At 37.0% G+C, this 144,179-nt stretch overlaps 1 pseudogene; it reads left to right on the top strand.

Annotated features, from left to right (window-relative positions):
- Window positions 1–60,519: 60,519 nt before the first annotated feature.
- LOC138987877 (elongin-B-like) lies at window positions 60,520–128,816 on the top strand (annotated as a pseudogene).
- The last annotated feature ends 15,363 nt before the right edge of the window (window positions 128,817–144,179 follow it).

Raw genomic sequence — 144,179 nt, 5'->3', positions numbered from 1 at the left:
CTGGTATGGCCATTACAATCTTGAGACATTCTTTTTTATTTACTGTAATAACCAATTAAAAAATATATAACTCCCTTGCTAAGACTGGTTCCAAATAGGAAAAGGAGTACATCAAGGCTGTGTATTGTCACCCTGATTATTTAACTTACATGCAGAGTACATCATGAGAAACACTGGGCTGGAGGAAGCACAAGCTGGAATCAAGATTGCAGGGAGAAATATCAATAACCTCAGATATGCAGATGACACCACCCTTATGGCAGAAAGTGAAGAACAAAAGAGCCTCTTGATGAAAGTGAAAGAGGAGAGTGAAAAAGTTGGCTTAAAACTCAACATTCAGAAAACAAAGATCATGGCATCTGGTCACATCACTTCATGGCAAATAGATGGGGAAACAGTGGAAACAGTGGCTGACTTTGTTTTGGGGCTCCAAAATCACCGCAGATGGTGACTGCAGCCATGAAATTAAAAAACGCTTACTCCTTGGAAGGAAATTTATCATCAACCTAGACAGCATATTCAAAAGCAGAGACATTACTTTGCCAACAAAGATCCTTCTAGTCAAGGCTATGGTTTTTCCAGTGGTCATGTATGGATGTGAGAGTTGAACTATAAAGAAAGCTGAGCATCAAAGAATTGATGCTTTTGAACTGTGGTGTTGGAGAAGACTCTTTAGAGTCCCTTGGACTGCAAGGAGATCCAACCAGTCCATCCTAAAGGAGGTCAGTCCTGAGTGTTCATTGGAGGGACTGATGTTGAAGCTGAAACTTCAATACTTTGGCCACCTCATGCAAAAAGCTGACTCATTTGAAAAGACCCTGATGCTGGGAAAGATTGAAGATGGGAGGAGAAGGGGACGACAGAGGAGGAGATGGTTGGATGGCATCACCGACTCAATGGACATGAGTCTGAGTGAACTCCGGGAGTTGGTGATGGACAGGGAGGCCTGGCATGCTGCGGTTCATGGGGTCACAAAGAGTCAGACACAACTGAGTGAATGTGCTGAACTGAAATTGCTAAGACTAGCAAGAGGGGCACTCTCTGTCCCCCTTCTAATGTCTATGTCAGAAGCTTTCTCTGTTCCTTTTTATACTTTAATAAAGCTCTGCTATACAAAAGCTCTTTGATCAAGTCTGGTCCCTGGTCCTGAAGCTAAATCTTCTTTGGAGATCACGAATCTGACATCATTCACCATAAGCTATCATCTGGGATCTTCAAGACAAGGTAAGAACACTCAGAGTTCTAGCCTCTGTGCTAAGGAAGGGTTAAAATCCATCATTGAAAAGTTAAAGCAACAGGGGCTATTAATTCCCTATAATAGTCCAGGCAACACTCCTATTTGGGTTGTGAAAAAGTCAAATGATAAATGGAGACTAGATCAAGATTTACAAATAATAAATGAGGTTGTGGTTCCTTTATACCCCAGGGTACCTAATCCTTATACTTTGTTGTCTGAAATTCCTGCATGGGCCAAATATTTCTCAGTAATTGATTTAAAAGATGCCTTCTATTCTGTACCATTGGTGGAGGAAAGTCAATTTCTATTTGCCTTTGAAGACCCTACTCAGCCAGCTTCTCAGTTAACCTGGACAGATTTGCCCCAGGGCTTTGGTGACAGCCCCCACCTATTTAGCAAAGTTTGTCCTGGGATTTACAAAACTTTAATAGCTCCAAGGCAGTGGTGCTATAGTACGTAGATGATGTTCTGTTCTGTGCTGAGACAGAGGAAGCTTGCTCACAAGCCTCAGATGTCTTCCTAAGCTTTTTGGCTGGCTGAAGTTATAAGGCATTAAGGGAAAAGGCTCAGCTTTATCAACAGTCTGTTAAATATCTGGACCTAATCATATCAGAAGGGACTAGGGCCATAGGCCCCTAGAGAATTAAACCTATATTGAATCATTCCCTACCTATGACTTTAAGACAATTGAGAGGATTTTGGAGAATCACAGGCTACTGATGAATTTGGATTTCGGGTTATGGGGAACTTCAGTTCAGTTCAGTCGCTCAGTCACTGGCAACTCTGCAACCCCATGAACTGCAGCATGCCAGGCTTCCCTGTCCTTCACCAACACCTGGAGTCTACCCAAACCCATGTCCATCGAGTCATTGATGCCATCCAACCATCTCATCCTCTGTCGCCCCCTTCTCCTCCTGCCTTCAATCTTTCCCAGCATCAGGGTCTTTTCCAATGAGTCAGTCAGTTCAATGGGAAACTTGCCTAGTCTTTATATAAACTTATAACTGAAATTCAGCAGGCCCAAACCAACAAACTGGTTTGTTCCCTGAGTCTGAAAAGGCTTTTAAGGTTCTTCAAACTGTTCTCCTGCAAGCTCCTGTTTAAGCTTGCCCACAGGATCAGAGTTCGATTTGTTTGTCATAAATAGGGGTTTGACACAACTCTGAGGGCCTCACCAGCAACCTACAGGATTCCTGAGCATAAAATTAGATGTGGTGGCCACATTGGCTGAGAGTAATTGTCATAATTGCTTTATTTGCACCCAAAGCTCTCACATGTATTAGTGGTAGAAATCTTACTATACTGACCTCATCATGTGAATGGAATCTTAAACTCTGTTCTAATACACTTCAGGTATAATAAAGAGGCTTAACTTTGGTAAACCTCATATTTCCTACTCCAAATAAATCCTTATATCATAATTAGCAAAAAAAAAAAAAAATAAAGTTAATATTTGGATGGCAGACAGTCAGCTTCTTAAGTATCAGTCACTGTTGTTAGAAGGACCAATAACTAAGCTTAAAGTTTGTGGAAACTTAAATCCTGCCACTTTACTTCCTGAAAAGGAAGATGAAACATCAATCATAATTGTTCCCAATTCCTAACTTTTAACTATGCAGCTTGGGAAGATCTAATGGATACCCCATTAGACAATTCTGACACGGATATATTTACAGATGGCAATTCTTTTGTTCAAGGTGAGAAGTGGAAAGTAGGTTATGCTGTGGTTACATCTGAACAGGTTTTAGAGGTAAATTCAAATTATAATGATTGGGAACAATTGGGATCTTGTCTCAAGAAATATGAAATGTAATCATTCCTGTGGTTTCCAAACCTAGTTCAGGTCCTCCTTTTGCCTGGCCAGAAACTCATTGGGACTGGGTCCCTCAGTCATGATGGTTTGCTCCAAATGGGACCTACTGGATATCTGGATCCTACCTATGGGTGTGGCTTTCCCCTGGCTGGATAAGGAGATGCACCCTAGGTCTAGCTTTTACTCATGGCTTCATATTTTCAGAGCTTCCAGAGAAGCCTGCTAATATGCCACACCTTAGAACTTACTGGCAAGGTCTGTTTTTTCACTGGTATGGTTATCTGGCTGCAATACTAGTTCCCTTTAAGGGAACTGCAGATGTTACACTATGAGTTGATGTTCTGACTAACTTTACTCAACAGGCTTTACAAGATTCTCAGAAAAGCTATTTTGGCCCTTAATGCTGAACAAATACAAATTAGAAAGATGATTTTACAAAACAGATTGGCCTTAGATATTCTAACAGCCATACAAGGAGGAACTTGTGCCATTCATAACCAGTGTTGTACATATATACCAGATATGAGTACTAATGTTATTCGCATTACCATATACATGATCAAGATGATTCAGGTTATGCATTCTCCTGAAGCCTCAGTCACCTTACTTTGGGAAATGTTAACTAGCTCCCTATGGTAGAAAGCTATCTTAATCATAATAATTCTAATTATTCTGTTTTTACTGTTTGCTCCCTGCAACTGTAACTCTGTAACTGGATTTATTTCTAACCATCTGAAAGCTTTTAAGTTACAAGTGGCTATCCAGGCTCCTACGAGTGCCACAGCCTCCTCCAAGTATTACTTGGGGCCCCTGGATCACAGAGCCTCCAAATGAGGGTTAGGAGAATATGCTGCCTCAACAATTTAGGGACAACAGCCCTCAACACAGGAAGTAGTTATGGAATGAAAATGATACCGCTTTCATAATTATCCTAAAAGCAGGGTTGGGGGAGGAGGGGGGATGAGAGAATCAATTTCTAGGTAGGGTGATAAGGAGTCCAGGGTCCCAGAGGAAGAGAGAGGAGTCTGAAATTATCAAGGAGGAGGAAAGGACAAACATATTTTTTTTTTTTTTTTTTTTCACTACATTCCTTAGTCTTAGTCACATAAAATTTTTTTTTTTTTTTTTAATTTAAGCTCATAATTGATGGTTACACAACAAAACAATTCAGCTTAAACTCTGTACTAAGGATTGGGACTGAAAAGGTCATTTTTCATTCCAATCCCAAAGAAAGGCAATACCAAAGAATGCTCAAATTAGTGCACAATTGCACTCATCTCATATGCTAGTAAAGTAATGTTCAAAATTCTCTAAGCCAGGCTTCAACAATTTGTGAACCATGAACTTTCAGATATTCAAGCAGGTTTTAGAAAAGGCAGAGGAACCAGATATCAAATTGCCAATATCCATTGGATCATCGAAAAAGCAAGAGAGTTCCAGAAATTATCTATTTCTGTTTTATTGACTATGCCAAAACTTTTGACTGTGTGGATCACCACAAACTGGGGAAATTTCTTAAAGAGATGGGAATACCAGACCACCTGACCTGCCTCTTGAGAAACTTGTATACAGATCAGGAAGCAACAGTTAGAACTGGACATGGAATAACAGACTGGTTCCAAATAGGAAAAGGAGTACTTCAAGGCTGTATATTGTCACCCTGTTTATTTAACTTATATGGAAAGTACCTCATGAAAAGTGATGAGCTGGAGGAAGCACAAGCTGGAATCAAGATTGCCGGGAGAAATATCAATAACCTCAGATATGCATATAGCACTACCTTTATTACAGAAAGTGAAGAAGAACTAGAGTTAAGAGCTAGAGTCTGTTGATGAAAGTGAAAGAGGAGAGTGAAAATGTTGGCTTAAAGCTCAATATTTAGAAAACTAAGATCATGGCATCCAGGCCCATCACTTCATGACAAATAGATGGAGAAACAGTGGAAACAGTGGCAGACTTTATTTTGGGGGGCTCCAAACCCACAGCAGATGGTGATTGCAGCAATGAAATTAAAAGACGCTTACTCCTTGGAAGAAAAGTTATGACCAACCTAGACAGTATATTAAAAAGCAGAGACATTACTTTGCCAACAAAGGTCCATCTAGTCAAGGCTATGGTTGTTCCAGTAGTCATGTATGGATGTTAGATTTGGACTGTAGAGAAAGCTGAGTGCTGAAGAATTGATGCTTTTGAACTGTGGTGCTGGAGAAGATTCTTGAGTCTCTTGGACTGCAAGGAGATGCAACCAGTTCATCCTAAAGGAAATCAGTCTTGAATATACATTGGAAGGACTGATGTTGAAGCTGAAACTCCAATTGTTTGGCCACCTGATGTGAAGAACTGACTCATTTGAAAAGACCCTGATGCTGGGCAAGATTGAAGGAAGGAAGAGAAGGGGACAACAGAGGATAAGATGGCTGGATGGCATCACCAACTCAGTGGACTGAGTTTGAGTAAATTCCGGGAGTTGGTGATGTACAGGGAAGCCTGGCATGCTGCAGTTCCTGGGGTGGCAAAGAGTTGGACATGACTGAGCTACTGAACTGAACTGAAAGATTTTATAATAACAATGTATCCTGCTTAAGGACAGTCTCTCCTTCTTGAAAACCTTCTGACTAATCCTGGTATCTTAAAATGTAAATTATGGGAGTGGTTCTGGTAAAATTTTTCTATTGTTAAATTCTAATCCTGTTATCTTAATATGTAAAATGTGGGAGTGGGTCTGGTAAAATCATTACAACCTTGAGACATTCTTTTGATATATTGTAATAACCAATTTAAAAAAGTAAGAGAAGCGAAAAGCAAAGGAGAAGGAAACATATAAGCATTTGAATGCAGAGTTCAAAAGAAAAGCAAGTAGATATACGAAAACCTTCCTCAGAGATCAATGCAAAGAAATAGAAGAAAAACAACAGAATGGGGAAGTCTAGAGATTTCTTTAAGAAAACTAGAGATACCAAGGAACATTTCATGCAAAGATGGGCTCCATAAAGGACAGAAATGGTATGGACCTAATACAAGCAGAAGATATTAAGAAGGGGTGGCAAATATACACAGAAGAACTGTACAAAAAAAGATCTTCACGACCAAGATAATCACGATGGTGTAATCACTTACCCAGAGCCAGACATCCTGGAATGTGAAGTCAAGTGGGCCTTAGAAAGCATCACTATGAACAAAGCTATTGGAGGTGATGGAATTCCAGCTGAGCTATTTCAAATCCTAAAAGATGGTGCTGTGAAAGTGCTGCACTCAATATGCCAGCAAATTTGGAAAACTCATCAGTGGCCACAGGACTGGAAAAGGTCAGTTTTCATTCCAGTCCCTAAGAAAGGTAATGCCAAAGAATGCTCAAACTACCCACACAATTGCACTCATCTCACACACTAGTAAAGCAATGCTCAAAATTCTCCAAGACAGGCTTCAGCAATACATGAACTATGAACTTCCAGATGTTCAAGCTGGTTTTAGAAAAGGCAAAGGAACCAGAGATCAAATTGCCAACATCCGCTGGATCATGGAAAAAGCAAGAGAGTTCCATAAAAACATCTATTTCTGTTTTATTGACAATGCCAAAGCCTTTGACTGTGTGGAATACAATAAACTGGAAAATTCTGAAAGAGATGGGAATACCAGACCACCTGACCTGCCTCTTGAGAAATTTGTATGCAGGTCAGGAAGCAACAGTTAGAACTGGACATGCAACAACAGACTGATTCCAAATAGGAAAAGGAGTTCGTCAAGGCTGTATATTGTCACCCTGCTTATTTAACTTATATGCAGAGTATATCATGAGAAACGCTGGGCTGGAAGAAGCACAAATTGGAATCAAGATGGCCTGGAGAAATATCAATAACCTCAGATATGCAGATGACACCACCCTTATGGCAGAAAGTGAAGAGGAACTAAAAAGCCTTTTGATAAAAGTGAAAGAGGAGAGTGAAAAAGTTGGCTCAATGCTCAACATTCAGAAAACTAAGATCATGGCATCTGGTCCCATCCCTTCATGGGAAATAGATGGGAAACTGGAAATAGTGTCAGACTTTATTTTTTTTGGCTCCAAAATCACTGCAGATGGTGACTGCAGGCATGAAATTAAAAGACGCTTACTCCTTGGAAGGAAAGTTATGACCAACCTAGATAGCATGTTCAAAAGCAGAGACATTACTTTGCCAACAAAGGTCCATCTAGTCAAGGCTATGGCTTTTCCAGTGGTCATGTATGGATGTGAGAGTTGGACTTTGAAAAAGCTGAGCACTGAAGAATTGATGCTTTTGAACTGTGGTGTTGGAGAAGACTCTTGAGAGTCCCTTGGACTGCAAGGAGATCCAACCAGTCCATCCTAAAGGAGATCAGTCCTGGGTGTTCTTTGGAAGGACTGATACTTAAGCTGAAACTCCAGTACTTTGGCCAATTGATGCGAAGTGTTCACTCATTGGAAAAGACTCTGATGCTGGGAGGGATTGAAGGCAGGAGGAGAAGGGGACGACAGAGGATGAGATGGCTTGATGGCATCACCGACTCGATGGACATGAGTCTGAGTGAACTCCGGGTGTTGGTTATGGACAGGGAGGCCTTGGATGCCGCAATTCATGGTGTCCCAAAACGTCGGACACGACTGGGCGACTGAACTGAACTGAACTCATAGCTCCCTTGCTAAAACTAGCGAGTGTGGCACTCTCCACCCACTTCTGACATCTATGTCAGAAGCTTCCTCTGTCCCTTTTCACTGTAATAAAACTTCTCCCACACAAGAGCCCTGAGTGTTCGAGCCTGGTCTTTGGTCCCAAAGCTAAATCTTCAGAGATCAGGAATCCAACATTGTTCAGGGAAAGCTATCAATGTGATAAACAAGGCTATGGCCCCAGTTTACAAAGATCTAAGTCTAGGCTGGCATATCATTAACCAGCTCTGATGACACATTTATGTCAATGAATCTGTCTGGATACACATTCTCATTTCCTTACTGGTTTCACTTATTGCAGTGAATGAAGATCACTTATAAAAAGTGTCTTTTAAAATAGCATACAAAACTCTGGGTCTCACTCCTACAGAAGCCATTCAAACAGCCCAGTTCCATCTCCCAGTTAAATGCTGGCAAAGAAAAACTGTAAGTAAGACTAGCATGGGGGGGTGGGGGAAGGGTTTGGAGGAAACAAACAAACAAACAAAAAAAGCACCAAGCTAAGCCTCAGCCCATCAACACAATTATATAATGCAATAATTTGATGCTACTAAGCCTCTGACTCTGAGAATGGTTTTAATGTAATGATACCAGATAATAGACATTTAGGTCTGTATCTTATCCCCAGGATCTCTAAGGAAAATTTCTCCAAATGATTCTAATACTCAGCCAAACTTGCAAATGGCCAATTTAAATGATACTGGATAGATTTTCCAGTTTCAGCATTTCAGGAATCTAGGACCATAGTCGGTCCAGAAATAAATCAGAGTCTTAATGTGATTCAATCTGAATAAAATTCTCCATATCATCTCCTTCCAAGGTTCTAGCATTTAGGTAGTCTCAAGAGACACTTCCAAAAATTCAGACTCACTACCCGATATGACAGTACTAAATGATAGAAATACCACAAATTCTGCCTTTTGCAATCCTCATTAAATGTTCCAATTGGCAGCCTACTAGTTGAGTCCTAGGTATCATGGGAAATATTGCATATCAGACTGCAATTCAGGAAAATTTATCCTACGTTTATAGGATTTCTATTTTAACTCTAACGTGTGTTTGAATATTGTCTTTATCATTCAAAACTAAACAAAACAAAACATTAGTGCAGAAGTATTTTACCAGATCCCTAAGTGAACCTAAGCCAGTGTGACTGGTGTGTAAAAATGCATCATGGCCAAAGATTACAGGTAGTAAAAGATTTCCACAACTAGTTCAGAGGTAAAGGGCCAGGCCAAAGCACATAAGCTTATGATCTCCTAGTAAAAAAATATTGAGATGAAGACTTCTGGTCCCAAGGAGATAAGGGCTTGATCTTACTCTTTCTTGAGAGTCAGTGGTAGGTCCTCAGCAACAATCAAGTCTATGAGCAACATTATTGAAGGAAACAACACACCAGCCTTTTAATATTTTTATATACTATCTCATAAAACTCAAAGGAAAAAATGTACTTCCCTCTCTCAAGAAATTGTCACGTACTGAGCCAGACTCTGGGAGGAGTTCTCTTTGCCTTACAATGACTTCCATAATAAACTTTGCATTTGACTCATTTTTACTCTTTATTCCTCTGGCCAGACATTTGGCTTTTTGCATGTGAATTTCATCTACCCCCAACCTATATTTATACAGCAGTTCAAGATTAAATTCTGTATAAGAAACTCCATTCCTTTTCTTTCACTGTTTTAAAACTCCAAAACAAAGACAGTAATAAATTGTTTCATAAATTATTTCATTTATTGGTTGAGTTTGTGAAAACTGTGAGTAGACGATATGAACTCAACTTACGTGCTCTGAAATTGTGAATTATGGGTCTGTTTTCCACCATTTCACAAAATGTTCTACTCTAACTTCTGCTTGTAATTAGTTACTTTGGAAAGAACTAAGCAGATGTGTTACAGTTTCTTTGAATTATCAGCGTGTATTTAAGACAAACTCCATCTTCTGAAGAAATTGTATCCTCCAGGGAATTATTTGTCTTCTGCTAACAGACTTTTATTTGGGATGTGAAGATAGTTTTAGGTTTCAGGTGTGCTGGCTGGAGATTAATGTAGCTAAAAGTTACAGCATAAATTTTTTAACTCAAGCTCAACACATTTGGTTCTGACTCTTGATTTCTAAGAAAGGTGGTTTTCTCAGGCATTAGTAGCTAGAAACCATAAGTGTACACGGATTTGCAGCAAGTAGAATTGATGTGACAAACTAGAAGAGTAAAGGTAGCTGGAAGAAAGTTTTAGAACAATTATTAAACTTTCCCTATAGTACATTATGAGTGCTTAGTCACTCAGTCATGCCTGACTCTTAGTGACTCCATGGAGTGTAGCCCACCAGGCTCTTCTGTCCATGGGGATTCTCCAGGCAAGAATACTGGAGTGAGTTGCCATGCCCTTCTCCAGGGAATCTTCCCAACCCAGGGACAGAACCCATTTCTCCAGCATTGCAGGCAGATTCTTTACCAACTGAGCCACTCGGGAAGCCCATAGTACATTAGAGATAAACTCTATTACAGATGTTGGTTTTTATAGGAAAATAAATATGCAGGATGCATATATATTATATGCATATTATATAAATGTGCATATATATATCATGAAAACAAAAAATTCTCAACACAGATTTCAGAAAATAATACTTTTATTTTTTAGAAAATAAATATTAGTATTGGGAAAAATAAGTGGTTTCAATACTTAATATGAAAGGTTAAAGGCAAAACATCACCTATCATTATTCATTTGAATATATACATCCAATTATGATCTACCAATCAGAAGATAATTTTACTCTCTCTGTTATGTTGCCACTTTATCATTTTCCACTTCAGTATTTAAGTGCTTTAAAATCTTATTCATTCTTAATAATACCCTTACTTTTAATTAAAGTAGTCTCAGAAATAATGTTATGCCTTCTCTATTTTACAAATGACTTGGTTCCTAGTCATCAACCAAGAAAAGCATCTTTTTTTTTTTTTTTGCAAATATGCTTAGAATTGCATATTAATAAGGTTACATACTGGTTTTATATAGGATAGTATTTTATATCCAAACAGTTTTCTCCATATATTTAAATCTAAGATTATTGTGCATTTTAAAGTATAGTCTAAAGCAAGTATTATCAAAGTTCAAAGGAATAATTAATAGTATTCATTACTTTTTTTTTTAAAAAATGAAGATATTATGTGTTGACTTAAATTTCCTCAAGGCCTTTGCCCTTATAAACTATATTATAAAGATTTTCATGTTTGAAATTTTCTTTTCGTTTTGCCTGTATTTAGCCATCTTACTCATGACAAAAATAATGGCTCTTACAAAAAAATTATATTTTGCTGAATCTCAAAAAGGACACTTGGAATTATCAGTGCAAATTTTTATAATTTTAAAATGAACACAGTTTATATCTTAAAGAAAAAAGTAAAGATAAATAGTAATTTGCTTAATAAAATAAAGCATATTAAAATATATCAATTCAGTTTAGTTTTATAGTTCATGGTTTAAGCATGAGTTTAAGTTTAGTGTCTATTTTAAATAAAGCATTTGCTTCACTTACAACATCCTCAGAAAATAAACATGAGAAAATCTTTTATCTAACAAAGATATCTTACCCAGATATTCTCTTAAGGAGTAAGATCAGTCTTCATATACTATATACACTACTTCTCAGGGTGTATTTAAAAAACAAACATGGTTTGAGGCTACAAAGAGTTAAGACAACCTCTCATCTCACTCCTAACCTATACACAGTAGAAACAGGTATCCTAACTTTCTTATTTTATAAGAGCTTGATTCTAATTTGGGAGGCCATCAAAACTGTGAAAAACATGTGAAACATAACTTTGGCTCCAATCTTCCATCTGTACATTCATGTAACTCCCACTGAAACTAATTAAGTTTTTCTTCAGTTTATGTTACTAGGAGTTGGGCATGCAGAAGTTTCAATTAAATTGTCCATATTGAAATCAATGGGAGTTCAGTGATATTGATGGGGATTACATACATGAAAAAGATGTAAAAGAAGATGTTAAAATTTGTTAAGACTCTTTAGCAAGGCAACATGTTTCTGAAAATTGATTCACTTCTCTTCTAAATCAGAGTTTGAATTTTATGTATGCTAAATTGTTAAGCTTTTTTACATGATTAAAAATATATATTTAAAAGAGATATAAGCAGACATCTGAATTCTCCCAATTTATCATATAAAATATATTTTTTGCTCCTCTTGGTAATAAATTTGTTTTTTTTTTTATTTCTTATTAATGTGTTGTTGCATGGTTTTATTGGCTGAAATGTAATTTAAAATATTGGGAATGACACTCTCCCGTGTACAGTCTGTTGACCTTCATTCAACCCATCCAGTAACAATGGACTCTGGGCATGGAACATTTCCTTACCAAGCAATGAACAGCCTATACAATGGGGCTTGTCAGCTTATTCAAGAAATATCTTTTCTGGTTTCATGCTCAATAGTGTTCCTTTGCTCTGCTGAAGCATGTATGTCAGTGCACTTCAGTCATATCCCAGTTTTTAGTGTTCCAGACTTGACAGAGGAAGGGTCAAAGTCCTTCTGCTGGGACATGGGGAGTGTTGCACATAGGCCAGTTGCTCTGTGACTGCTGCCAGGGACACCTGCTAGTCATGAGGGATTTACACAGCCATTGAAGTTGATCTTACCCTGTCTCTTCTGTGTGTGACTAATACTAATATTCCCTGTCTTGAGTTTTCTTTGGTGACTTTTTTTTTTCTTGCTGATATTTTTGATACCAAAGATGCAAGAGAGTTTAACTCCTGGTGGCTAGTATGTGATGGTCTTTGCTGTTTTCCATCTAGCCGGAGTCCTACTCTGGCACTGATAACCAGTACCTCATGTTCTGCTCAGTATAAAACTTTGCTGCAAATGTATTTAAAAGAGAGGAAGAGGTGACCACTGAGCAACTACTCAACCAGTCCATTAATACACAACAGTTTAGTTGGCTATGGATGCTTTCCCTCTCAGGAAGATATAGAGCTATTAAGGGAAAAAACATAGAAAATCTTACTACAAGATGTGATAGGTAAGTGGGTAAGTAGTTACATAGTAGAATTAATGAAAACACGGCATGTAAGACCACCCAAGACAGATGGGTCACGGTGGAGAGGTCTGACAAAACATGGTCTGCTGGAGAAGGGAATGACAAACCACTTCAGTGCTCTTGCCATGAGAATCTCATGAACAGTATGAAAAAGCAAAACGATATGACACTGAGAGATGAGCCCTACAGGTCAGTAGGTGTCCAATATGCTACTGGGGAAGAACAGAGAAATAGTGCAACAAAGAATGAAGATGCTGAGCCTTAGCAGAAACGACGCCCAGTTGTGGATGTGTCTGGCAGTGAAAGTAAAGCCTGATGCAATAAAGAACAATATTTCATGGGAATCTGTAATGTTAGAGCCATGAATCACAGTAAATTTGATGTGGTCAAAAAGGAAATGGCAAGAATGAACATCCACCGTTTAGGAATCAGTGAACTAAAAATGGATGGGGATGGGTGAATTTAATTCAGATAACCATTAAATACTTCTTTGGGAAAGAATCCCTTAGAAGAAATAGAGTAGCCCTCATAGTTAACAAAAGGTCCAAACGTAGTACTTGGGGGCAGTCTCATAAGTGACAGAATATTCTCGGTTCATTTTCAAGGTAAACCATTCAACAATACAGTAATCCAAGTCTATGCTCCAACCACTAATGCCAAAGAAGCTAAAGTTGAACGGCTGTATGAAGAACACAAAGACTCTCTAGAACTAACACCAAAAAAAAGATGTCCTTTTCATCATAGGGGATTGAAATGCAAAAGTAGAAGTCAAGAGATATCTGGAGTAATAGACATATTGGCCTTGGAGAACAAAATGAAGCAGGGCAAAGGCTAACAGAGTTTTGCCAAGAAAACACACTAGTCATAGCAAACACCATCTTCCAACATCACAAGAGACGAACTGATACATGGACATCACCAGATGGTGAATACTGGAATCAGATTGATTATATTCTTTGTAGCTGAAGATGGAGATGCTCTATACAGTCAGCAAAAACAAGACTGGGTACTGACTGTGGCTCAGATCATGAACTCCTTATTGCAAAATTCAGACTTAAATTGAATAAAGTAGGAAAAACCACTAGGCCATTCATATATTATGTAAACCAAATCCCTTATGATTATACAGTGGAAGTGACAAATAGATACAAGGAATTAAATCTGATGGATAGAGTGCATGAAGAACTATGGATGGAGATTTGTAACATTATGCAGGAGACAGTGACCAAAACCAGCCCCAAGAGAAAGAAATGCATGAAGTCAAAATTGTTGTCTGAGGAGGCCTTACAAATAGCTGAGAAAGGAAGAGAAGTGAAAGGCAAAGGAGAAAGGGAAAGATATACTCAGCTGAATGCAGAATTCCAAAGAAATAGCAGAGAGATAAGTGTGCTAATCTCTTAGGTAGTCTCAGACTACTTAAGAGAACAATGCAAAAAATAGAAGAAAACAATAGAATGGAAAAGACTAGAAATCTCTTTAAGAAAATTGGATATCCTAAGGGAAGATTTCATGCGAAGATGGGCCAATAAAGGATAGAAATAGTAAGAACCTAACAGAAGGGGAAGAAATTAAGAAGAGATGGCAAGAGTACACAGAAGTACTGTACAAAACAGGTCTCATGATCTGGATAACCACAATGATGTTGTCACTTACCTAGAGCCAGACATCCTGGAGTGTGAAGTCAAGTGGGCCTTAGGAAGCATCACTAAGAAAAAGCTAGTGGAGGTGATGGAATTTCAGCTAAGCTATTTCCAATCCTAAAAGATGATGCTATTAAAGTGCTGCACTCAGTATGCCAGCAAATTTGAAAACACGGCAATGGACTAGAAAAGGTCAGTTTTCATTCCAATCCCAAAGAAAGGCAATGACAAAGAATGTTCAAATTACCATACAACTGCACTCATTTCACATGCTAGCAAGACTATGCTCAATATCCTTCAAGTTATGTTTCAACAATACAAAAACTGAAAACTTCGAAATGTACAAGCTGGATTTAGAAAAGGCAGAGGAATCAGAGATCATATTGCCAACATCTGTTGTATCATCAAAAAAGCAAGAGATTTCCAGAAAAAAAAACATCTACTTCTGCTTCATTGACCAAGCTAAAGCCTTTGACTGTGTGGATCTCAGCTAACTGGAAGGACTGATGCTGAAGCTGAAGCTCCAATACTTTGGCCACCTGATGAGAAGAGCCAACTCACTGGAAAAGTTGCTGATGTTGGGAAAGATTGAGGGCAGGATGAGAAGGGGGTGACAGAGGATGAGATGGTTGGATGGCACCATCGAGTCAATGAACATGAATTTGAGCAAACTCTGGGAGTTAGTGGACAGGGAACCTGGCATGCTGCAGTCCATGGTCTCAAAGAGTCCAGCACAAATTAGTGACTGAACAACAACAATTTTGAATTTTAATCTACAAAACTTCACAGCATACCATTTAATTCAAAGAGAACTTCTATGTGCTCTCCCTGTATAAGGCATCATGTATTACTTTAATGTAATTTACTAATAATGTTGAGAATAATTATTTGAAGCAGAATTCAATATCTCTATTATATTGATGAGAAACTGAGGCTTAGAGAATTAAAAAAACAGAGTTTGGATTTCAATCCATGCTTTGTGACTACAGTTTCCATTTTTTACATTTTTCCATACTGGCTCATGAATCATCTTCAAAATTATTGTACATAGGAAAATCAACTGATATATTATTTGATGAGCATGTCATTCCCCATCTTGTTGAACTTCAATAGACTCTAAATAGCTTAAAGCTCTCATTCTTTAAATCCCAATTCCCAGTTAAAATGTTATAAAAACCTTAGTAAAAGGATGTAACTCATAAATCTACACTGAATTCATGAACTTTTTATACTAAAGTTTTGCTAAGATATATGTAAGTAATTATGACCACATGTTTCCCATTTTATTTAACAAGATAAAGCAATGAGAAATGTTCTTTAACAAAATATTTTGCCTAAACCAAGACACTCAAAATAAGTTTAGGATGTTTTGTCAAATCAAAATCCCCAAGTTCACTCATCCACAGTTTTTTTTTCCCTCAGATTTATTATTAGTACTTTCTTTTCCTCTGCAAAATGTAGTAATAAGTATTGGATACAAGAAAACCTCAGACATCCAACACCAATGTTGTTCCCAGAATAATGATGACTAATTGAATGAAACTCTATTGTCTAGAGAACAAATCTCTTAAGCAGATTGAGGAACTCTTGTGTAATTACTATTTTATAATATAAATCTATATAAAATAAAGGGTAAATATACAATTTTAATAAATAATATCACACTCAAATTAGTTTAAGTAAAAGGAGGATGATATCCATTATTTCAATTCCAAATTAAATACTTTTCTACAAAATTAGTAAATGTTATTTTCAAGATTATCCTTTTTATTTCTCCCTTTTTTGCTATTTGCTGCTGCTAAGTCGCCTCAGTCGTGTCCCACTCTGTGGGACCCCATAGACGGCAGCCCACCAGGCTCCCCCGTCCCTGGGATTCTCCAGTCAAGAACACTGGAGTGGGTTGCCATTTCCTTCTCCAATGCATGAAAGTGAAAAGTGAAAGTGAAGTCGCTCAGTCGTGTCCGACTCTTACCGACCCCATGGACTGCAGCCTACCAGGCTCCTCTGTCCATGGGATTTTCCAGGCAAGAGTGCTGGAGTGAGGTGCCATGGCCTTCTCTGTTTTGCTATTTAGAAGATGCCAAATATGTCCTATGTTAATTGAGATTTGAAACTTATACTATTATCATACCTGATAATCTCAATCCTTTGTTCATCACACTAGGTAGAATTCCAAAGAAAAGGAAATAGGTGACAGACAGATAATGTGATCATATTTATATCTATTTGTAGTGATCTCCTGCCTTATATTTTGCTGCAAGTTTTTCTCAGCTTACAAATTCCCTCTTCAGATAGCCAAGTTGGATATCTCTCCCTTTTGCTTTTTTTTAAAGGTTTTTACATATTAATAATTCTTCATCAGAGCATTTAACTGTGCTTCCTTAAAATGCTACTTGAAATTGTGACTAACACCAAATTTTGCTTATATCTTTGTATTCCCTGTATCTAATAAAATGTTCTCCATATAATAGCAACTAAAAAAATAATTTTTGAATTCATCTGCCCAATTTATTGTGTTGCAGCCCTGAATAATCCACATTATGAAGCATGGATTCACTATATAGTCCTTGGTGAATTTCCAAAGAAATAATTAATCATTATAATAATTACAATTAACTAATAGCAATTGAAGTAACTTATGTGTATGTGAAAGTCGTTCAGTCGTGTCCAACTCTGACCGCATGCACTGTAACCTGCCAGGCTCCTCTGTCCATGGGGATTCTCCAGGCAAGAATACTGCTGTGGGTTGCCATTCCCTTCTCCAGGGAATCTTCCCTAGCCAGGGATAGACCTCAGGTCTCCTGCATTTACTTCTGAGCCATGGGAGAGAATGGAGCGCACACACACAGTTGTCATTTTAGTACCTGGTACGTGTTATCATCAGGAGAAGGCAGTGGCATCCCACTCCAGTACTCTTGCCTGGAAAATACCATGGACGGCAGAGCCTGGTAGGCTGCGGTCCATGGGGTCGCCAAGAGTCGGACAGGACTGACCGACTTCACTTTCATTTTTCACTTTCATGCACTGGAGAAGGAAATGGCAACCCACTCCAGTGTCCCTGCTTGGAGAATCCCAGGGACAGGGGAGCCTGGTGGGCCGCCATCTATGGGGTCGCACACAGTCGGACACGACTGACGCGACTTAGCAGCAGCAACATATGTTATTATCATATTGCAACATATAAACTACATTTTATGCATTTTTCATAGACTGTCCTATATAACTTTCATAATCATTTTCAGTTCAGTTCAGTCGCTCAGTCATGTCTGACTCTTTTCGACCCCATGAATCGCAGCACGCCAGCCCTCCCTGTCCATCACCAACTCCCAGAGTTCACCCAAACTCAGGTCCATTGAGTCGGTGATGCCATCCAGCCATCTCATCCTCTGTTGTCCCCTTCTCCTCCTGCCCCCAATCTCTCCCAGCATCAGGGTCTTCTCCAATGAGCCAGCTCTTCACTTGAGGTGGCCAAAGTATTGAAGTTTCAGCTTCAGCATCAGTCCTTCCAATGAACACCCAGGACTGATCTCCTTTAGGATGGACTGGTTGGATCTCCTTGCAGTCCAAGGGACTCTCAAGAGTCTTCTCCAACACCACAATTCAAAAGCATCAATTCTTTGATGCTCAGTTTTATTTATAGTCCAACTCTCACATCTATACTAGACTACTGGAAAAACCATAGCCTTAACTAGATGGACCTTTGTTGGCAAAGTAGTATCTCTGCTTTTCAACATGCTATCTAGGTTGGTCTTAACTTTCATTCCAAGGAGTAAGTGTCTTTTAATTTCATGGCTGCAGTGATTTTGGAGCCCCCCAAAATAAAGTCTGACATTGTTTCCACTGTTTCCCCATCTCTTTCTCATAAAGTGATGGGACCAGATGCCATGATCTTAGTTTTCTGAATGTTGAGCTTTAAGCCAACTTTTTCACTCTCCTCTTTCACTTTCATCAAGAGGCTTTTTAGTTCCTTATATGGCAGCAAAGGACTAGCATGGATACTGAGATTTAGAGATATTAAATAAATTTCTCAAAGACATATATAGCAAAAAAAAAAAGCGTAAGCATTTAAATTAATACTCTTCAGATCTTAGAGACAGAGTTTTCAACATGCTGCTAAGCTAGACATTTTAAAGACTATATGCTAACTATAAATTTCTTGATTGCTCTTTTAGAGAAATCATTTTTATTTTCTACTAAAAGTAGTAGAAGACACTGGTGTTATTGCTTCTAAAGAATTACAGTATCTGTCTTTTTGAAGATAGGTGTGGCTAAGGGACTTTCTTTAGCTAAAATGTTAGTGATGTGACATGTTATATGTGTACACAATTGTCCATGTGGCATGACATTTGACCGTGGCCCAAAGACTGGAGTCCTGGTTCCCAAGGAGGCAATGTGAAACACATTTCCACAAACAACAAGTGAGAATTTTTGCTTTTTAAGCTACTGAGATTTGTGGATTGTTTCTTACCACAACAAAATGTACTTGCCTGAGAAGGTCAAGGAATTGATACATAACAAAAACTCAATTTTAGAGATGTTTTGATTTTTGTTGATTTACATTCCAATGGCTTCCTAGGTGCCACAGCAGTAAAGAACATGCCTGCCAATGCAGGAGATTCAAGAGACATGGGTGCCATCCATGGGTCAGAAAGATCCCCTAGAATAGGACACGGCAACCCACTCCAGTCTTCTTGCCTGTGAAATTCTACGGATAGAGGAACCTGATGGGCTACAGTCCATGGGTCTCAAAGAGTTGGACACAACTGAGCAACTACACATTCACACATGTACCAATGAAATACTCAGATATCAGTTGAGAAAATTCAGAGGATAAGTATCTAATTCTTTAATTCTGTTTTGTTTGTTTTTTCCCAACAGTGTTGCTCATGTGTACTTGGTATGCAAAGAATGGCACGTATTTCACATGCACAAGTTGAACAGTTTGGACATAGAAAAAACACCTGGGAAACCATGACCAGAACCCAGGTAAAACATATCCAGCACCTCCCAAAGTTCCCTTGTGTCTTTCTGTTTTGTTCCAGGTTTTGCATCTGTGTGTGTGTGGTAAGAGACACTGATGTATAGAACAGTCTTATGGACTCTGTGGGAGAGGGAGAGGGTGGGAAGATTTGGGAGAATGGCATTGAAACATGTAAAATATCATGTAGGAAACGAGTTGCCAGTCCAGGTTCAATGCACGATACTGGATGCTTGGGGCTGGTGCACTGGGACGACCCAGAGGGATGGTATGGGGAGGGAGGAGGGGGGAGGGTTCAGAATGGGGAACACATGTATACCTGTGGTGGATTCATTTTGATATTTGGCAAAACTAATACAATTTTGTAAAGTTTTAAAATAAAAAAATTAATTAATTAATTAATTAATTTTTTTAAAAGAACATTTAACATGATATATATCCTCGTATCAAATTTTGGAGTGCATGATACCATGTTGTTAACTATAGGCACTGTGCTGCTGCATAGCAGATCCCTAGAAAAGGCAATGGCACCCCACTCCAGTACTCTTGCCTGGAAAATTCCATGGACAGAGGAGCCTGGTAGGCTGCAGTCCATGGGGTTGCTAAGAGTCGGACATGACTGATCGACTTCACTTTCACTTTTCACTTTCATGCATTGGAGAAGGAAATGGCAACCCACTCCAGTGTTCTTGACTGGAGAATCCCAGGGATGGGGGAGCCTGGTGGGCTGCCGTCTATGGGGTCCCACAGAGTCGGACACGACTGACGCGACTTAGCAGCAGCAGTAGCAGCAGCAGCATAACTGAAACTTTATACCCATTGAGCCACAGAAGAAACAATACATTATTAGTTTCATTGCCTGCAGTTATTTTTGGTCATTTTATCACTGGGAGTAAAGACATATAAAAAGTGTCAGATAATTATAAATTAAAAGCTATATAAAAATATAATGAATAAAGCTCTGTTAAAAACATCTATTTTCAGTTCTAGGATGAATAAGGACTGAAGATGTAAGGTAAAACAAGAAGGCTACAGTTGATCACACTACATTATCAAACCGAAATTTTCTAACAATGTAGATCTTAAATGTTCTCACCAAAAAAGGAGAAATGTGAGGTGATAAATGTTTTAATTAAACTAAATGGGGGTAATCCTTCAAAAAAACAGTTGGCTGATTCATACACTTGTTGTAAGGCAAAAAACAAAACATTGTAAAGCAATTATCCTCCAATTAAAAATAATTTAAGACATAGCTGAATAGAAAAATAATTAATAAAGACAGCTATTTTCAAACGTGATGGAAAAGAAAAATCTTGTATTATCTTACAGAAAAAATGATCCTGATTTACTTTCCTTTCTTAAAACATTGCTTCATCTTAAAGTGTGTGAGAGTGTGTGTATGTGAGTGTATCTGATTTACTATAGCTTTGGGGGCCATTTTTGTAAATGTTTTCTGAAATTATAGCAGTATAATAAAATAGAGGCAGTACAGATGAATTCATTTGTTCATAAGAGATAGGGGCTCCATATTACATTCATGTTCAATGTGACAAAATATTACTTTGAATATTCTTTGTTCACTAGTCCCATAATGATCCAAATTAAATAGATTTAGTAATTGTAGAAAATACAGCAAGGTAATTCAGTTTATAAGTTAATAACTGGGCTCTGAGAAGGTCATTATCTTGTCTGGCAATGAGTAATTTTTTCTTTTTTTTTAATGTTTCACTATTCACAAAGATATTGAATACACAAAATCAGTAACATATTACAAAGAAAATATATTTAAGCGAAGCAAAAATACATTACATGTACAAAAGGAAATGAAAATAAATATATAAGCATTCCTTACTATATAATTAACTTGGAAATATACATTTATATTAATGTAGTAGGCTGAGATTATATAAAAATTCATTCTTTTTAATATGATAGGAATTTAGAACTATAAGGTAGTTGCATAGTGTATATTATTAGGTTTTGGCCATTAGTTTTTGATTGATTATTTGTTTTTTGTTTTCTAAAGACATGAGAAAAACATCAACTTTGTTTAAAAAGATTGGAATATGGTCAAATTTTATAATTGTTATATAATAAAAAGGTTATTAGGCAAAGTATATAAGATTTTTGGATAAATTATTAAGAATATAGGTTTCAGTATCCTCATTTGTAAAATCAGATTTGATGTTATATGAGCTCCAAAGATTTCTTTCAGTGTAGAATTAGTTCATGAAGTAATTTATTACACATCACATTTTAGAATAATTTTTAGGTGTTCTGAGATGGGATCTTTAGTTAATACAAATGAGTATTAGCCATTTCAATCATTAATTGTATTGGGAAAGCATTTTTGAAGCTCTAAAATCTATTTACTCTATATTTTAGTCTTTTCATACACTTGCCAGAGTAAGAGAAATAAGAGCCTGTCAGCAAACACTAAAATTCCTTAGCATTTGACACTTCAAATATCTGCTGGCAACATCCCCAAGATGATGTCAGCTTCTTATACAGAGTAGAACATTTATGCTCCCCCAGAGCATCTCACTTTCAGAGTTGGTGCAATTTCAAATATCAAGTACATTAATGGTTTTTCTCCAAATGGTGACTGAAATCTTTAGAAGTTTTTCTCCAATCTCAGCAAAGAATGAGATATTATGATATGAAAAACAAAGTGAAGGAAATGTAAAATACATATTGAATATCTGAGAAAACATTTACAAAATGAACAGATGCCTTTTAAAAAAAATCCTAGAAATAGGTATGGTAAATCATATAAACTTAAAAAAAAAAAAAACTGAACTCAATTGTGATAATATTTTAAAATAAAGCAGTCTCTCTAAATAAAATTATGTCTTTTGAAGAGCTGATGAATAATGTGACTGTTCATGCTATTTCTTAAGATTACATTTCAGAGACTTTATTGTGCTTAATATTGCAACATTATTTATTTAGCATCCATAGATAAATAAGTTGTTGCTTATAAGTCAATTTTGTACATTACCAATTTTTTCGCTACCAACTTGCCTTTTTTATTTAAAAAGACACATTTTTGTTTTCTAAGTCTTACATCTTTCTTTGCAACTATAATTGCTATTTTTGTTGTTTAGTCGCTAAGTTGTGTCTGTCTCTTTTGCGACCCTATGGACTGCAGCCTGCCAGGTTAATCTGTCCATGGAATTTCCTAGGCAATAATACTGCAGTGGGTTGCCATTTCCCTCTTCGGGGGATCTTCTCAACCCAGGGACAGAACCTGCATCTCCCACATTGGCAGACAGATTCTTTACCATTGAGCCACCAGGGAAGCCCCTGCAACTATAGTACACTATTATAATAATACGTGACTTCTCTGGTGGCTCAGACAGTAAAGCGTCTGCCTACAACGCAGGAGACCTGGGTTCAATCCCTGGGTCGGGAAGATCCCCTGGAGAAGGAAATGGCAATCCACTCCAGTATTCTTGCCTGGAAAATCCCATGAATGGAGGAGCTTGGTTGGCTACTGTCCATGGAGTCGCAAAGAGTCAGACACGACTGAGTGACTTCACTATCTATCTATCTATCTATTATAATAATCAGTCATTAAATAGATTGAAAACTTTTAGAGATTCTTACTTATGTGTGGTAAGGTAAATATTTCAACATTTAATAACATTGATAACAATAATTGTTGGCTTATTTTGCTGATTATAATATCTGAGAATAAAACATATACTAATAAACCAGACTTTGGAAATTATGGGAATAAAAGAAGCTGAGAAAGAAAGTCACTCATAATTCCACTATCTACAACCATATTTCCTTTCTGAATACTTCTGTTTGGTTTTCACAGGGTTAGAATAATGTATCTATAAAATGATGTGTTCTGTATTTTTCTCTTAGCCATGTATCATAAGCATTTCCCCATTAAAATTCTAAAACCCCATTTTAATAAAATAGCATGTATTCCGTGTGCTAGGGGACCTCTATGGGGTAATTAGGTGACTTCTAGGTTTGGTGTTTTTTTTTTAATCTCTCCTCACCATAAGGTGTGATATATCCCTAAGACAATAAAGATATTTAGGTATCTCATAGAGAAAGTAGTCTAGAGGAAGGCAGTTTAGTGACTAAGTGACATCAAGCTTCCATGTCATTTTCTTAGAGATTCTCTTAATCTTTCCCTGAGGATTGCCGAGTGTCTGCACAATTTCCAGGCTTCATGCCCTTACACAACTCAATTCAAACACAGAAAGTTTCAGAGCTAATCAGAGTGACAGAATACTTCTTAATATACCTTTTTTCCCCTTGGTCATGGACGAAATACTCTTAAGAGAACTCTAGTAACATTTTCATTATTAATTGGCCAGAACTGAATCACATGAGAACAGTCAATTGCAGAAGAGAGATCAAAAATGGATAAAGGATGAGAATTGAACTGGATTTAATTGTGCTCCATCCCCATTGTCTGGCACAATGATGTACCAAAAAAAAAAAAAAAAAATCACTTTTCACATGGCAAAAAGCAGGGGTAGGCATCCACTACTGGTTGGGTGAATAACTAGATTAAGAAAGCCTCTGAATACCATGCCTGTTTCCTGAAAGATACTAGCAATTAATATATACACTAGTAGTATGCTGCTGCTGCTAAGTCGCTTGAGTCGTGTCCGACTCTGTGCGACCCCATAGAGGGCAGCCCACCAGGCTCCCCCGTCCCTGGGATTCTCCAGGCAAGAACACTGGAGTGGGTTGCTATTTCCTTCTCCAATGCATGAAAGTGAAAAGTGAAAGTGAAGTCGCTTAGTCATGTCCAACTACTAGTGACCCGGTGGACTGCAGCCTACCAGGCCCCTCCGCCCATGGGATTTTCCAGGCAAGAGTACTGGAGTGGGGTGCCATTGCCTTCTCCCACTAGTAGTATACAAGCTTATATAGATTCAGCTTAAAGGTATAGCTATTTTGACAGGAAATTTTAGTTTTTCATTGTGATACTGTAATACTCTAATGTCCAAATATCTTTTTTTCTACAACTTTAAAAGTATTTTTCATTCTAAACCTTTAAAATTATTTTTTGATGTCTTTATATATCTCATACAAATTTAAGGTTGCTATACTTTAGAGTAGTACTAATTACACAGTGACACATTCAGAAAAAAAGGTGACAGTTTTTTCTAAGTTACTAGCTGAAACTTGAGACCCTAAGGAAACGCCTAGTAGTAATAGTCCCTTTGTTATTATTTGCAGTTTCTAATATCTTGACTATTAGGAATCAATATAACTGATTTTTTAAAATTTTGTCATTAGTTTTTATAATTTTCTGAACTCTTGATATTTTTCAGAATTTTGTTTAAAATTTACCCTTGAACATATTCCATTGTTTAAAATTATCTGATTTAGTAGTGTTTATATAAGGAAGATGCTGCTTAAACATTTTGCTATCTATAATCATGAGGGAAAAACTAAGGAAAGCGCACATTGTCCAGTTTCTGGTACAGGACTAGGGAATTAAATGATAATAATAATAATAAGGCCAATAATGATTAGCCCATCAGACTGCATGAACTGATAGACATCTTTCTGGAGCTACTATCATTTAAAAAGAGATAATTAACTAAAAAATGCAGAGAACAGAATTCTTATGGAATATGAAGTTGAATTGTTTGACAGTAATGAAACAATTTCTGGCATGATAGGAGAAACTCCCTCTCTTCAATGACTGGAGAAAACGTCCTCTCTTCAATGACCATAAAGCACAGAAGGTAGAAGTCACAGGCCAACCGGGACTAAAATGTTGTTATGAAGTGAAAGAGTACATTTAAAAAAAATAATTCACAAAAATTTTGGTTATATAGATGTATATTAAATATCATATGAAACTTTTTCTGATCAAGTTGACCAGGGCCTAAGTCTCTACTTGAGTCTTTGCCTTTTTTTTCCCCTAATCTAATGATACTCAATGATAAAAAGACTTTCTATTCCTTTGATTAATTTCTAGTTAATTATTGTTAGATTGATCTTATAAATTTACATTTCTTAAGAACAATTTTATTTCTCACATAATAAGAGTACTTCTTTAAAAATACATATAATTTGTTTGTATAACCCAAAACCTCTTTTCATGAGATAGATACAAACCAATTGATTTCACCATAATCAGAACAGTCATAGGCATAAACCAAATAGTGAATAAGATTAGAGAACAGGCTTCCCAGGTGGCACTAGTGGTAAAGAATCTAGCTGCCAATGCAGGAAACTCGAGAGATGCAGATTTGATCCCTAGGTGGAGGAAGATACCTTGGAGTAGAAAATGGCAACCTATTCCAGGACTCTTGCCGGGGAAATTCTATGGACAGGGGAGCCTGGTGGGCTATAGTTCATGGGGCCACAAAGAGTCAGACATGACAGCACAAGTATGTATACAAACCATATGAAATTCTGATTTAGGTGAACCACTGATGATATTTTCAATTAATCACAGCAATGATATTGTATTATGTTGATGACAATGGTGGTGTGTGTTTTCACGCTTACTATAGGCTCTGTTCTTTGAGCTACATTTTCTATCATTTCCTCTTAATAAATGAGAAAATAGGTTGTGGAAGCTTAAGTAAGTTAGCTAAGACATCTAACTAGTAAGTAAAGGGGACTTTATTCAAACACATAACTGACTTTATAATCTACAGTTTAAAACCTGGAGTAAGAGAGAAAATATCATCAAGTCTAAAATGACCAAATATGAAAGCAATAGATGGAAAAAGAACAAGATAAAATATAGAAAATTTTAAATTATAGTAGTATCAACTAATGGAAAATATTTCCCCACTTTTAAATGAATTAAAAATGCCAGATTTAAAAACAAAACAGAGATGGAAATACCAGACCACCTGATCTGCCTCTTGAGAAATTTGTATGCAGGTAAGGAAGCAACAGTTAGAACTGGACATGGAATAACAGACTGGTTCCAAATAGGAAAAGGAGTACGTCAAGGCTGTATATTGTCACCCTGCTTATTTAGCTTATACGCAGAGTACATCATGAGAAACGCTGGGCTGGAAGAAACACAAGCTGGAATCAAGATTTCCAGGAGAAATATCAATAACCTCAGATACGCAGATGACACCACTCTAATGGCAGAAAGCAAAGGGAAACTAAAAAGCCTCTTGATGAGAATGAAAGAGGAGTGTGAAAAAGTTGGCTTAAAGCTCAACATTCAGAAAACGAAGATCATGGCATCTGGTCCCATCACTTCATGGGAAATAGATGGGGAAACAGTGGAAACAGTGTCAGACTTTGTTTTGGGGCTCCAAAATCACTGCAGATAGTGACTGCAGCCATGAAATTAAAAAATGCTTACTCCTTGGAAGGAAAGTTATGACCAACCTAGATAGAATATTCAAAAGCAGAGTCATTACTTTGCCAACAAAGGTCCGTCTAGTCAAGGCTATGGTTTTTCCTGTGGTCATGTATGGATGTGAGAGTTGGACTGTGAAGAAGGCTGAGTGCCGAAGAATTGATGCTTTTGAACTGTGGTGTTGGAGAAGACTCTTGAGAGTCCCTTGGCCCACAAGGAGATCCAACCAGTCCATTCTGAAGGAGATCAACCCTGGGATTTCTTTGGAAGGAATGATATTAAAGTTGAAACTCAATACTTTGGCCACCTCATGCGAAGAGTTGACTCATTGGAAAAGACCCTGATGCTGGGAGGGATTGGGGGCGGGAGGAGAAGGGGACGACAAAGGATGAGATGGCTGGATGGCATCACTGATTCGATGGACGTGAGTTTGAGTGAACTCCGGGAGTTGGTGATGGACAGGGAGGCCTGGCGTGCTGCAATTCATGGAGCCTCAAAGAGTCAGGACACGACTGAGTGACTGAACTGAACTGAAACCAATTATAGTAACCATTACCTTTATGAATATTCAAGACAATGTGTGACTTACAAACTTATATAATTGGAACAATAAATGCATTCAAAATAACTAATATTGTTATTCAAATAATATTGAAACATTCTAATACTTTTATATTGTGTCCAACCATATTAATAATATCAGTTTTAAAACCATTAAGTCTATGAATAAGTGTATCCCCAATTTTCACCAGAGAACCAGATTTAATCATATGTATACAGATAGAGACAGAGAGAAGAGTAATAAGATAATAAGAGATTCTTCTAAAGAATAAAGTCACTCTACCAGTCCATGGAGTTGCAAAGAGTCAGACATGAATCAGCAAGTGAACAACAACCAGTACCTCTCAGTAATTATTGGCTTCACTATCAGCACTGAATTGTGAGTAGTTAATATGATTTATGCTTTCAAAACAGCCTTTTTGTTGTTGTTGTTCAGCCGCCAAGTCATATCCAACTCTTTGTGACCTCATGGACTGTAGCACATCAGGCTCCTTTGTGTCCATTATCACCCAGTTTGCTCAAACTCATGTCCATTGAGTCAGTGATGCCATCCAACCATCTAATCCTCTACCTACCCCTTCTCCTTTTGCCTTCAGTCTTTCCCAGCATCAGTATCTTTTCCTTGAGTTGACTCTTTGCATCAGGTGGCCAAAGTATTGGAGCTTCAGCTTCAGCAACAGTTGTTCCAGTAATATTCAGGGTTGATTTCCTTTAGGATTGACAGGTTTGATCACTTTGCAGTCCAAGGGACTCTCAAGAGTCTTCTCCAGAAACAGCCATAAGAAATCCAAATTTTGATTATTTAATTTATTAGCTATGAGGCTCTATCAGTAACAATGAATCTTGGTGCCTCCATGCTCATTTCATTAAGATTTCAATATATGAAAAATTTGGCTTCTGCTTGAAAAGAAGTAAATGTAGCCCGTGATACAAAATGAAATCATGAGCTGAAAACCATGTGCTTAGCTCCTAGATTACTTTGGAATACAGAGAGAAACTTGAGCTCTGTAACAGACATACATCTATTCACACTGGAACACAAATATAATATGCTACTTTAATTTTTCTCATCTCATTAATATAAATATGCAAAACAAAATAATGTCCTGAAGGTTAATCCCCCCTTTCCAAACTTTTTTCCAGTTTTCACTAATTGTCTGTGCTGATAGAGTTGATTTCACACATGCAGAAGCTGGGATTTACATTTTTCAGTTAAAAGAGGTCAAAACCATAATAACAAATGAAATTATGTCACAAACTAAATTATTCAATATAGAAACATAATGTAGTTTACAGTGGTCACTTTAGGTAATTCTTCAAAAGGATCCAGAAAGTATCAATTTGATCTAAATCTCAATTCCAGTTCCTTATGCTTTGTGCCACGTCCTCCATTTCTGCAAATTTCCTCAGCGTCTGCTTATGACTTTGTCTACATTGTCAGTCTTTTTACTCCTGACTGCATTTGCTGTCTCTTTTCTGCTCTACATATGTTCTAGATAACTTCTTTAATTATTAAATCTAGTTTGTTCATTGACTTTCACAAGAACATCCTCCATCAAACATTTCTTGGTAAGTTTACGAAGAATTTTGCACTCAGATAGTCATAGCAGCAATCATGACCTGCTCTCTTTTCATTCTACCTCTATTTCCATCCCCTACCTGCTCAGACAGAGAGACACACACACGCATACACACACACACACACACGCACACAGAAGTGAATTCATCATGTCATGTTATCCCACTGAGAGAAATGATTTCATTTGAAAATCTCAGGGTGTACTATATATAATGTGTCCAGAAATTCTTTCTTATAATTCCAGTGTGATTCTTTAAGGACACATTACCTTATACATAATGCTGTTCATTTTGTTGTGGAAATACTGTATAGAACTCATGAAATTGCAGTATTTTTCTCTGGGCTTGAATCCAGTATATGCCTGTGTAGAGAACTGTCCACACAGAAGATGCTACCAGTGTTTATAAGCTGGATTGTGCTTCTCTTGGCAATTGTTGTCATTTCTTACATGATGCTTGTATAAAGAAATAGAAGTTGTCAGTCATTAAAATGGAAGGCATTCAGCTTTGTGCCTGTCTGAGAATAAAATTGGATTTCTCTGTCTGGGTCGTGCTTATTCCTTTTTATTCCACAAAGCAAATTGCTTTTCCAAGACATCAGTATTAACAGAAAAAGCCTCTACTAAGACAGGTAGTACTAAGAGTGTATTAGCAGTAATACTTTGTATTCTCTACTGAATATCATACCAGTGGAGAATAGATTTATGAAATACAAAACTCTCTTTCAAAGTTTTGTGCAATTTTATGTATGTTTTGTGCCCATCTCAGCTTACCGATATGCAGTGCTGTGGTTGGACTGGCCCTTGTGGTTATTAATGTGATTATAAGATGCCCTTCAGCAATACAATTAGTACATTTAAAAAAAAAAAAAAAGGTTTGTTACTTACCGAATCTAGAAATTACACAGCACATCTCATGCAGTAGGTAGATAGGTTTCAGAGAGAGAGAGAAAGAGGGAGGGAGGGAAAGAGAAAAGGCGTGGAGACCTCAGGTTCTGCTTTTGCTGGAATCAAGGGTGGGGGCCTAGAGTTTCATGGGCTCACTCTTTATTAATAAATTAAAAGCATAAGAGCAAGAGTTTAAAGCATAAGAAGAGAAAAAAAACAAGTAGTTCAAATGGTCAGTTATCAAACCCAACCAAGATGCCTAAAACAAAGGAGCCTTGGCTGGGGGAGACAGCCTAGTTCTTAACCTAGTCCTGTGGCTGCCTATATATTTATTTGAGAGAGCAGTTTTTGAAATGGTTGCCTTTTTGAAGTGAATGCCTCAGCAATCAAAGTTTAAGTCAAGAATTTGCATTACAGAAAGAAAAAACAAAACAAAACCTCAAATGTCAGAATTTACAGTACAATCTAGTCTGTGACGCTGAGGTAACAGAGTCAAGGAAATTAATGGCCTGGGAAGCTGATATACTCAAAGTCAAGGGTGAAAATGAAAGTGAAATTGATATCACTCAGTCCTTTCTGACTCTTTGGGACCCCACGGATTGTAGCCTACCAGGCTCCTCAGTCCATGGGATTTTCCAGGCAAGAATACTGGAGTGTGTTGCCATTTCCTTCTCCAGGAGATCTTCCCAACCCAGGGACTGAACCCGGGTCTCCTGCATTGTAGGCAGACAGTTTACCATCTGTGCCACCAGGGAAGTATATCCCAGAAATTTCACATCTTAATAGAATTATAATAGCAGTTCTAATATTACATAGCCATGGTTTGAAATCTTATCCATAACTATTGTTTCAAACTACGGAAAATAGGTGAGTGAACTTGAGGGGACCTGGGAATCTGTTCAAATATTTGGGTAAAGTGAAGGAATGTTTTAATGTTTGAGTCATCTGGTATAAGTAGATTTTGAACTTGTCCTAAATTGGTAGATTGCCCCATATTTTTTAAAGCCAGAAACTCAGAATAGTTCCGTCCAGTTTAAGGGTTTTGTCTCATTTCAGGAGACGGTGAAACTGGTGGAGTTCTCTAGTTAGACCTATTTGGCAGTTCTTTGCATTATTTGCATCTGGTATTTCATATGAAGCACTTTTAAGGGAAAAAAAGGAAAAAAAGTTTAATCATTAGGTCAGATTATAATCCCAGTTTCTGAGTTCTGAAGGCATCCAGTCAAGAAGATTTCTAGATGTTGGGCTTGAGGCATCTTCAGATGGAGTGAGGGAAAGCCATGACAATCATGGGTTTTTCTGGTTTTTAATTTAAATGTCTCTGGTAGTGGTCCACACAGCAACAGGCATGAAGATTGTCTATCTCTGAGTAGTTGTCATAATTCCTTTGAAGTTTAATGAAGTTTTTCTACTTTAGTCTATGCGGTTTTGTGAGAAGGGCAGTTTTAGTTCTCAGTGATTTCAAGCCTGAAGGGTAGGAAAAAAATCAATGTTTGGAGAGCTGTAGCCAATATCTGGCTACATAGAGGGAATGAGAAGAATTCAGCCTTCAAACCATTAACAAACATAAAACCCTCAAGGCAATTAATAGGTCTACAGTCTGATATCCATAAGAGAGTACTGTACTTTTCCACTGAAATTTTTTCTCTCCCTAATTCACCTCATTTCTTGCAGAGATAATCAAAGCAAGGTAAATTTGTTTGCAAAAATAAATATAATCTCAATAAACTTGGCCTTATTATATAAATGCTTCTAGTTTTTCCCCTTTCAGGGGAAAGTTAAGGGGGTTCAGGATCTGTGATATCTTGAAGGAAATGAGCATAGAGCCTGGATGGATCTTTAAGAGAGTTATGAATTTTAGGGTTTTTAGAGATATCAGTCATTTGACACATATGGCAACCTTGAGTAACAATTCAGAGATCATTCCAAACAAACTAAAAAACCTTCAGTAATCAGTTAATCCCCCCTCTCCTTCCTAGGGCTTCCCTGGTGGCTCAGATGGTAAAGAATCCACCTGCGATGTAGGTAGACCTGGGTTTCATCCCTGGGTTGGGAAGATCCTCTGGAGAAGGGAATGGCAACCCACTCCAGGATTCTTGCCTGAAGAATCCCCATGGACAGAGGAGCCTGATGGGCTACAGTCCATGGGGTCACAGAGAATCAGATATGACTGAACAATTAAGCACATCTCCTTCCTAGGAGGTGCATAAAATCTTTAAGGAAGATTTGACTTTTGGTTAGGTATAATTTTTTTTCATCTCAGTATCTACTTCTTATTTTTAGGCTATTACCATCATCTTATGTAATGTTACTGGAAAATTTTGCACAAGGTTTTTGGGAAAAGTATTTAGGCCTCCATGGGGTTCTGCATTTATCAAGGGGCTAGTATACCTTCTCAGGGTTCTTAGGACACATTGACCCCAGATGTTCAGGATATTTACCCCAGATGTTCAGGTGGTGGTTTACTCACTAAATCATGTCCAACTCTTGCAACCCCATGGACTGTAGCTGGCCAGCTCCAGGCATGAATACTGAAGTGAGTTGCCATTGCCTTATCCAGGGATATTCCTGACCCACGGATTGAAACTGTGTCCCCAACATTGCAGGCAGATTCTTTACTCACTGAGCAACCAGGGACATCTAGGGTGTTTATAATTGTCCATTAATCTTTAGTAACATCACACCACGTATTGGACTCCTAGTATCCCATCAGGTCAGGGGACGAAGAGCCACAGTAATGAGTGAAATAGTAACACGAGACCACAGATCTTTTCCCTCTTGTGGCATCATTGATTTCTGGTTTAAGGCTATTTCCCTCTTGTGGGTTAGGACACAGAGTCCAGGCATAACCCTCTGACTCAGTACTCACAGGCAGAGTTCTTGTACCCTCCTCACCTACAAGAATCCTTTCCTTATTCCTTTAGCCCAGAACTTCTTCTTGGGTGCTAACACTATCCTGGCAATTCAACCTACCTTCTTTAGCTCTCCTTGGTCTTTAGGCATGGAGGATCTTTATTCACATTAATAATCCATTAAGGCCTTTGTAATTAGTGGTGTCATCATCTCATTGATCACACTACTTTGAGAAGATCTTTGGATTATTATGGCAGCTGTGACATTTTGGATTGGATGTTGCAGGTGATACACTACAGAAGCAGTTCGTCCAAACACATAGCATGCTCACAGAACAGACCCCCATCAAGCAGTGCTCCTTTCTCAGATGGTGTTAGCCACATGAGTTAGGTCACTAATAAGCAAGTTGCAGATAAAAAGGCCATTCCCCTTGGTTAATTACAAGGGCAGTCATGCAATCCTAGCAACTGTGAAAATTATTTTGTGTTAGTCTCTGCCTACAAATAAGCAATGTTTTGACTGTTGCTGGTTCTTATCAGTGCAAGCTGCCTTCTGCTCTAACTTTCAGGAAACTTTGAAACAATAAAGGTATATAATTTACAGGACCTAGAAATTACACAGCACACCTAGGGTCACACAGTGAGTCTCAGGTAGGAAGAGAGAGCATATGCAGGCCTGAGGATCTCCTTTTTTAGAGTGGAGGTTGAAGGGCTAAGGTTTTGCAGGTTTATTCTTTATTGGTGAACTGGAAATGTAAGAGTGAGAATTTAGAGCACAGGAAAAGAAAAAGCAAGTGGCCCAGATGGTCAGTTATAAAAATCAATCGAGATTTCTAAAACAAAGGAGCTTCAGTCAGGTAGAAACAGCTCAGCTCTTTATCTAGGTCTGTGGCTGGCAATGTGTTTATTTGAGATAGCAGACTTTGAAGAGGATGCCTCTATGAAGTATATGCCCAGGCAGGCAATCAAAGCTGGAGGCAGACACGTGCATTACAAAAAAGGAAAAAAATATTATCAGGGTTTATACTATAATGTGTTAAGGTGTTTTACTTTTTTTTTTTTTTTCATTCCCATTCCCTTCTCATCTAGCTTGTGTCTAACATCATATTTTTCTCATTTATTGACAGTACAATATTTCATCTTGGAAGCAATACACAGCTTTAGCAAATAGCTACATTTGTGATGAAGAAACAGGATAAAATTTTTAACATCAAAAATAAATTACAATTTTATAGCCTTCATTGAGAAATTTGAGATACTGTTTTAAGCATGCTAAATTCTTGTGTATCATTTTTCTGTAAAATCAATTGTCTAGAGCATAAACCATCAATATTTTCCCATGGGTTTACCATATATTTTGCTATAACATTTATTCAAAACAAGGGAACTTTATAATGCAGTATAACCAATTTAAACAGATACAAAGTCAAATTTGATTTTAAAAGTTAGGGTACATGTCATGTAACTTGACATATTCATTATTCATGTTCACTAGCACTACAGTAAGTTCAAAGGTTTAATGGAAACATAGTGATCAAGTTGAAAGTGAAGTATTTGTATTTTTTTCAATGATTTTAATTTATTTTTAATACTATTTAAAGATAAAATGATTTTTCATTTAGATGAATGAGAATCAATGTTTACCATGGTATTAATTAATACTATCATTTTAAACAAGTCAAAAATATTAATACCATAAAGATATGTCTCAACAAAAATAATTCATGCTTCACCTATTCCTATGGTGAGTCTGATTAAAGATAATTGTATAAAAAGCAAAAATTTAATAGCTAATTTGAGTTTTAAGTTTTGCAAACTTTGAACTTTATTTGAAATATTATTTAGAGATTAAAAAATCACATGCCCATTTTTTAATGAAGGGAAATAAAATTCCATTCATAAATATAAATGCTTAAAAGAAGGTTTACAGTAATTTTCAAATTAGTATTGATTTACTGAAACTTAGTAATTTTCTCAAAAGTTTCTTTGTAATATCAGTTGAAAATTTTAATAATATACTGAATATATTGATATAAAATAAATACCTGAACCAGAGTTTTATGGACTCATCTTTTCACCCTAAAGCAAATTGAAAAAAAAAAAAAAAGGGAAATTTATGGATAATATCAAATGTTTTCAAAAAACATATTTGAAAGTTCACCATAACCATTAAAGACTTGTCAAAATGATTATGAATGATTTGTTTGAAAATATGAAAGAAAAACTCTATGACAACAAGGCATTTCCAATTTTTATTGCAATATTTATATAAATTTTTCCTCTTTGCTTATTTCATCATAGCCTCTTTATTTTTATGACACAAGGCTTGAATTAATTCATATGTTCAATTCTTTCTTGACTCTATAACATCCCATTCCAGCACTTGCCTCTTTGTAATTTTAGTGTAAAAAATTTCACTATAATATTCTAAGCATGGTTATCTCCATTATATCAAATGTTTGGACTAAACCTGGAAAATTCAACTGTCAAGTACTTCCTGACACTTTCACATTTCTGCTACATACCATGTAGAATGGTGCTTTGTATACATTACTGAATGATCGGTTCTTGTTGACGTTAGCATCCTGTATTATCTTAATTTTACTAGATATTTATATTTCTAATTATTTCTTGCTTTATATTTATTTTGGTTTTATTTTTAGTCCTGTCATTGACATATAATTGAAATATAAGTATATTCTTCTTTAAAATGCATAATTTAAAAAATTGATATATATATGTTTGACCATAGAATCATAACTGCGATCAAGACTGTGGACATCTATCATCTGCCTCTATCATCCTTCTAAGTTTCTTCATGTCCCTTCATAATCCCTCTGTCCTTCCTTCCCTTCCTTTCCCAGCACTCACCCCAGTCCCCACATAACCACCAATCTGTGTTCTATTACTATAGATTGGGTTCTAGAATTTTATAAATGGCATAATACACTCGTATTTCTTTTCATCTGGCTTTTTTCACCAGTATAATCATATTTATCAATGTTTTCATGTGCATCTCAACTCTTGTACATATCAACACTTTTTATTGCTGAGTAGAATTTCATCGTATGGACAAACCACAATTTCTTTGTTCATTCACCTGTTGGTTGACATGTGGATTATTTAGAGTTTGGGGCTATTGAAAATAAAATTGCTATAAACAGTCAGAGAGTAAGTCTTTTGATGGACACATACTTTTTTTTTGAGTAAATACCAAAGAATGGAATGACTGGTACACGTGATGATTTAATAAAAACTTTTTTTTAGGAATTTCCAAACTGATATCTAAAATTATTTTGCAGTTTACATTCCCAAGGTCAGTGTATGAGAATTCCAGTTATTCTATATCTTTGCAAAGTAAGTATGGTCAGTATTTTTAAACTGTAGCCTAGAAGATGTGTAATCAGTTCAGTTCAGTCGCTTAGTAGTGTCTGACTCTTTGCGACACCATGAATCGCAGCACGCCAGGCCTCCCTGTCCATCACCAACTCCCGGAGTTCACTCAGACTCACGTCCATCGAGTCAGTGATGCCATCCAGCCATCCCATCCTTTGTTGTCCCCTTCTCCTCCTGCCCCTAATCCCTCCCAGCATCAGAGTCTTTTCCAATGAGTCAACTCTGCATGAGGTGGCCAAAGTACTGGAGTTTCAGCTTTAGCATCATTCCTTCCAAAGAAATCCCAGGGCTGATTTCCTTTAGAATGGACTGGTTGGATCTCCTTGCAGATGTGTAATAATACCTCCTAAATTTAGCCTGAATTTTCATTAATGTTTGCTAATATTTAGTGTTAAAATCCACGAAGATTTTTCTATGCTTACTTGCAATCTGTATATTTTCTTTGATAAAATGTATGTAACAATCTTTCAGGCATTTTTATTTTTCTCATTGAGTTTTGAAAAATACATCTATATTGTGTATATAAGTTATTTATAAGATATTATTGGTTAATATTTTGTTCTTTTTCTTACCTGACTGTACTCTAGCACACTTAAAACACATTGAATATAAGTGGTGAGAGTGGACATCCTTGTATTTTTCCTGCACTTAGTGGGGAGCATTTAATTTTTCACTCTTAAATATAATATTAGCCATAGGTTTTTTGAGGAAGTATGTATGAGGTAGAAAGAGTTACCCTATTTTTCCTCTTTCCTTAGAGTTTTTATTCTGAATGTATGTTAGATGCTTCCATTTGCTTTTTCTGCATGTAATGGGTTTATTATATTGTGTTTTTTTATTTTATTTTATTTTTAAACTTTACATAATTGTATTAGTTTTGCTAAATATCAAAATGAATCCGCTACAGGCATACATATTACATTGTTTTTATCTTTAAGTTTGTCGATATGGTAGATCACATGACTAGTCTTTGAATGTTAAACTAATCTTACATTCCTAGACTAAACTCTATTGAATCGTAATGCAATATTCTATATTGTTGGATTTGTTGTTTAGACTTTTTATATATTCATCCAGGAAGAACATTCAATTGTCGTTTTTCTTTCTTATTATGTATTATTTCATTTTCTGTATTCTTAAACAGTTTTTCTTTTATGTTCTATCAATTATTCTCAGAATAGTTTATTAATTTCCATAGTCTATAATTTTAGATATGTTTATTTCTCTTCACAGAGAAAGATTCTATTGTATTGTGACATATATTTAAGACCTTTGCTGTTAGGTACATACAGTGTGGGATTGTTATGCCCTCTTGATGAGTTATACTCTTTATCATCATGAAATGATATTTTAAAAATTTCTGAAATAAACTTTTATAATAGAAATAGCCACTCCAGACTTCTTTTTATTAGTGTTATCATGCAATTTCATTTTCTATCCATTTACTTTTAACACACTTGTGACTTTCTAGTTGAAGTTATTTTCTGATAAGCAGCACATATTTGAGTCTTCATGTTTTTTCTTCAATCTGAAAAATAGGCCATTTACAATAAGTGTATTTCTTTTTATGGTTAAATAAATCATCTTGCTACTTGCTTTTTATTGGATCCATGTGATCTTTTTGTCTTTTTAAAATTATTTTAGAACTCTATTTTATCTCCTTTGAAGTCTTTTTGAAGTCTTTTTAAGCATAACCACTCATTTTGATGTGTTAATTTTTTTATGGTTATAGTATTCACTTTTAACTTATCACAGTCTATCATATATGTAGTATGGTTGTTGTTGTTTTTGTTTAGTTGCTAAGCTAAGTCTGACTCTTTAGAGACCCCATAGACTGTAGCTCCCATGGCAACTCTGCCCATAGGATTTCCCATGCAAGAATACTGGAGTGGGTTGCCGTTTCCTTCTTCAGGGGATCTATAGTATAAAACGTATAAATCTAGTTTTATTTTTTCACATAAGTAAATAATTATTCCACCATTATCTTTCCCACCAACATTTCTCTCTTATTTTATTCTCATTGTGTGAAAGACATGAAAGATTCCCATCCTTTTATCTTTAATATGTCTTTGAATTTATCTGTGATATATTTCTTATAAATGGTGTACAGTTGAGTCTTGCGGTTTATCCATTCTGAGAATCTCTACCTTTTTATTGGGCAATTTACATTTGCATTTAACATAATTATTTATATGGCAGAGTTTGTCTATCAACTTTGTACTTATTTTATATTTTTATATGTTATTTTTTCTCATTTCCTTCTTTTCTTTTTACTATAATATGTAGCATTTTTTGACAGGCATCTTGTTTCCACTCTAGCTTTGCCTAAACAGGATGAGTCTGTTTAGTTTCCTAGGAAATCAGGACTCTAAACCTATTATTTGTAATACTTAGATTCATTTATAGTCATTGGTTTCTTTTTTCTTTTTTTTTTCCCTTTTCAGCATGTTCATTTTATCCTGTCTCAGAGTTAGCAACTTACTCAAAAGGAAAATTTGCCCATTATATCAGACCCTCCCTGCATTGTTTTCCCTGAAACTCTGTTCTGTTTTTTCCCTCAAAGCATGCTTGAGTGTCACAAACTCTAGACTGTATCTTTTTATGTCCCATGCAGAAAATTGGAAAACAAACTACAGGGCAAAAAGGTGGCCAACATAGTCATCAGCATAATGCCTTCCATTGTCTCAAGGTTCTTGCTTCCTCAAATCTTACCTCTCCTGGATACTTTCAAATGCCATGAAGTGTTAATTTTTTAATATTTTTCTCAAGTTTTTTATACAGAGTCAGTGAGAGGCTTATTCTGGTAGTAGCAACTGTGTCATTTCAGAGTAAGGAAGTCCCCACTTCTATTTTGTGTTTATTATATATGTAGTGAAAAAGATTTCTTTGTGCATCCAACAATTCACTTGTTTCTTTTATCATGCATTCATTAAGTGAATATAAATTAGGCACTGTGTTTATTACTCTAAGAACTGTTTGAACTAGAACAGTAGTTCAAAAAACTTCTTGTGCTCAACTGTGTCCAACTCTTTGCAGGCCCATGGACTGTAGTCTACCAGGCTCCTCTGTCCAAGGGATTTTCCAGATAAAAATACTGATGTGGAGTGCCATTTCCTACTCCAGGGGATCTTCCTGACCCATGTATCAAATATGTGTCTCACATTGGCAGGCAGAATTTTTACCATTAGCACCACCTTCTTATTGAATGCAAATTTCTGTGTTCATATTATCTTTTATTTATTAAAAGCTTAAGCACATGAGAAGGCAATGGCACCCCACTCCAGTACTCTTGCCTGGAAAATCCCATGGACAGAGGAGCCTGGTAGGCTGCAGTCCATGGGATCGCAAAGAGTCAGACACGACTGAGCGACTTCCCTTTCAATTTTCACTTTCATGCATTGGAGAAGGAAATGGCAACCCACTCCAGCGTTCTTGCCTGGAGAATCCCAGGGATGGGGGAGCCTGGTGGGCTGCCGTCTATGGGGTCGCACAGAGTTGGACACGACTGAAGCGACTTAGCAGCAGCCGCAGCAGCAAGCACATGAGAGACACACACATGTTCACACACATACTTATCACTTTATTGAACTTTTTAATACTATTACTATATTCTGAATTATAAGTAAATTGGAGTTTGATGTTCATGTATTTAGTAATGTTTTGTGGATTTTGGAACCAACTGTATGTACCTTCATATAAGATGCACCTTTAGTAGATTTTAGGCATAATGACACTAATAATAAGAACTATGCTTCTAGAGATTATCATAATACCTGGTACAAAATAGGCATGCTGGAAATAATTGCTTACTTTATAAATGAGTGAATCTCTAGAATGAAACATTTTGCTTATATAGAAACTAAACTAAAATCTTAACATTATTTTATACAACATTCTTACCTCTTAAACAATTGCCTACTTCATGCTCTTCATTTTGCCTGAAAACCTCTTATCTTCCTTTCCTGTATGTATGTATCCAACAATGTTGGATACATCATAATTATTGGAGCTAAATTCAAGCCACTCAATTATATCCAACAATGTTAATAGAAAGAGTTCCTCCTATGCATTCCACTTGCATCCTGTGATACTTTTATGCTAAAATTTATGACCCAGGTTTATTTATCCTCCTGTGCCTTTTTCATTGCTTAAATATAGAATTAAGCAAACCAACCACATATTAAATGATTCAGGATTAATTTTATTCTAAAGTGGAGTTACTGGGCTCTAAGAATATATATGTGAATAAAAAATCATGCTTTGCCTGTGGTGAAGTCTAGAAAAGGAGGCTTTATCTATAATTTTGATCACATATTGATTAATAAGAGGAAAATATTTGATTTTATTTGGTCCCCTAAGGTTTGTATGACTATGACACCTGTAAAAATCTATGACTTTGACATTTTTAACCTAAACTTCATACTACCAAAAATGTGAACACATTACCATTTCTGCTCTTTTTATTAAATAATATAGCTCATAATTTTACCATTACACCATTACAGATTTATACTGGGAGTTTATCATTATACAATTATTTTTCTCTTGAAACTGTTGATTTTTATCAGATGAACCTCTAATATCTAAGGCCCTAGTTTTAAAAATATCTTTTTGTATAATTTACAACTGTATTTTAATATTTTTATCTTTTAATAAAGATAATTTTGATATAAATATAGAGTTTTCATTTATCTATATTGAAGGAATGGCATTAGGACCAAATTAATCCAATACAACATCACCTCTGCCTGTTGACAGATAACCGAATTTTTGGCAGAACCTCAAAGAGAAGATAATGAGTCTCCAGAGAGAATGAACTTTTTCTCTTTTTAGCTGATATAAAGTGAAGTATTAAAGACACAATCTGAAGACTTGCAAAGTTCATCAAAACCTTCAAGAATGTATTTGCTTTATTTGGTTCTAGCAAGATTTCACTAGAGTAAAAGAGGATGGGGAACAGCTGGTCCCAGCTGCTTTGTGCTGTTTCATTGAAGTGGAATGTTTGTTACACCAAGCTTCATTAAAATTAAATTCTATGTCCACTCTATTTATATGAAAATTAGCATGTTTTATAGGCCATAGCTTATGATTCTGCAAGGTACAGAGTAAGAATAAATACAATGGAATATTTTAGGATATATGTAATTTAATAGAGCAAAGAAAATAATCTGGAAAAAAATTTTGAAAGAACTATTTAAAGGATAGTCAGGACTTGGCAGATGAATAATTTCCAAGGTTTCATGATCAAAATTCTTGGTGCTGAGAGTCCAATAATTAGTCAGTCTGGTTAAGTAGTAGCCTAAAGGTCAAACTGGGAAGAAGCAACTGACTTCAAAAAAATTTTTTTATTAAAAAAACAAAGCCACACAAAACAAAAATAAGAGCATAAAAAGAAGAAAGTTTATTTAGCAATAGTGAGGAAAACACAATATAAGTATTGCAAGTATTAATTTAAATTCTGATACTTAGAAAAAGAGGGGTGAATGGTGAAAGATATGATTTACATATATCATAATTTATTACCTGAAATTGGCAGATTCTATACAGTTTCTGTGAGCCAGAAAGGTGAACAAATGTCTATTAGGCATGTATTCAACAATGTTCCATTACCAAAACCACAATCTGTCCAGGATTTCCCAGTGGTTTAGCAGTAAAGAATCTGCTTGCAATACAGGAGACACTGAAAATGCAGGTTCAATCCCTGGGTTGGGAAGATCCCCTGGAGAAGGGAATGATAACCCATTCCAGTACTCTTGCCTGGAGTATCCCTTGGACAGAAAAGCCTGGTGGCCCACAGTCCAGGGCTGCAAAGAGTCGGGCACAACTGAAGCAACTTATCACACACAAAGTCACAATCAGGTAAAGCGGGTTGTCTCTGGCTTCTCTCTGCTCTCCTTTTGGTAATTCTATCCTACCACCTGCTTCCATCCTATGACCAATCATATTCCCAATAGGAATGCCATTTAGATTTTGCTGTACTGTGAAGTTCAAAAATCCTCTGAAATTACCAACATTCTCCATCCTTGACAGAGGAAGAAAACACGTGCATTAGCTCTGTGTAAGTAACCAAGTCATTTTTGTTATTAATCCATGTAATATGTGAAGGATTATCATTTTAAACATAAGATGATTTCTAACCAAGCAAATATCCAAGCAAATTTGGTGTCAAGTGATGGAACCAATTAGAGCAAAAACAAAAACCAAGCAGTGTAAGAAAGTTCACAGTTGTGAAAGTGTCTACCATTAAGCAAATGAGCTATTTCTCGATTTTCACAGATATTATTATTTCTTCTCTGGACATACTAGAGGTATTTTACTGGAAATGTGTGGAATACAGAAAAATAGAAGGGAAAATAATTACTTTGACCTTCTTGTTAACTTCATTAAAGCAATGTGGCTTTATAAAGGTCAAGTGTTATAGATAGCCAGGGATAAGGCATTAACATTTTACCATCAAGATCAAAGGAATACCCTGCAGAAACTAGCCACCTCCATTTCTCTTATCTTGATGCTAGATTTTTCGGCTCAAGATGAGCAAATATTGTTATCCCTGATTGGGAGTTACAGGAGCAGCAAATAAGCAAACTATGATATAAAGCCTAGCCTGATTCCTAAATTAAGAGAGACTTACCTCTCAGAGAGGGTCTTACTAATTGCACAGTCACTGAATTCTAGATTTTCAAAGCTATTTTATATAAATACCTGTTTTCATGTAAAGATATTTTTTTAAATTATCAGCTACATGTATGAATACATGCCTTTATATCTTTGTAAGATGTTTCATTATAGGGGACTGGAATGCAAAAGTAGAAAGTCAAGAAACACCTGGAGTAACAGGCAAATTTGGCCTTGGAGTAGAGAATGAAGCAGGACAAAGGCTAATAGAGTTTTGCCAAGAGAACACAGTAGTCATAGCAAACACCCTCTTCCAACAACACAAGAGAAGACTCTACACATGGACATCACCAGATGGTCAACACCAAAATCAGATTGATTATATTCTTTGCAGCCAAAGATGGAGAAGCTCTATACAGTCAGCAAAACAAGACCAGGAGCTGACTGGCTCAGATCATGAACACCTTATTGCCAAATTGAGACTTAAATTGAGAAAGTGGGGAAAACACTAGGCCATTCAGGTATGACCTAAATCAAATCCCTTATGATTATACAGTGGAAGTGAGAAATAAATTTAAGGGACTAGATCTGATAGATAAGAGTGCCTGATGAACTATGGACAGAGGTTCATGACATTGTGCAGGAGACAGGGATCAAGACCATCCCCAGGAAAAAGAAATGCAAAAAAGCAAAATGGCTGTCTGAGGAGGTCTTACAAATAGTGTGAAAAGAAGAGAAGCAAAAAGCAAAGGAGAAAGGAAAGATAGAAGCATCTGAATGCAGAGTTTCAAAGAATAGCAAAGAGAAATAAGAAAGCCTTCCTCAGCGATCAATGCAAAGAAATAAAGGAAAACACAGAATGACAAAGGCTAGAGATCTCTTCAAGAATATTAGAGATACCAAGGGAACATTTCATGCAAAGATGGGCTTGATAAAGGACAGAAATGGTATGGACCTAACAGAAGCAGAAGATAAGAAGAGGTGGCAAGAATACACAGAACTGTACAAAAAGAGAGCTTCACAACCCATATAATCACGATGGTGTGATCACTCACCTAGAGCCAAAAAACATGGAATGTGAAGTCAAGTCGCCTTAGAAAACATCTCTATGAACAAAGCTAGTGGAGGTGATAGAATTCCAGTGGAGTTATTTAAAACCCTGGAAGATGATGCTGTGAAAGTGCTGCACGGGAGAATGGCATTGAAACATGTAAAATATCATGTATGAAACGAGATGCCAGTCCAGGTTTGACGCACGATACTGGATGCTTGGGGCTAGTGCACTGGGACGACCCAGAGGGATGGTATGGGGAGGGAGGAGGGAGGAGGGTTCAGGATGGGGAGCACATGTATACCTGTGATGGATTCATTTTGATATTTGGCAAAACTAATACAATTATGTAAAGTTTAAAACTAAAATAAAATTAAAAAAAAAAAAAAAGCCTCAAAATGCCAGCAAATTCAGAAAACTCAGCAGTGGCCACAGGACTAGAAAAGGTCAGTTTTCATTCCAATCCCAAAGAAAAGCAATGCCAAAGAATACACAAATTACTGCACAATGCACTCATCTCACACGCTAGTAAAGTAATGCTCAAAATTGTCCAAGCCAGGCTTCAGCAATATGTGAACCATGAACTTCCAGATGTTCAGGCTGGTTTTAGAAAAGGCAGAGGAACCCGAAATCAAATAGCCAACATCCACTGGATCATCAAAAAAGCAAGAGAGTTCCAGAAAAACATCTATTTCTGCTTTATTGACTATGCCAAAGCCTTTGACTGTGTGGATCACAATAAACTGTGGGAAATTCTGAAAGACATGGGAATACCAGACCACCTGACCTGCCTCTTGAGAAACCTATATGCAGTCAGGAAGCAACAGTTAGAACTGAACATGGAACAACAGACTGGTTCCAAATAGGAAAAGGAGTACGTCAAGGCTGTATATTGTCACCCTGTTTATTTAACTTATATGCAGAGTACATCATGAGAAACGCTGGGCTGGAGGAAGCACAAGCTGGAATCAAGATTGCTGGGAGAAATATCAATAACCTCAGATATACAGATGACACCACCCTTATGGCAGAAAGTGAAGAGGAAATAAAAAGCCTCTTGATGAAAGTGAAAGTGGAGAGTGAAAAAGTGGGCTTAAAGCTCAACATTCAGAAAACGAAGATCATGGCATCTGGTCCCATCACTTCATGGGAAATAGATGGGGAAACAGTGGAGACAGTGTCAGACTTTATTTTGGGGGCTCCAAAATCACTACAGATGGTGACTGCAGCCATGAAATTAAAAGACGCTTACTCCTTGGAAGGAAAGTTATGACCAACTTAGATAGTATATTGAAAAGCAGAGATACTACTTTGCCAACAAAGGTCCATCTAGTTAAGGCTATGGTTTTTCCAGTGGTCATGTATGGATGTGAGAGTTGGACTGTGAAGAAAGCTGAGCGCCGAAGAATTGATGTTTTTGAAGAAGAGTCCCTTGGACTGCAAGGAGATCCAACCAGTCCATTCTAAAGGAGATCAGTCCTGGGTGTTCATTGGAAGGACTGATGTTGAAGCTGAAACTCCAGTACTTTGGCCACCTCATGTGAAGAGTTGACTCATTGGTAAAGACTCTGATGCTGGGAGGGATTGGGGGCAGGAGGAGAAGGGGGTGACAGAGTATGAGATGGCTGGATGGCATAACCGACTCGATGGACATGAGTTTGAGTAGACTCCAGAGTTGTTGATGGACAGGGGTCCTTGTGTGCTATGATTCATGGAGTTGCAAAGAGTTGGACACGACTTAGCAACTGATTTGAACTGAACTGAAGATGTTTAAGAGAAGTCATGAGTAAATGTACATACATCCTCTCCTTTGGGGTATGCTCTCCCTCGTGCCTCGAGGGTATATTATCCTTTGTTTGCTGAATAAAACCCTGAGCTGTAACAGGGCTGTCACACTGGTCCACAATTTAAAGTTTTGTTGTGGTGAGATTAACTGCTGAAATTTCACACTCTCCTGACATATCTGGTGCTGTGATCGGGATGTAACCTGGCTGAAGCAACCTCGGCTCTGCATCCATGAGGCAGAGACAAAGCCCATCAGAAGCCCATCTCGGTGAAAGTTCTCACTGTGAAAGCCCAGTGCAATGCAAACTCAGCACAGTGAAAGTGGCAAGAAGTGCCAAATGCTGGAAAGCAGGCTTACCCTTTAATGACAGGTAATTATCCTCATTACCCTACCATAGTTAGGCTTCAGGCCAAAAAAATAGGGAGGGAACAGAACCCCCCACCCATCAACAGAAAATTGGATTAAAGATTTATTGAGCATAGCCTGGGCCCATCAAAACAATACCCAGATTCCCCCTCAGTCAGTCTCTCCCATTAGGAACCTTCCACAAGCCTATGGAAGGTTATGCATCAGAGGGCAGACAGAATAAAAACCACAATCACAGAAAACTAACCAAACTGAGCACATGGACCACAGCCTTGTCTAACTCAATGAAACTACGAGCCTTATCATGTAGGGCTACCCAAGACTGACAGGTCATGGTGGACAGTTCTGATAAAACATGGTCCATTGGAGAAGGGAATGGCAAGCCACTTCAGTATTCTTTCCTTGAGAACCCCATAAACAGTATGAAAAAATAGAAAGATATGACACTCCCCATAACACATGACACAAAATGATGAACTCCCAGGTCGGATGGTGCCAATATGCTACTAGAGAAGAGTGGAGAAATAACTCCAGAAAGAATGAAAAGATGGAGCCAAACCAAAAACAACACCCAATTCTGATGTGATTGGTGATGGATGTAAAATCTGATGCTGTAAAAACAATATTGCATAGGAACCTGAAATGTCAGGTCCATGAATCAAGGTAAATTGGAAGTGGTCAAACCAGAGATGGCAAGAGTGAGCATGGACATTTTAGAAATCAGGGAAATAAAATGGAAAGGAATGGGTGAATTTAATTCATGACTGTTATATTTACTACTGTTGGCAAGAATCCCTTAGAAGAAATGGAGTAGCTCTCATAGTCAATAAAAGAGTCTGAAATACAGTACTTGTGTGCAATCTCAAAAATTACAGAAAGATCTCTGTTCATTTCCAAGGCAAACCATTCAGTATCACACTGATCCAAGTCTATGTGCCAACCATTAATGCAAAGAAGCTGAAGTTGAACAGTTCTATGATGACATACAAGACCTTCTAGAAGTAACACCAAAAAAAAAAAAAAAAAAGAGATGTCCTTTTCATCATAAGGGACTGGAATGCAAAAATAGGAATTCAAGAGATACCTGGAGTAACAGGCAAGTTTAGTGTTGGAGTACAAAATGAAACAGGGCAAAGACTAACAGAGCTTTGCCAAGAGAACACACTTGTTACAGCAAACACAATCTTCCAACAACACAAGAGACAGCTCTACACATGGACATCACCAGATGTTCAATACCGAAATCAGATTGATTATATTCTTTGCAGCAGAAGGAGAAGCTCTATAAAGTCAGAAATAACAAGACCAGGAGCTGAATGTGGATCAGATCATGAACTTCAACTGCAAAAATCAGACCTAAATTGAAGAAACTAGGGAAAACCACTACACCATTAAGGTATGACCCAAATCAAGTCCCTCAAAATTATACAGTGGAAGTGACAAATAGATTCAAGGGATTATATTTGATAGACGGAGTACCTGAAGAACTATTGACAGAGGATCATGACATTGTACAGGAGGCAGTGATCAAGACCATCCCCAAAGAAAAAGAAAGGCAAAATGGTTGCTTGAGGAGACCTTAAAAATAGTTGAGAAAAGAAGAGAAGCTAAAGGCAAAGGAGAAAAGGGAACATATACCCATTTGAATGCAGAGTTCCAAAGAATACAAGGAGAGATAAGAAAGCCTTCCTCAGTGATTACTGCAAAGAAATAGAGGAAAACAATAGAGTGGGGAAAGACTAGAGATATCTTCAAGAAAATTAGAGATATCAAGGGAACATTTTATGCAAAGATGGGCTCAATAAAGGACAGAAATGGTAGGGACCTAACAGAAGTAGAAGATATTAAGAAGAGGTAGCAACAATACACAGAACTATACAAAAAAGATCTTCATGACCCAGATAACCACGATGGTATGATCACTCACCTAGAGTCAGACATCCTGGAATGTGAAGTCAAGTGGGTCATAGGAAGCATCAATAAGAACAAAGCTAGTGGAGGTGATTGAATTTCAGTTGAACTATGTCAAGTCCTAAAAGATGATGCTGTGAAAGTTCTGTATTCAATATGCTAGCAAATTTGGAAAACTCAGCAGTGGCCAGCACTGGAAAAGGAGGTATCCATTCCAATCTCAAAGAAAGGCAGGGCCAAAGACTGTTCAAACTACTGCACAATTGCACTCATCTCACACGCTATCAAAGTAATGCTCAAAATTCTCCAAGCCAGGCTTTAAAAGTACATGAACAATGAATTTCCAGATGTTCAAGCTGGTTTTGGAAAAGGCAGAGGAACCAGAGATCAAATTGTCAACAACTGTTGGATCATCAATAAAGCTAGAGAGTTCCAGAAAAATATCTACTTCTGCTTTATTGACTACACCAAAGCCTTTGACTGTGTGGGTGACAACAAACTGAAGAAAATTCTGAAAGAGATGGGAATACCAGACCACCTGACGTGCCTCCCGAGAAATCTGTATGCAGGTCAAGAAGCAAAAATTTGAACAGGACATGGAATAATGGACTGGTTCCAAATTGAAAAGGGAGTACAACAAGGCTGTATATTGTCACCCTGCTTATCTAAATCTATGCAGAGTACATGATGCAAAGTGCCGGGCTGAATGAAGCCCAAGTTGGAATCAAGACTGCCAGGAAAAATATCAATAACCTCAGATATGCAGATGACACCACCCTTATGGCAGAAAACGAAGAAGGACTAACGAGTCTCTTGATGAAAGTGAAACAGGAGAGTGAAAAAGCTGGCTTAAAACTCAACATTCAAAAAACGAAGATCATGGCATCGGGTCCTATCACTTCGTGGCAAATAGATGGGGAAACAATGAAATCAGAGACTTTATTTTCTTGGGCTCCAAAATCACTGCAGATTGTGACTGCAGCCATGAAATTAAAAGATGCTTGCTGCTTAGAAGAAAAACTATGACCAACCTAGACAGCATATTAAGAAGCAGAAACATTACTTTGCTAATAAAGGTCCATCTAGTCAAGGCTATGGTTTTTCCAGTAGTCATGCATGGATGTGAGAGTTTGACCTAAAGAAAGCTGGGCACTGAAGAACTGATGCTTTTCGATTGTGATGTTGGAGAAGGCTCTTGAGAATCTCTTGGACTCCAAGAAGATCCAACCAGTCAATCCTAAAGGAAATCAGTCCTGAATAGTCATTGGAAGGACTGATGCTGAAGCTGAAACTCCAATACTTTGGCTACCTGTTGCGAATAACTGACTCATTGGAAAAGACCCTGATGCTGGGAAAGATTGAGTGCAGGAGGAGAAGTGGAAGACAGGGGATGAGATGGTGGTATGGCATCACCTACTCAATGGGCATGGGGTTGAGTAAACTCCAGGAGTTGGTGGTGGACAGGGAAGCCTGACGTGCTGCAGTCCATGGGGTCTCAGTCAGACATGACTGGACGACTGAACTAAACTGAACTGGTATACATTCAAACTTCATATTGAAAATAATTAATATTCATGTTCTATTCCTATTCATATTAGGTACTATTTTAGAGACTTTTTTTAAATAGGTGTTCTTTTTAGACACTTCTTATTTAGTGACACTTCTTATTCAGTTATATTCTTGTTTGTTTACTTATACTTTGTTTGTTTTTTCAGTTTGTTAATTCACTTTGTAGTTTTCCTGAAAAATCAAGCTTGAAATCTTTAAGTACAAAACCCTTTAGTTTCAGTTTTGTAATAAGCAACCTATGTTGTGAAATTATGTGATATCAACATTAAAACATAGAGGCATGTACATTTTTTAATGATTACCTTTAAAGAAAAAAAGGAAGAATATAATTATATCTAAAATACAGTAAGATATTTTCCTATGACACAACCTAAAACTTTGTTCATTTTTTCCTAAAGAGAAGAAAAAAGTAAGCACTAATACTTGACCACTTTGCTTAATGGAAAATTTGTCAGTTTTATAAATTTTGGATGGCTTAAAAATATAAAGGAAGCATGAAGAAAAACTAGGAGTAGGGTCTTTTTAAAATTAGTTCATTTATTTTAATTGGTGATAATTACTTTACAATATTGTAGTGGTTTTTGCCATACACTGACATGAATCAGCCATGTGTGTACATTTGTTCCCCATCCTGAACCGCCCTCCCACCTCCCTCCCCATCCCATCCCAGTGCACCAGCCCTGAGCACCCTGTCTCATGCATTGAACCTGGACTGGTGATCTATTTCACATATGGTAATATGCATGTTTAAATGCTATTCTTTCAAAATATCCCACCCTCACCTTCTCCCACAGAGTCCAAAAGTCTGTTCTTTACATCTGTATTTCTTTTGGTGTCTTGCATATAGGGTCATCATTACCTTCTTTTTAAATTCCATATATATGCATTAATATACTGTATTGGGTGTTCTTTCTGAATTACTTCACTCTGTATAATAGGCTCCAGTTTCATCCACCTCATTAGAACTGAATCAAATGCATTCTTTTTAATGGCTGAGTAATACTCCATTGTGTATATGTAACACAGCTTTCTTATCCATTCATCTGCTGATGGACATCTAGGTTGCTTCTATGTCCTAGCTATTCTAAACAGTGCTGCAATGAACATTAGGGTACACGTGTCTCTTTCAATTCTGCTTTCCTCAGTGTGTATGCCCAGCAGTGGGATTGCTGGGTCATATGGCAGTTTTATTTCCAGTTTTTTAAGGAATCTCCACATTATTCTCCATAGTGGCTGTACTAGTTTGCATTCCCACCAACAGTGTAAGAGGGTTCCCTTTTCTCCACACCCTCTCCAGCATTTATTGCTTTTAGACTTTTTGATTGTAGTCATTCTAACCGGCATGAGATGATACCTCATAGGGGTTTTGATTTGCATTTCTCTGATAATGAGTGATGTTGAGCATCTTTTCATGTGTTTGTTAGCCATCTGTATGTCTTCTTTGGAGAAATGTCCATTTAGTTCTTTGGCCCATGTTTTGATTGGGTCATTTATTTTTCTGGAATTGAGCTGCAGGAGCTGCTTGTTTATTTTTGAGATTAATTCTTTGTCAGTTGCTTCATTTGCTATTATTTTCTCCCGTTCTGAAGGCTGTCTTTTCACCTTGCTTATACATTCCTTCATTGTGCAAAAGCATTTAAGTTTAATTAGGTCCCATTTGTTTATTTTTGCTTTTATTTCCATTCCTCTGGGAGGTGGGTCATAGAGGATCCTGCTATGATTTATGTGAGAGAGTGTTTTTGCATATGATTTCCTCTAGGAGTTTTATAGTTTCTGGTCTTACATTTAGATCTTTAGTCCATTTTTAGTTTATTTTTGTGTGTGGTGTAGAAAATGTTCTAGTTTCATTCTTTTCCAAGTGGTTGACCAGTTTTCCCAGCACCACTTGTTAAAGAGATTGTCTTTTCTCTATTATATACTCTTGCCTCCTTTGTCAAAGATAAGGTGTCCATGCTATGCTAAGTCACTTCAGTTGTGTCCAACTCTGTGCGACCCCATAGATGGCGGCCCACCAGCTTCCCCCGTCCCTGGGATTCTCCAGGCAAGAACACTGGAGTGGATTGCCATTTCCTTCTCCAATGCATGAAAGTGAAAAGTGAAAGTGCAGTTGCTCAGTTGTGTCCGACTCCTAGTGACCCCATGGACTGCAGCCTACCAGGCTCCTCCATCCATGGGATTTTTCAGGCAAGAGTACTGGAGTGGGGTGCCATTGCCTTCTCCAAAGGTGTCCATAGGTGCATCAATTTATCTCTGGGCTTTCTATTTTGTTCCATTGGTCTATATTTCTGTCTTTGTGCTGCTATAATACAGTCTTGACTGTAGCTTTGTAAGTATACCTTGAAGTCAGGCAGGTTGATTCCTCCATTTCCATTCTTCTTTCTCAAGATTGCTTTGGCCATTCAAGGTTTTTTTGTATTTCCATACAAATTGTGAAATTATTTTTTCTAGTCCTCTGAAAAATACCGTTGGTAGCTTGTTAGGGATTGTGTTGAATCTATAGATTGCTTTGGGTAATATACTCATTTTCACTATAGTGATTCTTCTGATCCATGAACATGGTATATTTCTCCATCTATCTGTGTCATCTTTGGTTTCTTTCATCAGTGTTTTATAGTTTTTATATATAGGTCTTTTATCTCTTTAGGTAGTTTTATTCCTAAGTATTTTATTCTTTTTGTTGTAATGGTGAATGGAATTGTTTCCTTAATTTCTCTTTCTGTTTTCTCATTGTTCAGTTTCACCAGCTCCTGGAGTTTACCCAAACTCATGTCCATTGAGTCAGTGATGCCATCCAGCCATCTCATCCTCTGTCGTCCCCTTCTCCTCCTGCCTCCAATCCCTCCCAGTATCAGAGTCTTTTCCAATGAGTCAACTCTTCGCATTGTTAGTGTATAAGAATACAAGTGATTTCTGTGTGTTAATTTTATATCCTGAAACTTTAATATATTCAATGATTAGCTCTAGTAACTTTCTGGTGGTGTCTTTAGGGTTTTCTATGTAGAGGATCATGTCATCTGAAAACAATGAGAGTTTTACTTCTACTTTTCCAATCTGGATTCCTTTTATTCCTTTTTCTTTTTTGATTGCTGTGGCTAAAACTTCCAAAACTATGTTGAATACTAGTGGTGAGAGTGGGCACCCTGTCTTATTCCTGACTTTAGGGGAAATGCTTTCAATTTTTTATCATTGAGGATAATGTTTGCTGTGGGTTTGTCATATAAAGCTTTTATTATGTGAGGTATGTTCCTTCTAGCCTACTTTCTGGAGGGTTTTTATTATAAATGGATGTTGAATTTTGTCAAAGGCTTCTCTGTATCTATTGAGATAATCATATGGTTTTTAATCTTTCAATTTGTTACTGTTGTGTATCATATTGATTGATTTGCAAATATTGAAGAATCCTTGCATCCCTGGGATAAAGCCCACTTGGTCATGATGTATGATCTTTTTAATATGTTGTTGGATTCTGTTTGTTAGAATTTTGTTGAGGATTTTTGCATCTAAGTTCATCAGTGATATTGGCCTGTGGTTTTCTTTTCTCTGGTATCTTTGTCTGGTTTTGGTATTAGGGTGATGGTGGCCTCATAGAATGAGTTTGGTAGTTTACCTTCCTCTTCAATTTTCTGGAAGAGGTTGAGTAGGATAGGTGTTAGCTCTTCTCTAAATTTTTGGTAGAATTCACCTGTGAAGCCATGTGGTCCTGGGCTTTTGTTTGTTGGAATATTTTTAATTACAGTTTTGATTTCCACGCTTCCGATGCATCTGTTCAGATTTTCTATTTCTTCCTGGTTCAGTTTTGGAAGGTTATACTTTTTTAAGAATTTGTCCATTTCTCCCATGTTGTCCATTTTATTGGCATATAGTTGCTGATAGTAGTCTCTTATGATTCTTTGTACTTCTGTGTTGTCTGTTGTGATTTCTCCATTTTCATTTCTAATTTTGTTGATTTGATTCTTCTCCCTTTGTTTCTTGATGAGTCTGGCTAATGTTTTGTCTATTTTATTTATCTTCTCAAAGAACCAGCTTTTAGCTTTGCTGATTTTTGCTATGGTCTCCTTTGTTTCTTTTTCATTTATTTCTGCCCTAATTTTTATGACTTCTTCCCTTGTAGTAACCGTGGGCTTCTCCATTTCTTTTTTTTTTTTTTTTTCTAGTTGCATTAGGTGTAAAGTTAAGTTATTTAATTGATTTTTCTTTTGTTTCTTAAGGTTAGCTTGTATTGCTATGAACCTTCCCCTTAGCACTGCTTTACTGAATCCCATAGGTTTTGGGTTGTTGTATTTTCATTTTCATTCGCTTCTATGCATATGTTGATTTCTTTTTTTATTTCTTCTGTGATTCATTGGTTATTCAAAAGCATGTTTTTTAGCCTCCTATGTTTGTATTTTTAATAGTTTTTTTTCCTGTAGTTGACATCTAATCTTATTGCATTGTGATCAGAAATGATGCTTAAAATGATTTCAATTTTTTTGAATTTACCAAGGCTAGATTTATGGCCCAGAATATAATCTATCCTGGAGAAGGTTCGTGTGCACTGAGGAAAAGGTGAAATTCATTGTTTTGAGGTGAAATGTCCTATAGATATCAATTAAGTCTAACTGGTCCATTGTATCATTTAAAGTTTGTGTTTCCTTGCTAATTTTCTGTTTAGCTGATCTATCCATAGGTGTGAGTGGGATATTAAAGTCTCCCACTATTATTGTGCTACTGTCATTTCCCCTTTCATACTTGTTAGCATTTGCCTTACATATTGCAGTGCTCCTATGTTGGGTGCATATATATTTATAATTGTTATATCTTTCCTGATTGATCCTTTGATCATTATGTAGTGCCATTCTTTGTCTTTTTTCACAGCCTTTATTTCAAAGTCTATTTTATCTGATATGAGTATTGCTACTCCTGTTTTCTTTTGGTCTCCATTTGCATGAAATATCTTTTTCTAGCCCTTCATTTTCAGTCTGCATGTGTCCCTTGGTTTGAGGTGGGTCTCTTATAGACAGCATATATAGGGGTCTTATTTTTGTATCCATTCATCCAGTGTTTGTCTTTTGGTTGGGGCATTCAACCCATTTACATTTAAGGTAATTATTGATAAGTATGATCCTGTTGCCATTTACTTTATTGTTTTGGTTTCGAGTTTCTAAACCTTTTCTGTGTTTCATGTCTAGAGAAGATCCTTTAGCATTTATTGAAGAGTTGATTTGGTGGTGCTGAATTCTCTCAGCTTTTGCTTGTCTGTAAAGCTTTTGATTGCTCCTTCATATTTTAATGAGATACCTGCTGGGTATAGCAATCTTCGTTGTAGGTTTTTCTCTTTCATCACTTTAAGTATGTCTTGCCATTTCCTTCTGGCCTGAAGAGTTTCTATTGAAAGATCAGCTGTTGTCCTTATGGGAATCCCCTTGTGTGTTATTTGTTGCTTTTCCCTTGCTGCTTTTAATATTTGTTCTTTGTGTTTGATCATCGTTAATTTGATTAATATATGTCTTGGGGTGTTTTGCCTTGAGTTTATCCTGTTTGGGAATTTCCAGGTTTCTTGGACTTGGGTCCTCATTTTAGGGAAGTTTTCAACTATTATCTCCTCAAGTATTTTCTCATGGCCTTGTTTTTTGTCTTCTTCTTCTGGGACTCCTGTGATTTGAATGTTGGGGCATTTAACATTGTCCCAGAGGTCTCTGAGGTTGTCCTCCTTTCTTGTAATTCTTTTTTCTTTTTTCCTCTCTGCTACATTTATTTCCACCATTCTATCTTCCACCTCACTTATCTTCTGCCTCAGTTATTCGACTATTGGTATCCTCCAGAGTGCTTTTGATCTCAGTTATCGCATTATTCATTATTGATTGACTCTTTATTTCTTTAGGTTCTTGTTAAACATTTCTTACATCTTCTGAATCTTTGTCTCCAGTCTATTTATCTGAAATTCCATTTGGTTTTCAAGATTTTGGATCATCTTTTCTATCATTATTCTGAATTCTTTTTCAGGTAGACTCCCTATCTCCTCCTCTTTTGTTTGGTTTGGTGGGCATTTATCATATTCCTTTACCTGCTAAATATTTCTCTGCCTTTTCATTTTGTTTAGATTCCTGTGTTTGGGGTGGCCTTTCTGTATGCTGAAAGTGTGTGGTTCCTTTTTATTGCTGAGGTTGCTCCTGTGGGTGGGGTTGGACAAGTGGCTTGTCAAGGTTTCCTGGTTAGGGAAGCTTGTGTCTGTATTCTGGTGGGTGGAGCTGGATCTTGTCTCTCTGGAGTGCAATAAAGTGTCCCATAGTGAGTTTGAGGTGTCTATGGGTTTGGTGTGACTTTGGGCCACCTGTATTTTAATGCTCAGGGTTATGTTCCTGTGTTGCTGGAGAATTAGTGTGGTATGTCTTGCTCTGAAATGTGTTGGCTCTTGGGTGGAACTTGCTTTCAGCATAGCTATGGAGGCTTTTAGATGAGCTCTTCTCAATTAATATTCTCTTGAGTCAGGAGTTTTCTGGTGTTTTCAAGTTTTGGATTTAAGCCTCCTACATCTGGCTTTCAGTCTTATTCTTACAGTAGCCTCAAGACTTCTCCATCCATACAGCCCTGATGATAAAACATCTAGGTTAATAGTGAAAAGATTCTCCACAGTAAGGTACACCCAGAGAGGTTCACAGAGTTACATGGAGAAGAGAAGAGGAGGAGGGAAATAGAAGTGACCAGGAGGAGAAGAGGGGGAGTCAAAAGGAGAGAGACCAATCTAGCCAGTAATCAGTTCCTTAAGTGTTCTCCACAGCCAGGAACACCCAAAGAGATTCACAGAGTTAAGTAGAGAAGAGAAGGGTTGGAGGGAGGAGATAGAGATGACCTCCTTTTGAAGAGAATGGAATGCCTTTCTGCGTGCCTGGTGTCCTCCACCAGCATTCAGAAGTTGTTTTGTGGAAGTTGTTCAGCATTCAAATGATCTTTTGATGAATTTGTGGGGGAGAAAGTGGTCTCCCCGTCCTATTCCTCCACCGTCTTAGGACCGCCCCTGGAGTAGGGTCTTAATAGAATTCATTTTTCAAACAAGAAAATTTCTCAAGAATAAAAATGAACAGTATTAATAAATCAATAATTATATGAAGTGATAAATGCTTTGACAATACTTGGAAGTCAAATGCATAAAATGATTAGCATCTTGATTTATTCATACTCTTTTTTCCCCCTTGTTTCTACCTTGGTAGAGTGGTTAATTTAGAAAATTAATAAGAAGGAATTATTCTAAGGCACAATGATTTTGTGTGAGACATTCTTCAGCCCTATATCAATAGCATCATTCTCTGCATTTGCAATCTGTTCTTATACTCAAGATATTTTAAGCTACGGAACCCAAATTTCTATATTAGTAAAATACAAAGTATGAAATATATAAATTCTTCAGTCCAGGAAAAAAAGGAGCCATAAAGTCACTCTGCCTATAAGGGGTGTTGCAGAAGCAATTTTCAGGTTCTTTTGCATAGAGCAGAGTTTATTTTTAAAATATAAGTTTCTTTTTATTATTATTATTATTATTATGGCCTTATTATGCACTTCTTTTTTCCAAGTACTTTACATGCATCACTTCATTTTTCTTTTGCAAAACTTGTGAGATAGACATTATTATTTTATTGTGCTCATGAAAAAAACTGAGATGATGCTCAAACTCTTCTTATGATGCTCCACTGTATCACATTGCTTGAAGCTATATTATATGCTTCCTTAACTAAGCTACTAAATCAGTGGAATAAATGAAAAATAGTTATAGATCTCCCTTACATGGGAGTTTATATAGCACATGCCTCCCAACATTTGTGAGAACATTTTATCAAACAACCTACAAACCTGTTGTCAAGTCAAAATGATAAACAAATAAGGCACTTTGGATGATATGAGCAAAACTTGCTCAACCATACTGTAAATGATTTTTCAGCAGCTACCAATTATGAGACACTGAAGTAAATAAGATGGAAAAAATCAAGTTCGTATCTTCTAGGAACCAACATAAGGCATCAAGATAAAATAGGTTAAAACAGCTCTGTGCTGTGCTGTGCTGTGCTGTGCTTAGTCACTCACTTGTGTCCGACTCTCTGCAACCCCATGGACTGCAGCCCATCAGGCTTCCCCCGTCCAAGTGGATTCTCCGGGCAAGAATACTGGAATGGGTTGCCATCTTTCCCCTCCCCATTTCACGCCCCAAAAAAAAAAGAAACCCAGCTTTACTGCATGGTATTATTAGGTTAGGAGTACAGCTGTAGTGTGTTTCCTTGGATGGAAAATGATAGAAAAGGGCCTTGCAAGAAAAAGGAGTGAACTTTCTAAAGGATGAAATATTTACTCTGTCTTCAGGAAAAAGCAAATTTCTTTTGTTGGGTAGACACGGACACACACAAGACACAGATACATATGCATACGCATACACCTGTACATTTACATATATGTGTGTAGGTAGTCACTTGGGTACTCATATCTATACATATATGCATACAACCTTAGAGGCTATGGAAAATCAACAATGAAGTGACCTTCTTTTAATTATAAAAATCTATATAGCATTTCTAATTCTAAAGTCTTTTTGAATCTGAGGTACAAGAACATTTTTTTGACCACAGTATATTTAATCATCAGACTTTCATCATAAAAAAATCCTATGGATATTATTTCTGTAAAAGGAAACAAAATCCCCTTGAAACTTTTCCCAGTATTTCTTAGGAAATTGTTATTTTTGTCATCGCATTTTCAGGACATTCTGAAAAAAATAATAAAGTTGTAAATGATAAGGCTCAGGTTAATATATTTGCCCTTTAGAAATAATGAAGGACCCATTCAAGAAGCTTTATCTATAGGGAATATGTTTTTCAGAAAATGACATATTTTATAGCTGAAATTCAAAAAGGGAGGTGGGACAAGGAGAGTAAATGTGTGTGCTACTTTATTTAAAATGACATTTAGAAGGAGAGTGAGTAAGAAGAAAGGGATCTGGTTCAGATATACTCAGTATTGGAAAATAAAACAAACAGTGTGTGTCTGTTTTCTTAAACTTTGACATTTCTTGTTAGAACTTTAAGACCTGACTCACTGGAATGAAAGACTGCAAATTCATTATTACATGACTTTATGTTTCTGTAACCCATTACATTCTACAGACAACCATTTTTATTATCTTTAATGATTTTTAATAGGCTTAATATATTGGAAAAAATATACTCACTGAATCGTTTTACCTTAAAAATACCAACGTACAAACTTCCAGAGTACTGGAGTGGGTTGCCTTTGCCTTCTCCACATAATGTACATAACTACATATTATTTTTTAAATAATGAGGAAGACTAAAGTTTCTTTTCTTTTTAGGTTATTTTATTTGACTATCAAAAAGCATGAAAATTCAACTCACTAACTGGTTACATTTTAGAGATTTGGGGCAATATTTTTGCTTGAGTACATTCTTTTTTCAAAGAGACACTGAAGCATGTGACATAGAAAAAAAAACTAAAATCATATTAAAAATGTGGAAAATTGTTTGATAATATTTAGAAGTCAAATGCATAAAATGATTTCTATTTTAATTAATTCATACTTGTTTTTTTCCCCCATATTTCTAAGTTGGTATGATTGTTAATTAGAAAATTAATAAGAAGGAATTATTCTAAGACACAATGATTTTACATAAAGCATTATCTTTTGTCCTATGGCAATAACCATCCTCAGCATTTTGCAGAGTCTATTCTTATACTCAAAATACTTTAAGCTAATAGAACACAACTTTCCATATTTCTAAAATATGGTGAGCATATTTATATACTACATATTCACTATTTCACAACTATGTACTTAATATTTTTACTAATGATGTACTCTAACCATGGTAGTATAATTACAAATTTTTTTTACAAATATTTTTAATGAAATAATATGATGTAAGATATTTTATCACATGTGAAGTAAACTTATAAATCTGTGGATTAATAAAGTTTCAATGACCCAGTATAGTTTGTCAAATACTAACAATAAGTTTAATAAAATTCTTTTCTAGTGGAATACTGTGAAATTTTTAAAATTTATATTCCCTATTTACTTCTTTTATTAATTTGTGGCATGATTATTTAATATGTTAAACATTTGTATATTCTTAGTATACTGCTTAGGAATATTAATAAAATTATTCAGTCCAAAGTATACCTTCTTAATATTGGTTAATTTTAAATATTGTGTATTAATTTATTATTGAACATCATAACAGTCAATTTTATTGATACTAGATGATGTATTGTGGGCTTTGAATACCTAAATAGACAAAAGCATCACATAACTATTTATTTAAAATAGCATAAAGGTGTAATAAAAATAAGCTCTATGAAGCAAAAGCCAATCATTACTAGGTTTATCTTTTTATATTAATTGCCATTCAAAACTGAGCATACACATATATATGCATATATATATATATATATAATTTCTGAGCAAATTTAGAATAAATTGAAGATATGTATGTCACATTATTCCTAAGCACTCAGTATATGTTGTCTAACAATAAGAACAGTGACATACATGACTTTAGTACAATTATCAAAATAAGATTACTTAACCTAATTTAATCTAAATATAATTAATAAATGTACAGATATTTATAAATTTATAAAATTTAATTTAATACCATTATTTGGTTTACAGACCCTAACACCTTTCCAGTTTTCCCAATAATGCCCTTTATGTATAGCCTTATTATCTATCTTGATCCATGGTCTACTCGGGATAACACATTGCATTTAGTTTTCATATGTCTATGGCCCCCTTAAACTAAAAGCAGTTTGTCAGTCATTGTCTTTCAGGAATTTGATATTTTAGAGGAGTGAAGGCTAGTTATTTTGTAGAGTGTTCCTCACTTTAGATTTGTTTGATATTTCACTATGTTTAGCTGTATCACATGAGTAATATTGTGCCCCTCTCTTTCCCAAATAAAGGAGTGTTTCTCACATTAAAGATAAGGCACATTTGAGTTAAGCCAGTGACTCACATGACCATAGATAAGAATAAAGACAGTCCCAGAAACCTCAGCTTTTTGACTATGCCCTTTTTAAGTTCTCCAGCACAGTTAGAAGTCACATGATTATTATACTTTTATACTTCTTTACAATGATAGTCTATTGTAGCAGACCCTTAGTCTGTCAAAAACTGATCTTCAGTGGGTATTTTATTAATAACAACAAAGGCTACTTAGAATATCTTTTTGCCATAATGGACTATAAAAATGCCAGTCTCCATATTCTAATGGTCTTGAGGGTATCAGTGTCTTCAAACTGTCAGGAGGATGACCAAACTCGGACTGCCCTGTCTCTCAGTGCTTGCTGCCTGTAACAACTTCTGGTATAAAATGTTTCAGGAGGGTTAGGGGAGCAGAAGACATAAGTTCTTAAAAAAAAAAAAGAATTTTTTATTTTGTATTGAGGTATAGCTGGTTAAAGATGTTGTGATAATTTCAGGTGATGTGAACAGTGAAGTGATACAGCCATACATATCCATGTATCTGTTCTTCCCTTAAACTCCCCTCCCATCCCATAACATTGAGCAGAGTTCCCTGTGCTATAGAGTAGGTCCTTGTTGCTTATCCATCTTAAATATAGCAGTGTGTACATGTCCATGCTAGACTCCCTAACTCTTAAAGTATCTCTTAGGAATGTCTCCCAAAGCTGTACTTCACAAAAATAGGACATCAAATTGTCACTGCCTTATCTGTAATTTTGAGGAAGGTGGTGTTGCTGTGACTTGAATCAGGAATCATAATATCAGAAGCATATCATACTTCAGAAACTGTATATCCTCCAAACAATGTGTGACATCAGTGAAATGGATGCTTCATGTCTTCCTTCTTGACATCCTTAGTTTAGTGACTAATACTTTGCTAATATTAACAAATAAAAGCAATGCCTTATGTGACCCTGCCTGTCAATAGGAACTACAGAACCAAGAGAAGTTTGAACGCCACCCTATGCCCACCTTTGCTATCCCACACATATACATGTGGCTTGCCAAATAAAATTTTTACCTACAACCAAATTACAAAGGAGTCTAGAAAATAATATGACATTGGAAGAAAAGCTATGACAAATCTAGACAGCCTATTTAAACACAGAGACCTCACTTTGCTGATAGAGGCCCATATAGTCAAAGCTATGGTTGTTCTATTATTGTGTATGGATGTGAGAGTTGGACCATAAGGAAGGCTGAACGCTGAAGAATTGATGCTTTCAAACTGTGGTGCTGAAGAAGATTCTTGAGAGTCTCTGGACTGGAAGGAGATCAAATCAGTTGATCCTAAAGGAAATCAACCCTGAATATTCATTGGAAAGACTGATGCTGAAGCTCCAGTACTTTGGTCACTGATGTGAAGAGCCCACTCATTTGAAAAGACCCTGATGCTGGGAAAGATTGAAGGCAGGAGAAAAGAGGACAACAGCAAATGAGATAGTTGGATGGCATCCCCGACTCAATGGACATGAGTTTGAGCAAACTCCAGGAGATGGTGAAGGACAGGGAAGCCTGGCGTGCTGCAGTTCATGGGGTCACAAAGAATTGGAAATGATTTAATGTCTGAACAACAACTAGAAAATGCAATTTGGGGCTTTATCGTCTCTACAGTGCAAAGAAGCATACAGTACAAGTTATACTGATGCACAGTCTCCATTACAGGATCTATTGCAGAGTCCTCAAAGCTTCATTTCTTGGCATCTTCAACCACAGTTTGATTAACACAGACTCTGAGTTCTACCTCTTTCTCCCAGTAATTCTAGTGTCCCCTTTATTGCTCTCTCTTGCTTTTTCTGCGTCACCTCTTTGCTTAAGTCATGACATCATTCTAGAAAATCTTTTAGGGGAATTTATTTTCAGCAGATAAATCTAAGCTGGTTGTCTTCTCTGGGATGCTGTGGAGCATGCAGGAACAACTCATGTTATGGTTTAGGAAGAGATACAGGTGGTGCTTGTGGTAAAGAACCGGCCTGCCAATGCAGGAGACATAAGAGATGTGGGTTCGATTCCTGGGTCAGGAAGCTCCCCTGGAGGAGGGCATGGCAACCCACTCCAGTATTCTTGCCTGGAGAATCCCATGAGCAAAGGACCTGGAGGACTATGGTCCACAGTGTCTCAAACAGCTGGACACGACTGAAGTGACTTAACATGCACACACAGCTAACTTCCAGTGTAGGCTTCACTTTTGTTGTTCCTCAACCAGTCAAGCATTATAAGTAGACCAAAATCTGCATGCCTTCATTTTCCTATAGGATGATATTTACTCTAGGAAGGTCCTTATGCAATTACACTTATGGTGAAGGGAGAGGGCCTATCCAATTGCTATAGAAAAAGCAGCCTGGTTATACTCATGAATATAACTCAAGGTGTGGCTCCTAGTATGCATTCTATTATCTCTTTTATATTCAAATACTTAGATATTTTTCTCATTTACACTGAAGAAAATAGTGAGTAATCAAATAATAAGCAACTTAGCACAAGTCATATTGCTGCCCAATTCCAAATTCTGAGTATTTTTGGTTTTACTCTATGTTCTTCAGAACATTCAGAAATTATTCTAAAGAGTCAACAAATTCCCAATCTGCTTTTTCGTATTAATGCATTAACTCTGTAATTTAGTTTTATGATTTTTATATTTTTAATTGAAATTCTACATTTTTCTCTAATTTAATATTTAAGTAGTTACTGGAATATCTTTATCTTCAAGATGTGTGAATTTCCCCAAATGTATATAATTTTTAATTTTGCTAAACAAAATTTAACATATGCTGACAGCCTGAGTAGAAGAAATGTATTCTCTCATATTTATTTCTTCCAGTTTTGTTGAGATATAATTGGCAAACAGCACTATAAAAGTTTAAGATGTGCAGCATAATGATTTGACTTACATACATCATGAAGTGTTTACAATAATAAGTTTAGTGAATATCAATCACCTCATATAGAAACAAAATTAAGAAATAGAAAAAATATTTTCCTTGTGATGAGAAGTCAGAATTTACTCTAGGCGGGGAGGGGCGGCCAGGCCAGGGCCGGTCGGGGCGGGGCGGGACGCGGGCCCCTTGAGGGAGGAGGGGGGCCCGGCTCGGCGCTCACGCCCGGCCTGCCGTCCCTAGGACGTGTTCCTCATGATCCGGCGCCACAAGACCACCATCTTCACGGGCGCCACGAGCACCGTGTTTGAGCTGAAGCGCATCGTCGAGGGTATCCTCAGCGGCCGCCGGAAGCAGCGGCTTTTCTGGATATAAAGACGTTGGGCGATGTGGCTTCACCAGCCAGACAGAACGGCCTCAGGCCCCCGCCACTGTGGGGGCTATGAATTCGAGGCCCTTATATTTCTCTAGCCCACCTGAGCTGCCGGACGTGATGAAGCCACAGGACTCAGGAAGCAGCGCCAACGAACAGGCTGTACCTCCCCCAACTGTCCCCTCAATAAAAGATACATTTAACATTTTAAATTATATTTATTTTTGTATTTTTTTTTTTAATTTTATTTTTTTATTTTATTTTATTTTTAAACTTTACATAATTGTATTAGTTTTGCCAAATATCAAAATGAATCTGCCACAGGTATACATGTGTTCCCCATCCTGAACCCTCCTCCCTCCTCCCTCCCCATACCATCCCTCTGGGTCGTCCCAGTGCACCAGCCCCAAGCATCCAGTATCGTGCGTCAAACCTGGACTGGCATCTCGTTTCATACATGATATTTTACATGTTTCAATGCCATTCTCCCAAATCTTCCCACCCTCTCCCTCTCCCACAGAGTCCATAAGACTGTTCTATACATCAGTGTCTCTTTTGCTGTCTCGTACACAGGGTTATTTATTTCCATCTTTCTAAATTCCAAATATATGCTTTATTATACTGTATTGGTGTTTTTCCTTCTGGCTTACTTCACTCTGTATAATAGGCTCCAGTTTCATCCACCTCATTAGAACTGATTCAAATGTTTTCTTTTTAATGGCTGAGTAATACTCCATTGTGTATATGTACCACAGCTTTCTTAGCCATTCATCTGCTGATGGACATCTAGGTTGCTTCCATGTCCTGGCTATTATAAACAGTGCTGCGATGAACATTGGGGTACACGTGTCTCTTTCCCTTCTGGATTCCTCAGTGTGTATGCCCAGCAGTGGAATTGTTGGATCATAAGGCAGTTCTATTTCCAGTTTTTTAAGGAATCTCCACACTGTTCTCCATAGTGGCTATACTAGTTTGCATTCCCACCAACAGTGTAAGAGGGTTCCCTTTTCTCCACACCCTCTCCAGCATTTATTATTTGTAGACTTTTGGATCGCTGCCATTCTGACTGGTGTGAAATGGTACCTCATAGTGGTTTTGATTTGCATTTCTCTGATAATGAGTGATGTTGAGCATCTTTTCATGTGTTTGTTAGCCCTCTGTATGTCTTCTTTGGAGAAATGTCTATTTAGTTCTTTGGCCCATGTTTTGATTGGGTCATTTATTTTTCTGGAGTTGAGCTGTAGGAGTTGCTTGTATATTTTTGAGATTAGTTGTTTGTCAGTTGCTTCATTTGTTATTATTTTCTCCCATTCTGAAACTGGGAATTTTGTATCTTTTGGCTGCCTTCATCCAATTTCCCTTCCCCCATCCCACTCCCAACTCTTTTAACAACAAATCTGATCTCTTTTTCTATGAGTTTGTTTGTTTCTTTTCTAAGTATAATTAATCTACAGCACTATGTTAGTTCCTGTTATACAACATAGTGATTTGATTGTTTTACACATTTAAAATAAAATGATCACCATGATAAGTCTCATTATCATTTGTCACTGTATGAAGATTACATAATTATTGACTACATTCCTTATACTGCATATTTAGTACCCAAGACTCATTTATTTTGCAACTGGAAATTTGTACTTCTTAATCTCCTTCACTTCTTTTCTCTCTTCATTTATCCCTTAAATGGAGGAAAATATTTTTTGTGAGTACTTGGAAAAATGAAAAAGTCTGCTATTTTATATATATATATTTTAAAAACCTCTGTAAATGAAATGGTTTTCCCTGTATAATATTTTCAAAAACTTGTATTCAGCCTATTTTCTATAGCTGTAATCATTCTTTCATTAGTTGGTTTTCTGATGACCATCCTTAGATTACTTTCCACTTAAATTTAAGCCATTTCTTTTCAGATGTTCCCTGAGCTAGTGCAATTGGCCATTTCTCTGCATCCTGCATACTATACGGAGGGTTATGCAAACTCTGAAGGATTAGTAGTTTCACAGAAGCGAAGGAGAGATACTACTAGGATTCAGATATTTTCTCAGTCTTTGCCTTTTCTTTACCTGCCAGCCATGAGCAAATTAAAAGCTTCCACAACTGACCTCAGCACACATTGCCAGTGTCTGAAACACCAAGCACTGCCTAAAGTTACTTTAGGAGTTACCTTCTAATTTATGTATGATGAGATTTGAACTAGACTTCTTGTTCCATTTCAGGGTGTCCGGTGGAATTCAGAGTACCTTTAGTTTTCTCGGCTCCTAGGAACACTGGGTTGTAGTTTTCCCATCTAACGCTTGGTTCAGCCAACCTGTTGACTAAATCACTGGCATATAGTTCCTCTCCCCAGTGGCTCATTGGCAAAGAATCCGCCTGCCAATGCAGGAGACACAAGAGATACAAGTTCTATCCCTGGGTCTGGAAGATACCCTGGAGTATCAAATGGTAACCCAATTCATTTTCTTGCCTGGAATATTCCAGGGACAGAGGAAACTCTGGCTGCAGTCCATGGTATCACAAAGAGTTGGATACAGAGCACACCCAGGCCCTCTCCAATTCCATGCTAGGATTTCACTCAACTTTAGATTAAGGCCTGGTCAGCTGAGGGTTCTGATTTCACATCTTTCATGCCAGTACTTCTCAGAGTCAAACTCTGCTTCTGGAATCCTCTGGCAGACACATGTGGTCTAATACCATATCGTCCACAAGTAATATACAATTTTTTATCCATTTCCTAGGCAATTTGATAATTTATTCTAGGTTTAATATGGAAAACTGTCTCAGTCTGTATTGATTTTTTTCTTTTCCTATTATTTTCCTTTGGTTGCTGTTGTTCAGGGCTCAGCCAGGTACGTCTCTTTGCAATCCCATGGGCTGCAGCTCGCCAGGCTTCCCTGTCCTTCACCATCTCTTGGAGTTTGCACAAACTCATGCCCATTGAGTCAGTGATGCCATCCAATCAGCTCATCCTCTGTCATCCCATTCTCCTCCTGCCCTCAATCTTTCCCAGCATCAGAGTCTTTTTCAATGAGTCAGCTCTTCTCATCAGGTGACCAAAGTATTGGAGTTTCAGCTTCAGCATCAGTCCTTCCAATGAATATTCAGGACTGATTTCCTTTAGGATTGATTGGTTTGATCTCCTTGCTGTCCAAGGTACTCTCAAGAATCTTCTCCAACACCACAGTTCAAAAGCATCATATCTTTTTTGTCACTCAGCCTTCCGTATGGTTCTACTCTCACATCTATACATGACTACTGGAAAAACAATAGCTTTGACTAGATGGACCTTTGTCAACAAAGTGATGTCTCTGCTCTTTAATATACTTCTAGGTTTGTCATAGCTTTTCTTCCAAGGAGCAAGTGTCTTTCAATTTCATGGCTGCAGTCACCATCCACAGTTATTTTGGAGTCCAAGAAAATAAAGTCTGTAATTGTTTCCATTTTTTCCCCATCTATTTGCCATGAACTGAAGGGGCTGGATGCCATGATCTTCGTTTTTTGAATGTTTCCTTTGGAATCTCCATGAAAAATTATGAACATACTGGATTTTGATTTCCAGCCTCCTCTCTGTGTGTTCTCCATTTCTGTCCACACCTCAGTCCTGTGTATTTCCTTCCTACTTCTCCCTTCAGAGCCAAATATTTTTATTCACACTTTTCTCAAAAATCACTGTGAAAAAGGATCCCATAAATTCATTTACACAATAAAGTGTAAGAGATATGGACTCAGAGACAACAGAGCTTGGGTTGACAGAATGAAGATGTAAAAAATCTAGTATATAATTAACCTGTGATTTCTGAATTGGTCCTACACACCACACCAAATGACTTCCATTTTGTTGTAGATGTTTATGGCCATCACTGAGAGGATTTAATGTTGCTTTTAGGGAATAATTATCCTTTAATTCCTGTAGAATAATTTGATTTTATGAATCTTTAAAGGTGTGAAAATGTCAACAAACATGGAAATTTATAGAAAATTTCTCTGGTGTGCTTTTGGCCTCTGTGATAAACCAAAAAGTCTGCTTTTTTGTTTGTTTCAAGGTGTATTTTAATTTAATGGGACCAGTACTTTTACAAGTTCAGAATCCTAGATTTAAATAGCTCTTTTGGTGATCAAGATACTTTATTGATCTCCATTTACTACTGTCCAGACCACAGACTAAATCAGTTCTCTATTTTGGTCCATTATGATACCCACCAGTTTTTCCTAAACAGAACTTTTTAGGTGATAAAACTGATAACTCAAGGAAAAGGGCAACTGTGACATTTAACAAGGACAAAATAAATGGTTCAATTTAAGGCCAATATTACTTTGCAGAATATGAAATGCCATACCTTTAGTAGTCCCAAAAGGCCAACATTTTTCAAAATCTCTCTGAAATGCTAAGGGATATTTCATAAAAGACTACAATCTTCATAAAATATATTTTTCTAGTAAATAGTTTCTGGCTTCCCATTTAATACATATCTTCTCAAAGACTAAAATTCAGAAAACTGAAATCTTCTTCATTCAACCTACTTTCATTTTAAAGATATACTCATTCTTTTAAACATCTAAATAAACATGTATTTTCTTTTCTGCAAGACTGCATTATTTTCCACAACCTCCAAACCAATTAATCATTTCACTTCACTAATTGCTCTAAGTATTCTCATTTTCATGAAAGCAGAAACCACCACTGAAAGATTTTTTAAAACTCTGCATACAATAAGATAGTTACGATATTGTTATCAACATACAGTGGAATCTAACTATATCATCTCAGAGTTTTTTTGTAAATCTACAACTGCTCTTAAAAACACTTTTTGCTACCTTGTTTTATTAATTGAATGGAAGTGAAAGTCACTCAGTTGTGTCCAACTCTCTGCGACCTCATGGACTCTACAGTCCATGGAATTTTCCAGGCCAGAATACAGGAGTGAGTAGCCTTTCCGTTCTCCAGGGGATCTACCCAATGCAGGGATTGAACCCAGGTCTCTCACATTGCAGGCAGATGCTTTACCAGCTGAGCCACAAGGGAAGCCCAAGAATACTTGAATGGGTAGCCTATCCCTTCTCCAGCAGATCTTCCTGACCCAGGATTTGAACTGGGGTCTCCTGCATTGTAGGCAGATTCTTTACCAACTGAGCTATCAGGGAAGCCAATTGAATGGAAAATTCTGTAAATTCTACAGTGCTTCACAATTTTCAAAAGTTTAACACATGATTTCACATAATTTCATAATAACACTCCTTTTTAAATCTCTTACCCCTGTATAACCCATCCCCATCATCCCTCTTGTCTCCCTACTGGTAACCACTAATCGGTGTCTAAATCTGTGAGTCTGTTTCTGCTTTGTTATTTTCATTTGTTTTAACTCTTTAGATTCCACATATGAGTGATAGCATATAGTATATGTCTTTCTCAGTCTGACTTACTTCGATTGATATGGTAATCTCTGAGTCCATCCATGTTGCTGCAAATGGCATTATTTCACTCTTTCTTATGGCTGAGTAATATTCCATGTGTGTGTGCGTGCACGCATGTGCCTGTGTGTGTGTATAACATCTTTTTATTTATTCATGTCCTGCTGAGCACTAAGGTTACTTCCATGTCTTGGCTATCATAAATGAAACTACTATGAACATGAGGATGCATGCATCTTTTCAAAGTAGTGATTTTGTTTTGTTTTGTTTCTTTCCCAAATATAATCACAAGTGGAATTTCTGGGTCATATGGTAGTTGAATTTTTAATTTTTTGAGCAATCTCTATACTGTTTTCCATAGTGGCTGCGCCAATTTATATTCGCACCAACAGTGTATGAGGGTTCCTTTTTTCATATCCTCCTCAACATTTATTATCTGCACTCTTTTTGATGATAGCCTTTCTGAGAGCTATGAGATGATATCTCATGGAGGATTTGATTTGCATTTTCCTGATAATTAGTGATATTGAGCATCTTTTCATGTTCCTGTTGGGAAAATGTCTACTCAATTCTTCTGCCCATTTTTAATTTTTTTTTTTTATGTTGAGATGTATGAGCTGTTTATATATGAAAGAAGGCCTGCTTTGACTAGAATATTGTGCCTTTATGAATACTCTCCTTTTTATAGAAAAACTGAGAGGCAAAATGCAAAGTGAAATATTGCCTATTGTTCATAGCTGGTATATTTCTCTATTTAATTGAACTACTTTTAGAATAATGGTATGTGTTTTTCTATAATGAATCTTAGTCTGTCATTTTATTTTCCTTGGTACCACCTTAATTTTTTCTTCAGAGTGTATTGCAATGATCACAGTCCAAACGTGTTATGAATTATAGAAGAGGGAAAAACATCCTTTTATCTCTTCCACTTCTATATCTTAGAAGCACAAAGTGATTAAGCCAGTTCAGTGGCTTACGAAGCATCAGATTGAGCATTCATTCTGACTATCATTTCTTTCCTCTGGTTCTTACTACTCAATGCTGAGACAAGATAGGAAAGAGTTCATCTTATTTCTCCTCTGAAAATTTGAGACGAAATACTATATAAGGATGTAACTGTCAGTCACTCAGTCGTGTCCGACTCTTTGCAACCCCACAGACTAGTAGCCCACCAGGCTTCTCTGTAAACAAACCATGAATAAATGTCAGGGTATAAAATTAGCATGTAAAAAAAATAAATAAAATTAACATGAGATGAAGCGAACATCTTCCCTGAATGATTAATTAATATTCCAAAGCTTGAAATGTTCTAACTTTGTAATTAAAAATCTTTATGCTTCGCTCAGTGTATGATATTATACATAGGACTTAATCAAATGTGGATTTGTCTATAGCTGTCAAAATAAAACAATAGATATCCTACCCTAATAAAGAAAAGAAATGTGAAACTCATTCAGCATGCCATCCCAGAGTGGAAAACTGAAGTAATTACTGCTGTCTTCTCTAAATCTGACATGTGTAGAATTACAACTATGTAGGTAGCTTTTCAAATGAAAGTCAAAGGGAAATCAGGCTTCGCAGGTGGTCCAGTGGTAAAGAATCTGCCTGCCAATGCAAGAGACAAAGGAGATGAAAGGTTTATCCCTGGGTAGGAACGATTCCCTAGAGGAGGGCATGGCAATCCACTCCAGTATTCTTGCCAGGAAAATCCCACAGACAGAGGAACCTGGTGGTCTGCATTTCTATGGGGTCACAAAAGGGTCAGACATGACTGAACACACAAAACACACAAAGGGAAATCGTGTTGCTAAAGAGTAAATACAAATATTTTAAAATCACATATTTTATGTGGTCCAAATACATCCTAAATTCTTTTTAACCATTGTTCTAAAACACTGTCAGTTTTCTAAACTTTTGATGCCAAATTATTTAGCTCACTTTGTTAAAGCATTAATAGAGATGTTAGACTGATGTTTTTAGTTGTATAAATAAATACAATTTAAGGTTTATTATGATATTTCATGCACACAAAATGTGTTAATGGTCATCATGTTAATTAGTAAGGATATATAAATATGGCAGTTAAAATATATGGACCTTACAGAAAAAGACAAACTCTAAATCATACTGATGAAAAGAAATTAGAGGAAAAGTTCTATAGGTTCAATTTAAATATAACTCATTTGGTTTATTAATTTTTATATTTATTAACTTTCTAATAGTATTCTAACAGAATTTTTCTGCAATGACTTTATTAAATAATGAAACTAATACCTTATAATATGGATGGTAATAATAATAACTTTCCTTCTGAGAGTGACTTCTATCCCTTAAGAATCACTGGATCATTATTGGCTTATGTTAGGTCACCTAATATTAATAATTGCAAGTCATATGAGCTGGATGTTATTACCTCAATTGTACTGATCTGAAGATACAATCTTTTTAAGGTTCATTCATCTTCTCCATAATCCTATCATTTTTAAGTGGTAGTGCTAATATTCAGGGATAAATATTTGAATGTAAAGATTATGTCCTTTCATTAACCATATTCCCATTTTTTGTTTAATTTAAAATACAATTATTAATTTTCATATATAAATTAATTAAATCAAAATTTAAATTTGCAGTTTAGGAAAAGTTTATGCAGATTTTATACATTTTATCCCATCAAATCCTCTGTGAAATAGTATTCTTTTATTCTCATCTAGTGAATAAACAAACTCAAATTTTTTGAAGTTACTAAATTTGCCCCAGTTCACAAAATTGAATCAAATAGCTATATCCCTGATCCTTTCTGTTACCAGTGTCATGCCTTTTGAGCTGATGCCTCCCTTTCCTAAGAATAAAAGAAATTTAATTTCTTCATTAATATATTAAAAATATTTTGAAACACGTGGATGTATTTGTTGTATGCAATTTGTAAAAGTTAATATGACTTTAAAAAATATTTTTGCATTCCATAATTTTGATATTTATGTGATGTTTGTTTTATATTTACTGGTAGCAAAAATGAGCATTTAGTAATTTAAACACAGTCAATCACTTTTGATATTTAAAATATAAGAAGGTATCTAACTCTCCAACAATGTAAAAGATTGAGATACTATAGATATAACTCAAAAAACTTACCAAAATTTGTTAATTTATGTAATTTTAATATGGAGTATCAACAGTGTTTTAATGGAATATCAACTTTGCAGCTTTTTAAAAAACTTTGAAATCACTTCACAGACAAAAGGCATCCATTTCCAAAGTGATTATTATAACCAATATCTATTCTGAAGTGTTGAAAGTTATTATGAGTGGTAGAATACATTATCCCTCTGGCCTTATTAATAAAAAAATATTATGAGTTTTTTGCATATATCAAATGTTACATATAAAAATTTGTGCTAATCATCTATTTGTTCATTTTAACCACATAATGAGATTCAGTTCAGTTCAGTTCAGTTGCTTAGTCGTGTCTGACTCTTTGCGACCCCATGAATCACAGCATGCCAGGCCTCCCTGTCCATCACCAACTCCCGGAGTTCACCCAGACTCACGTCCATCGAGTCAGTGATGCCATCCAGCCATCTCATCCTCTGTCATCCCCTTCTCCTCCTGCCCCCAATCCCTTCCAGCATCAGACTATTTTCCAATGAGTCAACTCTTCGCATGAGGTGGCCAAAGTACTGGAGTTTCAGCTTTAGCATCATTCCTTCTAAAGAAATCCCAGGGCTGATCTGCTTCAGAATGGACTGGTTGGATCTCCTTGCAGTCCAAGGGACTCTCAAGAGTCTTCTCCAACACCACAGTTCAAAAGCATCAATTCTTCAGCGCTCAGCCTTCTTCACAGTCCAACTCTCACATCCATACATGACCACAGGAAAAACCATAGCCTTGACTAGACGGACCTTTGTTGGCAAAGTAATGTCTCTGCTTTTCAATATGCTATCTAGGTTGGTCATAACTTTCCTTCCAAGGAGTAAGTGTCTTTTAATTTCATGGCTGCAGTCACCATCTGTAATGATTTTGGAGCCCCCAAAAAATAAAGTCTGACACTGTTTCCACTGTTTCCCCATCTATTTCCCATGAAGTGATGGGACCCGATGCCATGATCTTCGTTTTCTGAATGTTGAACTTTAAGCCAACCTTTTCATTCTCTACTTTCACTTTCATCAAGAGGCTTTTGAGTTCCTCTTCACTTTCTGCCATAAGGGTGGTGTCATCTGCATATCTGAGGTTATTGATATTTCTCCCGGCAATCTTGATTCCAGCTTGTGTTTCTTCCAGCCCAGCGTTTCTCATGATGTACTCTGCATAGAATTTAAATAAGCAGGGTGACAAAATCCAGCCTTGACGTACTCCTTTTCCTATTTGGAACCAGTCTGTTGTTGCATGTCCAGTTCTAACTGTTGCTTCCTGACCTGCATACAGATTTCTCAAGAGGCAGATCAGGTGGTCTGGTATTCCCATCTCTTTCAGAATTTTCCACAGTTTATTGTGAATAATGAGATTAGGAGATACTTATACAGTAAACCTGAGAACTGGGTTCAAAGAGTTTTAATTGGAGGAATAACAAGAAAAGTATTGAAGTAAAGAGCAATACAAATAGAAAAAAAAAAATAGACCTACTTCTCAACCCTTAACACTACGAAAGTAAATTCTTAAAACTCAACAGAATGAAGTGTAAGATTAATGAATCTCAGCATTATTTGTTAATAAGCAAAAGACTTGAGGCCTCATTATCCAGTAGATCATGAGACGCTTTTCACATGATGGTGGTTTCATAGTTCCTAAGAGCCACAAAAGCAAGAAAGTCTTAGTAAGCAAGGACTTTAAAGTTCTTTGTTGAATCATGCTAATTTTTCCCCATTGGCCAAATCAACTCACAGTCACCTTGTTTATTGTCCCATGGCCAGGAACATAGTCAGTATAAGAAGAGATTACCAAGGATGTGGATATATAAAGGTAAATTATTGCAGCCATTTGCAACAATCTAGAGTTCAAATTTGGAGAAGGAAATGGCAACCCACTCCAGTATTCTTGCCTGGAGAATCCCAGGAATGGGGGACCCTGGTGGGCTGCCATCTATGGGGTCGCACAGAGTCAGACACGACTGAAGCAACTTAGCAGTAGCAGCAGCAGAGTTCAAATTGATTTTTCTTATCTCAAGTTTGCACTCTGTTCACCACAGGACCTGCATCTGAAAAACACCAGAAAATATATCAATAGTCCCAACACTGTTGAGGCCAGACCTCTTGGGCCCCAAATGAAATCAAATGGCTTATTCTTTATCTTACTGGCATCTCCATACTGCTTGATGAAATGCTTCTTTATTCTCCCTATACTATTCTCTAACAAATCTCTAAATGTACTTCTGCTGCCAAGTCACTTCAGTCGTGTCTGACTCTGTGCGACCCCATGTACTTCTAGGGTCAGTATTTTGCCTTCCCACTTCTGCTTCCTGTACTATATTAAGAAAGCGTTAGTTGCTCTGTCATGCCAGACTCTGCAACCCTATGGACTGTAGCCCGCCTGGCACCTCGGTCCATGGGATTCTGATTCTCCAGGCAAGAATTGGAGTGGATTACCATGCCCTTCTCCAAGGGATCTTCCTGACACAAGGATCTAACTCACGTCTCTTATGTCTCCTGCATTGGAACGCAAGTTCTTTGCCACTTAGTCAGTCAGTCTTGTCTGACTCCTTGCGACCCCATGGACTGCAGCATGCCAGGCTTCCCTGTCCATCACCACCTGCCAGAGCTTGCTCAAACTTATGTCCATCGAGTTGGTGATGCCATCTATACATCTAATCCTCTGTCATTCCCTTATCTTCCTGCCTTCAATCTTTCCAAGCATCAGGGTCTTTTTCAATGAGTCAGTTCTTCGCATCAGGTGGCCAAAGTATTGAAGCTTCAGCTTCAGCATCAGTCCTTCCAATGAATATTCAGAACTGATTTCCTTTAAGATTGACTGGTTTGATCTCCTTGCAGTCCAAGGGACTCTCAAGAGTCTTCTCCAACACCACAGTTCAAAAGCATCAGTTCTTTGGTGCTCAGCTTTCTTTATGGTATAACTCTCACATCCATACATGACTACTGGAAAAACCATAGCTTTGACTAGACATATCTTTGTTGGCTAAGTCTTTACCACTAGCGCCATCTTTAAAGTTGATCTTCCTAGCACAGAATCTTCCATACTTATTTTCTCAGCCTCAATCCTTATGACCCTCTCCCATTCCCATTCACTCAAGTTTATTCCTCAGAACTGCAAGTGGTAGTTTGACGACTGTTTTTTCAGGTAAGCTTTCCATGTGTTTTCATTGTATCCCTCTTCAGTTCAGTTCAGTTGCTCAGTCATGTCTGACTCTTTGCGACCCCGTGAATCACAGCACGCCAGGCCTCCCTGTCCATCTCTTAGAACTCATCAAAACCATACTTAACTAAGTCATCAAAAGTCTACTTACTCTTTGGTCAAATTATTTAGTGTTGTTTTCTCCAATAAGCACCATGAATGCAAGGACCACATCTGAATGCCATTTTTAGTAGTAATTTTCTCCATAAATATTATTGTTATAGATGTCTCAATGTCAGAACAGACATGAATATTCTTTCATCTCTTTTTCTTCCCACATATCTCCATCTCCAAATGATTTCCCATTTTCTATGCAAAACAGAACACCTTTTTTTAGAAATTCAGAGTTTTAAAGCTAGTAATATAAACTGGGTTCTGCTACGTCATTGTGTCCAAGTCATCTGTTCTGTATTGGTTAATATTATTTCTTTCAGATGACAGGAAATGCAATTCAAACTGGCTTAAACAACAACACAAAAAACTTTATTGCCTCATGTAACTGAAATGTCCAGCTGTAAATTTTCAGGTGCAGCTTGATCCAAAGCCTCAAATATTGTCAACAGGACTTATTTTCTCTACATGCCTTGGCTCTAAATATACTCTACAGGCTTTGTTCTCAGGCCCCAGACTTTTAGGTTTGAGTCCAACAGGGAAGAGTCTCTGCTTCTCTTTCACTGGCCCCAGGAAGCATCACATTGTATCCCAATGGCTTTGTCTGGGTGCTCATCACTTAGCCATCACTATGTGCTGCAGAATGTTCTATTTTATTTGCTCAAACTTGATCCCCCACCTGTCTGTCCTAACCTTGAAATTAGAGATAGAATTCCCTGTGAAAAATTTGGATACTTTCTCAAAAGGAAATGACAGAACCATTTTATATAGCTACCAGATGAAGAATATGTGGGAAATTCACACATATGTATGTATCTTCACTATGAATCACACAGCTATAAGGCATTTACAGAATCATACATGATCATATTTATATGAAAATGAGAAAAGGAAAGATATATGCATTTGAATGCAGAGTTCCAAAGTATAGCAAGGAGATATAAGAAAGCCTTCCTCAGTGATCACTGCAAAGAAATAGAGGAAAACAATAGAATGGGAAGGACTAGAGATCTCTTAAAGAAAATAAAAGATACCAAGGGAACATTTCATGTGAAGATGAGCAAAATAAAGGAGAGAAATGGTATGGACCTAATAGAAGCAGAATATATGGCATTTGTTGATATTAGTTTTCGAGTTTAAAGTTACAAAAGTTAATTTTTGAAGCACTAATTTTGCATTTAAAATGTCATTCCCTTGTATTTGTACTCTCACTGTGTTAAAAACCACCCTATAGAATGAAACTCCTGCGATTTAAAAAAAAAAAAAAGAAGACATGGCAACAATACACAGAAGAACTATACAAAAAAGATCATCATGACAGATAACCATGATGGTATGATCACTCACCTAGAGCCAGACATCCTGAAATGTGAAGTCAAGTGAGCCTTTGGAAGCATCACTACACACAAAGCTAGTGGAGGTGACGCTATTCCGGTTGAGCTATTTCAAATCCTAAGATATAATGCTGTAAAAGTGCTACACTCAATAGGCCAGCAAATTTGGAAAACTCAGCAGTGGCCACAGGACTGGAAAAGGTCAGTGCCATTCCAATCTCAAAGAAAGGCAATGCCAAAGACTGTTCAAACTATCGCACAATAGCACTCATCTCACATGCTAGCCAAGTAATGTTCAAAATTCTCCACGTCAGGCTTCAACAGTATGTGAATCATGAACTTCCAGATGTTCAAGCTGGATATAGAAAAAGCAGATGAATCAGAGATCAAATTGCCACCATCTGTTGAATCATAGAAAAGGCAAGAAAGTTCCAGAAAAGCATCGACTTCTGCTTTATTGAGTACACCAAAACCTTGACTTCATGTATCACAACAAACTGGAAAATTCTTAAAGAGGTGGGACTGTTAGTCCAACTTACCTGGCTCCTGAGAAATCTGTATGCAGGCCAGGAAGCAACAGTTAGAACTGGACATGGAACAACAGACTGGTTCCAAATCAGGAAAGGAGTATGTCAGGGCTGTATATTGTCACCCTAGTTATTTAACTTATGTGCAGAGTACATCATGTGAAATGCTGGGCTGGATGAAGCACAAACTGGAATCAAGATTGCCAGGAGGAATATCAATAACCGCAGATATACATATGCCATCACCCTTATAGCAGAAAGCGAAGAGGAATTAAACAGTCTCTTGATGAAAGTGAAAGAAGAGAGTGAAAAAGTTGGCTTAAAACTCAGCATTCAGAAAACTGAGATCATGGCCGTAGGTCCCATCACTTAATGACAAAAAGGTGGGGAAACAATGGAAACAGTGAGAGACTTTATTTTGGGGGGCTCCAAAATCACTGCAGATGCTGATTGCAGCCATGAAATTAAAAGATGCTTGCTCCTTGGAAGAAAAGCTATGACCAACCTAGACATATTAAAAAGCAGAGACATTAGTTTGCCAACCAACAAAGATCTGTCTTGTCAAAGCTATGGTTTTGCCAGTAGTCATGTATGGATGTGAGACTTGGACTATAAAGAAAGCTGAGTACTGAAGAATTGATGCTTTTGAACTGTGGTGTTGGAGAAGACTCCTGTGAGTCCCTTGGACTGCAAGGAGATCAAACCAGTCAATCCTAAAGAAAATCAGTCCTGAATATTCATTGGAAGGACTGATGCTGAAGCTGAAGCTCCAATACTTTGGCCACCTTATGAGAAAAACTGACTCACTGGAAAAGACGCCGATGCTTGGAAAGATTGAAGGCAGCAGAAGAAGGGGATGACATAGATGAGATGTTTGGATGGCATCACTTACTCAATGGACATGAGTTTGAGCAAGCTCTGGGGGTTGGTGAATGGACAGGGAAGCCTGGCATGCTGCAGTCCATGGGGTCACAAGGAATTGGACATGACTGAGTGACTGAACTGAACTGATATTTACATCATTTACTCTTACCTTTTGGTTACATAAACATGAAAAATATTATGCAATGAAACTCCAGAAGATCAATTTCTCTAACTGAAGAACATTTAATAATCTTTATTAGATATATTTTTTTTTTCTCCAAAGAGTTGAAGATAAAATGCAAAGCATAGAATTACTGATTTTGTGTTTATCTTATATATTCACATAGATATGTCAAAGTTCATTGTATATGTTTCTGATTATTCCTTCATTGAAAGATGTTACATATTCAAATTTTCTCACTTCCAAAATTAGCAGAGTAAAGAAATAGCTAATTTTATGTTCTAAGAAATATCAGGAGGAGAGTGGGAGGGATACACTGCATGCACTAAAAATATTGTGGTAGGAATTCCAACCCAGAGGTCAATTCTTACACTATTTGGAAAAATAAATTTCAGAAGTAGGAAAAAAAACCTGTGGCTGGAGAAAGATTCTCAAAGGTATGGTAAGAGGAGCATATCAGTTGGTCTTGGTTCTACCACTTCCTATCTGACTTTGATGGGCTTCCCCAGTATAGTGGTAAAGAACATGCCTGCCAATTCAAGAGATGCAGGTTTGATCCCTGGGTTGGGAAGATCCCTGAGTAGAAAATGGAAACCCACTCCAGTATTCTTCCCTGGAAAATCCCATGGAAAGAGAAGCCTGGTGGGCTACAGTTGATGGGGTCTCAAAGAGTAAGATATAACTGAGCATGCACACGTGAATCTGACTTTGATAAATTACTGAATATCTCTGGGCTTCTGTTTTCTTGTCTGTGAAATGGGAATGATAAGATCCACCTCTCTTGTATTGGTAACAAATATATGTGGCAAAATAACACCGAAGGTAATCATTGCTCCAATTCCTGAGGTAAAGGCAGAAGAAATGATGATTAGAACAAAGAAAAAGTTAAAACAAAATCACCTAGACACAAAAATAATGTCAATGTAAAATTATGAAATTTATGCTCTTATGCTTTCTTTCTCCAAATCTTTTACTCAAGAAATGAAATCAACTCTTGTTCACAGATGTCACTCTCCCTACTTTACTTAATTCTGCCAGTATTTTTCTTTTCACTGTGTTGAAGTTATGTGTGCCTGACAACAGAATCTACTCCAAAAACATGGATAAGTTTCCCACCTGAAAGTGCAGTAAATACCCAAATTACTCAAACAGTTATCTAAAGTCTTTATGTCCCATTTTTCAAATCATGTCTAAGAGTGTTAGGTGTATTTGAACAGGTAAAAGGTTAAATAAAAGCAACAGCAAAATATCTGATCATCCCATCAACATAGATGAGAATGTCAGAATAATTATAAATTATTTTATGAATTAATACTTTCTCTTACCTCCCTTGAGACTATTTTGAGTATGTTCATGTTATTAATTATTAATTGGTTAACATATCAATAAGGATTTATTTGAGGGTACAATTCTCTAAGCTTTTTGAAAAATCAGTTGGATTTAAATTTGATGGTGCACCTTTCCTAGCAAATATACAGATGAAATTGGTAAGTCAAAAAAATATTTTATCACTGACTATTATGATTATTAAAGTACTGGAAAAATTATTTGACAACTCGTTTCTTTTTCATAAAGATATCTAATTTTCTCTTTGAAAGTAGAGTCCCTTTGCCTCATAACCACAAAGACTGAAAGAAATCTTGTTTTATCCCCAAGTCTTCAAACTAGGATGTATTTTTATGAATGTGGTTCTTAAAACTACACATGTATTTAACTTGGTTTTTGATTTCACAATCTAACCATTTAAGCCATGACTGATAAATACACAAAATATTGTTAATATAATCTAATGCCATTCTAGATTTTATGTATAGAAAAATATAGACCTTTTCCAGATCACACAGAAATAATACATTCACACATTGACATCAGTCCTCCATGTGCTCTTGTACAATGGCCTGTGCCCCCCACTACACCCCCCCACCCCACATACACATACAGCTTAAAGCTTTTCCTCCTCTAAAGTAAGGGAATAAGACTCAAAAGTTTCCATATTTTTTTGCCTCTTTTACTGTCTATTCAAACATTCTATCCTGTCACATCAGTGTTTCTCCTTTTTCCATTTCCATTTACTCCCAGTAATTTTCTGTGTGAGATTTCTACATGCTTTAACATTGAATTTGAACATGATTTTTATAAATGGTACAATTATGAATATTATTTGTTTTATAGATTTGGTAATTAACTCTTGAAAATGTAGTTTGATAAATTGAGAGAATTAATATTTGATATAAAAACACAACTAATGGTTTTGTCAGAAGTTCCTAGAAAGCATGACTGCAATGAATCATGAGGTACTCAATATTAAAGTTATTTTATGTTTCCAGTGAGAAAATATTACTTTGTATTATATTTACATACAATTTTAACCTCTTTTAAACACTCTTTAATGTATTTCTTTAATTCCAATTTTTCCAATTATACTATGGGACAAGGGCTAGAATCATACTTAGCTTTTTTGCTGTGGCATAGAAATGTCTGACTTACACTTGTTTGTTATTTAGTCGTTAAGTCATGTCCCACTCTCTTGTGACCTGCTGAACTGTAGCCCACCAGGCTCCTCTGTCCAGGAGATTTCTCAGGCAAGAATACTGGAATGGGGTGCCATTTCCTTCTCCAGGAGATCTTCCCAACTGAAGAATTGAACCCATGTCTTCTGCATTGGCAGGTGGACTCTTTACCACTGAGCCACCAGAGAAACCTCTGACATACACTAGGGACTTGCTAAATGTTGGTTGGTTAGTGAATAAATCTTTTAAAAATTAAAAACAAATAGAGCTTGCACTTTTAACATCCCATCTTATAATTTATAAATTTATAAAATGTATATAAATTTTATAAATTTATCACTTGGTGATAAAAGTTCTTCCTGACATAGAAATTGGGTTATTTCATACCCCTACTTATATGTAAAAAAGTTATCTCTTTATTCTAACATTCAGAATAATTACCAGATCATTTTAAATCTCCCTTTATCCAATCTTTATCCTCCACAATATTCTCCCCCACACTTCCTTGCCTCTCTATTTCTGCTGTTATTACCTTGGCTTACAATTTTATCCTCCTACTGATATCTCACAAAACTTCATGGTACAACTTATTATATCACTCAAAACTTCCAGCCAGCTCAAAACTGCAACCTTGAATAGTGAAAAAATCACACCATTATAAGATATTCTGACTATATTATGATCCAGAGACTAACTGAAGAGGAAATGGGCTTAAGAAATGTTCCTTCATTTTTGTTGTCTCAATTCTAATGAAGACATCTATAGTACCTTTTGTTCAAGCATCCATGGTTAGTAAACACTATGTTGCATCCCTCTGAAATTATGGACTATGGAAAGAGGGGAGCCAAAGTTCATAGCTGAGGCAGAGTTCTGATATGCAGTTACACTACTGCATAAATTCTGTTTGAAGATCTGATTCCTGATATATACACAGAACCAGTCAAGTAATGGACAAAATTATTCACAGCTTATCAACAACCTTCATAACTGAAGCCATAGATCCTGAATGGTAAAGGCTGTAACTAAGCTACACAAATCTTATGATTTGCTCATTTATGTGTTCTTAATCACAAGAATTTTCATCTTTTTACTTCACTATGGCTCTTTTTCTATTTTAAAAAATGTTTCCTTTTACATTATGTTGGGTCCTCTTTCACTGAAATGCTATCACAACTTTGCTTAATATGTAATACGAAGACATGACTTAAAATACCTTGAGAGTCACAGAATTAAGTGGTTAAGAGAATGTGTTTTGTAGTCATACAGACCTTGCCATAAATTTTGCAATGACACTTTCCTGCCAAGTGATCATGGATGAATTTCTTAACTGCTCTGAGTCCCAGTTTTCTCCACAGAAATCTGAGGATAGTAGATATACATACATGATAGCTTTGTTGCCAAAAGCTACTGAAAATTCTTGGTAAAAAATGGGGATTCAAAAAAAATAGGGATTCATCATCATGGGGAATACAGTCTGGTATCGTGGGCACTGGTCAAGGCTATGCTCCTAGCAGCATGACTAAAAAGATCACTCATCTGTTTTAATAACCAACACCATTAACTCTATATTGGCAATAAAATTAAACATTTTTAGTCTGATTCATACAGTTGGTGTGAAGATTAGAAAAGAGCAAAAGCTAATAGTTTAATCTGAATATTTTTTATTATTGCACAGTTATATTATTTTTAGTTATAAAAATTTGTTGATTCAGGTGCTGATAATTTTGATTTACTAGCCCCAAGAATCATGAGAAATAAACTTCTATTGTTTAAGCTAAGTGTAGGACACAAAATAGAAAAAGATGAGGTCTTTATATAGGGAGTTTTCACATGCCATTGTCTTAAATATGATGTGGCTTCAAACATGGAGGGATAAGTACAGGAATTAGTGCCCAGGAAATAATAAACAAAAATCCAATAATAAATGCTTACTTCTGGGAGTAATAGATGCATGAGTTAAAAAGGGAGCAAGATGATAATGACAGCATTATCTTGGAAACAACTAGCTCATTTTAGGTGACCAATTCTCAGGAAATCATTTTATTCTATTTAATAATTAACATTCATGTTCTATATCTCCTCTAAAAGTTTCAAATATTATACACAATTCTAAAAACAATAGGTAGTTGTTGATTAAATATTATTTTCTAATTACTATGTCGATAAAGGACATAAATGGTATGGACCTAACAGAAGCAGAAGATATTCAGAAGAGATGGCAGGAATACACAGAAGAACTGTACAAAAAAGATCTTCACAACCCACATAATCACGATGGTGTGATCACTGACCTAGAGGCAGACATCCTAGAATGTGAAGTCAAGTGGGCTTTAGAAAGCATCACTATGAACAAAGCTAGTGGACGTGATGGAATTCCAATTGAGCTATTTCAAATCCTGAAAGATGATGCTGTGAAAGTGCTGCACTCAATATGCCAACAAATTTGGAAAACTCAGCAGTGGCCACAGGACTGGAAAAGGTCAGTTTTCATTCCAATCGCAAAGAAAGGCAATGCCAAAGAATGCTCAAACTACTGCACAATTCCACTCATCTCACACGCTAGTAAAGTAATGCTCAAAATTCTCCAAGCCAGGCTTCAGCAATATGTGAACCGTGAATTCCTGATGTTCAAGCTGGTTTTAGAAAAGGCAGAGGAACCAGAGACCAAATTGCCAACATCCACTAGATCATGGGAAAAGCAAGAGAGTTCCAGAAAAATATCTATTTCTGCTTTATTGACTATGCCAAATCCTTTGACTATGTGGATCACAATAAACTGTGGAAAATTCTGAAAGAGATGGGAATACCAGACCACCTGATCTGCCTCTTGAGAAATTTGTATGCAGGTCAGGAAGCAACAGTTAGAACTGGATATGGAACAACAGGCTGGTTCCAAATAGGAAAAGGAGTACGTCAAGGCTGTATATTGCCACCCTGCTTATTTAACTTCTATGCAGAGTACATCATGAGAAACGCTGGACTGGAAGAAACACAAGCTGGAATCAAGATTGCCAGGAGAAATATCAATAACCTCAGATATGCAGATGACACCACCCTTATGGCAGAAAGTGAAGAGGAACTAAAAAGCCTCTTGATAAAAGTGAAAGTGGAGAGTGAAAAAGTTGGCTTAAAGCTCAACATTCAGAAAACGAAGATCATGGCATCTGGTCCCATCACTTCATAGCAAATAGATGGGGAAACAGTGGAAACAGTGTCAGACTTTATTTTTTGGGGCTCCAAAATCACTGCAGATGGTGATTGCAGCCATGAAATTAAAAGACACTTACTCCTTAGAAGGAAAGTTATGACCAAACTAGATAGCATATTCAAAAGCAGAGACATTACTTTGCCAACAAAGGTTCATCTAGTCAAGGCTATGGTTTTTCCTGTGGTCATGTATGGATGTGAGAGTTGGACTGTGAAGAAGGCTGAGTGCTGAAGAATTGATGCTTTTGAACTGTGGTGTTGGAGAAGACTCTTGAGAGTCCCTTGGACTGCAAGGAGATCCAACCAGTCCATTCTGAAGGAGATCAGCCCTGGGATTTCTTTAGAAGGAATGATGCTAAAGCTGAAACTCCAATACTTTGGCCACCTCATGCGAAGAGTTGACTCATTGGAAAAGACTCTGATGCTAGGAGGGATTGGGGGCAGGAGGAGAAGGGGACGACAGAGGATGAGATGGCTGGATGGCATCACTGACTCGATGGACGTGAGTCTGGATGAACTCCGGGAGTTGGTGATGGACAGGGAGGCCTGGCGTTCTGTGATTCATGGAGTCACAAAGAGTCGGACACGACTGAGCCACTGAACTGAACTTAATTACTATGTCAATGTGAAATATATGAGATATTTTATATTTGAAGGGAAAATAAATATAAATCTTGATATCAAGGAATATTTTTCCTTGGAAGTCTCTACCTTCAAATACAAGCTTACAGAAGATCTTAAATATTAGTCTGAGTGATATCCCTGCTATGTGATAAAATCTGCAAAACTGTCACTCTCCTCTTCTTTCAACTTATATCTGAAACTGAATTTTCTGACTATTCATCACCATGAATTTATTCCTGTAACTGGATTTTAGTCATATTTTTATTCCCATGCTCACTATTAGTTATTGTTGTGTTTTTTTTTTTTTAATTTAAACACAGTCACATAATAATTACCTGAGAAGAAAGGTAACTAAATGATATGATGCCCTTTTTTTGCCACAAGTTATGCATTGATTTTGGTTTAGATGTAAAACTTGGCACATACAGGCAAACAAAGAACAAAGAAGCATGTTGTTGGAATGAGTTTTACATTGGCCTCTAAGGATGGTCTTTGAGGCATAAGCTTATAGAAAGCTTTCTTACTGAGAGTTTTATGCATTCCCTCCTGCTGTTTTATCCCCTCCACTTGCTTATACACTAGAATCATTGTGGATTTCTATTTACAGAAATTCAGTTGTGTTATTAGGCTCAAACCATGACTCTTTCATATTTGAAATGCTGCATTTATTTCCACAATAAGCTATTTACATCAAAATCTATAAAATTAAAGAAAAGTTATTTAGAGGTTTCAAATGACTCAATGTAGTAGGAATCCTGAACCACATTAAACTGTTACAAGTTGGTCAAGTTTGCATCTTTCTCCTCATCTCAGTGACTTGCTTCTGCATGGAGTGTCTCTAAAGAACAGAAAGACACCACATAAACAGATGTGAGAAAGTGTGAGTTTGGATAGAATGAAGACATATCACAAGAAATATGGGCAAGATGCCCAGCATTCTGCAGAGACACCTGAATTCTGTTTTCTTTGCAATATGTAAAGTTTCCATGTCCAGTGGAGTCCCTTCTGATTTAAACTTAAGTAGAATACAAGAAATATTCCAGTTAGTTTGATGGTTTTCCTTTTGTGTCCATAAGCTTCATGAGGTCAGAAACTGTATTAGCTTTTCCTGATCCATTTTGTCATAACAAATACTCCCAAAATTTCACTGGCTTAAAAAAAAAAAAAAAGTTTTTTATTTGTTCACACTATATGCAAGCTGTGTGTCAGCTGAGGCTCTGTTCCACATGTACTCATTCTGGAATCCAAACGGAATAAGCAACCACTATCAGTCATGTCATTCTCACTGCACAGAGAAAGGAAATAATGGTAAAAAAAAAAAAAAAAAATTGCATGGTTCTTAACATCTCTTCTTGGCAATGACATACATCACTTTTCCTTCCACGCCATTGGTCACAGCCAAGAATATGGGCAACCTTGATGTCACTTAAAACAAGAAATGGTATTTTCCTACTTAGATGTACACTGAAAATCATATGAGAATGAGAAACTAAAGAGGAAATCAAAAGCCTCTTGATGAAAGTGAAAGTGGAGAGTGAAAAAGTTGGCTTAAAGCTCAACATTCAGAAAACGAAGATCATGGCATCTGGTCCCATCACTTCATGGGAAATAGATGGGGAAACAGTGGAAACAGTGTCAGACTTTATTTTTCTGGGTTCCAAAATCACTGCAGATGGTGACTGCAGCCATGAAATTAAAAGACGCTTACTCCTTGGAAGGAAAGTTATGATCAACCTAGATAGCATATTCAAAAGTAGAGACATTACTTTGCCAGCAAAGGTCCATCTAGTCAAGGCTATGGTTTTTACTGTGGTCATGTATGGATGTGAGAGTTGGACTGTGAAGAAGGCTGAGTGCTGAAGAATTGATGCTTTTGAACTGTGGTGTTGGAGAAGACTCTTGAGAATCCCTTGGACTGCAAGGAGATCCAACCAGTCCATTCTGAAGGAGATTCAGCCCTGGGATTTCTTTAGAAGGAATGATGCTAAAGCTGAAACTCCAGTACTTTGGCCACCTCATGCGAAGAGTTGACTCATTGGAAAAGACTCTGATGCTGGGAGGGATTGGGGGCAAGAGGAGAAGGGGACGACAGAGGATGAGATGGCTGGATGGCATCACTGACTCGATGGACATGAGTCTGGGTGAACTCCAGGAGTTGGTGATGGACAGGGAGGCCTGTCATGCTGCAATTCATGGGGTCGCAAAGAGTCGGACATGACTGAGCGACTGATCTGATCTGGTCTGATCTGAAGGATTATATTCCTCTTAGAGGAAGTTGTTGTTCAGTTGCTAAGTCATGTCTGACTCTTTCGTGACACCATGAGCTATGGCCCACCAGGCTCCTCTGTCCATGGGATTTCCCAGGCAACACTACTGGAGTGGGTTGCCATTTCCTTCTCCAGGAGACCTTCCCTACCTGGGGATCAAACCCACATCTCGTGCACTGGCAGGCAGATTCTTTACTGCTTAGCCACCAGGGAAGTCCTCTTAGAAGGGGGGCATCAAATAACTAGAAATAGTAATATGATCTAATAAAACTTAGTTTGACATTCACTACTACATGCCTTGAATCTAGGGTCGTTTCAGTCATTTTTCGTTGTTGTTGTTTAGTTGCTAAGTCATGTCTGACTCTTTTGTGACTCCATGTGACCCCATGAGGCTTCCCTGTCTATGCAATGTTCCAAGCAAGAATACTGGAGTGGGTTGCCATTTCCACCTCCAGGGCATCTTCCCAACCCAGAAACCAAACCTGTGTTGCCTGAACTGGCAGGCAGATTCTTTACCACTGAGCCCCCAGGGAAGCCTTTCGGTCTTTTAATAGCACTGTTACCGAACTCAGGTTTGGCTGCTCACTGCTTAAACACCAATACTCTAGAGACAAGTGTTGGCAGGAAAGGAAAGGTTACTTTATTTAGGAGGCTTGCAACTGGGGGATAAGGTGGACTCCTGTCCAAAAGCCAACTTTCACCTGTAGATCAAAGGGGAAGAGCTTTTAAGCGGAGTTTCAAAGGTGTACATACGGAGGGAGGGGACTATGTGTACAATAGCATAGGTAGCTTAGATAAATTGTTCATCTTGAAGTTGTTCAGGAGAAGGCAATGGCACCCCACTCCAGTACTCTTGCCTGGAAAATCGCATGGACGGAGGAGTCTGGTAGGCCTGCAGTCCATGGGGCCACTAAGAGTCGGACACGACTGGGTGACTTCACTTTCACTTTTCACTTTCATGCACTGGAGAAGGAAATGGCAACCCACTCCAGTGTTCTTGCCTAGAGAATCCCAGGGACGGGGCATCCTGGTGGGCTGCCGTCTATGGGGTCACATAGAGTCGGACACGACTGAGGTGACTTAGCAGCAGCAGCAGTTGTTCATGCGGTAGTCTGCTCAGTGTCATCTTGATTGTTTTAAGTACAGTTGATCCTTAGTCCCAGGTTGATTTTTTTCCCATTTTCATGAGGCCAGTTCTTGGAATTGTGCAGGATGGAGCAGCTCATGTCATGGTTACTGTCTGAGCATCATGTAGTTAACTTCTTCCACTTGGTTAAAACCTTGGTATCTGCAAAACAAAGGATACGGGTCATATGGGTATCTGAGCTATATCCTTTGTTTTACAGATAGTCTTTGAAGAGGAACTAAAGCTCCTTGACTCTGCTTAATGGCTGAACTATTATTATTTTGTCCTATTTGAATGTGTGTGTGTGTGTGTGTGTGTTTTGTTAGTCACTCAGTCGTGTCCGACTCTTTGCTACCCCATGGACTGGAGCCCACCTGGCTCCTTTGTCCGTGGGATTCTCCAGGCAAGACTACTGGAGTGGGTTGCCATTTCCTTCTCCTATTTGAATATTTCCCTTTATTTCTGGATTTTTTTTTAATTTTTCTGATTAAATTATTTTTTTTTTTTTAATTTTTTTGGAACTAGGGGGAGGCCTAGGAAGTTTAAGTTATTATACAAACAAGAGTCATGTGGAGAACATGAGGAGGTGGGGGGCTATCCCAGCAAGGCCTCACAGGGTCCTTCTCAGTTTCAGTACTTCATTCATTCACTGGGTATTCAGGCATTAATTTATCAACTTGCCACTATATGCCTGGAATACACTAGATGTTAAGGATACATTAACATTAATTCCTGGAATCACAAGAACAATACAGAGATCGTGTTGCAAGTACATTACAGGGAGACAGAATACCAGGTGCCTGAATGAGTTTGAGGAACAGCCAGGAGACTAGGGAAGCTAGAGCTGAGGCAGACAGAGAGGATATGGTAAGAGATGCAGTCAGGAAAATACCCATTCACCACAATGTGCAGCAGAGATAGACCTTTACACATACACACTTTGTTTTCTATGAGTAGGAAATCACTGAAGGACTTTGAGGAGTGACATGATCCGACTTACATTTTAGGAACATTCTGGATGCAATGCAGACTAACTGCATTGGGAAACTAGTTATGAATCTGTAATGAAGTAGATGAAAGATGGCAATGATTCATGCCATGGGGAAGCAGTGCTGGTGGGAAGAAATGGTTTGATTCCAGATATATTTTAAAGCTAAAACCTATTGGATTTCATTGTGGTTTAGATGTAGAGTATGAGACAAGAGATACCAAAGATGACCTATAATTTTTGCCTGAGTAAATAAAAGATTGATGAGGTGGATTAACTGTGCCAATGAACCCAATTTGTTCTCACCTTCCTTTATCCACATAGTTTGAATACAAGGATATTCCTTTAAATGCTTCTTTGCTGAATGTGTGCCTGGACATGTGACTTGTTTTAGGCAATGTAACAGTAATATGTAATACTTATAAATGCTTGCATATTGGGGGTGCCCTCCTGCTCACCTGGAATCCCAAGCCTCCATGCTAACAAACCCAAACAGAAGTCCACCTGATAAGAAACATACAGCCCAATCACTCTTGTCTCTGATAATAACCAATTAATCCCTCAAAGAAAGAATCAATTTAGCTGATCTGTAGCTAACCTCAAATGAATGAGTGAGCCCAGCTGATCCTAGCTCAAATTTCCAACCCACATAAATATTTGCTAGCTAATTGATTTCTGTTTTTAGTCACTACCTTGTCTGTGTGGCGGGGGGAGGGGGGGCGGTGGTGGGGGTAAGGGATTGCTAACAGAGTGGGATGGAGAAATGTTACATAGCAAAGCTACCTAACATAATGAAGTTACTATAAACTTTGATTGGGATGATTTTGTGAGGATCATTTTTAAAGATGAAGACTAGAAGATTATTTTGGACATGCTAAATGTGTGATGGTGATTCCCAGGTGGCTCAGTGGTAAAGAATCTGCCTGGCAATGCAGGAGTCTAGATGTGAGTTAGAGCCCAGGTTGGGAAGATCCCCTTGAGGACGAAATGGCAACCCACTCCAGTATTCTTGCCTATTAAATTCCATGGAGAGAGGAGCATTGGGACTACAGTCCATAGGGTTGCAAAGAATCAGACACGACTAAGTGACTGAATACACAAATGTGTAACTCCTGTTATGTGTTCAAGTAGAAGAAATGAACAAGGGAAATACAGTACAATTGGCAGGCAGCCTTAAGGACTTCATCAAGTTTAGTGATCAGTTAGCATGTCTGTGTGTTTTTCTCCACTTGTATGAATAGAGAATAAGAGTAGACAGAGAGCTAGCTTGCTAGATATCTGTTATATGGTGAGATGTTTGAATCAGTTCTAATGAGGTGGATGAAACTGGAGCCGATTATACACAGTGAAGTAAGCCAGAAAGGAAAACACCAATACAGTATACTAACACATATATATATGGAATTTAGAAAGATGGTAACGATAACCCTGTATGTGAGACAGCAAAAGAGACTCAGATGTTTAGAACAGTCTTTTGGACTCTATGGGAGAGGGAGGGGTGGGGATGATTTGGGAGAATGGCATTGAAACATATATAATATCATATTAGAAATGAATCGCCAGTCCAGGTTCGATGCAGGATACAGGATGCTTGGGGCTGGTGCACTGGCATGACCCAGAGGGATGGTATGGGAAGGGAGGTGGGAGGGGGGTTCAGATTGGAAACACAGGTACACCTGTGGTGGATTCATGTTGATGTATGGCAAAACCAATACAATATTGTAAAGTAATTAGCCTCTAATTAAAATAAATAAATTTTAAAAAAAAGAAATTTTGCAGGTCAATGAAAACCAATCGGAATAAATAAACAAAAAGTCTTCATGGTCTTTCAGTGTATCCCCTACATTTCAAATTTTATAGTCAGGCACTAATTAGGACCTATAAAACCCATGCTTGCTGCTTTGAGATTTAAAAAATAAAAATAAATATTAGATAACTTTTATTTATTTCAAAAAGAGATTAATAAATATAAAACCAAGTGAGAAAAGGGGTTTGGAGATTGAGACTAACCAATATACACTACTATGTATAAAATAGATAACTAACAAAAACCTATGTATAGCACAAGGAACTCTACTTGGTGTTCTGTGGTGACCTAAATGAGAAGAAATCCAGAAAAGAGGGGATATAAGTATATGTATGGCTGGTTCACTTTGTTGTACAGCAGAAAATGACATGGTAGTGTAAATTAAATATACTGCAGTAAAAAAATTAAAAAGTGTAGTGGATTGAATGAAAGACTGCCTGATACTATAAGTTTAAAAGAAATAAGAGGAGATAGTAAAAATCATAAATAAAAGCAGCTGTCGAAAATTTCGTTAAGTAGGATTTTTGTTGGTAGACAAAAAGTAGGAAAGATCATTCACAAAGACATAGAAGACATAAAAGTAGACTAAAATTACAATCTGGATGGTGATTATTAGACAAACTTTGGTAAGTCTTACCAATCAGACTCAAGGGTAGTGGCATGCTGGTAAATACTAACAATTTGCTTTTCAAAGGTTGGGGAGGCTGGTTGTCTTGTAACATTTGCTGTTTTCCATGCTGTACAATAAATTCTACCATCATTGCCAATTTCACACTAACAATATAGGTCAACTGACTTGCAAAGTTCCTGGAATTGAGCTATCATGCCTTTGCAGGTCACTAAATGCCATATCCAGCAAGCCCATCACTGATAGACATTCTTATAACTAAAGCAGAAACATCTTTGTGACTTTGAGAATTCTATATCCTGGGATATTAATCCCTCTAGATAACCTGGAAATTTATTTTTTATTTAATCCAGGAACATTTCTAAAAAGTTAAAATTACTTAGGTATTCAACTAAATGTGATTGATGTTCTTTGCCTCAGTGCTAGAAGGCAGTACTCAACATTTAGTTCTGACCTCTGTTGAGTTGCAACTCATTGAGCTCTGCTTGTGTTTGGGCTTTTGGTCTATCTTTGGTGAAGATAGATAGGGGCTACAGAGGTGAAATTCATGTTGACCCCAAGTGTTTTGTCCCTAGCTTGGAATTGGGCATCTGTGAGGGGCAGTTCATGTAGACAGAAAAAACAGAATTTGAGATCAGGCTGGAGTTTGCTTATGAATTCCTTCATTTATCTCCTCTGTAACCTTGTAAAATTAAACTCACTGTTTCCTCTACTCACACTTCTGACACCAGATGTGTGTTTTTTTCCCCCACACCAAACAATTTTCAATTCTTGGCAGACACTGACTGGGTGTCCTACAATTTAACTCAACTCTGATACTAACAGCACAGAGTTAGAACAGATTTCCCATGCTAATGGCTTAGTCTCACAAGACTAGTACCCTCCTCCCAGATGCCAGTTGTGAATAGTGGGTCCCCAGGTGACCCCAGGTTACATTTCACGCAAAGATGGGCTTGATAAAGGACAGAAATGGTATGGACCTAACAGAAGCAGAAGATATTAAGAAGAGGTGGCAAGAATACACAAAAGAACTGTACAAAAAAGATCTTCATGACCCAGATAATCACGATGGTGTGATCAATCACCTAGAGCCAGACACCCTGGAATGTGAAGTCAAGTGGGCCTTAGGAAGCATCACTACGAACAAAGCTAAGTCGAGGTGATGGAATTCCAGTTGAGCTATTTCAAATCCTGAAAGATGATGCTGTGAAAGTGCTGCACTCAATATGCCAGCAAGTTTGGAAAACTCATCAGTGGACACAGGACTGGAAAAGATCAGTTTTCATTCCAATCCCAAAGAAAGGCAATGCCAAAGAATGCTCAAACTACCACACAATTGTACTTATCTCACATGCTAGTAAAGTATGCTCAAAATTCTCCAAGTGAGGCTTCAGCAATACGTGAACCGTGAACTTCCTGATGTTCAAGCTGGATTTAGAAAAGGCAGAGGAACCAGAGATCAAATTGCCAACATCCACTGGATCATCGAAAAAGCAAGGGAGTTCCAAAAAACATCTATTTCTGCTTTATTGACTATGCCAAAGCCTTTGACTGTGTGGATCACAATAAACTGTGGAAAATGCTGAAAGAGATGGGAATACCAGACCACTTGACCTGCCTCTTGAGAAACCTATATGCAGGTCAGGAAGCAACAGTTAGAACTGGACATGGAACAACAGACTGGTTCCAAATAGGAAAAGGAGTAAGTCAATGCTGGATATTGTCACCCTGCTTATTTAACTTCTATTCAGAGTACATCATGAGAAATGCTGGGCTGGAAGAAACACAAGCTGGAATCAAGATTGCTGGGAGAAATATCAATAACCTCAGAGATGCAGATGACACCACCCTTACGGCAGAAAGTGAAGAGGAACTAAAAAGCCTCTTGATGAGAGTGAAAGAGGAGAGTGAAAAAGTTGGCTTAAAGCTCAACATTCAGAAAACAAAGATCATGGCATCTGGTTCCATCACTTCATGGGAAATAGATGGGGAAACAGTGGAAACAGTGTCAGACTTTATTTTTGGGGGCTCCAAAATCACTGCAGATGGTGATTGCATCCATGATATTAAAAGATGCTTACTCCTTGGAAGAAAAGTTATGACCAACCTAGATAGCATATTAAAAACAGAGACATTACTTTGCCAACAAAGGTCCATCTAGTCAAGGCTATGGTTTTTCCAGTGGTCATGTATGGATGTGAGAGTTGGACTATGAAGAAGGCTGAGAGCTGAAGAATTGATGCTTTCGAACTGTGCTATTGGAGAAGACTCTTGAGAGTCCCTTGGACTGCAAGGAGATCCAACCAGTCCATCCTAAAGGAGATCTGTCCCGGGTGTTCATTGGAAGGACTGATGCTAAAGCTGAAACTCCAGTACTTTGGCAACCTCATGCGAAGAGCTGACTCATTGGAAAAGACCCTGATGGTGGGAGGGATTGGAGGCAGGAGGAGAAGGGGATGACAGAGGATGAGATGGCTGGATGGCATCACTGACTCGATGGACATGAGTCTGAGTGAACTCCGGGAGTTGGTGATGGACAGGGAGGCCTGGCGTGCTGAGATTCATGGGGTTGTGAAGAGTCAGACAGGACTGAGTGACTGAACTGAACTGAACTGAGGTTACCCAAAACTTCTACCCAAATTGGTGATAAGTCAGAGGTCCCCATAACCCCATCCTCAAGTTTGATAATTTGCTGAAACATCTCACAGAATCCAGGGAAAACAGTTTATTTACTGTTATGTAGTTATGGTAAAAGTTATTTCAAAGAATGCAAATGAACTGACAGATGAAAAGATATATATAGGACACAGTCTGAAAAGATCCCGAGTACAGGAGCTTGTGTCCCTAAAGTAAGACTTTGTCACTTTCCCAGCACATAGAAGTGTTCTCAGTCTGGAAGATCACTGAACCACTTTTGGTTACGGTTTCTAATGATCAGGTCAGATCAGTCACTCAGTCCTGTCCGACTATTTGTGATCCCATGAATTGCAGCACGCCAGGTCTCCCTGTCCATCACCAACTCCCGGAGTTCACTCAAACTCACGTCCATCGAATCAGTGATGCCATCCAGCCATCTCATCCTCTGTCGTCCCCTTCTCCTTCTGCCCCCAATCCCTTCCAGCATCAGAGTCTTTTCCAGTGAGTCAACTCTTCACATGAGGTGGCCAAAGTATTGGAGTTTCAGCTTTAGCATCATTCCTTCCAAAGAAATCCCAGGGCTGATCTCCTTCAGAATGGACTGGTTGGATCTCCTTGCAGTCCAAGGGACTCTCAAGAGTCTTCTCCAACACCACAGTTCAAAAGCATCAATTATTCAGCGCTCAGCCTTCTTCATAGTCCAACTCTCACATCCACACATGACCACAGGAAAAACCATAGCCTTGACCAGACGGACCTTTGTTGGCAAAGTAATGTCTCTGCTTTTGAATATGCTATCTAGGTTGGTCATAACTTTTCTTCCAAGGAGTAAGCATCTTTTAATTTCATGGCTGCAGTCACCATCTGCAGTGATTTTGGAGCCCAGAACAATAAAGTCTGACACTGTTTCCACTGTTTCCCCATCTATTTCCCATGAAGTGATGGGACCCAATGCCATGATCTTCGTTTTCTGAATGTTGAGCTTTAAGCCAAATTTTTCACTCTCCTCTTTCACTCTCATCAAGAGGTTTTTTAGTTCCTCTTCACTTTCTGCCACAAGGGTGGTGTCATCTGCATATCTGAGGTTATTGATATTTCTCCCAGCAATCTTGATTCCAGCTTGTGTTTTTTCCAGCCCAGCGTTTCTCATGATGTACTCTGCATATAAGTTGAATAAACAGGGTGACCATATCCAGCCTTGACGTACTCCTTTTCCTATTTAGAACCAGTCTGTTGTTCCATGTCCAGTTCTAACTGTTGCTTCCTGACCTGCATATAGGTTTCTCAAGGGGCAGGTCAAGTGGTCTGGTGTTCCCATCTCTTTCAGCATTTTCCACAATTTATTGTGATCCACATAGTCAAAGGATTTGGCATAGTCAATAAAGCAGAAATAGATGTTTTTCTGGAACTCTCTTGCTTTTTCCATGATCCAGAGGATATTGGCAATTTATGAAGGCTTCATTATATGAAGATAATTGATTAAATAATTGATTATTGTTTATTAACTCAACTTCCAGTCCATCATGCCCCTGGAGGTTAGGGGTAGACTCAAAATTTCCACTCCTCTAAACGTATAATTGGTCACCCTGGCAACCAGCTCTTAATCCTTAGAAGCTTTACAAAAAGTCACCCCTTTAGCATAAACTTAGATACAGTTGAAAAGGGCTTCTTACGAGTAGCAAAAGACACTTATTTTCATTTAATGCTACAGATCTGATTGAAGAGCCAAGAACAAAACTATGTATAACAGAATACATGCCTATTGCTCTTATCACTTGAGAAATAACAAGAGTTTTAGCAGCTCTAGGCAGGAGTTGTGGAGAAGGCAATGGCACTCCACTCCAGTACTCTTGCCTGGAAAATCCCATGGATGGAGGAGCCTGGAAGGCTGCAGTCCATGGGGTCGCTGAGGGTCGGACACGACTGAGCGACTTCACTTTCACTTTTCACTTTCATCCATTGGAGAAGGAAATGGCAACCCACTCCAGTGTTCTTGCCTGGAGAAGCCCAGGGACAGCAGGGCGTGGTGGGCTGCCGTCTATGGGGTGGCACAGAGTCGGACACAACTGAAATTACTTAACAGCAGCAGGCAGGAGTTGAGTTGAAGACCAAACTATATATTTCTTATATCAAAGTAACCTTGGAGTATTAGTTAATCTCTCTGAGTTTTCTGTAAAACAGGGCAGTATGGTAATAATGCATACATAACTGAGTCCAAGTGCTCACTGCACTAAGGACAATAAACTAAAAAATGAGTCATCATGTCAAGGAATAGTGATTTTATTTGAAAAGCCAGTAGACCAAGAAGACGGCAGAGTAGTGTCCCAAAGTCTCATCTTCCCTGAGTTAGAATTCAGGCTTTTGTTATACTAAAAGAGGAGAGGATGTGGCTGGTTGTTGGGAACTTCTTGGGCTGGTCAGACCTCGAGGGGATGTGGTAATCCTTTGTTCTTGCAGCTGTGCACACAGGTCTGGTCATGGTGTTCCTGTCAACCTCCAACAGTATAAATATTATTCTCTGGTCTGCAATGTTTTAATCTCTATATGAATGGAAAAGATTATACCTTTAAAGTCAAGCCTGGGAAAAAAAGCCTTGAGAAAGGGCTATTATGTATATTTCATGCTGTGGACAACATGTACCTTACAAAGATGCAGAACTGGCATGACTAAACACAGGCAACAGAGCACAAAGATTGGGCCTCTGGGAATAGATCCAATATGGAGTCAGGATTGTTCTTCTCTGTTACACTTACTATGTAAAGTAGTTTATGCTGGCATGTGATTATCAGCTGATATCCAGTTGCTCTTATTGTTTATTTAAATTTTAATTAAATCGGTATCTCTTTACAATTCTGTTCCAGAGTGACCTCAGGTGAGTTAACTAAGATTTGATATTTAATTTATACTTGAACATTTAATTAGACAATTAATATACACTGTCCCTTAAGCCTCTGCCATTCTATGATTTCATGAGGCTATCACCCAAGTCTCTCAGGCTGTTTGTTGCTCTAGCATGTTAATTGTTCTTTGCTTAAAACCAGCATTCATGTACAGATGACTTAGTACATAGAATTTTGCTTGAAGTTAGTGGACTCCCAAAATTTCTGCCATCTTCCATGCTTTACTTGTATTCTCAATCCACAAATAAGCTCTTCAAAGCTAAAGAATCCAGTGTGATAAATATTACTCTCAAGTGGTTATTTAAATTAATAAGATTAAGTAAAATACAAAATTTAGATTCTCACTTGCACATGGCACATTTCCAATGTTCAGTATTCACATTAAGGATACAGAAGCTTTCCATCATTGCAGAAAGTTCTATTTGATAGTGTCGCTGCTCTAAAATTATTCATGAGATATGACAACTCTTTTAACTATGGCACATAAAGTCAAACTTCTGATCTATGGGGATGGGGAATAAGACTTCGGACCAATATAATAACTTCTAATCATTTATTTCTTCTCAACTCAAGATCTATGCTCTTAGGTTGCAATATGAGAAAATTCCATCTTGCTTTCTCTACTATATCTAGCCTCAGAGGTCTATAGCTATAAAATAACTTATATCTATATCTTTGTCTATATTTGTATCTAATCTATACCTATAAATAGCTAACATCATTTAGAAGACTTGTGCCATAAATGACTTTAAGTGCTCCATCCACTCATTATTTGCAGAAAAGGAAACTACAAGTCACACTTGTCTCACTGTTTTTAGTGGAATAGCCAGGAATATAAATGAACCAATTGTATGTGCAATTCTTCACTTGTATACTGTATACCACTTCACATTCTTAGAATATACAGGTTTTCTAGGAGTAACTTTCCCATAGATCATACCATCTCCTCTTGATTTAACCATGATGAATAATTAGAAAATTAAGATCAGGAAAAAAGCCTGATTTATATTTGTGGTGGACCATGAATGTAAACCTAATGAATGAATGCTAATGAATGTTGTTAATGAAATATACTTTGCCTGTTTAATAAAATCAAAGCTTTTTCATTGCTGTTTTTCAATCTTAAGCCTAATATCTAATATATATTATATAGTTGAATATATCTTAAAGTTGTAGCTATATTGTCCTAAGAAAAATACATTTATATTTTTGGTATATGTTCCTTTTATTGGTAATGGAAACTAATCAAAGATTTGTTTCCTTGAAAAACAGTTCTCCCCCAAATTTCTGCCTATCTAATGAATTAAGTAAATCATTGAAGAAATTCCATGAAATTTATTATTTCAAACTTATTATAAAACAAATAATAAAATAATAAAAAGAAATAAATCATAAAAAACAATAAATAATAAAAAACAAATTTATTATTTCAAATATACCCCACTTATTTCAAACTATAATATACACTAGATTCATGGTCAGATCTGTATCCTAGTTGGGGCGTTTCTTTTCTTCTGTAGGAGAACAATATAGGTTGTTGTTGCTGTTGTTCAGTCACTAAGTCGTTTCTGACTCTTTGCAACCCCTTTAACTGCAGCACACCAGGCTTCCCTGTCCTGCAAAATACCATGGAGTTTGCTGAATTCACATCCATTGAGTCAGTGATGCTATCCAACCATCTCATCCTCTGCCTCCCCCTTCTCCTCTTGCCCTAAATCTTTCCCAGCATCAGAGTCTTTTCCAATGAGTCTGCTCTTTGCATCAGGTGGTCAAAGTACTGGAGCTTCAACTTCAGCATCAGTCCTTACAATGAATAGTCATGGTTGATTCCCTTTAGGATTGACTGGTTTGATCTCCTGCTGTCCAAGGGACTCTCAAGAGTCTTCTCTAGCACGACAACTCAAAAACATCAATTCTTTGGCTCTCAGCCTTCTTTATGGTCCAACTCTCACATCCTTATGTGACTACCAGAAAAACCATAGCCTTGACTATACAGAGCTTTGTTGTCAAAGCAAGGTCTCTGCTTTAGCAAGCATCTTTTAACTTTATGGTACAGTCACCACTCATGGATTTTGGAGCCCAAGGGAATAAACTCTGTCACTGTTTCTACTTTTTCCCCATATATTTGACATGAAGTGATGGTACCCAATGTTATGATATTAGTTTTTTTTAATTTTGAGTTTTAAGCCAACTTTTCACTCCCCTCTTTCACCCTCATCAAAAGGCTCTTTAGTTCCTCTTCACTTTCTACCATCAGAGTGGTATCATCTGCATATCTGAGGTTGTTGATATTTCTCCCAGCAATCTTGATTCCAGCTTGTGCGTCATACAACCTGGCATTTCTTATGATGTACTCTGAATATAAGTTAAATAAACAGGTAACAATATACAGCTTTGATGTACTCCTTTCCCAATTTTGAACCAGTTTGTTGTTCCATGTCTGGTTCTAACTGTTGCTTCCACTCTTGCATACAGGTTTTTCAGGAGGCAGGTAAGTAGGTATTCCTATTTCTTTAAGAATTTTCCACAGTTTGTTGTGATCCACACAGTCAATGGCTTTAGCATAGTCAATGAAGAAAAAGTAGATGTTTTTCTGGAACTCTCTTGCTTTTTCGATGATCCAGCTGATATTGGCAATTTGGTCTCTTGTTTACCTGTCTTCTCTAAATGTGGCTTGTACATCTGGAAGTTCTCAGTTCATGTACTGTTGAGGCCTAGATTGAATGGTTTTGAGAATTACATTGCTAGCATGTGAAATGAGTGCAACAGTACGGTAATTTGAACATTCTTTGGCATTGCCTTTCTTTGGGATTGGAATGAAAACTAAACTTTTCCACTTCTATGGCCACTGCTGAGTTTTCCAAATTTGCTGGCATATTGAGTGCAACACTTTCATAGCATATTCTTTTAGGATTTGAAATAGTTCAGCTGGAATTCCATCATCTCCACTAGCCTTGTTCAGAGAAATTCTTCCTAAGGCCCTCTTGACTTCAGCAGAACAATATAGGTAGATACTGGAAATAAAAATATTTCAGTTGCATTAAGAGTAATGTTAAATTTAAAGAAAAAAATAGTTGTCTCCTTACAAAAGATTAAAAATATTATTTTTGTGTGTTTGTTTTTGCTTACTTAGAATAATCTTCACCAGAAAGATGGATGTTTATCTCTTCTTCCTTATGTCCAGACGTAGATGACTTAGAATTTATGCACTTGTATGAGGAGCAGCATACTGGAGTGGTTTAAAGCATTCATTAATAGAAGTCAGCCTGCCTTGGTTTGCCTACTATCTTCAGTGTTCCTCTTGACCTTGGGTAAGTAATCTAACCTCTCTGCAACACAATTTTTTTATTTGAAGGATGGGAATAATAATTATCTTATCTGAAAAGAGGGAATAATAATTATCTGAAAAGAGTAGCTAAATTATAAATTAATTTATAATTAAAGGGTTTACAGATGTGCCTAGAGTAGTATGCTCTCCATGATCAATCTCTAAATTAAACTGAGATGCTTATTAAAAAGTATAAAATATTACCATATGAATATATAAATTTATCTATTTTTAGTAGATGGTAAAAGGGGTCATTGTTTTTTAATTGGATGAAAAATAATGCCTTATGTAAGTTTCTATTTTTTATTTCTTTATACAGTAAATAGTAAATAAACTGTATAAGTTAAATGTGCTCTAGAGAAATTTTTACAGTTAAAGAACTTAAAGATTTTATGTTTTTTACATTTTCTAAGAAATAAGCAAATTATATTTATATTACTCAAAATAAAGGATTTTCATAAGTATTTTTGCTCCTTATACAAAAAAATCAAGTGAGATTTTAAAGTGATAAGATTGGCCTTTTCTAAATAAGGACCTCATCATTGGTTAGCTGTTTACTAGAAAATTATAATTATATTCAGAAGAAACCCAATACAGTAAACAATCTTAACTAAAAGCTAATTAGTTGGTAACTCTTAAATTTGTATTTTGCAGTTACAGAGCTTATCTAATATTTCTTGTAGGAGTTTTTAGTTTCAATTTTAAATTACTGCTGGCATCAGTGAACCTTTGGACAGAGAAATGGAAATTACACTATGTTTTCAACAGAAAATGTGCTATAGTGATTTGGTTTCACATTTGGAGGACTGATGAAGCAAAAGGAACATTAAAGTGACATAAAGGTAGTAACAGTCGGAAGTAGCTACCGGGCAGAGGAAGCAGCATTACTAGAATCTAAAAGCTTGGGGCGGGGCCAGAACAAGCCAGCACTCAGACCCTCATAGGAGGGTTGCTGGCTGGCTGATGCTAGTAACACAAGAGCTCAGAAGAAGGGCACCGAGAGTTGGGGCTAAGATCCTGACGAGGCAGCATTGTTCAGCTTATTAGATACCTGTGATAGGGCCTAATGAGGCTTGGGCTGAGAGTGATGTAAAGCTGGAACCAGTTACTGTCGCCTAGATGAAGTACCCTTGTTTGGGCTATGCTGACAGAAGCAGCAATAAGTAGAAAGAAGAAAGTCCCTTCTCTCTTCTTCCCGCTTCCAAAGTCCCTCTCCTGCCACATCTCCCTAGTGACAGAGAAAGATAAGGGAGAAATGTATCTTTTTTTTTCAGAGTTCCAGCCTCAACATCAGGAGGCTGAGAACAGAAGAATAACCAAAGGCTTTATAACTGAAACATGATTAATAATGAGATGATTATGAATGTGAAAAAGTGAAAGTGAAGTCGCTCAGTCGTCTTTGACTATTTGCACCCCATGGACTGTAGCCTACCAGGCTCCTCCGTCCATGAGATTTTCCAGGCAAGAGTACTGGAGTGGGTTGCCATTTCCTTCTCCAGGAGATCTTCCCGACCCAGGGATTGAACCCGGGTCTCAAGCATTGTAGGCAGCCGCTTTACTGTCTGAACCACCAGGGAAGTATTTTTCAGAGTTCCAGCCTCAGTATCACGAAGCTGAGAACAGAAGGATAAACAAAGTCTTTAGAACTGAAACTTTGAGATGATTATAATAATGAGATGATTATGAATGTACCCAATGCTAACGGCTCTCAATCCATCTCATGAAGCCCCCGCCATGCTTTTTCCCCTGTCTCTTTCCCTCTCTCTGTCTCCAGCTAAAGTACAATGAACGTTTCCTCCCACTTTCTGAAAAACCTTCTTGGTTTTCATGCTGAAAAACTATATCTCAAGAAGCTCCTTCCTTAGTCCTCAGCAGACTAAGCTGTTTGGTCACCTTACCCTAGAAATCAATATTTATTTTCTATTCAGTTCAGTCACTCAGTTGTGTCAGACTCTGCGATCCCATGGACTGCAGCACACCAGGTTTCCCTGCCCATCATCAATTCCCAGAGCTTGCTCAAACTCATGTCCATCGAGTCCTTGATGCCATCCAACCATCTCATCTTATGTCGTCCCTTCTCCTCCTGACTTCAATCTTGCCCAGCATCAGGGTCTTTTCCAATGAGTCAATTTCTCACATCAGGTGGCCAAACTATTGGAGTTTCAGCGTCAGCATCAGTCAGTCCTTCCAATGACTATTCAGGACTGATTTCCTTTAGGATTGACTGGTTTGATCTCCTTGCAGTCCAAGGGACTCCCAAGAATCTTCTCAAACACCACAGTTCAAAAGCATCAATTCTTTACCACTCAGCTTTCTTTATAGTCCAACTCTCACATCCACGACTACTGGAAAAACCTTAGATTTGACTAGACAGACCTTTGTTGACAAAGTAATATCTCTGCTTTTTAATATGCTGTCTAGGTTGGTCATAGCTTGTCTTCCAAGGAGCAAGTGTCTTTTAATTTCATGATTTCAGTCACCAACTGCAGTGATTTTGGAGCCCAAGAAAATGAAGTCTCTCTCACTGTTTTCATTGTTTCCCCATCTATGTGCCACGAAGTCATGGAACCAGATGCCATGAACTTAGTTTTCTGACTGTTGAGTTTTACGCCAACTTTTTCACTCTCCTCTTTCACTGTCATCAAGAGGCTCTTTAGTTCTTCACTTTTTGCTATAAGGGTGGTGTCATCTGCATATCTGAGGTTATTGATATTTCTCCTGGCAATCTTGATTCCAGCTTTGTGCTTCATCCAGCTGCATGTTTCTCATGATGTACTCTGCATAGAAGTTAAATAAGCAGGGTGACAATATACAGCCTTGATGTGCTCTTTTTCCTATTTGGAACCAGTCTGTTGTTCCAATTTTAAGTACAATATATAATTTTATATTTTCTATTAAATTGTAAATAGCGGCAAGGGAATTACATAATCAAAAGAACAGAAAACACGTTTTATTATAAATAGGTGTATACATCAGTAAGTTAGGCATACTAACCCAACCACTACACTTTTTTTACGATGATTATTGGCCTAGGAATGTACAGAAAACTGGAGAGTATGTGAGAGGAAACATTTTAATTCTCTTCTCATTTGAGTGAAACTATGCAGATTGCCACTGCCTGATAGTTGGAAAGATGTCTGTACCACTGTGAAGCCATAAACAGACAGATCACTGTATACTGAAAATCAGAGTGTTCTGGAACTGAATGTTGCCAAGTTCTGAATCAGATGAATGTTGGAATTATCAGTGTAGGCAAAGAGTATATTGGTTACCATATTGTCCACAGATGGCCATCCTTTTCACTGTATTGAAAAATATCTGACAGGACTTACAAGTTCAAGGGTAACATGTTGCCTTAAAATATGAATGCTTTCTGTGGGAAGTGATGCGACGGAGCACCCTACCTTGTCTGAGTCATCTTGAATATGTCATGGTGCTGTCCTCATGTTACATGTCTGAGCTGTCACATGTCCTCCTTCACGAACATCTTTATGCCGTTTTAAGCAATTTGAAGTCGAACAGCCTACTTTTCTTTCATAGTCAAATTATTTGTTGTCTTTGATCTTATTACCCTTCAGAATATTTTTTACTGAAATTTAAGCCTCATCAAGATCTGATTTCAAACTTGGTTTCAGCTCCTCTGCTCATCCTCTGACATCTGGTAATACATGACCTAGTTCAAATTCAAATGTATCCATTGAGGTGAAGGCTAAGCTAGGGTAATTATAATAAAGGGATATAAATATATATATTTTTCCCCATGGAATAGTTCAGCTAGTTTAGGCTAGTGAGACAGCTGCACTCCCTGAAGTCATCCAGGGATCCAGGGTCCTCCCTTCATGTTTTCTGTCATTTATTAGATGTCCGTTCTGCTTCATGGGTTTCCCTGGTGGCTCAGATGGTAAAAATTTGCCTGCAGTGCAGGAGACCCAGGTTCAAACCCTGGATCAGGAAGAGCCCCTGGAGAAGGGAATGTCAACCCACTCCAGTATGCTTGTCTGGAGAGTCTCATGGACAGAGGAGCCTGGTGGGCTACAGTCCATGAAGTCACAAAGAGTCAGGCCATAACTGAGCAACTAAGGGAGCATGTGCACGTGCACACACACACACACACACACACACACATGGCTCTTCTGCATGGTCCAAATTGAGATTGCATTCCAGTCTGCAGGAGGAGGAAAATGAGATAAAATCCAAGGCAGCTGTTTATCTTGGCTCATAAGATAGGAAGAAGGTGCATCAATCAGTCTTCCAACTTTGGCCACTCAAAGCTATAAGGGAAACTGGGATCTCTAAATAACAGCAGCTAGGAGGCCATATCCTGAGGAAGAGGAAGAAAACAGATTGAGGGGTAACATCAGCAATGTGTCAGTGAAGCCCCTCATTCTATGGAAGCTTCAAATTGCCTAAATGAATAGAATCAATTCCTTTATTTTCTATGCTTTGATCATAAGAATGGTATTGCACATATCTCATCATATTATTTATGTCAATGTCTACTTCAAATAAGAGACTGCAAAATCCTTAAAATAAGGATAGAGATTTCTTCGTTTATGTGGAAGACTCTTGAGAGTCCCTTGGACTGCAAGGAGATCCAACCAGTCCATTCTGAAGGAGATCAGCCCTGGGATTTCTTTGGAAGGAATGATGCTGAAGCTGAAACTCCAGTACTTTGGCCACCTCATGTGAAGAGTTGACTCATTGGAAAAGACTCTGATGCTGGGAGGGATTGGGGGCAGGAGGAGAAGGGGACGACAGAGGATGAGATAACTGGATGGCATCACTGACTCAATGGACGTGAGTCTGGGTGAACTCTGGGAGTTGGTGATGGACAGGAAGGCCTGGCGTGTTGCGATTCATGGGGTCGCAAAGAGTCGGACACGACTGAGCAACTGAACTGAACTGAACCCTTGCATGTGGTAGATGATCACTTCATGTTACTGAATTAATTTGAATAGATTGATTGTGTTGTTGTGAAAGCAAACTAGATACAGAGATTTTGACCCAACCTTGCTTTATAGGTGAACAACCTAAGGCCCTAACACAATCAAATGATTTCCCAAAATCTAGTTCATGATGAAACTAGGATTAGAGCAAACTATTTTATTTCTGGTTCAGTTTTATTAAAGTAAGCCAAGAGATGGTGCGGGTCTGCTCAGGCATGGAAACCATTCATTTACAAAGTAAACACTCACCATTTGATTGACATTGTGTTTATTGTGTATTTTTTAATGTTAAAATTCAAATGCATCCTTCAGCGTCCTGATGCATCTTGACAATATGCATATGCTAATCCTTTGCTTAAATTGGCATCATTTTACAATGTCCAGTTGGCCTCTTTCCAGTAAATATTGCCATCCTTAAACATCAAGCTGGTTCTTGATAGTCTTAAAACTGAGATTGTTATCATATGAAAAGAGCTAAAACAGTTTTTACTGTTTTATATTATATATAGGTTCTAGAATCAGTACACTTTAGTCACACCTTGGCTGTACTGCTTATTAGCTCCACACTTTCAGAAAATCACTTTGTTGCAAGTCTCAACTCCCACATTCCTAAAATAGGAGTAATTTCTTAAGAACAACTTTTTAGAATAATTGAGCTAACATTTTTCCTGGAATGAAAGTGTTAGTCACTCAGTCATGTCTGACATTTTGTGACCGATAAACTATAGCCCACCAGGCTCCTCCCTCCATGGAATTCTCCAGGCAATAATGCTGGGAGTTGGACATTTCCTTCTCCAGGGGATCTTCCCAAACCAGGGATTAAACCTGGGTCTCCTGTATGGCAGGCAGATTCTTTATGGTCTAAGCCACCAGGGAAGCCCTGGATAGATTAAGCAAATAATAAATGATAGTTTTATTACTATCAGTATAGATCTAAGTGCCCTATAAAACATGACTGTAAGTAACATAAGCTAATGAAATTATTTTGTTTAAATAAGCTAATAACTCTGAAAAGTGAAAGTGAAAGTCGCTCAGTCATGTCTGGCTCTTTGAGACCCCATGGACTGTATATGGGTTGACATTCCCTTCTCCAGGGGATCTTCCCAACACAGGGATCAAACCCAGGTCTCCCACATTGTGGGCAGATTCTTTACCAGCTGAGCCACAAGGGAAGCCCAAGAATACTGGAGTGGGTAGCCTTTCCCTTCTCTAGAGGATCTTCCTGATCCAGGAATCCAACCAGGGTCTCCTGCGTTGCAGACAGATTCTTTACCAACTGAGCTGTCAAGGAAGCCCAATAATTCTGAAATGACCCATAAAAAAATGATTGTTCCTCTAAATTCAGCCACAAGCATTCAGATTATTTTTTTTATCTTTGCTAATATACAGAGGAAAATGGCATAATTTTTGAATTAGTCTACAATATGTTCAAAGCAATAGAGCAAAGCATGAAAATCTAGCACACTCCACTGGGAAAACAAGCCGTTGTCAGAGCAAGTAATCACAAAGAAATGCAGAGATTGGCAAATGCCTTAAAAGTGATGGGAAACAAACACATGGATTTTTTTTTTTTTTAAGGGAGAAAGATGAAAACATTTTCACAGCCGAAGTTAAAGAATAAGAGAAATTAAAACAAAGAGAGATAAAAGAGACATTTGTTTTCACTTGTATAGCTCTGAAAGTAAAGAGTTTTTATCATCTGCTACTTTCATTACCCAACTAATATCAGCCCTTGAGTACCAGACTGCTTACCAAAATAATGACCTCGAAGAGATTTTGAATTATACAAGTTCCTCCAGTGAGCTTTGAAACTTACTAATAATTGAATTTTTTGATGAAATGTTATTTGCAGAATTAATTGAGGTAAATGAAAATTATGCAGCTATTTGCACTACCATAGAATTATAGGAGTTTATACTGATAAACCCTGTCATTAATTTGTTGCTTAGGATTTAAAAGAAGAACTTCCAATGGATTAACTGTGAATATTTGATTGAAATATTATAAGACCATAGTTTGTAATTGCAGGTTTACTATAACATTGAAAAGGTTGGATTCAAAGATAAAGAAAAGCACAGATGTGAAACCCTCATAATAATTGGTCCCTGAAATTCTTATTACATTTTATACCATTTCATTATATCATTTGAAGTTCTCAGTGATTACACTTTTATTTTATTTATAGATGAATGAAGTGAGGTGAATTTTTGCATGTTAGTTATACTTGTGATTTTTGAAGAAAATCTAAAACATAGATACTTCAGAACTGGGTTTCCATAAACTAAAAGAATTCTTACCAAAACATGCTTGAATCTATTAATATTCAAGTCTATCTAGAATGGGACAATACTTTAGTAAAAGTAAATGTAAATTAAAGATTAATTGCTTTGGGTTTTAGTGGAAATATTTATTTCATTCAAACAGAGGAGATTGTGGTCGTAGAAAATCCTTATGTTTCAATATATTTTTATTTCTCATATCACATTCATTTCACCCTTTTCTAATGAGTTATTGCTGAGTTGTTCAAGTGAAAATTCTTTGAGATATATTATGCAAAAGGAATTGACACTATAATTAAGTGCCTTAGAATTTAGAACCTAAAAGAATAATATAAACCTAAAGAAAACCTATATGAACAATTCACAGTTAAGTTGTTCACACTTCAACCATCAAAAATTTTAAGTAGATCTTAAAAATATTTTATTTTTTAAATCAATCGTCTAAGGCCACAATAATCATGCACAGAGCTCCTGTGAAATACTGATGTAATTGTATTGCTCAGTCATCTGTCGTCATCAGCTCGGTAGACTTCAGATCGGTCCACCCATGATTTTGCATGTTAGATAAATGTTGAAATCTGCCAGGGTGACTGGAGTAAGCCAGTGGTGATGGTAGAGACAGAGAGACTCAATAAGAACACAAGCAGTCATTGAGATACAGAGTGGGAATCCACTCCACAGCATTAATATCCACAACATCCTATTGGCCAAACAAGGTACAAATTTACATCAACATCGCAGTGTGGGAAAAGTTCCTCCTTTGTAGTTACAAGGATTGTAGTGTCACATGACAAAGGGTGTAGATACAGACTAAAGAATTTTTAGAAACTATGATATTTTTCATATTTCTATAACAAATTTCTTTTTTTTACCCATCAGCCAAACAGTCTATATGCAGGAATTATGCAGTAACAGTTAAATAATATATTTATCTGACTTGTATTTCTGAACTATGTGGCAACTATACCTGCTATTTCCCAACTGGAAAAAAAGAAAGTTCTGTTTTGATCATTTTGGCTACATTTTACCAGTATGGGAACAATGAATGAAGCATCGAAAAATTAAACTTCAATAACCTATTGGATCCCATACCATTCGTTCATTTCAAACAATGTGGAAGGCTGTCCAGTCACATTGTAAGGATGCTTCCATTTAGATAATTACCTTTCCAGTGGGAAGTAGAGTCACAGAAATAACTGGGTGATAATATGCATTTTCCTCCACGGAAAATCATAAAAATTTGGAAAACAAAAATGTGAAGATCAAGTAGATATTAAAATCTACTTCTCTTTACTACAGTTCTACAGAGCATAATTACAAATCCTTTAAATATCTGTAGGAAATAAAAGTTCTTTAAATCTCAAATCTAAAAAGAAGTATAATTCTACTGCAGAGGCAATAAAATTAAATTATGATATGAATAATTCAATGAACTAATATTTTTATCCATTATCTCAAATTTTCTTACTAAACAGCTATATTTTTCAGAATGAAGCTGGTATTAATTATGTCTTAAATTGGAAAATTTCTTCCCTAACCTTTTCTCTTAAATATCTTTAAATCCATGGCCTCTTTTCAAATGCATTACTCAATAAATGACTTGATTCCAAAAGTAATCATTGACCTTTAATAGAGGTAATTTTAGACTTTATCTATAAACAACAATCACTCAAATGAAAAGCTAAAAGAAAAATGGTATTTTCTATTTGGAATTTGCATTACTGTTTCCATGCTGAATTTTTAAAATAATGGTCAGTTTGGTTTGTTAATGCTCCATGGAGCAGAAAATTTGTCTTGTTCACTGATAGATTGCCAGAACCTGGGATAGACCTTGGTATGGAGTAGGGACTCCATAAATATTTTTTTAAAATATTTGTTGACTAAATGAATGATGTTATTATGTAATTGAATAGCATTTTTCCTTGATGATTTAAGCATAACCAATAGACAATCTTCCACCGTCCACATAACTGGAAAATAATAAAGACATATTCTAAGGGCTGTCATAACATTCATAAATTTCTTGAGAATGACATGCATAATCCTAAAATGAAAATCAGAGCTGAAAAGAGTTCATGCCATTTTCAACTTTCATACATTTCTCAGATTTCTTTCTAGGTTAATGTTTGTTTGAACTCTTCAATGTCAAATCGGAATGGCTCCTTTTAGTTACTTTGGCAATCAAAGCAGAACATATTGTTAAATTAAAAATCTAAGACAACATTTACCTTTAATTAGCTTTTATATTAATAACTTTGTAAAATTTGGAGAGAAATGTTATTTGCAGTAAAGTAGGAATTGCATGGCTATTAAATTTGCCAAAGAACATCCATAAGAATGTAACTTTAAAAATTAATAATGTTTCCAATATTTCAAATACAGCTACTTATGAGATTTCCAAGGTCAGTAGAAAATTATTGTTTTGTTTTTATGCTATCATAAAATTCAAGTTGGATTCAATGTGTGGGAAATGAATCTTGAATTTCTTGTGATTTAAAAGAATTACACCTAATAAAATTATTCTAGGTGAATTTTTATCAAAGGTAAATTTATTGCATTCTTTTTCTATCCACTATATAATTAGTTTCTTCTAATAAATATTATGATAAAATTATAAAGTTGACTGCATTTTTAGGCAAAATCAATCTAGAAAACCACTTACATCTTTGAGAGGCAGAAGAAAAGATAAGGAGAGGGACTGATCAGTAGACTCAAATTACTGTAAATTTTCTGATTCTTAGGTTAAGTAGATAGTTTATAAGCAGTATTTATATTACTGTGTTTCATAATAGCATGCTTATAATTTATATGTATATTACATATCTTTTATGCAGGGAAAAATATTAATAGTAAAGTCATTTTCAGAGACAAAATGTAGTTACTTATAAATGCTAATTTTACTGAACTACTTTCATCTCTAAAAGAATATTAAGGCAGAGGAACCAGAGATCAAGTTGCCAACATCCGCTGGGTCATCGAAAAAGCAAGAGAGTTCCAGAAAAACATCTATTTCTGCTTTATTGACTATGCCAAAGCCTTTGACTGTGTGGATCACAATAAACTGTGGGAAATTCTGAAAGAGATGGGAATACCAGACCACCTGATCTGCCTCTTGAGAAACCTGTATGCAGGTCAGGAAGAAACAGTTCGAACTGGACATGGAACAACAGACTGGTTCCAAATAGGAAAAGGAGTACGTCAAGGCTGTATGTTGTCACCCTGCTTATTTAACTTATATGCGGAGTATATCATGAGAAACGCTGGACTGGAAGAAACACAAGCTGGAATGAAGATTGCCGGGAGAAATATCAATAACTTCAGATATGCAGATGACACCACCCTTATGGCAGAAAGTGAAGAGGAACTCAAAAGCCTCTTGAAAGTGAAAATGGAGAGTGAAAAAGTTGGCTTAAAGCTCAACATTCAGAAAACGAAGATCATGGCATCTGGTCCCATCACTTCATGGGAAATAGATGGGGAAACAGTGGAAACAGTGTCAGACTTTATTTTTCTGGGCTCCAAAATCACTACAGATGGTGACTGCAGCCATGAAATTAAAAGACGCTTACTCCTTGGAAGAAAAGTTATGACCAAACTAGATAGCATATTGAAAAGCAGAGACGTTACTTTGCCGACAAAGGTTCATCTAGTCAAGGCTATGGTTTTTCCTGTGGTCATGTATGGATGTGAGAGTTGGACTGTGAAGAAAGCTGAGAGTCGAAGAATCGATGCTTTTGAACTGTGGTGTTGGAGAAGACTCTTGAGAGTCCCTTGGACTGCAAGGAGATCCAACCAGTCCATTCTGAAGATCAGCCCTGGGATTTCTTTGGAAGGTATGATGCTAAAGCTCCAGTACTTTTTGGCCACCTCATGTGAAGAGTTGGCTCATTGGAAAAGACCCTGATGCTGAGAGGGATTGGGGGAAGGAGGAAAAGGAGACGACAGAGGATGAGATGGCTGGATGGCATCACTGACTAGATGGACATGAGCTTGAGTGAACTCCGGGAGTTTGTGATGGACAGGGAGGCCTGGCGTGCTACGATTCACGGGGTCAGAAAGAGTCAGACACGACTGAGCAACTGAACTGAACTGAACTTTCATCTCTAAAAGAATCTTGCTGAAAACACATCAGAAGAAATACTTTTCAGATTTTTTTCCTGGGGAAAAAATACAATCTTAATTTTTGGAAACGAAATTTATGAATATTATCTAATTCAAGTGTGAATAACATTGTCTCCTGACAACTTGGGAGAGATTAGTGAAGGACTTTATACAACCTTTCTAAATGGAAAATGATAATTCTATGCTGTTAAGTTATTTTGATTGAAGGAAAATACCCTTTTATTTTTCTTATGGTTAAATTTAAAATTAAGAAAACTGCACTCTAAGAAACAACTTATTTATTACTTATGATGATTCTTGTCTCTAAATATGAGGTTAAGAAAGCATATGTGTTTATTTTATGAATAGACACAGAATTGTACCAAAAAATGAAACTGAAAGTGATTATTAGTGATCAATTTTGTCAGTTACAAAAACTCAATAATTTATAGGTTATTATATTATATTATAATATTATAAATATAAACTATAATATATTATTTATATAATTGTTAATATATAATAAAGTTATGTATACATAAAATACACAGTTAATGTTGAGACAAAAATCAACATTAAATTGAAAAAATATAATTAGATGAAACAATGATAGGTGCAAATCAGTTTTCAGATATCTAGGAAGTTTAGCTTTCTAATTAAAAAACATCAATATGAAACTGCTAACATATCATATACTTTGAAAATAAAATTATATAAATATTAACAAATTGCAGTAAGTGACATAATTATATTACATTGTGTTAGGCATACAGTTGCAAAATACAAATGATGCCTAGGGTTTCAAAGATTGTTATTTTTTATCATTCACACTTTCCTTCTTATTTCAGAGAATAAATTGACATTTCTCTATCCCTCCTCACTTCTTACTTATTTAGACAGATGTTTGCTGGTTGTAAGTGAAAAAAAAAAAAAAACTCATGTTATTTAAGCAAAGAGAGAAAAGGACATATGTCTGCTTAGCTGCTCAGTGCGTCCAACTCTATGCGATCTCATGGACTGTAACCTACCATGCTCCTCTGTTCCTGGGATTCTCCAGGCAAGAACAATGGAGTGGGTAGTCATCCCCTTCTCCAAGGGATCTTCTCAACCCAGGGTTCAAACCTGGGTCTCCTGCATTGCAGGCAGATTCTTTACCATCTGAGCCACCAGCGAATCCCCAAAGGGCAGGTTACTAACCCATATAATAAGGCAATCAAGAGAGGTTTTTTGATTTTAGATATTGCTGGGTCTAGGAGTTAAACAATGTCAAAGGGCTTCAGGCCTCTGTGTCCCTTGATTCAGCTTTACCTTTACTCTGTTTAGAGAAATACCATTAGGCCATCTCTACCTGTAGAGTGAGGATGATGCCCATTCACATTTAAGTAGGTCCAGGCTCATGTTCTCTCAGCTTAGTGAGCTTAATGAAAAGTGAAGGCATTTTATCCAATAATTCTGGAGAAATTCGCAAAGCTAATCTTCACTGGCCTTTAGTCACATGGATGTATAACCCTAAAAAATGGTTCTCAAAAGAAAAATTAACTTAAACAACCAAAAAATTTTGAATAGTTCGATTTTCTTATATATAAAACCAGGATAATGAGAGTGTCTGCTTCCCAGCGTTGATATGAATTAACTAGATTAACACACAGAATCTGCTTAGGACAGAACCTGATTCATATTTGACTGATTATCACTGGTATTGTTAAACCAGAAATCTGCCTTACATATCTCCATTTCTTTACGTTTGACCAATCTGGTTTGTTTGGTGGGAATTCTTGTCTTCCCGGTAATATGAAGTCCATCACAATGTCATTATCACCAAGAATACATATCATATTTTGCAGTCTTATAGCTCATTGTTCGGAGAAGGCAATGGCACCCCACTCCAGTACTCTTGCCTAGAAAATCCCATGGATGGAGGAGCCTGGTGGGCTGCAGTCCATGGGGTCACAAAGAGTTGGACACGACTGAGCGACTTCACTTTCACTTTTCACTTTCATGCATTGGAGAAGGAAATGGCAACCCACTCCAGTGTTCTTGCCTGGAGAATCCCAGGGATAGGGGAGCCTGGTGGGCTGCCATCTATGGGGTCGCACAGAGTCGGACACGACTGAAGCGACAGCAGCAGCAGCAGCAGCTCATTGTTGGTGTCCATTAGATGTAGCACTTAATGTTTACTATGCTGAGTTAAAATCATATCTATGTGTATCTTTCTACCTATGTATCCTGCAGGTCTTTTTCCTCTGTATTCTCCATGGTATCTACTTTAATATGATGTTATATTAATGGTGTTATATTAATATGAATGCAAATTTTTTTATCAGTTTGAACTGAATCTAGACATTAAATGTAAAATAAATAAAAAATTAAAAATCGTCACACAATACTGAAATTCAGTATATTAAAAAATTCACTCAGTTTAACTTCTGTTAACTATGCTAAAATGCATAGGAAATATTTATATGCAAATTATTTCAACTAAAAAACACCTGTGTTAAGTGCTATATAAAATAGAGGCCGACAGTGAAGATTAAAAGATTTGAGAAGTCGTTTTATATTCTGACATATTGAGCTGAAAATTGTTTATGTATAATATATAATCAAGTGATTAACTGTTAAAATCCATAGGGTATGCTAGATGGAAAGAGGTAACATTAAGAATGATTAAGGAATCAAATGCTTTTAAGCGCTTTTGGAAATGCATCTACAATAAAATAGATAAGCGGAGCCAAGTGGTGCTTAGGATCTTATTTTTCTATGCTTGTTTTGATTAGCTGTTATCTAATCATTAAAACCAGATTTTAGTTCAAAGAGATATGTAAAATTGAAAATATCAATTGCCATGTCTCTAAATATTATAAATAACACATCATTAATTCAGATTGTTCTAGTCTCTAAATATTTAATAAACACTTGCATACGGCTGTTCAGGTACTGATCTAAACTTTGTAGATGAATAGTTTAATTTCTTCCTCAAAACATTGCTTTCACTCTTATTACCATTTTATAGATGAAGGAGTTGAGCCACAGGGAGTTTAAACCACTCACTGAAGTTCAAAAGAAGTGAAGTCGCTTAGTCGTGTCCGACTCTTTGCGACCCCATGGACAGACAGTACCCTCCCAGGCTCTGCCGTCCATTGGATTTTCCAGGCAAGAACACTAGAATTAGAATGGGCTGCCATTTCCTTCTCCAAGGGATCTTCCCAACCCAGGGATCGAACCCGGGTCTCCTGCATTGCAGACAGACGCTTTACCGTTTGAGCCAGTTCAGGCCTCACGTAAAATTGAGAGTCAAGATTCCACCCAGAGGGCTTGGCTCCAGGGTTCAAACTCAGACATCACAGTTTGCCGCTTCTAATGTTTAATTATATCTTAGACTATATTCACATAGAAAAAAATAGAAAAATATAAAAGAAAAAGAAGATGAATACCAACATTAACAAATTTGATTCAACCAGGATACGCCAATATTAGGTAGATATTTACATCATTTGAGGTTAGATGTGCTATTCCTTTGCCAAATCTGCCATTTGCTTCAATCTGACAAATTGGGAATTGCTTTGACATCCACTTCTCAAGTGAGAAACTATTTTGTTATATCTTTATAAATGTTGATCATGTTTAAAATGTTGCCTCCTATAATAGATACTTATAACTTTTAAGTACCATTTGTCATTCTTGTATGTGGTGGTAATAATCACTGTAATGTACTAAATGAGTTAAAAGCAATACATAGAAAAAGCTCTTTTCAATGGGCAAATAAATATATGTCAACTGGGTTTATTTATCTGTGTCACAGAAAACAATGGATAAATTCAGATGTGTATACTTACTGTGAGCAGGCTTCAAGCCAAATTCCCTGAACGTTATCTTCCAGATAAGACAAATTCTTCCTACTCACAGTTTTTAAAACCAAGCACTTTTATGTTTACTTCAAAATGATAAACTGTTAAATCAATACCCTCATCTCTTTGTTTTTCTATCCTCCTTTCTTGTCTTTCTACGTGCTTGCTTTAAGTCTATTTTTAAGCTCTGCCCCATACCAGTTTCATATGCACACTTCAAAGAAGGGGGGCACTAAACATAGTAGTTTTTAAATTGAAACATAGTTGAAAAGTTTTCTAATCTACAGCACACAAAGTTCTTGTTGCTTTTTTTTATTAGTTGATATCCATGAAATTTTAAAATGTTAAGGGTTTATTTGAGCAAAAATTGATTTTAATTGGATGGTGGCATCCAGTCTAACAGATAGAAAGAGGCTCCAAGGAGCTGTACAAATGAAAGAATTTTACAGCCAGAAGGGAGCAAAGACAAGGAAGCTGTACTAGGCAAAGAAGTGCGTTGCTTACTTCAGTTATTTTCCTTCAAGGGATGACAGGCGTCTATCAAGCAGAATACTTTACCGATGCCTGATCCAGTCAATCATTCTTGATTGACTTGTTTAAGATTCCACTTCTGGGAGAGCTGAAACTGTAATTGTAAAGTCTTGGTTTTGTGACACACGACTTAACATAAGCAACTCTATTTTGAGTCTATTGTGTTACTATTAACACACATAAGATGCTAGTTGAGTGAATATTATAGTGCTGAGAGGCAGAAGCGCAATAGATAAAGAAAAACACTACAAACAAAAAGTGAAAAGGAAAAAAAAAAGCTATTAAAAAACATGCTACTGATTCTGAAAAAAAAAAATTCTTGTTTTTAAAGCACATTTCCAAAACTATAAAATAAAAACACATATATGATGGCTTTAAATACTAGCCATTAGACAATAGATAGGAGAAGAGTGGAAAAGGAGGAGAGTGGAAAAAAGCTGGCTTAAAACTTTACATTAAAGAAACTAAGATCGTGGCGTCTGGTCCCATCATTTCATGTCAAATATAAGGTGAAGAAGTGGAAGCAGGGACAGATTTTATTTTCTTGAGCTCCAGAATCACTGCAGACAGTGACTGCAGCCATGAAATGAAAAGACACTTGCTTCTTGGAAGGAAAGCTATGACAAACCTAGACAGCTAATTAAAAAGCAGAAACGTCACTTTGCGAACAAAGGTCTATATAGTCAAAGCTATGATGTTTCCACTAGTCATGTATGATTGTGAGAGTTGGACCATAAAGAAGGCTAAGAGCTGAAGAATTGGTGCTTTTGAGTTGTGGTGCTGGAAAAAGTCCCTTGGACAGCAAGGAGATCAAACCAGTCCACCCTAAGGAAAGTCAACCCTGAATGAGTATTGGAAGGACTGATCTGAAGTCGAAACTCCAATACTTTGGCCACCTGATGCAAAGAGCCAACTCATTGGAAAAGACCCTGATGCTGGAAAAGACTGAAGGCAAAGGGAGAAGAAGGTGACAGAGGATGAGATGGTTGGATGGCATCACTGATTCAGTGGACACAACTTGGGCGAACTTTGGGAGATGGTGAGGGACAGGGAGGTTTGGCATGTGACCGTGGGGTCACAGAGAGTCAGATATGCCTTAGCAACTGAACAACAACAGACAACAGATGGCCATTATTTCTCAACCCTAAAAATGGTTGATTTTTGTGCATCCACTGACATTATAGTACATTGATGTGATTGTATCAAGATGGTTAGAAAATTTACTACTATAAATCAATGGGAAAATAACAATTTAATATCTGGCAGTTACAGCTTCAGAAAAAGATTAGTTATAAGAATGGGTTTGAGAGGTTCATATAAAATATTCTGAGATACTGATATTCAGAAATGCATTACTTACTGAGGAAATCTGATTCAGGTGGCATTAAAATATAATATTGCAATCTTATTTTTTTTTCAAAGCTAATATTCCCAATGCTATATATTAATCTTATTATTGTCCCTGTGTTTCTTTTAATGGACTTTAAAATTATGATCATTTTTCCCTCAAAAGTCGTTTAAGGTAAAATATTGAGTACATTTTAACTTAGGATGCTTTAGTGACCTCTAGTGTGCAGAAATTAACAATAGCATTTTATTTTCTAGATTATATACGCAAGATTTTAAAAATGGCAACTTTAGACCAGTATGAAGTGGATAAAAAAAAAGACAATCATCTTGGAAAGCAAATTACAATCAGATGTCAGTTCAACCTTTACAGAAAAGCCAACAAAATGCAAATTTTACTACTTTTATTCAACTCAGGTTAAATAGCTCCCCTTCCCATCTCTGACTGCTAGATAAGATGTCTTATTTGCATAAATCCATCTCCAGATTTCAGAGGTTCAGGCAAGCTCCTCTGTTGTCTGCCCTTTCTTTTACTGTGAGTTCCATGTTTTCTTCTGGGTGAGTGTGCAAAATGATGTATGCGGATTGCTAAATTAGGTGCCCTCGGAGAAGGCAATGGCACCCCACTCTAGTACTCTTGCCTGGAGAATCCCATGGATGGAGGAGCCTGGTGGGCTGCAGTCCATGGGGTTGCTAAGAGTCGGACACAACTGAGCGACTTCACTTTCCCTTTTCACTTTCATGCATTGGAGAAGGAAATGGCAACCCACTCCAGTGTTCTTGCCTGGAGAATCCCGGGGACGGAGGAGCCTGGTGGGCTGCCATCTGTGGGGTCGCACAGAGTCGGACATGACTGAAGTGACTTAGCAGCTGAATCTACTAGCCTCTGACACACTGAAACGTGACTTGTGATTAGGGCAGTTAAGCACTAAAATAAAGAAGCCTAATGTAAAGCCTCCTGCCATTCCCACAGATTTTTTTTCAAACAAAATTGGATATTAAGGAGATGAACCTATTTTTTTAAAGAACAATGTCTGTGAAGGACCAAAAAGTGGGATTTGAGCCAAAAGAAAGGTTTAAACTGAGTTTGGGAATCATTTTGGAGGAGGTTTTTAAAATTTTTACTTTAAATCCAATGAAAGATTGAACAATAGCATAGAGGATAATTATTCTTTATCTGTCAATGGCCAATACACACATATGATAAATACCAGCAGTGCCAAGAGATGATGAATGATATCTTCTAGCCTTGGGTTAATTTTCTATGGTTAGCTCATAACTTCTAAATGATAATGTGTTCACATGGAGACCATAACTCAGTTTATATTCTTAGAAAAGCTGTGAATACCTTAGAATCCTGTGAATGCCTGTTTCACCTCCTTTATCATGTCTTTACTGAAAAGTGAGTAACAGCAACATTGAGGGATTACACATTGCTTTGTGGTTTTTAATATCTAAAGAGGGACACTAAAAATCAGGAATCATTGTTGAATATTCAGAGGACATGCAAAATGTCAGATGATGATATTTTATTTGGCAATGCTATATTCTTAATGTGATCCAAATTGTATGAATAATCATCACTGTAAAAAAATCAAATAATTATTTTGTCTTTGTGTTTTGGCAAGTCTCCTATATGTTTCCTTTGGGTAGCTTTTAGATGAAATCATAAAGTCATAAAGTTTAGGGGACTGTAGCATCAGAAGAAAATAAAATATTTCCATATAATTAGAAGTTAAATGAAATTTGAGCTGATATTTTTAGCATTTTAAGATAAAATATTAATAAGCATGTTATTTAGTCAAATTTCTAATTATCCTCAGTTAATATAATACTCTACATTAGTATATATTTTTTTAAATAAATTAACTGGAACAGACTGAATTTTCCTAGTTTGTATAAAAATTCATACAAATGGTTGTAGAGTTATCAAATGACTTGAACATCCAAGTTTTTTTGCTTAACAGCTTGGACAAGTGATTAATTACAACTATACCCACTGTTACAACTAATACCAATAAAGGAAACATCACTATGAATTCCTTGAGACACATTCCATTTACTCTTATATTTGTTTAAGTTAAAAAAAAAAAAAAAAACTCACACAGTCGTCTCCGACTCTTTGCGATCCCATGGACTGTATCCCACCAGGCTCCTCCATCCCTGGAATTAGGGGGATTCTTTACCATCTGATGGAGAAGGCAATGGCACCCCACTCCAGTACTCTTGCCTGGAGAATCCCATGGATGGAGGAGCCTGGTGGGCTGCAGTCCATGGGGTCGCTAAGAGTCGGAGACGACTGAGCGACTTCACTTTCACTTTTCACTTTCATGCATTAGAGAAGGAAATGGCAACCCACTCCAGTGTTCTTGCCTGGAGAATCCCAGGGACGGAGGAGCCTGGTGGGCTACCGTCTGTGGGGTCGCACAGAGTCGGACACGACTGAAGTGACTTAGCAGCAGCAGTAACTTCTCCCCTGGAGAAGGAAATGGCAACCCACTCCAGTATCCTTGCCTGGAGAATCCCATGGACGGAGGAGCCTGATAGGCTATAGTCCACGGGGTCGCAAAGAGTAAAACAAAACTGAGTGACTTTTTACTTACCATCTGAGCTACTAAGGAAGCCCCTTGTACCTTGTGCCTACTCCCAGGTTAGTGGTCATATGAAAAAAATGAACACGCTTGAATCAACCATCTTTTGTAGACACTAAATATAAGAATGAATAATTCCCATTAGTTAAACGTCTGCCAGGTACCAAGTATCTGCTCTATGTGTTTTTGTGGTCTTAATCAAAACAGTCATTTGATGTGGACAACACTACCTTTGTTTTAAAGGTGAAAAAACTAATGTTCAGGAAAAAAAATTAGCAATATTATCTTTCATGTATTGAGCTCTGTCTATATATCAGATACTATTCTAAAATATTTTCATGCATAATTATTTTTAATCATAACAACACAAAGACATAGGTTTTATGTCGCTGGTGTTTCAGATGAAACAACTGAACCTTAAAGAAATTAATCACTTGACCATGCTTACATAGCTTTCGAGTAGTAAAACTGAGACTTTATCTCAGATCAGTCTGATTCTAAACTGTTCTCCTACTAGTGTTAACAGGGTGAATTAGTAAGAACAGTTGGAGCGTGTCAGCACAAGTCCCCTCACCCTCATTCCCAGGAAAAAGATACTATTTCTTTTTGCTTGTTTACTTACAAGCAGATTGAAGGTAGGTACAAAATTTACAGCCGAGGTTTGTAGAAATCAGACTTTTGAAAGGAATCCTTGTATAATCCTGAACACTAGGACTAGGACTTCCAGCTTGGGTGAAGAATCAAGTGCCCATGTCTGGCATGAAGTCATAATGTTATGTTATTACAAAGGAACTGTAAATGAATGGGGAAATGCTGAGTGCTTGTGGAAGAATCAGATCCATACAAACTTAAGAAGACTAAATATGAGTAGTGAGGAGAAAGGACAGGCTACAGAAACCTTGCTTCCTAGAAAAACGATCAGATTTTATCCATTGGTATCCAGCCCACTTCCGGACTATTCTGTTCTCCGTCCATGCTCCAAGTTTGCAATTTCCAGAAAAAGCAATATTCTTCCTTGCCTCTGACACTTCAGTTACAGTATACATTTACATGAATCTATTTCCTCACAATTTTTTTTCAACTTTGACTTGATAATTCCTACTCATTTATAAAGTTTTAACTTATACTCATGTTCCCGGGAAGCTTTATCTTATCCTAAGTCTATATTCCTACTTCTCAAATTTCCTAAAATACCTGAACTTCCCCTCTCATGCCTCTAATTACCTAATAATGTCCTGTTTACAAGACTGCCTCTTGACAGCATGAAAAGCTACAAAAACATAGGTTCTGTGTATATTTGATCTACCAGCACTTCAGTGCATTTGGCACATTGTCGGATAGGCGAATGAATATTAATCTGCAGCTCTCATTTTCACTGTGGATTATAATTACAATTTCAATATGAATAGAAGTTTTCTTTTTTAATTTATTAACTTCTCATGAAGAGATTGAAGAAAGATGAGCTGGAAGACCATCAGTATCAAGTTACAGAAATTGAATAAATATCTATAAAATGTTATAGAATGAATATGTAACAGTTTTGTTGAAACTGTAAGTTCTGAATTGCTCATTAGTGATGTTTTTTAAAACTAAATAATAGCATAAAAGTATTCCAATGTGTCTTTATTGGTTCCATTAATATTTAAAAGTAAAAGTCAATTTTTCCTCCCCTTTATTTTCTCCTAGTGATCAAAAATATATAATAGCTCTTACCTCATTCAACCACCTGACCTGCCTCCTGAGAAATCTGTATGCAGGTCAAGAAGCAACAGTTAGAACTGGACATGGAACAACAGACTGGTTCCAAATTGGGAAAGCAGTACGGCAAGCAATTCAGAACTTACAGTTTCAACAAAACTGTTACATATTCATTTTCATTCTATAACATTTTATAGATATTTATTCAATCTATACTTATTTAATTTATATGCAAAGTACATCATGAGAAATGCTGGGCTGGATGAAGCACAAGCTGGAATCAGGATTGCTAGAGAAATACCAATAACCTCAGATACGCAGATGACACCACCCTTATGGCAGAAAGCAAAGAACTAAAGTGCCTCTTGATGCAAGAGAAAGAGGAGAGTGAAAAAGTTGGTTAAAACTCACCATTCAGAAAACTAAGTTCATAGCATCCAGTCCCATCACTTCATGAAAAATAGATGGAGAAACAATGAAAACAGCGAGAGACTTTATTTTCTTGGGCTCCAAAATACTGCAGATGGTAACTGCAGCCATGAAATTAAAGGACGCTTGCTCTTTGGAAGAAAAGCTATGACCAACCTAGACAGCATATTAAAAAACAGAGACCTTACTTTGTCAACAAAGGTCCATCTAGTCAAAGCTAAGGTTTTTCCAGTAGTCATGTATGAATGTGAGAGTTGGACTATAAAGAAAGCTGTGCACTGAAGAACTGATGCTTTTCAACTGTGATGTTGGAGAAGATTCTTTAGAGTCCCTTGGACTGCAAGGAGATCCAACCAGTCCATCCTAAAGGAAATCAGTCCTGAATATTCATTGGAAGGACTGATGCTGAAGCTGAAACTCCAATAGTTTGGCCACCTGATGTGAAGAACTAACCCATTGGATAAGACCCTGATGCTGGGAAAGATTGAAGGCGGGAGGAGAAGGGGATGACAAAGGATGAAAGGGTTGTATGGCATCACTGACTCAATGGACATGAGTTTGAGTAATCTCCGGGAGTTGTTGATGGACAGGGAAGCCTGGCATGCTGCAGTCCATGGGGTGGCAGAGTTGGACACGACTAAGCGACTGAAATGAGCTGAACTTATTGATAAAATTTGCATCTTCTCTTCAAAGATGTTTTAAGTTATACACAATGGAATAATTCAGATTAAAAAAAATAAATAGCTACACACTCTCCATAATGAGTGAATAAACTGCAATTGAAGACACACTGCTTAAGCTTAACTGAGTGGTTTTTTAGTAGCTATGTATTCAAAGAGTTTGGCTAGAAATATAGTTCAAAGGATATATTTTTTGACTTTGGAGTTCTCAAAGTGCTCTAAAATCTATGATTATCAAAAACAAAGAGAATCTGTGCCTATATTAATCTGCTACAAAGAACTTATCTAACTGAATTTATTCTTCTTATAAGCAGTTTTGCAAAATCTGTTCAATATCTATTTATATTTATAAACCATCCGCCATGAAATAGAATAAAATTTACTGTCATATTCTACATTTTAAACTTGTTCATTATTTGTTCTTCTTGGTTTTCCAAGTCATTTAATTAAAATCACTCAGTGTTCCCTCTAGTATCTGATGGATACAAATAATATTTTTGAGACTCTAAGATACAAATAACATTTTTAGACTCTAAGACTAACAAGATGTATCCAGGCATCAAGCAATAGGAAAAAAATAAGAACTTATAAGAACTTAAACAGACAAGTGTTTATCTTTCCATGTAGCAAGAACTTGACATGTAAGCAGTCCAGTGATTATAGAGCTGTTCAAGAATGTCAAAAAAAAAAAAAAAAAGCCTGTGCTTCTTCTATCTCTCTGCTACACAATCTTTTTTAACTAATCAATTTATTTATTTGCTAATGTAAACCCCACAGGTTGAGCATGTTGAATAGTATTTTTTAATTTATTTTTAATTGGAGGATGATTGCTTTACAGTTTTTGTGTTGATTTCTTATGAATCATGTTGTTGTATGGCAGAAACCAACACAATATTGTCTGGATTTTGTCCATAAGTTTGAAATCTAGCTATATATTTAGAGGCATCATTACTGTATTCCTCAAGAAGAGAGAAGGTCAACATGCAAAAATGAAAGACTTTATCCCAGTCTGGCTTTTCCTTTTTCTTTAGGAAGAGTTGTTCTTTCATGGGTTTTTACTTAACGGATTTTTTTTTCTCTCTCTTGATGTAAGTAACATCCCACCACTGATGCAGGAAAATCTCAGTACATTTTGTTTTTAGAAATCACAGCCTTGCAGTCTCTATGGAAGAATCAGACTATAAGGAGGGGAGGTGACATCAAGGTTTCATTGGCCAGACTTCAGTGTCAGCCACAAGTTTGTTCACTCTGCCCTTCTCAGTCTCTCTCTCTATCTTTCTCTCTATCTCCCTCTATCTGTTTCTCAGAGGATGAGATGGCGGGATGGTATCACCAACTCGATGGACATGAGTTTGAGTGAACTCTGGGAGCTGGTGATGGATAGGGAAGCCTGGAGTGCTGCAATTCATGGGATCGCAAAGAGTCGGACACAACTGAGCAACTGAACTGAACTGAACTGAACTGAAAGGTGGGCAACCTTGGATGATAGAAATGGGGATATATTGAGAAGTTATTAAAATAATGCAGATGAGACCTGATAGCAAAGAAGTAGTGACAATTTCTTAAAGTCTTGGTATATTTTGAAGAGTAGAACTAAGCAGCATATGTTAAGGAATTACACTAAGGGTGTGAGAATAAAGAGGTGTTGAAAGTGTTTCCAAGCATTTTGGTGAGCCAAAATTGCCATGTGTAGAGATGAGAAAGTCTATGAGACAGCAGAAATGGGAGATGGATATCTGGAGGTTACTTTGCACTCAGTGGGTTTGGTATGCCTATTAGAGATCCAGGTGGCATGCTAGCTAAACTGGTGTGAAACAGCTCAGGTTACTCTTAAGTGTGTAATATGTAACTAGGCCCTGGATCCCTGACTCCCTCCATATCTTTTCATCAATTACTATACTGCTGGTGCTGCTGCTGCTGCTAAGTCGCTTCAGTCGTGTCCGACTCTGTGCGACCCCATAGACGGAAGCCCACCAGGCTCCCCTGTCCCTGGGATTCTCCAGGCAAGAACACTGGAGTGGGTCAATTACTGTGCAGTAAGTACCAAAGTGGGCATTCCAGGGCAGTGAATTGGAGCAGTCGGTTTTGCCATAAATCTCTCACAGCTGTGTAATAAGATCATTATTACTATATACCATGTATCATTGCTATACTGAGGATGGATTGCATATGGCCCTATTTCTAAGGTAGACCATGAAGCTGGACAACGATAGTAGGGTGATATAGAGTAAATTTAACTTTTCCTACAGTGTAGTAATGGCTTCCCAGCTGGCACTAGTGGTAAGGAACCGACCTGGCAATGCAGGAGACATAGATGCAGGTTCAATACCTGGCTTGGGAAGATCCCCTGGATGAGGGCACGGCAGCCCACCTCAGTACTCTTTCCTGGATAATCGCAAGGACAGAGGAGCCTGGCAGGCTGCAGTCCTTAGGGTCATACAGAGTCAGACATGACTGAAGCGACTCATTATGCATGCATGCACAGTGTAGCAAAGCCTAAAGATAAGCCAGATAGCACTAAAGAACAAGAGTTGGTTGCAAGATTGCCTGAGTAGAACCCATAACATTTCTGCCTCACACATCAGGGGCACTTTTTGTCCTTTTGCTCCACATAATTCTTTCATCTGGAAAAATAATTACCAACTTGATAAACTGTCCCTGTAAAAGCATGGTTTGGACCATTTCTCTCTCAAGACATAATTATTATGTTACACAAGAGGGAAGATCAATAGCAGGGCATATGCTCTGAGTCTTTCTGTTTTGCTATCTTATTACTTAGTTGTGATCTTTCTATTTAAAAATGAAATGCCCAAATAAAGAAGGAAATGCGGTGAATTAATAATGTCATTTTTGTCAATATTCTCTGTTACAAAAGAGCAAGCCAAATCACCATGCTAGGAAGAAGATCGACAGAGCTGGGTTCAGAAAGGATGACTATGGGTAAAAATTCTAGTTTGTTTCCCCTTCTTAACACAAAGGAGAGGAGGCAACTCCAATTCTGTACACATTTTAAAACAATTCAAGCAAAAGATCTCACCAGTAAAGTGCTAAGAAACCAGGGTGGGTAATTATCTGATTACAAAAAGGCAGCTTCTCTCTTAAGAGACCGAGACGGGTAGCTTTGGGGGAAATGTTTTTAATTCCTAGACATCATAGAATGGGCCCAAAAGTTTCAAAACAACAACAACAAAAAAAACACCAGAATACTAATAATGATACCCCTTAAAAAGCCACCAATTCACCATGATCTCTCTCTTCAGAAGGACTAATTTATGTTTCAACTATTTTGTTCCTCCCGAGAAGGAAAAAATAACAGTACCATTTTGATGGGCATATGCTTGGCAAGATTTTGTTTTCAAATAGTTAAGTAACTTGTTGCCTCTCATCCACTTTCTCAGTCTGTACATCATACCTGCAAATGTGTTCAAATTGTTACATGATTCACATGCAGGTCAACTCACAAAATGTTAAAACGTTAAAACTACACAGCAAAGCTTTGTTTTTCAGGGGTGTCCTAAACAGGATTTCTATTAAAGACAACCACAATGAAACACCTTTAGACCATGCTGGAGGCATTGCTCAGGCCTAGGGAGGCAAAGAACAAGATAGAGCCCCCAAAATAGGATAAACATAAAATCTCATCTATTCTTTTTAATCTGGGTTCTGAGTTTTTAATGGTATTTACTTCACTGATTGATTAAAGTGTAGTTGATTTACAGTGCTGTGCTAGTTGTAGGTATACAGCAAAGTGAATCAGTTAAACATACATATATATTTATGTTTTCAGATTCTCTTCCATTATAAATTATTACAAAATATTTAGTATAGTTCCCTGTGATATATAGTAGGTCTCTGTTGCTTATCTGTTTTACAAATAGCAGTATATACAATATGTTAGTACTAAGCTTCTAATATATCCCTCCCTCTCTTTTACCTTTGGTAACTATCAGCTTGTTTTTTATGCCTGTTTGTCTGCTTCTCTTTTGTCTATAAATTCATGTGTCATTTTTTAGATTCCACTTATAAGAGATATCATATGATGGTTGCCTGTCTCTGCTTGGCTTGCTTCATTTAGTATGATAATCCCTAGATCCATCCACATTGCTGCAAATGGCATTACTTCATTATTTTTTACAATAGAGTAATATTCTGTTGTGTACATGTACCACATAGTCTTTATCCATCCATCTGTCGATGGACATTTAGGCTGCTTCCATGCCTTGGCTATTGTAAATACTGCTACTATGAACATTGGGGTGCATATATCTTTTCAAATTATAGTTCTCTCCAGATTCATGCCTAGAAGTGGGATAGCAAGATCAGACAGTAGCTCTATTTTTTAATTTTTTAGGAATCTTCACACTGTTCTCCATAGTGGGTGTACCAAATCTAGCTATACTGATTTTTACATGTTATCTGCATCAAAAACAAAATAGAAAAAGATTTCAACTTTCTTTTAGAGCACTCACGGTCCTTCAACATCTGGACCCAATAGTTTTATCTCCTGTCATCCCTTTCATTCCCACTCACCGTCTGCCATCTGGCCTGTGTAGCCCACGATTCTTTAAACTCACATTCAAGTTACAACTCTCATCTTGGAACAACGTTTTTTCTCTATCTGAAAATCATCAACTTGTATTTTTGAGTCTCTGTCAAATGTTACATACTTTGAGGAAAAAAAAAATTTCCTGATTCCAACAGGAAAGGTAATAGCAGCTTTTAAGTTACCCATGTAAAACTCTGATAATAACATTCAGTATGTTGTACAGTGTAATGTAATATGTGTTTACAGGTCTGCCTTTTCTAATGAAATGTGAGTGACTCATTAACAGGGTTATATCTCTTTAAACTTCATAAGTACAGTGTCCGCTCAAAGGGTTATCTGTTTGAATGAATCAGTCAATCAATGAATCAGTCAGTTAAAAGTGCTCTATTGCTACATTATATACATTTGGAATTATTGTGAGAGGAGAGATCATATCTTTTTTTGTTTTTGTTCATCACTGTTTACCTCATCTGAGAGTACTCTGTGATGTAAATTTGATATCTAAATGTATAAACAAATCACTTGTAGCTATTCTTTATCTCTGTATGGTTTTTTAGGTTGTCTAAATCATGATACAATTTTTGCTTTGTTACCTTCAAAGGGATATACAAAGTTTATAATATCTTTAGCTTTTATAATCTATAGCTACTTATTACATGTTTGTTTTATGATTGCCATATAGAAATATCTTAATATGTTATACTGGTCTGTACATCCAAAAGGCTCCTAGTAAAAGTTCATGGAATGAGAGATAAAATCAGTATATGAGAGAGAGAATCATGAATATTGTAAGTTTAAAGAAACACTTCAAAGTAATTTTCTGCCTTGAGTAGTTTAAAACTTTCAAATCACCTAAAGGGAATAATGTATTCCCTAAAAGCTAGTAATGAAAACAAAATAGAATACCCAAAAGTAAGAATCCTAATTATTTTGATATATAACAGACACTGGATTCTTGTTTAAAACATCTAGCTTCAAGGATACCCCAGACTTTGTATCAAGAAAAAGAAGTTATTCCTTTAATCCATATCTGAAGAAAATAAATCAATAAGAACGAGACAGCCACAAACAGGTTCTGTTTACCCTTTGCTGCCAATAACAAAAAAATGAGTTTCTTCAAATATCTGACAGTACTTTCTTAAGCGGCACTATTGGTTAAAATGTTTTTAGTTAGGTTTACTGGTGGCAAAAATATCTTCCTAATGAGAAACTACCCTTATTTCTCAAACCCTGTGACCATGAGAAAATTGATTGCTATAACAGAATATGTTGCAGGGTTACGTTAAGCTTTCCTTTTATGTCAGAATGCTCTGATCTTGAAGCTACTATCAAGTACAATAAGAGAAACAAATGAAAATCTCAAAAGGTATCATGATTCCATGCATCAGCTGTTGCGTTTGGAGAATGTTCTTTTGCAACAGCTAAACAAAATTGAAATGTTCCTGGTAACGTTTCTAGAAGCTGTGACCTATTCATAAACGTCCCTTGATCTAGAATTTTGCTTTCATTTCACAGAATGGTGGCTCAGTGTAAAGAATCTGCTTGCCAGTACAGAAGATAGGGTTTGAGCTGCAGGAGATAGGGAAGCTTCCGTGGAGAAGGAAATGGCAACCACCTCCAGTATTCTTGCCTGGAAAATCCTATAGACAGTGGAGCCTGGCAGGCTATGGGCATGCAAAAGAGCCAGACGTGACTTAGCAAGTAAGCAACAGCAACAAAATGTTGCCATTCTGGTTACTTCTTTTTATGTGTGTTAGGGGGGATTCATCTAGTATGCAGGCATCTGTATGGGCTAATACTGTATAACCCTGGCAATTTAAGTAATAAACAGAGGGCCTACTGTTTTATTTGTTGAAGGCATCCAAAGTTCCTGGAAATGCAATGCAATGGAAACGACATGTATAGAATCATTCACCACGTAGTGCTTCAACACAGTAATATGGTTCTGAGTAATGAAAGATTCTGGAAAGAGAGAAAAAATATTGTTCAAACAATTTTGAAGTTATTTCAGCAGGTAAAACCAAGATGATAATGGGTTTCATAACTTTAAATAGTATAGTTTATCCTTCTCTGCCAGAATGGTCTCAAAGTATAGTCTGAAAACTTTCCCAATGGTTCTCCTGAACAAGAATATATCTAAAAAAATAAATAAATAAGGTGTTTACTAGGTGCTTTAAGAATATGACTATTAAAACTGAACTTGGTTTAATTAAACAAATGGTATACCAACCACTCAAAAATGTCCCATTTGTTTTCTTCTTCTTTCTTTTTCTTACCAATTTCACATTTCCCCATGATTTAATTAGGTTTATTCACTTTTTGGAAAGAGTGTACATACTGATGGCTTAAATTAAACCTCAGACCTAATTGAGGAAATCACTTACTGGAAATATGCACATAATAATAAAAAAAAATCAACTGGAGTTTAATATAACTTGAGTGAGTCAGAAATAGAGTTTGAATATTTAAACATGAAATAGCATATTACTTGTGCTAAGAACTAGGCAGTCTGAATATAGTTCTCAGCATTTTAAGAAGATAAAAACAAAAAGAAATCAGGAAGGAAGAATGAAATTGTTTCAAAGTTGGTTTGTTTTTTTTTTTTTTTTACTTACCAACTAATAGACCAACAACCTATTCTCAAAATTATAAAACTCTTAATAAATCAATGTATGTAATGCTTACACTTCTTAATTCTTATAAATGGAGAAAACACCCCCCTGTCCAAAGCTTTAACACCAGCAAATTCTTATATTATTATTTGTAGTTCCACTTAAATATTTAATTATTTATTTCAATCATTACCTCCATGATTGCCAGCTACTTATTCTGATGGTGAAACATGTTAAAGATTAAAATTAGATTATGTAAATAAGAAAATGAAATGGGGTTAAAACAGTTCTGTTCATTAAAAAAAATTTTTATTTATTAGAAGACAATAATGATAATTAAAATTTCTTTAGAGTAAATGTGTGTTTCTTCTCCCCGCATGGGCTTGCTGCAGTGGGAGGCCTGAGAAGGAAAACTTGATGCTTAATGACTTCCTCTCTCTACCCCAGCTTGACAACTCCTCGTCTTTCTTCACACAGTAGGGGGCCTCTGGTTTTTGCCTGATTAAGAGCAGGAAAAGAGAGGAAAAAGATTTTTCTTGTATTCTGGCATTTTATATCATCCACTGGAGGATGTTTAAAGTCCACTTGCTCTGGACTTAGCTCATGCTCATGTAGATATTTTGGGGCCTTGGAAGTCACACTAGAGAAACATTCCAATACATTCTCATTACAGGATGATGTAGATTTCTTTGGTGGGCCCTTTATAGTTCTCTCCCTGCTCTTGGGATTGGTATAACTCATCCTTTTATTGGGTTTGTACTCTCTCTGGATAGTCAGTCAGGAAGAATTTAAATTACCTCCTAGATGGCCTTCTCTGCTGTGGAGCTATCATTCGACCCTCAAGAAAATATAAATACCCTTGCCTCTGCTATAGGCAGAAAAGAGCCTCCCAAAGCATATCAAACTCTTTTTCTTCTTCTAAAGTGAAAAACAGTGAAAGTTACTCAGTGTCTGACTCTTTGTTACCCCATGGGCTATAGCCCTCCAGGCTCCTCTGTCTATGGAATTCTCCAGGCAAGAATGCCATTCCCTTCTCCTAGAGATCATCCCAACCCAGGGATCAAACCCAGATCTCCTGCATTGCAAGTGGATTCTTTACCATCTGAGCCACCAGAGTAGACTTTTCTTCTTCTGCCTCAAATCAGTATCTACCTTAAGCCTTTATTTTCATTTTTCTCAATCCCAAGACCAGTCCACTCTGTCCCTCAAGCAACAATTGGGCTTCTAAATCATTTCTCATCTGGCTTGAGCTAAAGTAAAAGCAAGATCTCTTTATGTTGTGATACACAAAGCTCAATTTTTCCAAAGAAATTCTCACTTCCCCTTTCCAACATGTTGGTCAGTTCCACTCCAACCATTATGTATCCAAGGTGTGTAAAGAACTGCTTTTGTTCACTTTATTTGCTAGTTCTTCATTGGTAGCCTGCCATAGCGTTTTTCAATTTAAAATATTTGTTACATTTGCTATGATTATTGGTGTTTTTGTTTTGGATCACTGGGTCATTTTTTATTCTGAAGCAAAATTCCACTTTTATGCTCTGATGCTTGAAAATCAATTAATTTCAAGGTTATATTTAAATTATTATAATAAGATCATGCTTCCTATCTATTTATTTAGCCAACAATTAAAATAAATAATTCTCAATGGAGTTTTTAGTCTAAAAGCTCTTGAACATGTAAATTAAAATGAGACAAACAGGATAGTATATGCTATGAAATTATTCATGTAGCTATAACTTAGTCTAGATTCCAGAGAATATTTCTGAAGAATACAATGTTTAAGCTGAGAATGAGTAATGAATATGGGATAAGAAATTATTAAAGTGAAAATAGCATAGAAGAAAGCACTAAAGGATGAAAGGGTATAGCATATTCATGGAAGGGAGAAATTATTTTGTAAATAAAGCATTAAGGATAAGGAGGAATGTGGCAGGGTTTAAGCTAGAGAAATAGGCAGCTACCACATTACCTAAAGCTTTCTTTAAAAGAATATATCAAGGATTTTAGTTTTCATTAGCTTCAGGGGATATATTAAAGAAAAAATGTAGATTGAGGGAAAACAAGAAGCCAACATTAGAGATGATGGTGGATCGTTCTTGGATTATAGGAGAGGAAGCAGTTAACCAGACTTGGAACTTGAATACATATGAGATACGAGAAAAGGACTCTTAGACAACCTCCAAGAAAGTCACTCCATTAATAATCCCTGGAAAATAAAACAGGTCATATGACGCAGAACCACTGAATTATAGTTTTTAGGGAAGGAATGGATCCTAAGGATCCTTGAGTCTTACTCCCTCTTTTTGCTAAAGATAAAGGTAACTCCTCCCCCATTTAAATGAATGAGATGAAATGAAATTCTATTTCTCATGAAATTCTATTTCCTTCACTCCTTGGTCTACTATAAAACAGATTCTCTCATGAGGACACTGCTTCCACTCATATGGTGGCTGTCTCCTCTCCTACACTCCTCCACCAGTGATTAAATATTCTTCTCCAAGCACAAAACCCCTATTCCCTATAGACGCTTAGTTTATGCATCATTATCTTTCAATGTAGAAGCAACCTAGCGACTGCTCTCTCATTTTGTGAAGATTATTACCTCAAGGCTACCATCAATTTCTTCATTATTAACATTATTTTTCAGCAGTTTTAGGTTTATAACAAAATTAAGATTTCTCTTATACACCCCATGATCCCATACATGCATAATCTTCTCCATTATCAAAAGCATTCACCAGAATGGTGTATTTTATACCAAGCATGAACATATATTAACACATACAATCACAAAATCCCATTCTTAAAGAGATGGAAATCAGACCACCTACCTGCCTCCTGAGAAATCTGTATGCAGGTCAAAAAACAACAGAGCTGGACATGGAACAACAGACTGGTTCCAAATTGGAAAAGGAATGCATCAAGGCTATATATTGTCACCTTCTTATTTAACTTATATGCATATTTTTGCTTATTTAACTTATTACATTTAATTTTCTTAGCCTAACTTGAATTTGCAGTTGGGTTGTTTACCACTTGGAGAAGGAAATGGCAACCCACTTCAGTACTCTTGCCTGGAAAATCCCATGGATGGAGGAACATTGTAGGCTACAGTCCATGGGGTCGCAAAGAGTCGGACACGACTGAGCGACTTCACTTTCACTTTCACTTTCTTTACCACTAGCGCCACCTGGGAAGCCCATTACTTATATATAAGAAGAGAATACAGAGATGATCCAGGATACTCTGTTGTAATAGAAAAATTTTTATCTAGAAAATGGTCTTGTAGAAGTTAGGTGGTAGGTATTATTTTATTCTTACACTGAGTTAACTCAGTCTTGTTAGGCCAGCCCTTGGTAAGCTAAGTAAAAGTGAAAGTCACTCAGTCCTTTGCAACTTTTTGCAACCCCATGGACTGTAGCCCACCAGGCTCCTATGTCCATGGAATTCTCCAGGCAAGACTACAGGAGTGGGTAGCTGTTCCCTTCTCCCGGGGATCTTCTCAACCCAGGGACTGAACCCAGGTCTCTCGCATTGCAGGCTGATTCTTTACCATCTGAGCCACAAGGGAAGCCCTTGGTAGTTCAGTTCAGTTCAGTCGCTCAGTCGTGTCTGACTCTTTGTGACCCCATGGACTGCAGCATGCTAGGCCTCCCTGTCCATCACCAACTCCCAGAGTTTACTCAAACTTCATGTCCATTGAGTCGGTGATGATCCAGCCATCCATCCTGATCCCCTTCTCCTCCTGCCCCAATCTCTCCCAGCATCAGGGACAACAGAGCCAGCTCTTCACTGAGGTAAGCCAAAGGGAAATGGAATAATCAGTCCTTCTGAACACCCAGGACTGGTAAGCCAAATGGAATTTTGAGTTTAATTTTAGCTATAATAATCAAAACAAATCAAAATAGTTTGAAAGTAATCTTGATGTACCTAGGGATTATACTAAGTAATATGTTAAAAAAAAATTATCAAGCTTAATTCTATTAAATTGCACAAGGCTTAAGATGCAATAGAATATGAGGTTCCCAGAGGTTTTTTGTGTGTGTGTGTGTGATGTCTTCATCATACAGAACTGAACCTCCTCTAAGGACTAAGAAAAAACACCTAAGTTAGCTCAGTTCAAGCATCATTTCTTGACATATCTACAAAATAACTGCCAAAAAGAAGTGTGTATATGGGGAGATGCACTGGATTGCTAAGGAAAATATTATACATAATGAACACTGTTTTTAGTAAAGACTCTTTTTATATAGAATTCGATAGGGGAAATGCAAAAATATCTCCTAGGGAGTCAGTTCAGGAGGCTCTTAAAATAATCTAGGTAAGGCAGGATAATAAACTTCACCATGACCATGGTGAAGAGTATAAGACATGGTTGGAGGGTAGAACTACAAGAAATTGGTGATGAACCAAATTGTTAAATAAAAAGAGGGGAAAGTAAGCTAACAAGGTGTTTGGTTTGAACAAATGGAAGATTGGAGTTGTCATTGACCAAGATAAAAGCCTCAGCACTTTGACACAGAGCACTGTTTAAGTGAAGAGGAGGAGGTTTTCTAAGCAGGAAAAGTAGAGGGGCAACAGGTAGTGGGTGCAGTAAAACCCTGCAAGGAGTTAGATGTTACCAGGTGATCAGGTGGGAGGTAGAGCATGAAAGTGCATGAGGCACAGAAAAATCAGTTTACAGGTTTCTGTAGGCCATCATAAGCCTCAACTGTCTTAGTTGGGAAAGAGAGGCAAAGCCAAGAATTGGTAATGCATGAATGTGATAGGTATTACACACATATATGGTGGTGGTGGTGGTTTAGTTGCTAAGTCCTGTCCAACTCTTGCGACCTCGTGGATTGTAGCCCTCCAGACTCCTCTGTCCATGGGATTCTCCAGGCAAGAAGACTGGAGTGGTTTGCCATTTCCTTTTCCACACTTACATAATACACATTACATAGAAATTCTGGACTCCCTCGTCCGCTACTGCCTCTCTTTCCCAGAAAACAAAATATATGGAGAAAGAGCAAATAAAAACAAAGCAAAAACTAAACAGTGAAAAAGAGAGAAGTTAATATGGAAAGACTTATGTTTGAGTTCGTTGTTCAAGAACCCCTCAGATCAGCTCCTCCCTTTTCTTCCTTTAGGTTAATTACAGAAGCCAAAAGTTCCCCTATTTTGCCTAAGTTTTGATTGAATTCCTATCATTTTCTACAGAAAAATTGTGACTATTTGAATAATAATTTTCATATTCTAACAGAGATTTTTTTCAATATTAAATCAAACCCTTCTTCAACATGTAATGGACAAAAAGCTTCACATTTTTGCCCTGATTTTTCTTCTGTTATTCTGGCTCGATTTCATTTCATGATCTTCTTTGTCACATGTTGATCTATCTTCTATACTTTGTCATCCCATTCTGTATATCACTTGATATAACTACTAACCAGAGTATTCAGTTTCTGCAGTTGTTCAAATTAGAGTTTAAATTACAGTATTTTCTATTTCAGTGGCTTCAGCTATATTTATTCTTAATACTTACTATAAAAATACAGCAAACATTTCTGAAGAAGTTTACTTTTCCCCACTAAGTACTCAGAAAATTCACCTTTTGTAGCTCAGGAATGCCTTGTTACTACTATGCCTTAGAGTTTGTGTGTGTGTGTGTGTGTGTGAGACAGAGAGAGAGAGAGCATGTGTTTGTGTGTGTGCACACATGCATATTTACAAACTAAAGCTGTATATAAATATGTATGTATGTACAATATAAAGAACAATTATAGACATTCATATAACTACCAGCCAGGCTGAGAAATGAAGCATCGAAACTAGCTCAGGAGACCCCTGATCTCCGCCATGTGTGTCTAGTTTACCATCGCATCTCCCTTTTTTCCCCAACAGATAATCACTATTCTAATTTTTGTAATAATCACCCCACTCTTTAACATTTACTATCTAGATACGTCTTTAAGTAATATAATTGCTAGTTTTGCCTGTTTAAATTTTATATAAACTTATACTATAGTTTTATGACATACATGTATAACTTAAGTTAGCTCAAAAGCTATATTCATATTAGCCTATGGAGCTATAATTTATTTTCCCAGATATATAACATTCTAAGGCTGGACTTCCCAGGTGGTACAGTGGTAAAGAATCCGCCTGCCAATGCAGGAGACACAAAGTCGATTCTTGGCTTGGGAAGACCCCCTGGAGGAGGAAATAACCCATTCCAATATTCTTGCTTGTAAAATCTCACGGACAGAGGAGCCTAGAGGGCTACAGTCCATGGAGTCACAAAGAGTCAGACACCGCCGAGCACACAGGCCTTACTATTGCATTTACTTCTGCTGTCTCCTACAGTTGGGTTCTTTAAACAGCATGGATAGTAAAACCTTCTGGCTAAAAATCCCCTCAAAAAAGAAATATTTCAAATAAGAAATACTTTATGGTATGAAGTCTCAAAATATATTCTCAATGTAGACGATTGAGTGTTAAACATTTATTTTTGCTCTAGAACTCAAAGTCTGAGAGAGTCTAGAGATATTTTGAATCAAAAAGAGGAAAACGTTGTGCTGTTTACCCAACACATTTTAGTGGGGAAAATCCTGTTCAAAGAACATCTCTCAGTATACTTCAAAAAAATGCTTTGGCAAGTGGTACTCAGGGGTTACTGCCTATGTCAAATACTCCCTCCTCCCTTGCAATCACTCTTTCCCTTCCTTCCGCCTACAGTTTTGCCTCATGCATATATGACATGTGTGCCATAATGCACTGTGTTTTATTTTCTTTCTCTCTCTTTTTCTTTTCTGAGGATGGATGGTTCTCTCTGGAGACCCATATGAACTCTTGACTCCACTCAAATCATTTTATTCTCTTTCAGAAAGCAATTAGCTAAATGCCTCCCTTAATTATGCCCCCTGGAAATTCTGTCTAGCCAGCATGGATAATTGTATTTTCATCGACTCCTAGAATCACAGCTGAGATTGAGACTATGGTAGTTAAATACTCTTCCAGTCAGTAACCTGGATTGAATATGTAAAGAATAAATTCAAGATTTTTCAAGATATGTTGTAAAACTCCTAATCTTGCGCTGTCAGAGGCTGTTATAATTTAAATGAATCATCGAATATTACATTTCAAACCAAATCAATGTTTCTTATGCAGTGTCTATCTTATCATTTTATGCACTAAATTATGAATTGTGTGCAATATGTTTTACAGATGGTCCTTGATTGAAACCTAGGCAAATTAAATCGGGTTTAGAATGCCAGCTTTGGGTAGCTCAATTTCAGTTGATTTTTAAACCTCTTGAAGGGGTGAAGATGTAAAGGCTTGTGGCTATATAACTCTAAGCTCTGTGTTATTTCTAGGCACAGACCTGACTCTTTTTTCAAGTGTTCGCCCATTGCATCTGAATATTCGGATGCTTTCCCTCTTGCATCCATTCTCCTAAGCAAGCAGTATGCTATATCCCCATTCTGTGTGCAGCTCCCACTGTTACAGGGTCAACAGTGTCTCTTCTGATAAAACGGCTGCTCCTCTCCTCTAAGCTTCCTTGGCATCCTTTAGGATACATATATTCCCTACTCTTAGAATGGCATAAGTACAGGCTGTCTACTCTGATAACTGTAAACAAAAATCACATTTTATTTTGCTGGCTAACAAGAATTTTGCCTGGTTTTTTAGATGAGTTTTTCAACCTGGGGCAAAATGCTTAAATGCTTTCGTGAAAGCTTATACATCAAAGTCACAGCTTTGAGTCTAAGATGAATTTCTTAACATTTTCCCAAGATGCCTTATGAGTCAACTTAGAGGAAGAATTGTAGAAAGTCACATCATGAGGGATTCTTAAAGAACCTGGTTTACTTGAATTTTAAGTCAAAATTCTGTGCTCAGAAGTCTTCTCTTCAAAAAAGACAATACCTTATTGTTTTATTCAATGGAGTCTCATAATATTCAAAAATGATATAAGGATTTAGACCGACATCTTATTTTTATTATGGTTAACTATAATGATATTCCTTTTGATCTTATAGACATTGGTTAGAAAGTAACCATAACAAGGAAATTCTTGTACTACATGCAAAAATGAAGTATCTCACTAATTTGAACTTTGATTTGCAAATACAAAGCTAGTGTGAAAGTACAAAAAATGCAGTGAAGAATGTACTTGCACAGTGCCAGGCATAGTATGATGTGATATTAGCTATGATGGCAGTGATGGTGTTGGTTGAGATGGCAATTACTAACTCAGATATCTAAAAGGAAATTAGGTTTAATAATAAAGAAGACTTGGCACCAACTGGTTTAACTATTTTCAGCAAATTGAGATGAAATAAAAACAATAATACCAGTGTATATAAATAGATATCCATTCTACTCTGATTTTTGAGTTCTCTGGAATTTAACATACTATGAACTGAACCACTGAACTTCTAATTTCAGTAGAAATTATAATCATCTACACTGCATGCTACACACAAAAAGAGGTAAATTTGAATAAATAGGGCTTAATAAGGGGCAGATTTATTTATAAACTCTGTTCTAGGAAATAAACATACAATTTATTAAATAGCAAAAGACTAGGTCAGCATGATAAAAATTATTTCATTTTTATGATGAAACAGTGGTACTAAAATCTGTTGAAAAGTATGGTGAAAAATAGTAATATAATCAAAAGTTTTAAATAAATGAAGAGCAGAGGAACAAAAAAGATTAGGCTACACTTAGATATATAATTTTTGCAATGTACTCTTATTCCAACTTTACTGAAGCACAATTTATATACAATAAAATACATTTAAGGTAGTGTACAGTTTGATCAGATTTCAACAACCATATTCACTAGTGTATTCACCATCATAATCAATATAAAGATAATTGCTATCACCCTAAAAGTTCCCTTGTGACCCCCTTATTGTCAACTGAACACACTACTATCCCCAAGAAATCATTGATCTAGTGTTAGTCAGTCCTGTTCGATTCTTTGCGACCCCATGGACTGTAGCCCACCAGGCTCTTCTGTCCGTGGAATTCTCAGGCAAGAATACTAGAGTGGTTTGCCATTCCCTTCCCAGAGAATCTTCCCTACCCAGGGATAGAACCCAGGTCTCCCACATTGCAGGCAAATTCTTTACCACTGCACCACTTGGGAAACCCTCATTTATGTCATTAGATGTTAATTTTGTCCTTCTTAGAACTTCATATAAATAGGATCATACTGTTACCAACCAGGATTCTTGATCAATAGAAATTGATCAAAGGCCAGACAAGAAATTCAGGCAAGGCTTTATTGGGGCTCCTGCTGCAGCAAGGGGGAGCAAGAAAAAGTAACAGTTTCACTTGCTAGCTAGCTCACTGAGGGAGTAGTGAGCTGGTTCTAATATGGGCTGAGGGTAGGGTGTGTCCAGGGTCTGGGTCTGAGGGGTAATTAAGTGATTTGCTTACTCATTATGTGATGTTGTGTGCAGGAGGTATGCATACTACTACTACTACTAAGTTGCTTCAGTCGTGTCCGACTCTGTGCGACCCCATAGACGGCAGCCCACCAGGCTCCTCCGTCCCTGGGATTCTCCAGGCAAGAACACTGGAGTGGGTTGCCATTTCCTTCTCCAATGCATGAAAGTGAAAAGTGAAAGTGAAGTCGCTCAGTCGTGTCTGACTCTTCACGACCCCATGGACTGCAGCCTACCAGGCTCTTCCGTCCATGGGATTTTCCAGGCAAGAACACTGGAGTGGGGTGCCATTGCCTTCTCCGGGAGGTATGCATAATACCCTGCTTTTGCTCCTGGCTCTTCAGAAGTTGGGCTATTTGTCTTTTTGTATCTTTTGTCCAGAATTGGTCCAATTGCCCATACACACAATTATTTTTGGTCTCTTTGAGCTTCTTTATATTTTGTGCTTGAGGAGACATTTGTCCAGGTGCCAGCACTGCAGCAAAGGGTCCCAGGTCTCAGTCTGTCTCAATACAGTATATATTCTTTGTGTCTGGCATTTTTGCTCAGTATAATATTTTTCAGATTCAGTGTGTTATTGTATGAATCAGTCATTTTTTTTTTTTTTTTGCTGAATACTATGCCAGGGTATGGATATACCACAATTTGTTTATCCATTCACTGTGATAAGCGAATGTATTGTTTCCTAGTTTTGACTATTATGAATAAAGATTCTGTTAACATCATGAGGAGTTCATTAATGTCATGAGGGATTCAATTATACAACATACATTTTCCTTGAGTAACTGGGTATGTGCCATTCTCTTTCCGAATTCATTATTACATTCAGTTGGTCTATTGGCTGTTCTAAACCTCTGAATATTATTTTATATTTCTCAATCATTTTATCATTCTCCTATCCCTCCAAAAATGATTGATGGTATGCAGAGACAGGATTAAGTGGAAGAAAAAATTTCCCCAGAATCTCTAGCCTAGAACTCAGCCTTTCTGATAATTTGGCTTTAGCCTGTAAGACCCCAGGCAGAGAATCCAGTCATAGCCACATGCGTGAACTTCTCACCAACAGACCTCTGAGCTAATGGATGTTATTTTAAGCCACTGAAGTTGAGGTAATTGTCATCTTGCAATAGAAAATTAATACAAACTGACACTTTAAAAACAATAAATTTCTCATATTTGGGCATTTTTATTATTTAGAAGTTTTGGGATTGTTCACATTATACTAAGTCAACAGAGACTTAGTATATTTGTCTGAACAGAGATCATGTTGCTCTTAAAATGAAGTAGACCATTCTTAACAGATTTTAGAGTTTCTCAAGCATAAAAATAGTAGACATACTTATGAAAGAATTTCATAATTCTTTCTTTATTAAAATTTCTGTCTTTTCAATTTCACAATAATGGTAGTCAAATAGCATGTCTTAAAATAAGTCTGTTGGTAAAGTCAATCAAATTCTGATAGGAAATGTTCATCTTATTTTATGAGATTACATCACAGTCAGATATTTTCATCCCCAAATCACTATAGCTTATTGAGAATATGTCTAATACTTTCAGTTTTGAATGTCTGACTAAGAAACAGGACATAGCTCACCTAACTATCATGGTGTTTGTTTCAGATACAAATAATAAAAAGACAAAAAAGGAAATAATTTTTGAGCTATTTTTACTATCAAGTGAAGGGTGTTTACAATTGCAGTCTTTTAATTTTGCTATAAATTTAACTTTTCTGAAGGCAAACAAATGTAGTAAGTAGGATATTAAAGAGTTATTACAGTGTTGCTTTAAAGAACACTTGCCCCAGGACATGTCTCCTGAATTCCAAAAAATACCTTGCCTAATTGCATTCTGTAGAATCTGAGAGAATGAACAAGAGAAATGTATTATGGATGGAATGCATTCCACCAGATTCTCTGGAAATACACGCTCTGCTATGTGTAACTCACTTTATCTACATTATCATTTTAATCTTCACAGGCAGACAGTGATATAAGCACCATCATTATCCTGTATTACAGGGCAGCAAACTGAAGTTTAGTGGGGTTAAGTAAGATCACAGCTAGCAGGATGCTAAATGGAAAACTCAGCTAGGCATACTGATCTTGTTTGCTTAATCACTGCACAATGCTGCCTCTATGCTTGAATATGAGGAATTAAATGCCTTCAGTTTAACTCAAGTGACATCATAAATGTTGACATTTTAAAATATTTTTATAATGTTATATATATTGCAGGTTTTTAGTTTTAAATTTGATCTTTTGTCTATATCAAAATAAAGAATTTTAAATTATGATCAATGTCTCTACAATGTCTTGGCTGTTTTCTCATTGTCTTTTACTTATTAATTAGTAGCTTCCTTTAACTGTGGTAATAGAACATATTTCAACTCTATGAAATTTGATGAGTCTTGCTTACAGTGTCAATAAATATGATATGTGCGATGTTGCATGATGCTTCATGAGGCGCTTCATGGAAAGAATCTACTGTTATTGTTGGCTGCAGATATGCATGGTAAATAATGTCAAGTAGGTCAAGCCAGTTAAATTGAGACGGCACACTCTTTAAATCCTGACTGATGGTTTTCTGCTTGTTCATCAGCTCTTAAGAGTATTCTGATTGCAGATCCATCTATTGTTTTTCTTCTGTGTCAGTTTTTTTTTTTCCCTGTATATTTTGAAATTATGCTATTGGATGCATGTAGATTTAGAATTGTGATATCTTCCTGGAGGCCTATTTTATCATTATGAAAGTTCCTCCTTTTCTCTTGAAAACGTTTCACTGTAACACCTGCTTTGTCTGATGCAGTATGGCAATGCTTCCCTTCATTAACTAAGCTGTTTACCTTTTCTCATCCTTTCCTTTTAACATTTCTGTGTCTTTAGGTTTAAAGTTCGTCCCTTTTAAATAGTGTGTATTTGAATTTTATGTTTTATTCAGTCTCACAGTTTTATAGTTTTAAAAAGATGAGTTAACTTGGATTTAGAATAATTGTTGAAACCTATGGGCTTATAAATACCATTTTCTTATTTGTGTTCTATTGACCTACATGATGATAATTACTTTTGCTGAATGAACAGATACATTAGTTTTTCTCCCATTTCTTGCTTTTTTTTGAAGGCAGTATTTTCTTACTCTGTTTTTCCTTCATTAACTTATCTCAAGATTATGACTCCTAGAATTATTAAAATTTAATACAAAGTTTCTGTCCTCTCCCCATAATGCAAAGATGTGCCTAATATATGACTAATTTCCAAATGCCTTTTAAATGTTCCACAAGCTGATGTAATTCAAAATTACTTCCAAAGGATATTACATTACTTTTTTAATAAGCTATCTTGTATAATGAGTGGCTTTTTCTATTCTATTCTCTTTTTTATACCATAGCTTATACTGAGATACTAAGATAACATTGTCCATTTCTGAACCCATTGCTTGTTGAAAAAAAGAGCTATGTGTTGTAGACTCCTTGCTTCCTTCACTGTGCCTTGCAAATAGTAGAAGTTCAAATACATTTGTTGAATGAAATGTGAATATATGATTAGATGAATGAATGAATGCCATCAAATCTAGGTTTTTGGATTTAGTGACTCAAATTACTTCTGAATGCATTGTCTTTATTTGGCTGCAGTATAGTTTTACACTTATTAACAACCATCTCCCTTCACTATATATTCCCCAAGGTACAATGTTTATATGAGGTACAACTTGTATGAGGTACTGATTGACATATGGTCTTGTCTCCAGAGTTTGCCAAAGAATGCAGGATATGGTAGAGGCACTGAGCACTCTGTTGAGATCAAAGTTACTAAATTCTCAAAGGCCAAGTTTTGAAAGGCCCTGGCAATGGCACCCCACTCCAGTACTCTTGCCTGGAATATCCCATGGACGGAGGAGCCTGGTGGGCTGCAGTCCATGGGGTCGCTAAGAGTCGACACGGCTGAGCAACTTCACTTTCCCTTTTCACTTTCGTGCATTGGAGAAGGAAATGGCAACCCACTCCAGTGTTCTTGCCTGGAGAACCCCAGGGACGGGGGAGCCTGGTGGGCTGCCGTCTATGGGGTTGCACAGAGTCGGACACAACTGAAGCAACTTAGCAGCAGCAGCTCCTTCATCTAATATGCCTCTTCTGCCTCTGGATATGAGAAAGGTAAAGTGTTTTATAGATTTACCACAAAAATTGTAGGAAAGCAGAGTGAGTTGCCGTTCTCCAGCACTTCCTGGCTGAGGAGGTGTTGTTAGCAGGCACAACTGGAAGAGACCAAGGAAATCGGTGAGGCTGTGCTCCTTCCTCCTCCTAACCCAGCAAACTGGGTAACAGCTGACAGTTATTATAATCAAACAGGAATACAAACTATGAAATCAGACTGAGATGTCATCAGACTGCTAGGAAGAAGAAGAAACAACAGAGCAAAATCAGTATCAGTTACTGAAGTACTGAGCCTTTCCATGTTTATAATTAAAGTTCCTGAGAGATTAATTTTATATACAGATTTTATTTTTCTGATTAAGCTTTCTGATTTCCATGATTGTTTTCCTGCATTACACTGAACAATGATCAGTTGCAATACTTTAAACTTTTCCTTCTTCTTTATTCAGCCCAGCTATCTCAGTGAATAAGCAATCTAAGCATAAATTTGGCTGTATTATAAGAGATGTTGACTTGCGAAAAAATGTACTAGCCACCATGGAAACTTTACTAAAAATGCAAATACGTTTTCCTCTCATAGAGAAATACTGAGTACTGGTAAAGCAATTCAAATATTAAGTGTTGCACCACAAGGATTTTCTT

The sequence above is a fragment of the Bos mutus genome, chromosome 5 (assembly GCF_027580195.1).
Source record: "Bos mutus isolate GX-2022 chromosome 5, NWIPB_WYAK_1.1, whole genome shotgun sequence".
In the NCBI taxonomy this organism is placed as follows: domain Eukaryota; kingdom Metazoa; phylum Chordata; class Mammalia; order Artiodactyla; family Bovidae; genus Bos; species Bos mutus.
Note: the sequence above shows the minus strand (reverse complement) of the source record. Positions and strands in the feature narration are given on the sequence as shown.